At 37.2% G+C, this 141,052-nt stretch overlaps 2 protein-coding genes across 3 annotated transcripts; one reads left to right on the top strand and one right to left on the bottom strand.

Moving 5' to 3' along the window:
• The first annotated feature begins 16,523 nt into the window (after positions 1-16,523).
• HSPA13 (heat shock protein family A (Hsp70) member 13) lies at positions 16,524-27,664 on the top strand. The gene is made up of 5 exons (XM_046002295.1): positions 16,524-16,592; positions 18,177-18,517; positions 20,224-20,437; positions 22,243-22,410; positions 24,519-27,664. Exons 1-5 carry the CDS (start codon positions 16,568-16,570, stop codon positions 25,184-25,186), a joined length of 1,416 nt encoding a protein of 471 aa, XP_045858251.1. The 5' UTR covers positions 16,524-16,567; the 3' UTR covers positions 25,187-27,664.
• A 15,207-nt stretch (positions 27,665-42,871) lies between these two features.
• LOC123940327 (multidrug resistance-associated protein 1-like) lies at positions 42,872-134,286 on the bottom strand. Of its 2 annotated transcripts, XM_046003023.1 has the most exons (28): positions 134,085-134,286; positions 128,697-128,758; positions 121,923-122,067; positions 121,052-121,194; positions 112,813-112,990; positions 102,464-102,718; positions 99,951-100,016; positions 97,838-97,975; positions 96,079-96,225; positions 94,204-94,288; positions 94,045-94,111; positions 93,519-93,645; positions 89,330-89,506; positions 85,941-86,108; positions 83,995-84,157; positions 78,559-78,634; positions 70,857-70,917; positions 70,160-70,379; positions 60,769-60,923; positions 58,807-58,962; positions 55,506-55,705; positions 54,190-54,316; positions 52,533-52,634; positions 49,784-49,927; positions 47,171-47,329; positions 45,477-45,643; positions 44,347-44,541; positions 42,872-43,996 (listed from the first exon to the last, which is right to left on the bottom strand). In XM_046003023.1, the coding sequence occupies exons 1-28, from the start codon at positions 134,154-134,156 to the stop codon at positions 43,870-43,872; spliced, it is 3,882 nt and encodes a 1,293-aa protein (XP_045858979.1). In that variant the 5' UTR covers positions 134,157-134,286; the 3' UTR covers positions 42,872-43,869. The 2 variants fall into 2 exon arrangements, with proteins under 2 accessions (XP_045858979.1, XP_045858980.1); XM_046003024.1 differs by lacking the exon at positions 99,951-100,016.
• Between the last annotated feature and the right edge of the window lie 6,766 nt (positions 134,287-141,052).

Below are 141,052 nucleotides of genomic sequence, written 5' to 3'. Positions count from 1 at the left end.
TTTAAGCGGCTGCCTTGGCTCAGGTCATGATCCTAGAATCCTGGGATCGAGTCCCATATTGGGCTCCTTGCTCAGCAGGGAGCCTGCTCTCCCTCTGCCTCTGCCTACCTCTCTGCCTACTTGTGATCTTTCTCTCTCTGTCTCTCTCTCTGACAAATAAATAAATAAAATCTTTAAAAAAAAATAAAAAAAAATAGCAGGAGAAGAATGTAGTGGTTAGTGCATAAGTTGTAGCAGTTTTCTGAAGCACCCTAGAAAAAACCATCCTCAGAGAGAGCAGAAGCTAGAAATATGAGCAGGCCTGGGTGTAAGCCTCAGGGTAATTTGAATAATTTAGGAGTAGTAATTTTAGTCCTCTGGGTGTACACCAGAATGGCTTGTCTGTCCAGTGGACTAAGGCTCAGTTGAAGGCAGATGCTTAACCATCTAGGGGTCCCAACTAAGTTGATAATCTTAAGTCCACATAGAAAAAAAGGTCAATGAAGAGAGATAAGAAATTATCAAAATGAAGAACAATAAGCATACATTTGTCCAACCGGATATAAATATGTATGATAATGCTTCAGTTATTAAAAACACTATGTTAGTCACCCTGATAATCAGATTAATGAAACACAATAATCAAGCAAAAGACCCATATGCATTAGGACATTTTATATATGGTAAATGAAGCATTTCAAACCGGTGGGGAAGGAACGGCTTATTCGGTAAATATTATTTTAGCCATTGCCTTATGTCTAGGAATAAAGTTGGAAATCAATCTTGAAACATACATTATAATAAATTTATGTTAACTTTGATATTTGAATATTAAAAAACATAAATATGTAATAATAAAATGTGGGAACATTATTTAAATCTTAATTTGCGAAGTTCTTTCAAAGTATGATACCAACCTTAAAAGCCATAAAAGAAACTTAACTCTATAAAAATACACAATTTAACATAAAAAAGGTGACATAAACAAAATTTAAAAAAATAAATGACATACTGGGAAAAACTACTACAAAATATAATTGTAGGTTCTGCTGTGAATATTAACAGTAAGAATCTACAAAATAATAGATAAAATAAGAAGCTCAGACATAAGCAGAGTAAGTATGAATGAATTATAAACATTAACAAAGACTTTCAACAGCATCAGTAAACATATAATTGCAAAAATAAAGCAACTGTAATGTAGTCCTCCCTATGAGATGAGCAAATACTGATAAAATGCAGCACTGGACAGAAGGCAGAGAGGAGTAGGGGCCCATACACATATAGATACAAGAGTATAGCTTGTACGCAGTCTGTTAGAGGGTGAAATAGCAATATCTATCAAAGTTCTGAATCTGTATAAATTTTAAATTCTAAGTAGTGATATACAAAAATAATTATAGAAAAAGGAAAAACCGACACAGAAGGATTTCATTGCGGAATTATAATAGTAAAAAGCTAGAAATAACACAAGTATCCAACACTACTGAAGTATCCAACTATTTCAATAAATTACAGTGCATTAGTGTGGTGGAAAATTGCTTAAGTATCAGAGGGAAACAACTATGTATAACAACATGGAAAAATAGCCACTGAGTATGTGCATGTGTGTATATGCCTGTGTGTGTAGTTATGGAAGATATACAAATTAAAAACTCTATCACATAAGCACATTTCTGTTAATAAAACTGTATAGCTATGTTATGTATATCTATGCAGAAAAAAAATTCAAGAAAAGACACCATATGGGAAAGCTGGACTGTTTCTTTCTAATTTTATATACTACTGCATTGTTGAAATTTTTTACAAAAAGCTATATAAAGAGAATGTTTTCAGCTGGCCTAAAATTTAGGGAAAAAAAATTTTCACATTAAAAAGGGAGAAATCTAGGGCACAGTATATTTCACCTAATCCTCTGAGCTCACCATCTTCATGAATAAAACAACTCATTGGCAACGTGTGTAATTCTTAAAGTAGAAGGCACTGAAATAGGCTTAAACCTATCTCCTAGAATAGTGCAAAAGAAAAATTTTTAGGAAATGGACAGTGAATTTTGCTAAAATGTATTTAAAAGAGTCCTACAGTTAGCCTCAAAGAATCCCAAGTAGATTGCATTGCAAGTATTATTTTTCTTATAGAAATTTTAGCCCATTATCAATTAAACTTCTCTTTCATTGCAGAAAAAAAAAAAAGACAATGTTTCCCTTTAACACATGGAAGTTGAAGTATACATAAAGACATAAAATAACAATAATAAAAAAAGCCTCCTCTCCACTAAGGTTAATCTATCTTTGAAGCAGTTATCGCACTTAAGATTATACGACTATTTTAGTCACTAGTTGCTAAATATCTGGGCTCCCCCAGCTAGGCTATAAGCTCCCTGAGCTCAGGAATTCTTTCATTCTGGGTCCTTACTGTGTGTGCAGTGCTTAGGAAGTGTAGGTATAAAACAAACATTTATGGAAGGGAAAAAGGGAAGGAGGGAGGGAGAAAGGATGGAAGGAAAGAGGGAAGGAGAGAAGGAAATGGATTACATTTTGGAAGAAAAAGGTACTCCAAGGCCATCTCTACAAAAGAGATACAATCAATAGGTCATCAGTGTTACAGGGCTGGCTCTGGAACTGTCTTCTGTTAGCTGGCCCAGAATTCTTTCTGTTCTACCAGACAACAGATGCTGTTTCAAATAAGTGTTTTTCATCCCAATTTGAATACCTTGATGTGCTTAGTGCAACAGATTTGGTAAAAAATTAGGAAAACCTTTCAACACTTATTACTAAAATCTCAGGTTGTTACATCCCTTCCCTTCTCTCTTTTGTCGCCAGTTTGCCTGTAGTTAAGGCTAGAAGCTATTGAATTTTGCAGCTGTATTGAGTTTCTTCTTTATGTTAGGTAAAAATTTAAGGCCAAAAGTATGTGCAATAGAAAATCAATTAAATACTTTGAAAAGACTACTTTTCTTAAGGCATTCTTTGTTGAAGGAAAAAACAAAAACAAACAAACAAACAAAAAACAAAGTCTGCCATATGCTCTACTCCATATTAACTCCCTACTGGTCCAGCTAAGTAAAATAATTTTTAAGTGTCAGGACAGTTTTCTTCATGTGTTTGGAAGCATACCTGAAATCTAATGATTTCCTATGACTGCATAATATTTTGATGGGCTGAGGAGCAATGAAGATGGTAAAAAAGGATTAGACACTTGAAGTGCCAAATTTAAGGCATAACCAAATTTAGGAGCCTAAAGCTGAGTTTAGGCTTTGAATTCTGGAGCTGCTAGCAAGAACAATTAAAGGCTGTGTCATTTGCATTGAAAATAATGTATAATCTACTCATACTTTGGAGACAAAAAAATTGAAAATCATGTCAGAACACAAGTCTGTGTGACCATAAAATTGTTCTTAGCTGGTGGAATCCACTCATTATTTCATCAACTACTACTATGTGTTTAAGGGTTATTCATGGAGTTAATTGTAGGTCACAAAGTAAATCACATCCAGAAGACAAAGTAACTGAAAAGTAACTCAAACTATTAAATTGTTTCATCCTTGTTTAAAAATTATAACAGTTCTAATTATAAAGCTGCACATTATAGTGTTTTAAAACTGCTACAGATTGAACTGCATTTCCCCAAAATTCTTACTTTGAAGCTCCATGTGATTGTATGTAGGGATACAGGTCACATGGGTGGAGCCCTAATCTGAAAGGACTATGAATTTATAGGAGAAATCTCTCTCTTTTAAAACCATGTGAGAACACACAGAGAAGGCAAACATCTGCAAGCCAGGAAGAGAACTTTCACCAGAAACTGAATCGGCTGGCACCTGATACTCTGATCTTGAACTTCACAGTCTCCAGAAATATTAGAAAGTACATTTCTGTTGCTTAAGTCACCCAATTTATGGTATTTTGTTATTATGACAGCCCAAATTGACTAAGACAAGAAGATAGGTTGTTTGTTGGTGTTTTTAATAAAAAGGGCTAGTTTCAAATTCCGCCTTAACTAACTTTCAAAATTTTGAACTAAAGTTCAAAAAAACTTTCCTGTTTGTAAAGAGTTATTAAGCTATCCCCAAGTCCATTTTTAGAAATAAAGCTTATAAAACATATAAAGGAATTATTATAGAAGTAAATAAATATTATTTTATGTTTTAGTCATCATTTAAATAAAGTGTTTAGCAAATCATAGACTGTTATAACTTAAAGATAGCTTAAATAATACATATTTAAATACAAATTCACCATTAGTATTGGTTGTCCAGAGTTTTGGGTGGTCACTGCCAATAGAATATAAAGAAGCCCCCAATATGAGTGCTGGGGTAGTGCAAAAATTCTTGCTTTTTTGTAAAGCTGAGGAGACAAAGCCCCTCTAGAAGGAGGAGGTCTGCAAAAACACAGGAAGTGTCTCTACTTGAAATATATGAAACCTGAGGAGTACTAATTTTATCTTAGGCTACAATTAAGCACCTATCAAGCTAAGTTCCCATGTGAACTGAGATCTTTTGTCCTCAATGTGCATGAGTAACAGAGAAAAGGGCAAATACTATCTGAGAGAAAATAACATCAACCTCTCTCTTTATGGTTCTTTGGCATGCAAAAGTAAACTTGAGACATGGGAAGAAGCAGGAAAATGTAACTGAAAATAAAGAGGAAAAGAAAGAGGGTAAAAGGAGACCACGCCCCTTCCATGAATGTCATTGGAATGCACAGAACAAGAGGTTTAAAATAAATAACGAGAATAATTTTTAAAAAAATAATGTAAAGAATGAAAGATGGATATTTTCCACATATAATTAGAATCAATATAAAAATCAAATGAGACATCCTAGAACTGCAAAAATACATATATGAATTTAAGAATTCATGGAATGTGTTTAATACCAGACAAGACACAGTGAAGAAACCATTAGTGAACAAAAAACCAGAAAAATATTCAAACTGAAGCACAGACAGAAAAAAAAAAATAGAACAGAACTGAGTATTAATGAGTATAAGACAAAAATTGCATATAGGACATGAGCTAATGTATGTGTAACTGGAATCTCAGAAGAAGAGAAAAGGGACAGAGACAATATTTAAAGAGATAGAGATAAGAATTTTTCCTAACCTGATGGCAGGCATCAGCCAGATTCTTCAGAGACCAAAGAATCCCAGCCAACTCCAGAAAGGATAAATATAAAGAAACAATTTATGACAAAACATAGGTAAAATGCTCAAAAACAAATAGAGAAATTTTTTGATCAGGTAGAGAAAAAAGACACATTATCTTCAAAAAGCAAGAATAAGACATATGACTGACTTTCCAAAACTAACAATAGAAGACAATGGCAATGGAACGACATCTTTAAAGCAATGAAATGAAAAAAACTGAAATTGCCAACCAAAATCCTATATCTAATAGAAACATTTTTCAAAAATGAAGGTGAATTAAAGATGTTTTCAGTTCCTCCTCAAGAAAATCTGAAAGAATGTGTTGTCAACAAACCAGCACTACAGGAAACATTAAAGCAACTTTTTCAAGTTGAAGGGAAAGGGTTGCAGATGAAAATATGAAAGAAATAAAGAACAGTAGGAAAGTTAAATACTTGGGCACCAGGGTGGCTCAGTTGGTTGGGTGACTGCCTTCAGCTCAGGTTATGACCCCGGAGTCCCAGGATTGAGTCCTGCATCAGGCTCCCTGCTCAGCAGTGGTTTGCTTCTCCCTCTGATACTTCCCATCTTGTGCTCTCTCACTCTCTCTTAAATAAATAAATAAAACATATATTTTTTAAAGTTAAATATATGGGTAAATCGAAAGAAAACTTATGGTTTAAAAATAGTAATAAGTATTCTTTATGAGGTCTATAACACACTATATGTATAAAATATGACATATCGAATGATAAATGGAATAAAAAGTACTCTAAGATTTCTGCATTCTTCAAAACTGATAAGAGAACCAACTGTATATAAATTAAGGATATTTGTTCAAATCACTACAGTAATCACAAAAGAATAAAATAAAAAGGGTTTTAGCTAATATATATAGCATATAAATAAAGGATTCAAAAATATTGGTTTATATCAAGGAAAGAGGAAAAGTAAAAAAAAAAAAACAGGGGTGTCTGGGTGGCTCAGTGGGTTAAGTATCTGACTTTCGATCTAAGCTCAGGTCTTGATCTCAGGGTCATGAGTTCAAGCCCAGCACTGGACTCCACACTGGGTGTGAAGCCTACTTAAAAATAAAAAATATATATAAAATAAGAGCAAAAAAATGAGACAAATCTTTTTAAAAAATTGGCAGACACTTCACAGCACTCACGATAGCACTTACCCTCCCCAATGTCCATAGCCCCCTCCCCCTCTCCCAATCCCACCTCCCCCCAGCAACCCTCAGTTTGTTTTGTGAGATTAAGAGTCATTTATGGTTTGTCTCCCTCCCAATCCCATCTTGTTTCATTTATTCTTCTCCTATCCCCCTACCCCCCCATGTTGCTTCTCCATGTCCTCATATCAGGGAGATCATATGATAGTTGTCTTTCTCCGATTGACTTATTTCACTAAGCATGATACACTCTAGTTCCATCCACGTCGTCGCAAAAGTGTGTAAACCTGGCGATTCACAGACCTGTACCCCTGGGGATAAAAATACATTATATGTTTATTAAAAAAAAGGGGGCGTCTGGGTGGCTCAGTGGGTTAATGCCTCTGTCTTCGGCTCGGTTCATGATCTCAGGGTCCTGGGATTGAGCCCCATATCGGGCTTTCTGCTCGGCGGGGAGCCTGCTTCCCTTCCTTTCTCTCTGCCTGCCTATCTGCCTACTTGTGATCTCTGTCTGTCAGGTAAATAAATAAAATCTTTAAAAAAAAAAATTTGGAAGGGGAGGCGAACCATAAGAGACTATGGACTCTGAAAAACAACCTGAGGGTTTTGAAGGGTCAGGGCTGGGAGGTTGGGGGAACAGGTGGTGGGTAATGGGGAGGGCACGTTTTGCATGGAGCACTGGGTGTTGTGCAAAAAGAATGAATACTGTTACGCTGAAAAAATAAATAAAATGGAAAAAAAAATTGGCAGACAACCTTACATATAGATCTATATCCATAATTACATCCGATGAGAAGGGACTAAACATTTCAGTTAAAAGACCCACTATTGGGGCACCTGGGTGGCTCAGTGGGTTAAGCATCTGCCTTCAGCTCAGGTCATGATCTCAGGGTCCTGGGATCGAGCCCCACATCGGGCTCTCTGCTCAGCGGGGAGCTTGCTTCTTCCTCTCTCTCTGCCTGCCTCTCTGCCTACTTGCGATCTCTCTCTGTCAGATAAATAAATAAAATCTTTAAAAATAAATAAATAAAAGACCCAATATTGTCAAACTTTATTAAAATATAGTATGTTCAACTGCATATTATTTGAGACACTTTAAATATAAGGACACAAAAGGGTGAAGAGATAAGCAATGGGAAAAAATGAACTAAGCAAACACCAACCTGAAGAATGCTGGAGTTGTTAGATCAGTATTAGACAAAAGAGGACTGGAACCAGAGTAAGACAAGCAAGTACAGGTTATTAGGTTCATTGCATGGGAGAGTGAGTGCCTTTTGAAGAATGAAGCATCTAGGGCCCAAAATTTAAGGAGGCCCTTATCCTCAGGACTGGAAAATTGCAGAGTCAGCAGCAGAGGATTTCCTTACATTTTGCATTCCAGTTCTATCCCTATGGCAAAACAGACTTGCAAGTGAGAGGGATTATTAGACATAAAAAAGGTTACTTCATGCTAATAAAGGATGATAATAATCTCAAATTTGTATGTGCCTAAAAAAGAGCTTTAAAAAATATAAACCAATAACGGATACAGCTTCAACATACACACACACACACACACACACACACACATGCACACACACACGCACATACACACACACGAAAGAGTAAAACATAATCATACATGGATATTTTAACATACCACTCTCAGTAACAGATAGCACATGCCTTTGTCATTCTATGGCATTCTTTCTGTGTCTCTGTACCTTTAGATGACTGTTTTCTTTCATAGTATTATATTAACAGACTATTCTACTCCAGTGTGACCTCACCTTACCTAATTACATGAGCTACGATCCTATTTCCAAATAAGATAAGGTACTGCAGGTTATGGGATTCATATCGTTTTTGAGGAGGGCATATAATTCAACTTAAACAGACAACTGAAAACAAAATGCTATTATTTGTATTTACATTTATTTAAATGTGATTAAAATTTCTTTTCATGTTTACTGAGCATTTTCATTTTCTGTTAATTGTCTATTCATAGCATTTTTGATTTTTCAATTGGGTTGTAAATATTTATACTTTCAGGGGCTCTCTATAAAGTACAGAAGTTAATCTCTCTTGTACATCATGTGTGTTTAGTATTTCTTCAGTTTGTCATCTGTCTTGACTTCATATATATTTACATATAAATAAAATTCTATGGATCAAATTTCTCTCTTTTTTGCTTAGTTTAGTTTTGCTTTAGGATTTCTAGGTTTCAAGTTTTAATGTGAAATGCCTTTCCCACCTCCAGGTTAATGAATAAAGCCATCTAAACTTTTCAAATTAAGTCTTCCAACCATTTGGAATTTATTTTTATGTTAATGTGTATACCCCTTTTGTGGATAATCATATAAATAGCCAGTTGTCTCAATAACACTTACTGAATAATTTCTCTCTCCTTTTCCCCTCAATTTTAAAGAAATGCCACTTTCTGCTTTGGTCTATTTCTTATTTCCTCTGTAGTAGAAAGTTGTTTGGATTTTTGTAGTTTTGTCTTTTGTTTTAGCATGTGGAAGGGCCACTCTCCCATTAAATTCTTTTTTCTTTAAGATTATTTATTTATTGATTTTGACAGATAGAGACACAGCAAGAGAAGGAACAGGAGCAGGGGGAGTGGGAGTGAGAGAACAGGCTTCCCATGCAGGGAGCCCAGACACGGGGCTTGATCCCAGGACCCTGGGGATCCTGAGCTGAAGGCAGACGCTTAATGACTGAGCCACCCAGATGCCCTAAATTCTTATTCTTAAAACCTTCCAAAAGAATTTTTTTGTCACTTTGTCAAATTATAAAATATACTGCTGGCATTTTATATGATATTTCATTTAATTAAAAAATATGTCCACTAGCATCTTTAAAAATAACAGTTCCCTAGCACACAAATTACGGTCTCTAAATACTGCGTCCTAGTGAAAGAAAGTAGGGGTCCTCGGGGGCATGGCTAATTATAAGATCAAAACAAAAACAAAAACAAAACAAAAAACAAAAACCCCAGAAAAAAAATACGGGGATCCTGGGGCATATTTTCAGAGTAAGTAGCACAGAAAAAAGTAAAGCCTACTAGGGTTGTGTCAAAAGCACTCAAGAGTGAATTTTGAAATGTTTACCACTGGCCAAAGTTAGGATATTCTAAGTATTAAAATGATAATAATTATAATAGATTGGCACATATAACACCACACAACAACTGTAACAACAACAAATTAATTGGTCATCATTGAATGATGCTAAAAACTGAATATTTTTAAAAGTAGAAAATAAAGAGAACAAATCAAGAATTAATCTTGTCTTTCTACATAAACTCTCTTATGGGTGATCAAATAGTAAATGGAAGAAGTTTCTCTTTATAAATATATTCCAGCTAACAAAGAAGGAAAAAGAGAATATCATTGTTTTTCAATACTTAATAAATTAATGCACTTGGACATTACTCATCAACGAAAAGAGAGGCAACCACACGTTATTTGCCTTTTTTTTTTTAAAGATTCTATTTATTTACCTGACAGAAAGATATCACAAGTAGGCAGAGAGGCAGGCAGAGAGAGAGAGGGAAGCAGGCCCCCCGCTGAGCAGAAAGCCCGACGCAGGACTCGATCCCAGGACCCTGAGATCATGACCTGAGCCGAAGGCAGCGGCTTAACCCACTGAGCCACCCAGGCGCCCCCGTTATTTGCCTTTTAATGGAAAAATACATGATCAAAGACAAAGTCATCTTGCTATATTAAAAAAATTGCCTAAATTAGAGCAAACCTCCACATCCAACTAGCAATTTATACTAAATACACAAAAGAGACAAAAATATACAATCCACAAAATTCAGACTGTAGGAAGCCTTGAAGGACAAATGGTTTATTTTTTAAAAACTGCAAATGGCAGACTTTTGGATTCTAATTCAAAGGAGCAAACTGAAAAACAATATAATATTTATGAAGCAATTGCAAATTTGAGCACTGACTAGATTCTTAATAGTAGAGAATTACTTTTAATATTTACATTTGACAATATTATTTTGTGTTTAAATTTTTTTTACAGGTACTTATTGAAATATTTAAGGATAAAAGGATTTATCTCCTATTTGCTTCAAAGTAATATGAGGTTGAGGAATAGGGCAGATAGACATAAACCATGATCAGTCACTCACTGATAATTATTGAATCTGGATGAAGGGCATGGTAATTAACCATCTCTGCCTTATGCATGTTTAAAATTTTCTATAAGAGGGAACCTGGGTGGCTCAGTGGGTTAAGCCTCTGCCTTCAGCTCAGGTCATGATCTCAGGGTCCTGGGATCGAGCCCTGCATGGGGCTCTCTGCTCAGCGGGGAGTCTGCTTCCCTCCCTCTCTCTGCCTGCCTCTCTGCCTACTTGTGATCTCTCTCTCTGTGTCAAATAAATAAATAAAATCTTTTTTAAAAATCCTATGATAAATTTCTTGAGTTTTCCTATCCAAAAAGGTATTGTCTTTTTATTTACTTCAGTATTTTGTTCTAGTCTAAGGAGAGATGGATTAATTGATTGACTGATTTTTAGGAGATATTTAAAGGTTTCTTCTTTTATTCTTAAAAGTACTTCTAAGGATTTTGTTTGCTACTGTAAATGGATGTTTCCTGCCATATTTTTTTTCAAGCTAGCTATTCTTTGCATACAGAAAAGTTATTCTCATACAGTATTATTAAAGGGGCCCTCTATTCAATTCTTACTGTTTCTCAGACATTTTCTGTGTGTGTTTTTAATTTATATAATTTATATAATATATATAATTGTTACAGACTGTGTCTTCACTCTTCCCCACCCCCCAAATCTATGTTGAACCCCAATCCTCAATATAATAGTATTAGAACATGAGACCTTTGAGAGGTGTTTAAATCATGAGGGTAGAATCCTCGTGGGTGGGATTAGTACCCTTATGAAAAGACCCCAGAGATTTCCCTTGTCACTTCCACCCTGTGAAGACACAGAGAGAGGACAGCAGTCTATGAACCAGGAAGCAGGCTTTCACCAGACACTTAACCTGCCAGTGTCCTGGTCTTGGATTTCACAGGCTCCAGAACTGTGAGAAAGACATTTCTGTTGTTTAAGGGCTACCTGGCCTGAATGAAGACAATAATCATATAATTAGAAAATGTTGATAAATTTGTCTTTTTATTTTCCCTAAATTTATACTTTCTGTTGTGTTTTCTTACACAGGCTATTAAGGCCAAAGCAATGTTATATTCTAGTTATAAAGGAGTATTCTTATCTCATTCTCTATTTTACTGGTAATAACTCTAAGTTTGGTACTGATTCGTTATTTGGGACATTTTTTTTTAAGTTTTTTTAAAGATTTTATTTATTTATCTGTCAGAGAGAGAGAGGGAGAGAGAGTGAGCAAGCACAGGCAGACAGAGTGGCAGGCAGAGGCAGAGGGAGAAGCAGGCTCGATGTGGGACTTGATCCCAGGACGCTGGGATCATGACCTGAGCCGAAAGCAGCTGCTTAACCAACTGAGCCACCCAGGCGTCCCTGGGGCATATTTTTGATCATGTAAGAAGCATGTTCATTTGCCTTTAAGTTTTTGTTATGTTTTGCTTTGATTGGAAATAGATTTTTTAAAAACAATGTTTCTTATTATAAACACATGTAATATACATTTCCACTTAAATTCATTTGAAACTTATAGAAAATAACCAGAATATAAGCTATTTTTAAAATAAAGGGCAAACATACTCACCCTTCAAAAGTTCGGAGGTATGATAATAAGGTTCTGTGAAAAAGCAACAACCCTGGTACCAGCATTTTGGTTACAAATCAGGTTTCTTTCCCAATACCTTTACATGAAAAATCTTCATGCAATAAATGTTCAATTCCCAGAAAACAGAAATAGATAGAACCATAACAGTCTAGCACAAGGGGGAAAAAACCTGGTTCAATAAGTGAGATTTGTCCTGTTATGGCATAATTTTATATAGTAGTAATTTTTTATGTTTAAATATTATAGTGTTCCATAGAATCTAACAATGTAACTCAAACTAATTTGTAATTTTAATACACTTATTCTTTTAATGAATGTGCAGAGAACTGGATCAATTCTCCATTCAATGAACTTTTCTTATATAGATGAAGGAAGAGAAAAAACGGTGAGTTAAACAACAAGGACAATATGTCCCCTGAATTAGACTGATATTTAGTAAGATTTTTGTTATTTGGCAATGATTTTCCTAACAGAGCACATTTCTGAAATAATAATGAGAAATATCGGGATATATAATTAGACAATTTTTCACTCCAGCTTCTATTGTTAAAGACTACCTCTAATCACTAAATTGAAGGTGAAGTATAATTTTTTAAGAGAATGAAGACTAATTGAGATCGTAATTTTCTTGACTTCTCTTGGCCTCTATTTTTCTCTCTATAAATAAGGGGGTGGGCCCAGTTGCCCTCTAAGATATTTTCCAGCTACCAACTTCATTTAGTTACCTATTTTAAAAGTCTCTAATAAATAGTTACAACTGTATATTAAAAAAAAGATAATCTGGAAGTTTTAAAAACAGACAATCTGTTTGTATTTATGCATATAATAAAACTTGACCTTAAATCTGTCGTCTGATATATATTTTTTGCCATGTTGCTTCCTTTGTTCATATATTTTTGCCATATGGATTTTTAAACTTTAAATTGTATTTTTTGACACTTTTCTATGGAAAACTGAAAAAAAGTACACATTTAAATTTTGTCCCACTTATTCTTCTCTATAGCCTACTCTTTTATCTATATGTTTTATCATTTTTTAGTCCTTCAGAAAGTTGCCTTCATAGTCTTGAATTACCTATTTAGGTTTCTATGTCTCAAATTCTCCATTCTAAGTATCTATGAACTCCCTGCTAGGAAAAATGAAGAAAACAGTGTATCTACATTTCTTTTCATATCCCGGCCCACACCTTATTTCCCAACTCTCTTGCTGTTCTTTATAACATTAGTATAACCCACATTCTCATCTAAGTATTTCATTGTTCCTTTTATTGTTAAGCAGACAAGAAGAAAGAAGTGATAACAGCTACGACCCAATTTAGATGATTTAGGACAGTTCGGACTTTTGAGCTGATGAGATTTAGAAGAGCTTTTTGGACTTTGAATTGATGCTGTAATAGGATGAGACTTTGCATTGGGATGGACTAAATCTTTGGGAACCAGAGAGCAAATTGTGGTAGGCTTAAGTTCACATTCTAATTCCTGGAACCTGTGAATATGTTATTTTACAAGACAAAATAAACTACAGTTGGGTTTGTTGTTTTTTTTTTAAGTTACAGAGCTTGAGATGGGGAGATTATCTTGGATTGTCTAAGATAGGTGGGTCCAATTTAATCACATGATGTCAGTCTGAGCCTACTGTTGCCGCGTAAGTAGAAAGTTTCTCAACTAAGTAATGTGGGTGGCCTCTAGAAGCTGGGAATGACCTTCAGTTTACAGCTAGTAAAAAAAAAAAAAAAAAAAGAACTTTAATCCTACAATCACAAGGAAAAAAATTCTGCCAGCAACTCCTATATAGCAGGAAACAATTCTCCCCTAGAAACTCCAGAAAAGAATGCAGCCACCTGCTTACTTGATCTAGTCCACTGAGACCCACAACAAATTTCTGATCTTACAGAAATGTAAAATAATAAATTTGTGTTGACTTAAGACACCAAATTTATGGTAATTTGTTAAGGCAGTAAGGGAAAGGTGGAAACTGTTTTAGTTCATTTTATCCTTCCTTATATTAAGAGCATTCCACTCATGTAATCTCTACTTACCTATTGACCATATCAGGATCCAACTGATGGATCCTGATATGGAGGAAACAGTGGGTGGTAGGGATAATAGACAGTGATTAAGAAGACGGAATGGGTGGTAGGGATAATAGACAGCGATGACCAGTGCCTGCCACAGATAACTAGTTCCCCTGATTTGGTTTATGTCTCTAGTCCTACCTCTCAGACTTTCCCCTCATGCTTTATGATCCAGCACTTCTAATCTATGAGATTATCTTCAGTTTCTATGCTCTTGGTAATTCAGTTCCCCCTTTCTGGAATACCTTTAGCCAGTTGCTTCATATTATCCTATTAACCCATCTCCTGGCTCCCTTTCACTCCCCTACTTCTTAATGCATATTCTTCCACTAAGTCTTCTTGACTTTAAGATTACATTACAGTGTTCATTCAGTTCTGCGTCTGCCCTTTATCCATACACAATTATGCTTTTGTTAAACCTAAAACTAGCCAGTTATTTCACTAGCAGAACGAGTTTATTTGGGAATAGCAGAGGAATTACAATTTAGGACAAGCAAACTATAGTGAATCATAGGCAAGTCCAGAGAAGCAGATGAGAGAGGTTTATTTCTACGGAGGACAGGACAAAACTGTGAAGGACTTTCCTGAACAAAAGCGCATTGGAGTGGAGTGAGAGTTTGAACTTTAAAAAAAAATTTTTTTAAACAATTTTATTTGAGAGAGTGAGAGAGTGCGTGAGTGCTGAAACGTGAGTGTGGAGTGGGCTGCAGACTGGGGGAGAGGCAGAGAGAGAAGCAGAGGTAGAGGCAGAAGCAGACTCCCCACTACAGACCAGGGAGCCCAAGGTGGGGTGAGGGGGTTCCATCCTATGACTCCAGGATCATGACGGGAGCCTGAACCAAAGGCAGATCTCAACTGACTGAACCACTCAGGTGTCCCTAAAGTTTGAACTTCTCATTGGCTATTCCTATTGCTGGGCAAGGAGAAAAGTTTACTGGGGCAGTAAATTAAGCCTCTTCCTACTGAGGATGCAAGGTATGGCCTCCCCATCCCCCGCCACATGCAATTGACAACTCATGGTAGTCCCAGAGAGCTCCCCCTTCAAGGCTTCTCCTGCTCCATTTGAGATGCTATTTCCTTTATTTTCACAGTATACACCATAATAAATTATGTCTGTGTTTACCTTCTGTCTCTCCCTCTGACTGTTACCAGTGGCTACCGCTATGGTCAAATGTTTGTTAATATGATCATTATACCTAATAATATTCATGACTTGAGTGTTTGAATTATGTGTTCTTCATAAAGAAATTATACAGAACAGTACTCACTATAGACCTACACACACTTTTCATAGTTTCCATTATGAAAGTTGTTTTAAATGTACAAAGTGGAGAGATTATAATTAATCCTCATTAACTATACTTCAACTTCAATAACCATCAATATTTTCATATACATTTTAAAATCAGAAAGCCAGTAGTATATATCCCAGCAGTAGGACCTATTGTCAACAGGGATTGTTTGACTTACATCTAAAATGAAGAAACATATTTCAATTTTCCAGGATTATAGTGCTGGGGAACTTTAACAGCAATGACAGAAAAAACACTCTCAAAAAGAACCATGAAGTACTACCAGTGACCAAGAAGAAAAACAAAAAGGGTCTCGTACAGACTAGAATCTGAAAAACAAGTGTCCTGGATGGCCATCACATGCTACAGGACTTGTCCATGAAAGCCATTCTTGCCAATTATGACTTAATTCAAAAGAAAGCTCAAGTATTTTGTTTTCGGCTGTTTACAAGAGCCGACTTCAATTGAGAAAACGCATCCCTGCTCTCTTGGATAAATGACATTTGCTGAAGATTGCTTGAATTCATTTATCCCAAAACAAAAGCAGAGGGCTGATGATATCATTAGAAGTTAACAGGGCTGTCCCTCCAGCCTTCCTCCGCACCCGCACTGCGGTAGGGGCTCTTGTAGGAAGGCTGGAAGGGTGTGCGGTATTTAGAGGAACCTCATCCAGAACCCATCCAGATCCCAAGCAAAGGAGCTTTCTTTAAAAGGTAGAAAGAACGAAAAGACAAAGGCTTCAACCTAGGCCTGGGATAGGAACACGGCTTAACAAAGCAAGCACCTAAGGCGCCTCACTCTCCCTACCTCGAATGGGCGCGCGGGGGGGGCGGGGGGGGGGGGAGGGAGGCCTGAACTACACTTCCCAGAATGCAAAGCAGTGGGGCGGTGCTAAAGAAATGGTGTGTTTTTACCTTAACGTGGCTCCAGGAGCTTCGGGTTTGATTATAAACTGCAGTCTCTCCTCTTGGCTCTCCTCAACCTCAGCCTAATTGGCTCCGTAGTAGTGGCGTGGGAGGGCGCTCAGACGTCACTGGCAGCGGTTGGGACGGTAAATGAAGTCCCATCTCTGGTCAGAGTCATACCTTCTCTAACTATGTTGGAGCGAGAGAACTACATTACCCAGTAAGCCTCGGGGCTGGGAGACGGCGTGGGGGTGGCACCTCACGTCTGGTACAGTCATCCCAAGCCTCTTCGGCGGGACTGTGATGGCTGGAGAGATGACGATCTTAGGTCAGTGACCAGGGATTCCTTGTGGTTGTTGTGGGCACCGGAACAGTTTGGGGAGGCCGGGATGGGCGTGGGTGGTTGTCACCTCCTGGATCCAATTGGCGCAGTGGGAAGGACTCCGGAAAGGTGACTTAAAGGCGGTTTTTGGTTCTTCGGGGCGCCGGCTTGTGGGTCGCGTCCACAAACGGTCTGGGCCAGAGTAGGCCATGTAGGGCCGGCAGCGACCCTCTGCGTACATACCAGGGACATCGGGCCTCGGGAAGGGTTCTTTTCGAAAGAACGTTGATTTTTGAATCGTTGGTTGAATTTGGGCCTTTTGGAGGCTGCAAGAACGTGCGTCTCCAGGACCCCTTTGTAGAGGAAGGGGGAGGAGCAGTACCGGCGGCCTGAGCTGTAGATGCAGGGGATGCTGCATTTTGAGAGAACCAGGCCTCTTGGAGGTGTAGTCTGATGCACTCTCCGCCAATCTGGGTTAGTAATCAACCCTCCCCGAGCGAGAAGATAATGGAATGTTTCTGACGTTTTCCATGTAGGAGCTAGAGGAAAGTGGGGTTGGCACTTGATTTTTCTTTATTTCTTTTCTTTTCTTTTTTTTTTTTAAGTAATATGTTGATGAAGATGAGCTCACAATTAGTAAAACAGACTCCTGCCAATTGACGTTTTGGGTCGTATGTAACACGCATGGACATAGTCTCCTGAAACCAAATAACAGATTAGTTGTAAATTCGAAGTGTCATCTTCCTTCATCCCTGATGTTTACAATCTGCGTGGCGTTTTTTCATATTTGTGTTTCTTTAAATCATTATTTGTTGAGCATCTGCTATGTCCTAGGAGCCATTCCTAGTGCAAGGGATACAACAGAGAATAAAACCTGCCTTCAGGGAGCTTTATGTTGCATTTAGGGTTAGACATTTATGGTTCTCCTTCCTTAAATGTTAACTTCTGCAAGAAGTATTTACTTAATTGGTATTTAAATACAGAAAAAGTTAATTGTGTTCTGTTGTAAAGTAGCAGTTTCATATTTAAACAACTTTCAAAATAATTTTCCCAATTTATGCAGTTCATCCTTTTGAAAGGAAAAAGAACATGAGGGGATGAGAAGTTTTAGCCCTTCAATAACAGAGTTTTTGCTGTCGAAATTCTAATAATGGAGTTTCTTTTTAATAATGATAAAGCTGTCTATAAACCTATGAGATCTAAATATTAATTGATCAAGAAATTGAATTATATCTATATTACATTTATCTAGTTTTTGGTAGAGATACATGGCTTTTCCTGTCAGCATCAGCACAATTATTTATGTTTTTACTTTATCTTCACCCATAGGTGAAGTACACAGACATACAACTACAGAGTTTTCTGTTTCTGTTTTTTTGGTTGTTCCTTCATTTTAACTGTATTATAGTCATTTTGCATTATGAAAAACTTGATGTCTGAGAGAAATGTTATCTATAGTATTATAAAAGAAAGTATTTTGAGAGTGCATTAGTCTTGTTTCAAAGAGTGATATTAAAGAGACTTTGCTGTGTAATTTAGCATATTGTACTAGTTTAATAAAACATATATTTTAATTTGCCTATATTTCAGGATCAGCTGTTTTGACTCTCCTGTTGGCTGGCTATTTGGCACAACAGTATTTACCATTGCCTACTCCTAAAGTGATTGGCATTGACCTTGGTACCACCTACTGTTCTGTTGGGGTGTTTTTTCCTGGTACGGGAAAAGTAAAGGTCATTCCAGATGAAAATGGGCATATCAGTATACCCAGCATGGTGTCCTTTACTGACAGCGATGTATATGTGGGTTATGAAAGCTTAGAGCTGGCAGATTCAAATCCTCAGAACACAATATATGATGCCAAGAGATTCATAGGCAAGATTTTTACCCCAGAAGAGCTGGAGGCTGAAGTTGGCAGATACCCATTTAAGGTAAGTGATTAAGCTAAAATCTATTGTAATTTTAGTTCAGCATACTGTTTCAGTTGATGCCTTGGCCTCAAGTTACAAAACATTCGGTTTCAATTTACTTAATCTGCATGGAAGCTACATTATAACAAGCAGTCCTACAGCAATTCCAGGATAAGTTAATTCATAGGCTGCACAGTGCTACTATGTTCTTGCTCTGCCATTTTCAGAATATCTTCTCTCAAAATATCTGCTTAGCTCTTTTTTCACTGTAGCAAGAAAGCTGATGAAACCCCATGAAATATGGTTGGATGGAGGGATGATGGATGTCGGCTTGCCTGCCTGCTTAGCTATTCCGTTGTAGCAAGAAGGCTAATGAAGCCCCATGTACTATGGATGGATGGTGGATGGATGGATGGATGGACAGATAGATGGATGGCTAGATAGGTGGATAGATGCTCTCTGTGTTAGGATAATCATATTTATATACTTGAAAAGAGATCATAGAGTCTTGCGATTTTATGACTTGTTTGAAACTCAACAATACAACATGGTTCCTTAGAATGATATTTGGAGTTTTCTAAGTTTCTAAGTGTTGTGATTTTTGTTGTTTATGTTTCATGTGGGATCTGATAGGATAGTGTCTTTCGGGCCTCATTTTCATAGTATCTGTAGCTTGTTTCTATTTTTCCCTGATAGGTTGGTAGATGGTCAAGTTTTCATCATTGAAACCTAATTATGTAGTCTAAAATGATGGGGGTAAAATTCTTATAATTTCTTAGAAGACTAATTCCCTTTACTCTTGATATGAATAGTCTTGGTGAAAGTAGGATAGTATGCTTTAGAATTAACCTAGTTTTTAAATGCACAACCATATTAGCAGGGATAATGACCTAATACATGTTTTCATGGAAATATGAATGTAAGTGATATTTCTTTTTTTTTTTAATTCTTAATTTTTTTTATTTTTTTATTAACATATAATGTATTATTAGCCCCAGGGGTACAGGTCTGTGAATCACCAGGTTTACATACTTCACACAGCACTCACCATAGCACATACTTTCCCCAGTGTCCATAACCCCACCACCCTCTCCCTCCCCTCCCCCACCCCCAGTAACCCTCAGTTTGTTTCATGAGATTAAGAGTCTCTCATGGTTTGTCTCCCTCCCGATCCCATCTTGTTTCATTTCTTCTTTTCCTACCCCCCGAGTCCCCCACGTAGCATCTCAACTTCCTCAAGTGATACTTGATTCTTGAATAAGAACATAATGAAGTACTAAAATTATTCTTGTTAATATGCTCCACAGCATTTTTTCAGGTATCTATTATTTTCGGGAACAAGTTAACTAAAAACAAAAAAGATCCTAAGTCAAATACATGATCCAGCAACTCTTATTCCTTATATATTTCATCTTTTTTTCTTTTATTCATTTAACAGATATATATAAAGAATCTTCTGTGTTGCATTCATATGCTTGGTAATGGATTATGACCATTCTGCTGTTACTGTAGATTTCACTTTATAGATTTTTAAAGTATAGCTTTTAATAACTTTTTAATAACTTCTAATCTTAGTAAATGATAGATTACAAATAAATGACCTTATAAAGTTAAGTTTTTCTTGAGTAAGTCCAGTGTGTATGTATGTATTTAAGTATATGTGTGTATGTGTATATGTATGATTTTACTTTTCTTTTCTTTTCTTTTTTGGCAAATCCTATTCACAGGTTTTAAACAAAAACGGAATGGTTGAGTTTTCTGTGACAAGTAATGAGACCATCACCGTTTCCCCAGAATACGTTGGCTCTAGATTACTGTTGAAGTTAAAGGAAATGGCAGAGGAATATCTTGGCATGCCAGTTGCCAATGCTGTTATTTCTGTACCAGCAGAATTCGATCTAAAACAGCGAAATTCAACAATTGAAGCTGCTAACCTTGCAGGTAATATCACCCTTGCTTGAGCTGTATTTTTCTCAAAATGTTCTTAGGTTGAAAATCTTCGTAGGTGTATCACTTTGAAAACCACCTAACTAGGCACATAAATAAACCCAAAGCGGGTAAATTAGGTGGATTTTGATATGTTTGCGAACAAAAATTAAGAAAATTCTATAGCACAATGAAAGTTGCAACATACTATGACAATAGCCAGTCAGGTAGGCCTCTAACAAAGGCTGAGAACATGGGTGCATGTTAGCAATGAGGAATTTTTTTTTTCTACAAACTTTCTTTAATGTTAAGATGACTAAAATATTTTTTTGAAAATCTGAGGTAGAAGAGAACTCATTTGAAACCATTCATTAAATATTGAGTGCCTCAGTAAATGAAACAAATAAATCTCTGTTCTCACGGAACTTATATTCCACTGGAGGGAAACAGAAAGTCTGTATTAAAGATAAGTATATTCTGGGGTTTCCCGCTCTTAGCATTATTGACATTTTGGGCTAGATAATTCTGTGTTGTGGGCAACTGTCCTGTACATTTTAGGTCAGTTAGCTCACTCCTAACCTCTGCTCATTAGGTGCTAGCAGCCCTCTCCTCTCCAAGTAGTGACAACCTTTTGTCTTCAAATGCTATCAGATATTCACTGAGGGGCAAAATTCCTGAGGGGCAAAATTGCCCTGGTTGAAAACCCTGATAGAACGTCTATCAGAAAGTAACATGCTATGGAAGAAAAAAAAGAACAGAACAGGAAGAGGATTGCTGGTGGTGATCAGGAAGTGGGGAAACTTGCAGGTTTTAGAGTGGTCGGGTAGGCCTCATTGAGAAAGGAACATTTAAGCATATTTGAAGGAGACGAGGTTGTTAGCCAAGCTGATGTATAGGGGAAGGATGTTGCAGGGGAGAGAACAGTCAGCGTAGCAGCCATAAAATGGGAATTTGCTAGTGCTTATGAAGATGGGATGTCAGTCAGTGTGACCAGAACGGAGTGAGGGATGAAGTCAGAGAGCTAAGGGAAAAGGTACGAAAGATTTTTAAATAAATTCTTCAGAATTGGAATAGTTTTTATGGCTCCTGATACAGAAATGCCATATTACTTTCCAAACCACTCATGACATGTGGCAGTTGGTTAAAGTGGGAAGTTTGTGCAAGGAAATCTGATCTTTTTTTGCCTAAACTTTCACTGTTTCGCATTACCTTCAAGATCAGATTTGCTATAGATTTCAGATTTACATTTGAGGGTCTTAAATTTTAAGTCCTTTTTTAAGAGTCATTGTACTGATTGGAACACTATATGGTCTATGGTATGAGTGGGAGGGGTAGAAAGGAATAAATCTACATCTATTTTTTTTTATAATCTCTTCTGTTTACTTACCTGCTTTTTTTTCAAAGTCACTTTAAAAAGAAGAGCATAGTAAGCTTATTTCATTTCCACAGCAATTTATTATAGTGCATAATGATTAAAGTTTTATTACTCTTATATTCCTAAGTAAGATAATGAAAATTAAAAGGGGCTAGGATTTTTTAAATTAAATATTAAATAGTACAGAACATAATGACATATTCCACTAAATCTGGGCTTTTCTTACATTAATAATTTTTAAGATGATTTTAATGATTCCATGTAGAACAACCAATATTTATCATTCTCATTTCGCTATTTTTGATGGGTTTGTGACTGCTCACATTGTTACTCAGTGAAGTCCTTATCACATAAAACACACTAACGTAGTATGAAGTTGAGTGGGAAGGAATTTTGATCATGCTGTCCTCTGATGACTTGTTCTTCTTTCCAACCAATCTTACAGGACTGAAGATCTTGAGGGTAATAAATGAACCCACAGCAGCAGCTATGGCCTATGGCCTCCACAAGGCTGATGTCTTTCATGTCTTGGTAATAGATTTGGGCGGAGGAACTCTAGATGTGTCATTGCTGAATAAACAAGGAGGAATGTTTCTAACCCGAGCAATGTCTGGTAAGAAAAATACATGGAGACTGAAAGAGGTTCAGACAGTGCTTTCCTTATTAGCATACCTAACGTATTGATTTAAAACTTTTTTCAGGGGGCACCTGGGTGGCTCAGTTGGTCAAGCGTCCAACTCTTGGTTTAGACTCAAGACACGATCTCAGGATTATGAGATCGAGCCGAGCTCCGCCTGAGGCGCTGCATTTGGTGTGGATTTGCTTGAGATTCTTTACCCCTCTGTTCTTCCCCTTGCTTGCACGTGCGCACGCTTGCTCTCTCCAAAATAAATCAATAGGAATTAAAAAAACAAGATTTTTTTTCACTATACTTGGACTTCATTTTGGTAGTCTGTAATGTGATTTTATAACCACCATTTATAGATATATAATAACAACAAAAAGTGAAGTCTAAAAAAAAATGAGCACCCTATCAAGCAAATAAACACATTGCCAGTTGTAGCTCACTGAGCCAGTAGGACGTCATAGCTGTGGTGAAGGGAACAGAAAGCAAGAAAAATCCTTCAAGTATTTACCCTAAAGATACAAATGTAGTGATCTGAAGGGGCACGCGCACCCAAATGTTTATAGTAGCAATGTCCACAATAGCCAAACTATGGAAAGAACCTAGATGTCCATCAACAAATGAATGAATAAAGATGTGGTTTATATATAAACACAATGGAATACTATGCAGCCATCAAAAGAAATGAAATCTTGAATTTGCAGCAATGTGGATGGAACTAGAGGGTATTATGCTGAGTGAAATAAGTCAGTCAGAGAAAGACAATTATCATATAATCTCTCTGATATGAGGAATTTGAGAGGCAGGGCAGGGGGTCATGGGGGGTAGGGAAGGAAAAAATGAAACAAGATGGAATTGGGAGGGAGACAAACCATAAGAGACTCTTAATCTCACAAAACAAACTGAGGTTGGCTGGGTTATGGACATTGGGGAAGGTATGTGCTATGGTGAGTGCTGTGAAATGTGTAAGCCTGATGATTTCACAGACCTGTACTCCTGGGGCAAATAATACATTATATGTTAATTAAAAAAATGCTGTTTTTCTGTAAAGAAAAATCCTTTAAAATGAAGAATGATCAGTTTATTTCATTTGATAACATGTTTTACAAAATAGGATTAGGAAATCTAATAATGTATTCTCTAGGAAATTACTAGGATTTTGTATTCTAAATCTTTTAAGTTTTTTTGTTTTTGGTTTTGTTTTTTTAATTTCAAGAAGGAGGCTGTTTGAAAAGTGAAGCTGTAAGTTATAGGTTGTCTAACTTTAACATTTTTCTTTTTTCTACCTGGACTCTTTAGAAGCAGGTTGTTCAATGCCAGGGATTTGTATTAACATTAATCTTTTGCTTTTAAATCTCTCTCTCTCTCTTTTTTTTTAAATTTTAGCTTTTTTTTTTTTTAAGATTTTATTTATTTATTTGACAGACAGAGATCACAAGTAGGCAGAGAGGCAGGCAGAGAGAGAGGGGGAAGCAGGCTTCCTGCTGAGCAGAGAGCCTGATGCGGGGCTCGATCCCAGGACCCTGAGATCATGACCTGAGCTGAAGGCAGAGGCTTAACCCACTGAGCCACCCAGGTGCCCCTTAAATTTTAGCTCTTAAGCAAGCGAAAGGATTGAAAGAAAAAGATAAAATGGCTACTGTTACTTTTTAATTATGAAGACTTTTTTTTCTCTTGAGAGTAATAACATTCAGTGTTTTTAAATTGCTATTAAAAGCTAATCTTTTGTCAACTTTTATCTTCAGAAAAATTATTTGATATCATTAAGTGATATTTCCTTTTTTATTAAAAATTTTTAACCAAAAGAAAAAAAATTTTTAACCAGATAGCCACTGTTTTTAAATAATATACATTAGAGTTAAAATTATTTTAATCCAATTATTTTACATCAGTCTTTGTGTGAATAAAATCTAAATAGTTAAGTACGTTAAGCAAGAGATTTGTTATTCCCGGTATATTGTTTTCATACATACTACATACATACTACATGTACTTCATACATACTTTTATACATACTACACAGACACTATATATATACACTCATGTACACATACAAATATGTAAGTATAACATATGCCTTTTTATTTCTAACTTAGGAAACAATAAACTTGGAGGACAGGACTTCAATCAAAGACTTCTTCAGTATTTATACAAACAGATCTATCAAACATACGGCTTTCTACCCTCTAGGAAAGAGGAAATTCACAGATTAAGACAAGCTGTGGAAATGGTCAAATTAAATCTGACTCTTCATCAGTCTGCTCAGTTGTCAGTATTACTAACAGTGGAGGAAAAGGACAAGAAGGAGCCTCAGAGTAGTGACACTGACCTGCCAAAGGACAGATTTTCTCCCGCTGATGGCCACCATGTGAACAGTGTGGTTGGAGCTGGGCTTTCTGAAAAGAAAAGTGGAGAAAGTCAGGTGTTATTTGAAACAGAAATATCACGGAACCTCTTTGACACCCTTAATGAAGATCTCTTCCAGAAAATACTTGTACCCATTCAGCAAGTATTAAAAGAAGGCCACCTGGAGAAGACTGAGATTGATGAGGTGGTATTGGTTGGGGGTTCTACTCGTATTCCTCGAATCCGCCAGGTCATTCAGGAGTTCTTTGGAAAGGATCCCAACACTTCTGTAGACCCTGACCTGGCAGTGGTGACAGGAGTGGCTATCCAAGCAGGGATTGATGGGGGCTCCTGGCCTCTCCAAGTCAGTGCTTTAGAAATTCCCAATAAGCATTTACAAAAGACCAACTTCAACTGAATTATGGAGGGATGATTATTTGTGGTTGTCTGATGAGCGCTTCCTCTTTATCAGACCATCTCCTCCAATAAAGAAAAGTCTCTCAAATATCTCACAAATTTACCTGAAAGGTAGCATTTAGATACACAGAATTTTACATAACATTGGATTTTAGGATTAAATGTGACCAGATTGAGCCTACGTGATTTTGGAGAGATCTCAGTCCAACAAATACTTTCCACGTGATAGAGTTGAAGTAAAAATGTTGCAGGAGCATGGGTGGTTTTGTTTTCTGGATTCTGTAAGTAGATAACCACGTGCACTTAAAATGACATTCTGTAAACATTGGCTAGTGCCAATATTACGATTCCCAGTTCTTACTAAATTGTATTAGCAGGAGCTGGAAATTGATTTACTTGGATATCACATGTAACTTAGTTTGAACTATACTTGAACGACAGTATTGGTGACAGGATTTTACATTGGCTGGGAGAGAGCAGTATTAGGAATATAAGCTGCATATATAATGTTCAGTAACTGCCATATTATGTAATAAATTTACTTTCACAAATTCCATTACGTGTCCTATTTACATAACCTGCATTCTTCAGATTTTTAAATTATTTATTGTATCAACTTTCTTTCTAAAACAGCTACAGATTTATTCAGGTGTTTCAATACCAGGCAGTAAATGTAACCAACGTATATTCCAGTTCTTCCATTGCCATCATCATCATTCTCTGCTTGGATTTCCATGATTTTGCCTGATTAAACACAGTTGGGAATTATTTATTTCATTTTACACATGTCTTAATGTCACAATAAAGCCATCATTACTATCTCTTCTTTGTTACCCAAGACCTTTGCAGACATTGATAAGTACCAGTAATTAGCCACAGTATTTATGTTTTTGTTTCTTTGTTTATTTTCAGTAAGCCCGGGAGCATGTAGCTTGCATTTGAACTATCCAATCATACTTGATTCAGTTTTTACTGAGGTTTTTTTCCGTATATTAGTTTTAAATGAGGAAAACATGCTCACTTGTAAAATCTTTATTGTTTCCCACTGTCGTTTTTACAGTAGTCACAGTTGGACTGTTTTTAGCCTTAAGGTTAGTATGTGATGTGAGTGAGAAAAAAAAATAAACATTGAAAGTAATGTGGCAATATAATGTGGAGGGCAATGTGGAAAAATTTCTACAAATCAGCATTTGTAGCAGTTTTGTTTTGATTTTGTTTCCTTTTAGAAATGCTACAGGGACCAAGAAAGAAAATGTAGCAAGTAGTTATATTTCTGTGATGCCCAAAGTTGAAGGTTTTTTTTTTCCTTAATGCATGCTTCATACTAATATTCAAAGATTATACTCTGGTCAACATGTTTGTTAATGTAAGAAGTATGTCTGCTTTATCTGTTGTTGAATTTAAAGGTTATTCAATTTCCAATCACCAAAAAAGAGAACTAAGTAGACATTTCAGCAACATGGAACATTTCAGCTTCTCACAGTAAAAAGCTTAATGTTAATATTTTTTGCAGATCTAAAAAAAAAATTGTAAGCGATGAGATTGCTGTTAAAACACAATTTCAATCACATAGTTTTGTGTACAGATTGTCTAGTAAGTAGATAGAAAAGTAAAAAATGTTTGTTGACATGTTTTATTTTAGAACTAACGGAGAAATGCCAAAGATGAATCCTTCACTGCATTATGAAAATATTCAAGTGTTCTCTTGGACTTGATATGAATCTTTAATAGATTTTAAAATTGGAAAATATCTTTTTGCTTAGGTCTTAAGAGAAAAGTGTTCAATCTATCAAAATCTCCGCATATATTATCAGCTTTAACCTAAAGCATTTTAACATTTTTTTAAAAAATCTTGACTCTCTCAAATACATGAGATAGTTCAGGAAGATCTGTTACCACTTTTTAGTGGAAACAATTTGCAAAACAGGGCAGCTAATCTCATACTAATGTTAGAATTTAAATAATTTGATCGTGTCCAAAAAAGAGAATGGCAGTGCTGGAATTTGGGGGCAAGAGTTTAGCATATTCTCTAGTATAGTTACGCCTTTAACAGTGTCTATCTTCAATCATATTTTAGGGGCCTCTGTAGAAATGGTCTTGAAATCAATGTAGTTTATTTATTTAAAAGATCAAAATGCATCCCAAAAGGGATCATTTATGCCTAATAACCTTGACATTTTTCGTAAAACAATACGTTTTGGCTGTACATGTAACTAGTGTTTTTTGAAGTGCATTAACTTTTTAAATATTAACTGTTGTATGAGTAGAATATGTGAATGAGTAATTTATTTTGTATCAGGAATGTTTCGGTACTGTGTTTTCACTCCAACCACTGACTTAACAGATGCTACTGTGTATAACATGTACTGAAATTTATATAGTTATTGTGCATAACAGATTGTGCCTCTTAAATTTGTGTGTATACAGGTAATTCACATTTGAATGTAAATAAATACCACTTTGCAGTTTGTTTTTTAAACTGTGTACTTTCTTTTCCATTCACGGCTAGGCCAGAGTACATTTTTGAGGTTTGTAAGTGAAAAGGGAAGCAGGGCCGGCTGATGGGCCACTCATGGCACGTGAGTTCTGTGGCTCTTGCCCTCTCCCCTGCGTCCTGACGCTGGGGTTGCTTATGTCCTTTTCCACTTATTTTCCTAATTTAGAGGTGACAGTTCCTGCATCATAGAAGCAGTAGTTCCAGAATTCTGACTACCAATTCATGACCTTTGACTATAATGGAACAAAGACCTAAATTAATCTATAGTTAGTGAATAGTCCTACATAGTAGACTACTGTAATCCTTTGGTGGATTCAGTAATACTTCATCATTTTCTAATAAAGTTTGTCTTCTTTGGATACAAACTATATATACATATTTTATCTATTTAAAGAAATTCATTTGATTAATGTAGTCTTTTCAGATGAGCCCTTGAAGATAGTAGACTTGACTTTCCAATTGTTCCTGTGATTCCTTCATGGTTTTTCTAACCACCATTGCTGAGGGACTCCAATGAGGAAATACAGTGACACTCCTGTATTTATTTAACCAACAAAAACACAGTACCCCACTGAGGCAGCCTACAGTGTAGCTTCCAATGACCCCTATTTTCTGATATTCATCTCCTTTTGTGATCTTCCCTTGAATGTGTGCAAGATTGGAGGACTCCCTGCTAATGATGGGAGGTAGGTACGTGGAGATGAATAAGCTCCCCAGCGGACAGCACCAACTTCCGGCTGTGAGAGCCTTCTCAAAAGCGAGCCCTCTCTTCCTTAGATAATGCGGCCACAGTTGAAATTCAAGTATAATCTCATGAGAGATTTAAACCAGAAGAGTCCAGCTAAGTGGATTCCTGACCCAAGGAAATTATATTTTTGTGGTTTTAAGCCATTGAGTTTTGGATTAATTTGTTGTTCAGCAATAGATAATAGAGTACTATGTATCAGTACTGCTCTAAATGTTTAATGATAGGGGCATCTGGGTGGCTCAGTGGGTTAAGCAATTGCCTTTGGTTCAGGTCATAATCCTAGAGTCCTGGGATCAAGTCCTGTGTCGGGCTCCCTGCTCAGTGGGGAGTCTGCTTCTCCCCGTCCTGCCCCTCTCCCCGCCATTCACTCTCTCAAATAAGTAAATAAAAATCTTTAAAAAAATGTTTGAGTGATGACCACTTAAGTTTTGTTCCAGCAAACCAATGAGTAGGTACTATTATCCCCATTTCAGATAGGGAAATTAAGGCACAGATGTGTCAAGAAATTTCCCTAGGGTTGATTGTACAGCTAGTAAGTGGCACAGAGTCAGGATTCAAATCCAGTCCATGCTCAAATGCAGTGCTGTGCTGCTTTATCCATCACATAGTAAAACCCCACTGTGCCAATTTTATTCAGTTACTTAACTAATGGATGGTATCCGTGAAAGACTAGCAGATGATAGTAAAATTAAAGATTTTGATAATGCTATTTAATCCTTTATACTTCTGGCTAAATCACTGGTTTTTGAGAGTACCTAGAGCAAAGAAAGTACTTGATATTACAAATGGCTGTGGTAGAAGGATAAAGAAATAAGCAGAAAAGTTCAGTGACTCGCCAATTTATGTGGGATTGTAAGAAAACACCACAATAAAATTGGTTATTATTTTACCTATGACTCTCAAGTCCCTGATTCGATAGTTCTCAAGTTTCTGCAAGTTACTGAAAATTATCCTGAAGTATGAAAGAAAATAAATTTGCCTTGGTAAAGCATTTATTTACTTTGTAATAGGAATTAATAGACATTAAGTAAAAAATAATTTTTTTAATTGACATTATTTGGATGTTAATGCAGGACCAAATGCTGTTTTACACCTTATTGAATTAATTATCATCTGGCTTACCTAAAAAAATCTCCTTGTAACTTTATTAACGTACGTATATCACATAAACACACATACATTTCTCTTGTTAAAGAGTTCATCCATTCACCTTAAATCATCTAATGTGGCCTATATAGTATTGGAAATTGGGAATTGGATCTCAGTTAGTACCTGTAATAACTGCTCTTCCTCTGTCTCCCACTTTGCTAAAGTTATTTTGCTGAGATTAGTTCTGGTTGAAAAAGACTTTGTGGCAGAAAGTAGTTATGGCAGAACCTGCCGAATGCTATATTGCAGTATCTTTCCCATCAAAGATAGAAATATGTTTAAAGCAGCAACATCCACTGCTTTAAAACCTGTTTCCCATCTTCCTTTGCAGCTAGGGGTGGCTAGTGATACAATTCTGACCACTGAGATGTAAGCATAAATCCCTAGGTAGAAACCCCACAGGCTTTTTTTTTTTCTTTTCAGTTTACACATTTGTGCTATTAAATGTTTTGTTCCTCACCATTCCTTTCTTCTAGCAATGCAGACAAAAGCAACGGGTTTTTCCAACTACCAACCAAATGGGCTATGGATGACGTTTGAGCAAAAGATAGAAGCAGCCTGGTGGTATTATCGAACCACACTGGCCAACTTTGTCCTCTCTACCTTGAGACTTCTTTCTATTTAAGAACAATAAACCCCACAAGGGGTGCCTGGCTCAGTTGGTAGAGCATACAACTCTTGATCTCAAGGCTGTGAATTTGAGCCCCACATTAGGCATAGAAATTACTTTTTAAAAAATTAAAAATAAAAAAAAAATAAACCCCTTAGTTGTTTACCCTTCTTTTCTTCCTTCTGCTTTTAAACTTATGACCCTTAACTGCGTGGCTAAACATTTGGTCCAAGTGTCATTTGTTGGACTTTTGGTTTTGGCCAAGATGGAATAAGGAGGAACTCATTTGACTAAATAATCAGGCAAAATATATGAAACAACAGGACTTTGTGCACATCATGGTCAACATTAATTCACATCCATTACCTCTGTAAATCATTGATATGGTAATGCAGGGAAAACAGATGGCTGTTCTGTAATACCTTGAGATTGTTACACAAAGGTTGAGAACCAAGAGCCAAAAGCAAGTGTTCAGAGGGAATTAGTGGTGACTGAAGTATTATCAATACGTGTACCTAGTTCCTATTTGTGCTCCACCGCCGCTCATCCCAAATCACTTATTCCAGCCTTACTCTCCCATTACCACATTACATTTTCTACTACACGTGTTGGCAAGAAACCAATGATCATTCGTAAGTATATTAATGAGTTACATTTTTTAAGTATGAATTCAAAAATCGATCCTATATCACTTCCCTTGGTGCTCACGAAGCATGCATATGTGTTATTTTCATTCTAAACATTGTGGAGCGAATATTTTTCAAATCTTTCAGATTTTTTTATAAATATCACAAATATTTTTCAATTGTGACCTATTTTTATATTTTACCCCTATGTCTGTCCATTTTCATTTTGTTCTTTGTGCCAGGAGATAAAACAAGGTGTCTACCTTGGATCAACTATATGACTAACTCTGTGCTTAGGCTGCTCAGTGTATGTATAACCAGTGGGCAACTCTGGGTACCTCGTCAGCAACCATCAGGAGAAGCCAGTCGGCCTTTCCCCAGTTCATACCCATTACCTTATTAGTTTAGCCACAGAGCAGCCACATGAATTTCCTAGATACTCTTCATCTCCATAAGCACATTGAGAGAAATGTAGCTTACAGTATAGTGGTAAGTCTTGATTTCCGTTTTCTACAGATGGCCCATTCGCTTGCAAAATGAGAGCTAGCAGAATATGAATCAGGAATGCTAGAAGGAACTAGATCTGTCCTGATTGCTCCCTTCTCAAGTGACATAATATAATAACCCGACAAAAACAGGATACCATATTGTGTAGCACCGGGGACTGTATCTTATTTTAATCTCCAGTTATCCCACGTTGCTGTGTATAGAGCAGACTTTCATAAACATTGGCTTGATTTTGCCCTTTTTATTTATTTAACGTGTGTTCCATGATGTGGGTTTGTAAATATGAGACTATAACCCCAAGGAGCTGTGACTGTTGATATTTAAATAATAGCTAACATGTTATTGAGTGTTTTCTATATGCCACTGTCCTAAGTGTTACATGTTATGTGATTTAATTTTCAAAAACTTTAGGAGGTAGGTAAAATTGTTACTCCCAAGGAAGCCCAGAGAAGTAAGTTAACTTGCCCCAGCTGACACAACTGGAAAGTGGTGGGGGTGGGATTCAACTCAGGCACCCTGTCCCGAGATCCTGAAATCTTTTTAACTACTCACTATATTTTCTTATTTTATTTTTCTTGGTTATTTTTCCTAAAAGGAAGTCCCTACAGATCATTTATAACTATTTGTGTGTATTAAAATACAGCATTATGTCTTCTTTTTAAAAAATATTTTATTTTTTAATAAGAGAGAACAAGTAGGGGGAGCAGCAGAAGGAACGGGAGAAGCAGGCTTTCCACTGAGCAGGAAGCCCAATGCAGAGCTTGATCCCAGGACCTTGGGATCATGACCCAAGTCAAAGGCAGATGCTTAACTGACTGAGCCACCCAGATACCCCAGCATATGTCTTAATACTGTCTGATATCAAAGCTATGTTTAAAAGTATATGAAATTACCATTATTAAACCATTTTGACCTACAAAATGGCTATTTCATATGGTTGAAACTAATGATATATTTGAAAAAGCAGCCTGCCCCCAAATTTTAATTTCATTTGCTATACTTACAAAGCTATTGGTTTAAAATCTTTCTCCCCCACTTTCAACGACCAGACTCTTTAACTGGCTCTCCCAAGAATGAGACATTCAATTGGAACTGGAAAAGACATCAATTTTCTCACCATGTAGACCTGGATTCCACATACTATTGGCCAATTTCCCCTTGAAATCTTGTTTTTGACAAAATGGGGTAGATAATAAACAATACCTTTCTTATATTCTTTTTTTTAAGACCTTTCTTTATTCTTTAGTGAAGACTGAAGTAAGAAAAGGTCCCAATGCCTTGCACATTACGTGGCATATGGTATGCTTTCAATAATAAATATCCTCATTATCCTTTAAAGAATTCAACTTAATCCGGCTTAGGATTTTCCTTCTACAGCTAAGGTAAACATTTCTACATATTGAAATTATAAGCCTTACTTTCTTAATATATTTTATAGTTAAAATCTTTAAACAAATCAGACAATCATCGAATAAAGGTGTTTTTTTTTAATAAAATTCAAATTACCTTTCTGTAATCCAGTCATGTTGAGAACCCTGCTCTTTGCTTGCAGTGGTCTTCAGTGATTGAATAAGCTTGGTGAACATACTGAAATGAAAATGTAATATTGATTTCTTAAAATATGGCAAAATTATCATTGAGTACTTTGAGCTTAGTCTTTGTTTTTGTTTTTATTTAAATTCTAGTTAACATATAGTGTAATACTGGTTTCAGGAGTAGAATTTAATGATTCCATCACTTATACATAACATTTTTTATATTTATTTTATTTTTGCTTTCTTTTTCTCTTAAGTATACTATATATTTTACATATATCTGTACACATGTTATACATATTTTGTTAAACATATATCTGTATATGTATATATAAAACTGCAAATATCCTAAATATACAGCTTGGTGAATTTTTACGAATTTTTTTTTAAGGTTTTATTTATTTGACAGAGAGAGAGAGATCACAAGTAGGCAGAGAGGCAAGCAGAGGGTGGGGGGGGAGGTGGGAAGCAAACAGCCCAATGCAGGCCTCGATCCCAGGACCCTGAGACAATGACCTAAGCTGAAGGCAGAGGCTTAACCCACTGAGCCACCTAGTGGCCCACAAATTTTCATGAATTTTCACGGACTAAACCAATACTTAGGCCCAGATCAAGAAACAGAACTTAACCGTTATCCCAGAAGCCCATCTTGTGTACCCCTTCAATCTTTACCCCTCTCTCCTTACCAAGAATAGCCAGTATCCTGACTTCTAATAGTACTTAGACTAGTTTTCCTTTTTAAAAAACTTTTGTATAAACAGAATTACCAAATCGCATACTAATATTCTTTTGTCCTTGGCCTCTTTAACCCAACATACTTGTGAGAGTCATCCCTGCTGCTCTCTGTCGCTGTGCACTCATTCTCATAGCCGTATTAGAGTTCCACTGTGTGACTCCACTGTAATTTATTCAGGCTACTGCTGATTTCCCATTAGATTGTTTCGAATTACAGAGGGTTTAAAAAATAATGAAAAGTAATAAATTATGGAGGGTCTCTGGTTGATTTACTATAGGTGTAAAGAGGCTAAAACAAAATATTTTACAAAGAAATATCTAGATCCTTTTTTTTAATTAAAGTATACTCAACATGCAGTGTTATATTAATTTCAAGTGTACAGTAAAAATCATTCAATAATGTGCTATATGACTCAGGGCTCAACAAAGCAAGCATACTCTTAATTCCCTTCACCTGTTTGAGCCACCCCCCCACCCCCACCCGTCTTTCCTCTGGCAACCACCAGTTTGTTTTCTCTGTTGGAGTCTGTTGTTGTTTTTTTTTCCTTTAAATTTCTCTTCTCATCTTTGTTTTATTTCTACATCTGAGTGAAATCATATGGTTTTCATCCTTTTCTGACTTCTTTCACTTAGCATTATACTCTCTACATCCAACCATGTTGTTGCACATGGCAGAGTCTCATTCTTTTTATGGCTAGGTGATATTCCATTATGTAGATTTTCTTTTTTTTTTCCCTAAAGATTTTATTTATTTATTTGACAGACAAAGATCACAAGTAGGCAGAGAGGCAGGCAGACAGAGGGGGAAGCAGGCTTCCTGCTGAGCAGAGAACCCAGTGAGGGACTTGATCCCAGGACACTCTGATCATGACCTGAGCTGAAGGCAGAGGCTTTAACCCACTGAGACACCGAGGCACCCCTCATTATGTAGATTTTCTTTATCCATTCATCTTTCAATGGACACTGGGTTGCTTCTATATATAGGCTATTGATAATGAAAACACTGGAAGAATATATGCTACAATAAACATTGGGGTGCATATATCTTTTCAAATTAGCATTTTTCAGGTTTTTGGGGGGTAAATACTTAATAGCATAATTATGGGATGATATGGTAATTCTATTTTTTTTAAAGATTTTATTTATTTATTTGACGGACAGAGATCACAAGTAGGGAGAGAAACAGGCAGAGAGAGAGGAGGAAGCTGGCTCCCTGCCAAGCAGAGAGCCCGATGCGGAGCTCGATCCCAGGACCCTGAGATCATGACCTGAGCGAAAGGCAGAGGCTTTAACCCACTGAGCCACCCAGGCACCCGGTAATTCTATTTTTAATTTTTCAAGGAAACTCCATTCTGTTTTCCACAGTGGCTGTACCAATTTGCATTCCCACCAACAGTGCATAAGGTTCCTTTTTCTCCACATGCTTGCCAACACTCATTATGTCCTATCTTTTTGATGTTAACCATTCTGACTAGATGTGAGGTGATATCACACTGCAGTTTTGATCTGCATTTCCCTGATGATGAGTGATGTTGAGCCTCTTTCCATGTGTCTGTTGGTCACACCTATGTCCTTTTTGGGAAAATGTTTATTCAGGTCCTCTGCCCCCCACCTTTTTTTTTTTTTTTTAAGGATTTTATTTATTTACTTGACAGAGAGAGATCACAAGTAGGCAGAGAGGCAGGCAGAGAGGGAGAGAGGAGGAAGCAGGCTCGCCGCTGAGCAGAGAGCCTGATGTGGGGCTCAATCCCAGGACCCTGAGATCATAACCTGAGCCGAAGGCAGAGGCTTAATCCACTGAGCCTCCCAGGCACCCCCCTCTGCCCCTTTTAATTAGATTACTTGATTTGAGTGTTGAGTTGTAAAAGTTCTTTATATATTTTGGATATTAATTCTTTTTTTTATCTTTCATTTATAAATTTATTTATTTTTTTCAGCATAACAGTATTCATTGTTTTTGCACAACACCCAGTGCTCCTTGCAATACATGCCCTCCTTATTACCCACCACCTGGTTCCCCCAACCTCCCACACCCACCCCTTCAAAACCCTCAGGTTGTTCTTCAGAGTCCATAGTCTCTTATGGTTCACCTCCCCTTCCAATTTTTTTTTTTTTTAATAAACATACAATGTATTTTTATCCCCAGGGGTACAGGTCTGTGAATCGCCAGGTTTACACACTTCACAGCACTCACGTCAGCAAATACCCTCCCCAATGTCCATAACCCCGTCCCCCTCTCCCAACCCCACCTCCCCCCAGCAACCCCCAGTTTGTTCTGTGAGATTAAGAGTCACTTATGGTTTGTCTCCCTCCCAATCCCATCTTGTTTCATTTATTCTTCTCCTATCTCCCTAACCCCCCATGTTGCATCTCCACGTCCTCATATCAGGGAGATCATATGATAGTTGTCTTTCTCCAATTGACTTATTTCACTAAGCATGATACCCTCTAGTTCCATCCACGTCGTCGCAAATGGCAAGATTTCATTTCTTTTGATGGCTGCATAGTATTCCATTGTGTATATATACCACATCTTCTTAATCCATTCATCTGTTGATGGACATCTAGGTTCTTTCCATAGTTTGGTTATTGTAGACATTGCTGCTATAAACATTTGGGTACACGTGCCCCTTCGGATCACTATGTTTGTATCTTTAGGGTAAATACCCAGTAGTGCAATTGTTGGGTCATAGGGTAGTTCTATTTTCAACATTTTGAGGAACCTCCATGCTGTTTTCCAGAGTGGTTGCACCAGCTTGCACTCCCACCAACAGTGTAGGAGGGTTCCCCTTTCTCCGCATCCTCGCCAGCATCTGTCATTTCCTGACTTGTTAATTTTAGCCATTCTGACTGGTGTGAGGTGATATCTCATTGTGGTTTTGATTTGTATTTCCCTGATGCCGAGTGATGTGGAGCACTTTTTCATGTGTCTGTTGGCCATCTGGATGTCTTCTTTGCAGAAATGTCTGTTCATGTCCTCTGCCCATTTCTTGATTGGATTGTTTGTTCTTTGGGCGTTGAGTTTGCTAAGTTCCTTATAGATTTTGGATACTAGCCCTTTATCTGATATGTCGTTTGCAAATATCTTCTCCCATTCTGTCAGTTGTCTTTTGGTTTTGTTAACTGTTTCCTTTGCTGTGCAAAAGCTGTTGATCTTGATGAAATCCCAATAGTTCATTTTTGCCCTTGCTTCCCTTGCCTTTGGCGATGTTCCTAGGAAGATGTTGCTGCGGCTGAGGTCGAAGAGGTTGCTGCCTGCGTTCTCCTCAAGGATTTTGATGGATTCCTTTCTCACATTGAGATCCTTCATCCATTTTGAGTCTATTCTCGTGTGTGGTGTAAGGAAGTGGTCTAATTTCATTTTTCTGCATGTGGCTGTCCAATTTTCCCAGCACCATTTATTGTAGAGGCTGTCTTTTTTCCATGGGACATTCTTTCCTGCTTTGTCGAAGATTAGTTGACCATAGAGTTGAGGGTCGATTTCTGGGCTCTCTATTCTGTTCCACTGATCTATGTGTCTGTTTTTGTGCCAGTACCATGCTGTCTTGATGATGACAGCTTTGTAATAGAGCTTGAAGTCCGGAATTGTGATGCCACCAACTTTGGCTTTCTTTTTCAATATTCCTTTGGCTATTCGAGGTCTTTTCTCGTTCCATATAAATTTTAGGATTATTTGTTCCATTTCTTTGAAAAAAATGGATGGTATTTTGATAGGGATTGCATTAAATGTGTAGATTGCTTTAGGTAGCATAGACATTTTCACAATATTTATTCTTCCAATCCAGGAGCATGGAACATTTTTCCATTTCTTTGTGTCTTCCTCAATTTCTTTCATGAGTACTTTATAGTTTTCTGTGTATAGATTCTTAGCCTCTTTGGTTAGGTTTATTCCTAGGTATCTTATAGTTTTGGGTGCAATTGTAAATGGGATTGACTCCTTAATTTCTCTTTCTTCTGTCTTGTTGTTGGTGTACAGAAATGCAACTGATTTCTGTGCATTGATTTTATATCCTGACACTTTACTGAATTCCTGGACAAGTTCTAGCAGTTTTGGAGTGGAGTCTTTTGGGTTTTCCACATATAGTATCATATCATCTGCGAAGAGTGATAGTTTGACTTCTTCTTTGCCGATTTGGATGCCTTTAATTTCTTTTTGTTGTCTGATTGCTGAGGCTAGGACTTCTAGTACTATGTTGAATAGCAGTGGTGACAATGGACATCCCTGCCGTGTTCCTGACCTTCGCGGAAAAGCTTTCAGTTTTTCTCCATTGAGAATGATATTTGCGGTGGGTTTTTCATAGATGGCTTTGATAATATTGAGGTATGTGCCCTCTATCCCTACACTTTGAAGAGTTTTGATCAGGAAGGGATGCTGTACTTTGTCAAATGCTTTTTCAGCATCTATTGAGAGTATCATATGGTTCTTGTTCTTTCTTTTATTCATGTGTTCTATCACATTGATTGATTTGCGGATGCTGAACCAAACTTGCAGCCCTGGAATAAATCCCACTTGGTCGTGGTGAATAATCCTTTTAATGTACTGTTGAATCCTATTGGCTAGTATTTTGGCGAGAATTTTTGCATCTGTGTTCATCAAGGATATTGGTCTGTAGTTCTCTTTTTTGATGGGATCCTTGTCTGGTTTTGGGATCAAGGTGATGCTGGCCTCATAAAATGAGTTTGGAAGTTTTCCTTCCATTTCTATTTTTAGGAACAGTTTCAGGAGAATAGGAATTAGTTCTTCTTTAAATGTTTGGTAGAATTCCCCTGGGAAGCCGCCTGGCCCTGGGCTTTTGTTTGTTTGGAGATTTTTGATGACTGTTTCAATCTCCTTACTGGATATGGGCCTGTTCAGGTTTTCTATTTGTTCCTGGCTCAGTTGTGGTAGTTTATATGTCTCTAGGAATGCATCCATTTCTTCCAGATTGTCAAATTTGTTGGCTTAGAGTTGCTCATAGTATGTTCTTATAATTGTCTGCATTTCTTTGGTGTTAGTTGTGATCTCTCCTCTTTCATTCATGATTTTATTTATTTGGGTCCTTTCTCTTTTCTTTTTGATGAGTCTGGCCAGGGGTTTATCAATCTTATTGATTCTTTCAAAGAACCAGCTCCTAGTTTCATTGATCTGTTCTATTGTTTTTTTGGTTTCTATTTCATTGATTTCTGCTCTGATCTTTATGATTTCTCTTCTCCTGCTGGGTTTAGGGTTTCTTTCTTGTTCTTTCTCCAGCTCCTTTAGGTGTAGGGTTAGGTTGTGTACTTGAGACCTTTCTTGTTTCTTGAGAAAGGCTTGTACTGCTATATATTTTCCTCTCGGACTGCCTTTGCTGTGTCCCACAGATTTTGAATCGTTGTGTTTTCATTATCATTTGTTTCCATGAATTTTTTCAATTCTTCTTTAATTTCCTGGTTGACCCATTCATTCTTTAGAAGGATGCTGTTTAGTTTCCATGTATTTGGGTTCTTTCCAGCTTTCCTCTTGTGATTGAGTTCTAGCTTTAGAGCATTGTGGTCTGAAAATATGCAGGGAATGATCCTAATCTTTTGATACCGGTTGAGACCTGATTTGTGACCCAGGATGTGATCTATTCTGGAGAATGTTCCATGTGCACTAGAGAAGAATGTGTATTCTGTTGCTTTGGGATGAAATGTTCTGAATATATCTGTGATGTCCATCTGGTCCAGTGTGTCATTGAAGGCCTTTATTTCCTTGTTGATCTTTTGCTTGGATGATCTGTCCATTTCAGTGAGGGGAATGTTCAAGTCCCCTACTATTATTGTATTATTATTGATGTGTTTCTTTGATTTTGTTATTAATTGGTTGATATAGTTGGCTGCTCCCACGTTAGGGGCATAGATATTTAAAATTGTTAGATCTTCTTGTTGGACAGACCCTTTGAGTAGGATATAGTGTCCTTCCTCATCTCTTATTATAGTCTGTGGCTTAAAATCTAATTGATCTGATATAAGGATTGCCACCCCAGCTTTCTTCTGATGCCCATTAGCATGGTAAATTGTTTTCCACCCCCTCACTTTAAATCTGGAGGTGTCTTCGCGTCTAAAATGAGTTTCTTGTAGGCAACACACTGATGGGTTTTGTTTTTTTTTTTTTTTTTTTAATCCATTCTGATACCCTGTGTCTTTTGATTGGGGCATTTAGCCCATTAACATTCAGGGTAACTATTGAGAGATATGAATTTAGTGCCATTATTAGCCTGTAAGGTGACTGTTACTGTATATTGTCTCTGTACCTTTCTGATCTACTACTTTTAGGCTCTCTCTTTGCTTAGAGGACCCCTTTCAATATTTCCTGTAGAGTTTGGTGTTTGCAAATTCTTTCAGTTTTTGTTTGTCCTGGAAGCTTTTTATCTCTCCTTCTATTTTCAATGAGAGCCTAGCTGGATAGAGTATTCTTGACTGCATGTTTTTCTCGTTTGGTGCTCTGAATATATCATGCCAGCTCTTTCTGGCCTGCCAGGTCTCTGTGGATAAGTCTGCTGTCAATCTAATATTTTTACCATTGTATGTTACAGACTTCTTTTCCCGGGCTGCTTTCAGGATTTTCTCTTTGTCACTAAGACTTGTAAATTTTACTATTAGGTGATGGGGTGTGGACCTATTCTTGTTGACTTTGAGGGGGGTTCTCTGCATCTCCTGGATTTTGATGCTTGTTCCCTTTGCCATATTAGGAAAATTCTCTCCAATAATTCCCTCCAATAGAACTTCTGCTCCTCTCTCTCTTTGTCTTCTTCTGGAATCCCAATTATTCTAATGTTGTTTCATCTTATGGTGTCACTTATCTCTCGAATTCTCCCCTCGTGGTCCAGTAGCTGTTTGTCCCTCTTTTGCTCAGCTTCTTTATTCTCTGTCACTTGGTCTTCTAGATCACTAATTCTTTGTTCTGCCTCATTTATCCTAGCAGTGAGAGCCTCCATTTTTGATTGCACCTCATTAATAGCTCTTTTGATTTCAACTTGGTTAGATTTTAGTTCTTTAATTTCTCCAGAAAGGGCTTTTATATCTCCAGAGAGGGTTTCTCTAATATCTTCCATGCCTTTTTCGAGCCCGGCTAGAATGTTCAGAATCATCATTCTGAACTCTTGATCTGACATATTACCAATGTCTGTGTTGATTAGGTCCCTAGCCTTTGGTAGTGCCTCTTGTTCTTTTGTTTGTGATGATTTTTTCTGCCTTGTCATTTTGTCCAGATAAGAGGATATGAAGGATCAAATAAAATACTAAAAGGGTGGCAAAGACCCCAGAAAAATACGCTGTAACCAAATCAGAAGAGACCCCAAATTGGGGGGGGGAGGGGGATAAAAAGAGGTTCAGAAAGAAAAAGAAAAAAATTTTAAAAATAAAACAAATAGAGAAAAAATATAAAAAAGAAAGAAATAATATATATATTTAGATATACTAGTCAAAAAATGTTAAAAAAGAAAAGGGTAGGGCGCCTGGGTGGCTCAGTGGGTTAAGCCGCTGCCTTCGGCTCAGGTCATGATCTCAGGGTCCTGAGATCGAGTCCCACGTCAGGCTCTTTGCTCAGCGGGAGCCTGCTTCCTTCTCTCTCTCTCTGCCTGCCTCTCTGTCTATTTGTGATCTCGCTCTGTCAAATAAATAAAATCTTTAAAAAAAAAAAAAGAAAGAAAAGGGTAAAAGTTTTTAAAAATTTAGCAGAAGAAGAAAAAAGAAAGAAAAAAAATTGAAAAAAGAAAAAAAAATTGAATTAATTGCAAGACTAAAGAATCATGGGGACAAAGCCATGAGTTCTGTGCTTTGCTTTCTCCTCCTCTGGAATTCCGCTGCTGTCTTAGGAATTGAACTTGCTTTCCTTGATAGATGAATTTCATCCTGGCTGGATATTTTGTTGATCTTCTGGGGGAGGGGCCTGTTGTTGTGACTCTCAAGTGTCTTTGCCGAGGTGGAATTGCACCGCCCTTACCGGGACCAGACTAAGTAATCGGCTCGGGTTCGCTTTTGGGAGCTTCTGTTCCCTGAACGCTTTCCGTAGAGTTCCGGAGGACAGGAATGAAAATGGCGGCCTCTTAGTCTCCGGCCCGGAGGAGCCGAGAGCCCGGGACCCCACTTCTCACTGCGCTCCCAGAGGACAGCACCCAATCACTCCCGTATCCCCAGCCTCTAGCCGCGCTCTGAGCTCACCCAGCCCGCGACAGTTTCAAGGTAACCCCGAGCTGAGAGTTCAGTCCTCAGCTCTGTCTCTGTAGCCGGCTTCCCTGTTCTAATTCCTGCGAGCTCTGCGACACTCTGACACCCCCGATCCTTCTGTGACCCTGTGGGACCTGGGGCCACGCTGACCCCGCGTGGGCTTCACCCCGGTTTAGCCTCTGGAGCAATGTCCCTCAGTGGAACAGACTTTTAAAAGTCCTGATTTTGTGCTCCGTTGCTCTGCCGCTTGCCGGGAGCCGGCCCCTCCCCCCCGCAGTCTATCTTCCCGTCGTTTTAGATTCACTTCTCCGCCAGTCCTACCTTTCAGAAAGTGGTTGATTTTCTATTTCTAGAATTGCTGTTCTTCTTCTCTTCGATCTCCCGTTGGATTTGTAGGTGTTTGCAATGTTTAGATAAGCTATTGAGCTTATCTCCTGCTACCTGATGTAGTCTCAGCCTGCTACTTCTCCGCCATCTTGACTCCGCCCTCTTGGATATTAATTCTTATGAGATATATCATTTGCAAATATCTTCTCCCATTCGGTAGGTTGCTTTATCTACTTATTGATGGTTTCCTTCACTGTGCAGAGGCTTTTTATTTTTGGTACAGTCCCAATAGTTCATTTTTGCTTTTGTTTCCCTGTCTGAGGAGACATATCCAAAAAAAATACTGGTAGGCCAGTGTTCAAGAAATGACTGTTTTCTTCCCGAGTTTTATGGTTTCAGGTCTCTCCTTTAGATATTTTCAAAAATCCATTTAGAGTTTATTTTTGTGCATAGTGTAAGATAGTGGTCCAGTTTCATTCTTTTGTAGGTAGCTGCCTGATTTTCCCAGCACCATTTGCTGGGACTTTAGATCTCTTTCTTAATGGGATTCAACAGATATTTATTCATTGTTTACTGAGTACAAAACATATTGATGGGCACTTCAGGGATTGTAAAGACAGGATAACACTTCTAGTGGCTTACATTCTAATGGGAGGGGGTTTTAGATAATACAGTGTTTTATAACTTAAAGCAACTTTTCATAAATACCTGTAGGGAATGAAGCTAGGTTGTACATGGCTTTGCATAGAAGGAGAAAAGGTAAATAAAAGAAATAGTTGATAGGTCTTCAAGAACATGTTAAAATATTTTATTAAAATCACCTTAGAAGGAAAATGCCATTAAAATTTGAATACTTCAAATCTGAAGGGCAATTCAAGGAATAATATTGCTTCTATTACAATAAAACTACTAAGTTAAAACGTCCTTCAAAACATGATTAGTATTACAAGAAACCAAGTCTTCTTGTGAATGTATACTATCTGATTCCGAAGTCACTGAGGTTAATCCAGCCAAAAAATTAATGTTGCATAGAAAGTACTGTTTTTACTCAAAATCAATAGTAAGAAATATTATAAAATATTATTTTAAAATAAAGTACACCTTAAAATACATTTAATATATCATTACTATTCCCAAAAAGTGACTGAATAACTCCTAATATTTTTTCTGTGATTCCCCCATCATTTTATACACTGTAGAGCAGCTCAGCACACATCACATCTGTCTATAAACACCTGCATTATATTACTCGAAAATGCCAAGTCATTAATTCTTCAAACATTGCTCGGGTGTCAACTACATGAAAATGACTACGCTAGAAACCCAACATATAAAGATGACTGACATTGGGTACTTGCCCTCAAGTAGCTTTAGTGGGCAGACAGACTAAAATAATTAAAATAGAGCATGGTCCCTACCATGACACCAGTAGGCACACGGGGTTGGTGAGACTACAGAAAGGGACAGCTAGATCAGATCAGAGAGCAGGGAGGAAATCAAGGGACACTTCACAGAGAAGGTGACTCATGAACGAAGTCAGAGACTTAAAGGATACGTAGCATGTAGCACTTTGGGCAATGTGGAGAAATCAGACATTCCAGAGGGCACGAGTGGCAGAGGGAAGGTTGGGTGTATCCCAGGATAGCTGGAACGCTGATGCTTTTTGGTATTTATGCCAACACGTAGCCGGAGCCTGCCTTTGTGCAGTTCTCCCCCATTGCTGTTTTTAAAAATACGAATCTATTTTGTATTCAGTATAATCAATCTATAGCTAAAAGTATTTATTATTTTGTCACTGAGTCCTGTGTTATTCCAGCTTCTGTTAGCATTTCAAAGAAAAGTCCTTTCTGGCATATCAAATTCTGCGGTGTTTCAAATTCTGTAATCCTTCCAGAGTCTAGAACAAGTACCCTGCAATGCGAAAAGAATCCAGTTAGGAACTTTCAGTCAATTTCCTGGTTTCCCCCTTTTTGTTTTCTTGCTAATATAAAATGTAGTTTACTGTGTGAGTTATGTCACGACTATCAAATACGGGTACCACTGAACTCAAGAAGTATATCCAGTTTTCGAAATACTCTTTTGGCATGAATGTATTCTTTTAATTGTTTGAAAAATATGTTTCCTACTCTTAAGGAAATTTTGTATCTCTCAGCATGGACACAATCCTTTATGAGTGGCAATTAGTATGTTTGGTATATTCAGTGGCTAACTCTGTAGAGATAGATAGATATGTTTTATTTCTGAAAACAAGTAAAGCGTACCTATCTGAATCAAGGATAGAGTGCAGTCTATGAGCAATCGTCAGGATGGTACAGTCAGAGAACTCTTTCCTGATCGTGGTCTGCACCAAGGTATCAGTCTCAAAATCAATGGAGGCTGTTGCCTCATCCAAAATGAGGATTTTTGTTTTTCGAAGCAAAGCACGAGCAAGACAGACAAGCTGCCTTTGTCCAACACTGTTAAAAAAAAAAAAAAAAAAAGGGAAGAAAGAAAGTAAAATAATTTCGAAAGTGGACTTCATGGTTACACACTTTCTGTTCTAAAATTCCAATTACATCACTACTCCCTCTCTTTCTCAGCCACACATTCATTCATTCCTTTATTCAAGAAATACTTGTTTTGTCAAAAGAGACAAAAATCTCTACGCGGAGTTTACATTCTCGTGGGAGGACAGGAAAAAAATAAACATGATACATGAGTAAAATGCACAGTAAGAATTCAAGCACACAGAAGGGGAGGTAGAGTGTGGGCCTGGGGTAGACATGTCAGATGGGCCTGCCAGAGAAACGCTCACTTGGACTGAAGGCATTGCCTTTTAATTCAAGACCCTTAGGAAGGAGAGAGTGAGCCATGCAGATTTCCAGTGGAAACTTGTTCTTGGCAAAGGGAGCAGCAGATGCAAAATCCCTGAGGCAGGAAAGAGCTGGCCTGGTATATTCATGGAACAGCAAGGAGGTCCGTGTGGCAGAAAGAGTGAGGTAGGGAGAGCATCAGAGACCGAGTCATGCAGTGCAGGGCCTGAGCTCACTTTCCGCAGGTCTCTGATCATCTAAAAGGGGCTGTCATTGGGTATCAAGCAGCTATGAAGGAAAAAGGAGCCCCTAACAACATTTTTAAGGAAGAAAGCTATTCAAATAGGAGTCTTTACAAAAGAAGAGTCAATTAAGTAGAAACTTTTCATACCAGATCGCTCCTTTTTTCCCCTTTCTTTCCTTCAGCAGTGGTTTCCCAGCCAGTGGTTACCATTATATTCCTTGAGCAATTGTGTGCTTTGATCAGACCAAAGGCAATCCTTGGTGACTCAGGCATGACTTCCCTTTGACGCTAACTCAAAGTTTCTAGGGAGCCTTGGAAGGTGTAAGTTGGCCAAGCTTTGTTCTTAGCAGCTTACCTGAGGTTTTCACCACCCTCTGAAATCTCATGCAGCAGCTTCTTGGGAAGGGACTGCACAAAGTCTTTTAAGTGACACAGTTCCAGCACCTCCCACAGCTCGCTATCAGAATACTTGTCTAGGGGATCCAGGTTCATTTGAAGGGTACCAGAAAATAAAACAGGATCCTAGAGAATAAAATCGTCACCAGTAATCTTACTTTCACATGAGGCACAAGCACATTAAAAAAAATCAGATTCAGAAAGTGAAGAAAAAATGAAATGATCAAACCTAAATAGTTATAAAATTCATTTTATATTGAAAATATAAGCAGAAGAGAATCAGGACAAGCTGTAAATGAGATTAAATCATTATAACTTTCATCATCTTTCTCCTTCTCATTAACAATGTCAACATCAGCCACAATAATAATGATGATGATGATAGCTGCCATTTAGTCAAAGATACAGAATAAATGCAAACTATACTATGGATATAATATTATCAATCAGCATACCAACTCAAAAAGATGGAAGTCATTATCCCCATTTCACAGAGACTGATCTGGAGGGTGCAAAGAGCTCTTGTTGAAAGCCACACAGATGGTGAGTGGTTGAGCAGAATTTGAACAGGACAAGTTATGCTCTTTCCAATATACCAACATGCCTGGTGAAACTGTATTTTGCTATCCTGTATTTATTTATAAAAAAAAAAGACTAATATCTCTTTTCTTCATTAAATGTTTTTCTATGCCTGAATTCCCTTCAAATTTGTTTTTGAAGTAAATTCATGAATATGAGCATATGTCTAAACAATATGAAAAAGAGATTATATTTTAAGATTTTTATTAGAAGGTAATACAAAGACATTCCATAAATAGCTTAAATCTCTCAAACTCAACTGATTAACTCATCTTTGACTGTAGATGTATGTTCTTGAGCCAATTTGCATATTTGTTAATGATCAAGTTCCTTTGATGCCACAGACAGACAAATCAAAAGACTTAAAAAATGATCTAACTGCAATATTGTTCTTTTCATCTTTTTAAATGTTTTTAAACTTCAGATCAAAGAGGCAAAATTTTACACTCACTCTACCAATTAGGCAAAAGTCTCAGTAATTTTTTTAAAGATTTTTAAAAAAAATTTTTTTTTTTTTTCAAAAAAATTTTATTTATTTGACAGACAGAGATCACAAGTACGCAGAGAGGCAGGCAGAGAGAGAGGGGGAAGCAGGTTCCCCGCTGAGTAGAGAACCCAATGCGGGACTTGATCCCAGGACCCTCAGATCATGACCTGAGCCAAAGGTAGAGGCTTAAACCCACTGAGCCACCCAGGCACCCCAGTAATTTTTTTCCTCCAAAAAATAGCAATGCATTTCAGTCTGATCTCTTCATTTAAATTTTATTATTTGCATTTACTATTATGAAGGAAACTTGTAAAGCAACATACCAGTTTTTCAAATGGATAAATGCTTTCAGGAAAAATGTAAGAGTGTTTAATAGGATTCAGTTATGTAGTGATTTTTCATAACACATTTAAACGCACTGGCTTCTAAAAATGAATTTAGACACTTGGAAGGAACACACTTTAAAAAAAGAAAAAGAAGAAGAAGAAGCAGTAGAAGAAGAAGAAGAAAAAGAAAAAAAAAAAAAAAGGAGAAGAAGATCACCTAAAGGGAGTTAAAAGAAAATCTACTGACAAAATAGGCTTTACCTGTGGAATAATATTAAGTCTGCCCCGAAGGTCATGAAGTCCAATAGTTGATATGTCAATACCATCGATAATAATTTTGCCTCCTGATCTTTCCACAATTCTAAACAGACAATTTGAAAGTGTTGATTTGCCTGCTCCAGTCCGTCCCACAATTCCAATCTGTAATGAAATGATCATAAACAGTTTGCACTGTGCTTTTGATAAGGGACTGGGGCCTTTTTGCACTGACAAGAAGTACATTAGGTGTTGGCTCAGCAGGATTTAATTTTGCCTAAAAGAGTAACACTGCCTGACATGGAAGATGTAATGTGACTTCTAAGATGCAGTCTTTATCCAAATACTCATTACTCACTGGAAAAGCCCAGGGTAATATGCAGGTTTTCTTTGCTTTTGAGTAATTTAATAACCACCGAACTAGAGCACGCCAGCAGTCCCAGGAAGAGCAGACAACCCCTGAACCATCCTGGGACTAGCTATTCAGAGTGTGGCCAAAGATGACTCTGATAATGGGGTAGTTTTCTTGCCCCTTCCACAGATAAAACAAACTAACAAACAACAAAGGGGACAGGAACCCTTTGCCAGAAGGATAGAAAATCCAAAGGAATGCCTGCAGATTTCCTTGGTGTATCAAAACAACTCTGGCATTAGAACTATTGAGGATGGCTATGGGTAACATCTGAGGATCTTGGTTCCTGGACAAGATAATCAACTTGACATAAGCGTCAAGTAATTACACACGGTCCTTTCACCACGAGGACTAAAGTAATCCCTAGAGGGGCACCTGGGTGTCTCAGTTAGTTAAATGTCTGCCTTTGGCTCAGATCATGATCCCAGGGTCCTGGGATCGAGCCCCATATTGGGCTCCCTGCTCAGCCGGGAGCCTGCCTCTCCCTCTACTTCTGCCTGCTGCTCTGCCTGCTTGTGCTCTCCTCTGTGTCAAGTAAATAAATAAAATCTTAGAAAATAAATAAATAAAACAATCCCTCTTGGTATTGATTTGTATCTTGGTTTTAATGGGAACATTAAGCCAAGAAAACATTAAGGAGGTTGGTTTGCCTGGATAAAAGATCTTAAATCTTAAACCTGACACACTATACTAGAAATATCAGATTCTGTTGAATTAATTGGGATCATCAAAATTCTACAATGACTTCCTTTGTTCCAAAGACATTTTTTGTTCTTGATGCTCCTGCAGTGGACATGGTTTAGACAGTTAGAAAAAAGAGATGCTTGGGGTTATAAAACTCAGGTCTCTGGAAAAGAAAAAGTGGGACATTATTGTCAAATTTTTTCATTTTTTACTTCTTTTCACTTGTAAAATCTTTCTAAGGAAATAATATTTTTTCATAAAACATTTTGAAAAATGCAGAGAAAACTACAGTAGTAGTAATTATTTATAATCCTATCACCTGAAGAGAATCACGATTTATGTTTTACAACTGTTTTCTAGGATTTTTGCTAATATAGTCTACCCATTTGCTTTTTTAAAACAGAAAATTGGTATACTATCAACAGTTTTGAATATAGTTTTTATTAACCAAATTACATCTCAAGTATTTTCCCTTTTCACTACTAATCCCAGAAAACATGGTGTCAAGGATAAACAAACATAAATATTCTCTCCTATAGATTTGCTGTATTTTGGGTAACTTAATTTTACTGTCTTCTTATTGCTCTTTATGTAATAGAAGGAAGTAAAAATAAAGTATACTACTGGGTATATATCCAAAGGAAACAAAATTAGAAATCTGCACTCTCGTGTTCATATTCACAATAGCCAGGACACCAAAGTGTCTGTCCATAGAATGGATAATGAAAACGTGTATATATATACATATATACATATACACTGGAATAATTCAGCCATAAAAGGGATGGAAATCCTGCCATTTGTGCCAACACAAATGAACCTGGTGGATATATATTATGCTAAGTGGAATAAGCCAGAGGGAGAAAGACAAATACTGTATGATCTTCCTTATATTTGGAATCTAAAAAAGCCAAACCCATAGTACCGCAGAGTAAACAATGGTTACCAGGGACTGAAGGTGGGGAAAATGGGAAGATATAGGTCAAAGGGCATGAATTCTCAGATGAATAAGAAGAATGAGTTCTGGGGATCTAAAGTGAGATGACTACAGTTAATAGTTCTGTATTGTATACTTGAAATCTGCTGAGATAGTAGATCTTAGGTGTTCCTACCACATCCAAAAAAAATCAAAACAAAACAAAAAAAACCTTATAACTATGTGAGGTGATGGATGTGTTAATTGACTGTGATAATCATTACTCTCTCTATATATGTATGTATATCCCACCCTCACGCTGTATACTTTAAATATATACAATATTTACTTGTTAATTATAACTCAATAAAGCTGAAAAAAGTATGCTAAAATTATGTTTCATAATATAGTATGCACAATTTAAAAACACCTTTTGTTTTTAAAGAGGAAAAACTTGTTCTGTATATACCAACGACATGAGTTTATTACTTTTATATGAAATTTGAACAAAGACCACATTATATTCAATACCATATCATAATTAGACCTTAACAATGAACGAATTCAGACAAAAGGGAAAGTGAAACTTATGAAATATATATGGTACCTTCTCTTCACCATGAGTCTGGAAAGTGATATCTCGTAATGCTAAACCAAGATCGTCTCCGTATCGAGCCTGGTAATTAATAAACTCCACTATCCCTTTCTCGGGCCATTGTGATGGAGGCCTTTTAGACATTATCCAGGGTGCCTTAAAACAAAGAAATATTATAATAATCACAAAAAAATACGTTTCCCTCCAAAAAATAATTATCCTGCATATAAATAAGTGATAGAAAACATCCGTGGATATTATGATCTCCTGAAAATAGTTTTATTTAAATATTACCAACGCAAAACTCCTCATGTAGTTACAAGAAAAGCTTAGAAATGAGTTTTGGGGGACACCTGGGTGGCTCAATTTGTTGGGCGTCTGCCTTCGGCTCAGGTCATGATCCTGGAGTCCCAGGATGGAGTCCCATGTCAGGCTCCCTCTTCAGTGGGAAATCTGTTTCTTCCACTGACCCTTCCCCCTCTTGCACTCTCTCTGATTCTCTCTCAAATAAATAAATAAAATCTTTAAAATAAAAAAAATTTTAAAAAGTTTTTGGAGGTAACAAGGCTCCCCATCTCCTATACAGTTATTAAGAAGAATCTTATGGGGCGCCTGGGTGGCTCAGTCGGTTAAGCAGCTGCCTTTGGCTGAGGTCATGATCCCAGGGTCCTGGGATGGAGCCCTGCATTGGGCTCTCTGCTCAGCAGGGTGTCTGCTTCTCCCTCCCCCACACCCCCTGCTTATGTTCCCTTTCTCTCTCTGTCAAATAAATAAATAAAATCTCTTAAAAAAAAAAAAAAAGGAAGAATTTTCTAACTACGAAGTTGCTGAAGGTAACCTGTTTGAAATTTTAGCTGGGAAGAGGACCGTTTGTCATTCATTCATTGCCCAAATACTATTTCCTATGCTAGTCAGTACTTTAGCTGATGGGATTCATCCGTGAGCAAAAGAGATACGAATTCTTGTCCTTACAGAGCATACAGGATGCCAGAGAGAGACAAAAAGAACCATACAGCATATGTAGAATGTTAGACAGTGATAAAGCTTCAGAAGATGGCGGTGTAATTTTAAGTAGGGTGGAGAGAGAAGTCTTGGTTGGACAGGATATGGGAACAAGCCCTGTCGATATGGGCTGAAGCGCTTTCCAGGCAGACAACTAACTACACATGCTGAGGTCCTGAGACAGGGGCCTGCCTGAGACGCTGGAGGAACAGCTGGAGGCAAAGAGTGTGGTGTTTGGGCAGCAAGAGGAAGCATGAGGAGGGGTGATCACTGGTGTCAGAAGATGGATCAGGTCAAGTGATGAGTGACAGGAGACCACTGGTGATCTTGACAAAGGCAGGTGCAGTGGAGTGGTGGGATTTAAAGCCTGTTTGGCCAGAGTCCAAAATAGAATGAGAGACGTATAGGCAATTCCAGAGAATTCTTCTGTAAAACGGTGCAGAGAAATGGGGTTCCAGAAAGATAAACAGAATTATCTGAACAACTGACTTCTTCCACATTAAAGCTTTTGTAACAATATTTGTCACACCTGCATCCAATTACATAAAGATGACTTTTTTGAATGTGTGGGTGTATGTGTTTTTTTAATATGAAAAGATATTATAAATTTATACATACATAAACAGTAAGTTGATATACAAAAGTATACATACAAAAAATTAGAAGGTATATAAAATAATAAAGTTATACAGCGGTCATCACATGGCAATAGATTGAGCAAACTGCATGTTGATAATTGGAGGTGGTGAAGGCAGGTTAATCTTCCATGAAATTTGTGTGAAAAAGGAAGGTAAGACCTGGGGAAGAATCTAGGGGGAGATTCAAAATTTTGGGAAGAGTTGGAAGATGCAGATAATATTTTAGCATGTTTATAGGTTGAGAGAGGCAAGGGGGTCAGGGTGCTGAGATGTAGAAATGAAAGGAAGTGGTTAATGGAGCAACGTCTGACAGAAGACATGAACAGATATTACCAAAAATATAAGAGGAAACTCTGGTTTTCTCTTTGAAGGAGGGACACCTCTTCCTGAGAGTCATGAGCAAAAGAGGAACATTTCAGGATTTAGATACCTTTATAGGTGGTTTGAAGAAGATACAGAAATTCAAGTCAACTTTAACATCTGCCTTGTTAATTCATGGAACTGGGAGGCAGAAGTAACCCAGATGAGTAACATATGCAGGTAACTCAAATATTATACTCTGTCAATAGTCTAATCATTCTCCTTTCTAATTATAATTAATTAAAAGGAACAAAACAGACTGATTTATTCTCCTCCTCCTTTCCATCCACAGAGATGTTAATGATGAATAAATGGAAGAGAAAGTATAAACAATAAAAATATAGTTAATTTAAAATTTTCAGACTTCCATTATGAGATGACTATACTAAGACACTTTCACAATGTAAAATCCTCACAAAGTTATAATCATAGGTTGCGTATTTTACTCTACTTTGGTAGAGGACAAGTCATTGTGCCTTCTAAGAATGGACACTCATATTTAATCTTTACAATATAACATATCTTACAATTTGTATACTACTGCAATTTAGTTAATTCTGATATTTTTCTATTTTAGTGATATATAAAATAACGGTGCATTTAACAGTAGAATGGGTTTTAATTTCATCGAAATGCTGAGTATTACAACATGAATTTGGAAAAGCAGGGTTTGTTTAAAATTTATTTTTTAAATGTCAGTATAAGGTGCATTAAAATATCTTAATCCTGCATCTACTTATTGATTATTTGGGACTGCTTACCTCTTTATCCATATTTTCATATTCACAAACTCTTTCAATGGAAACTGCATTGGTTTCAATTTCACAAGCTTTCCTCACCCAAAAATTCAGAGATTGCATAATCTGGAGGACAAAAACCCAAGCTTCATGAATGGTTCTTCAGTTTTTTACATAATATGAATAATACTTTATAAAGTTTCACTTTTCATCATTTTCATATATTTTATCTCTTCTGATTATTTAACAACTTTAGAAGTAAGCATATTTACACATAAACACACAAGTGTTTAAGTATATTAAAATCATTCATATCATAAATAATGGTTTTTTGGCAGAAGAAACAGTTCAACATAGTTGAAGGAGTCCCTACTTGGGTATAAGGAATGATGAATATTGATGGATCTGTTTCAAGAAATGTACACCCCGGAGTGCTTCGGTGGCTCAGTTGGTTAAGCATCTGCTTTAGGCTCAGGTCACGATCCTGGAGTCCCAGAATCGAGTCCCGCATCGGGCTCCCCGCTCAGCATGGAGTCTGCTTCTCTCTCTGATTTTCCCCCTTGTTGTGCTTTCTCTCTCTCAAATAAATAAATACAAAAAAGAAAGAAAGAAAGAAAGAAAGAAAGAAAGAAAGAAAGAAAGAAAGAAAGAAAGAAAGAAAGAAAGAAAGGTAGGTAGGTACACCCCATGAGAAAAAAGTTGTGCATGGTATTACCTTTGGCATTTCTCACTATCTTTCATTGGAAGGAGGATTCTCCTAAGTTTTGACCACTCTTGTCTACCCTTTTTCTTTCTTTATTTCTTTTTTTAACTCTAGTTTCTTCTCACCATACCCACAAATATAGGTTGTAATCCAAGCCTAACTCTAAAAGTCAAAAACCTCTGCCAATTCAGTGTTTTCTCAAATTTGGTGCCAAATAATTTGATGGCCAACCTGACTTGAAAATTAATATGGGGCTCTTTAAAGTCTTTATTTAACCCGCTTAAGGTAAAATACCCACATATTTCACTGCAGAACAAGTAGTCTGATTGTGGGGCTCTGCCCCAGACCTTGTCTATGGTATATATATCGTATTTCCTTTCTACAAGCCCAAGTTCTGAATCTGAAATGCAACTTGCCTTAAGCATTTTGGATAAGTGATGAAGGGTAAGTACTCAAATCATCCAGACTTATTGTTTAAATAATGTATATTTAGTAGTTTAGGGAATATTCTATTTACAAAGAGGGCATGAACACATTGATACAACTAGTGCTTTTCAGTATAATACAAAATAGGGGTTATCAGGGAAAAACTTATAAGCATAGAAGAAGCAGAGCATATGTTCTCCCCAGAGTCTGTATTATCTCCTTGGTTAGGCTGGGCAAACCGGAAGCACGGGCCACGGCAGAGAGAGGCCTACCACGGTCACATTCTATAAATCTATAAGGCTAGGAGAACAGGAAACTTCTAGGTAACTATGCCACCCCAGGCGTTTCTGAGACTTCTAGCACTCAGCCTGTTCTTTTTGTGAGCTAACTTGGAATTGCTGAGCCAGCTTCCTGCTACAGAGGAAGAAATGAGCCTCCAGGGCCTCTCATTACTTAGCTAATACGATCTATAATTCAGACAGGCAAAGGAGAAGAGAGTTTAATTAACTGGATTATAAACATATCATACACCACAAAGTCATTATTACTTACATTTAGGGCATAGGATATGGACAAACCAACTATTGCTGAATCTATAGACTTGCCAGCCAGCACAGTGAGCAGGGCTGCAAAGAATACCATTAAGTTGCCAAGGAATTCCAGTCGGACAGACAGCCACCTGTGATAATGGAAAATATTCCTCAGCTGAGATGCAAAGCTTTTGGTGCACTTGGTATGAAATCTCTCCTGGGACATGAAAATGTAAACATCAATAGCTGCTTCCTTTTTCCCTCACTTACTTACAACTCAATCACAATAGGATCCTTGCAGTGACGAAAGACTAAAGGATTCCTCTGCATAAAAACACACTTTACTTTTGCAGAACTTTGCTTTAAAACTTAAACAGAATTAAAAGTCAAAAAACAAAACAAAACACCAGTTGCACTGCATCATATTTTAAAATCCTCTCAGAAAATCAATCACCTTTTGGATTACATGCCCTTTTTTACATGATAAAATTAGTCTCCAAAAGTTAAAAATGTGCCTAGGTACCATTTAATATTTCATTTTTCTCCTTTATGTGAAATGATAAATTTAAAATATAAATTATTGTATGCAAATAAAATATATTCTACAAATACAAAATATAACAGAGTCATATTATTAGTAATTCTAATAGCATCCTATATAGCCTTCAAAAAGGGACCTGGTGTGCCTGGGTAGCTCAGTCGGTTAAGCCTCCAACTCTTGGTTTCGGCTCAGGTCATGATCTCATGGGTCATGGGATCAAGCCCCTGCATTGGGCTCCATGCTCAGTGGGGAGTCTGCTTGAAGATTTTCTCCTTCTACCTTTACCCCTCTCCTTGCTTGCTGTCTTTCTCTCTCTCTCTCTCTCTTTCTCAAATAAATAAATCTTAAACAACAACAACAACAACAAAAACAAACAAAAAGGCACCTGGGTGGCTAGGTGTGTTGGGCCTCTGCCTTCAGCTCAGGTCATGATCTCAGTGTCTTGGGATCGAGGCCCGCATTGGGCTCTCTGTTCAGCAGGGAGTCTGCTTCCCTCTCTGCCTGCCTCTCTGCCTACTTGTTATTTCTGTCAAATAAATAAATAAAGTCTTAAAAAAAAAACCAAAAAACAAAAACTTGGGACCTTATTTTCATGTAAAGTAGTATGTACTTTTCATTTGAGTATAAATAGATGCACTTTCACTTAAATATATATTAAATATTAGAAATATGTAAGGCTTTCTTATTTTTAAAAATAATCTGATGAAGTGCCATAACAAAATCCTCTTTCTGTTTAAAAGTTAGTGCACAAGACATCTAAAAAGACATCTTGAACTAGGTATACTGATACAACTCACCTGTTTGAAATTACATTATTGTAGAAGCAGACCAAGTTCTCATTCACTACCTCTTTGTTTTGCTGGATGAACCTCTGTTCATGTCCAAATGCCCGGATAGTGGACACCCCTGATAAGGTCTCACTAAAGTGTGAAATGATGGGAGAGCGAGAAGCTCCTGCCAACCGTCGAATCTGCCGAGAACTCGCCACGTAGTATCTCTAACCCGAAGACAGAAACAGGCAGTTGGAAAGATGTAGCAGAATTTGCTTCAATGGTTTGCCAATCGCAAGACACTTGAGTGACCCCAAAAAGTGAAGTTCAAGTTTTAACTCCAGCACCTGTGAATGTGGCCTTATGTGGAAATGGAATCTTTGCAGCTGTCATTAAGGATCTCAAGATAAGATCATCCTAGACTTAGGGTGGGTCCTAAATCCAGTGCTGGCTGTCCTTGTAGGAGACAGAAAAAGAGAAGACAAAAGCACAGGGAGAAAGCCATGTGAAGATGAGACTGGAGGGATGTACACATTAGCCAAGGAAAATGCCACGGATTGCTGACAGCTGCAGTTAGGAGAGAAGCATGAAACCAACGTTCCCTCAAAGGATCCAGAAAAGAACCAACCCTGCCTATAACCTTGATTTTGGACTGTTAGCTCCCAGAACTGTGAAAGAATAAAATTCATGTTGTTTGAAGCTATCAAATTTGTTACCGGAGCTTTAAGAAACAACTACACCCTAACAGTAGAAAGCCCCAATTCTGGACAGCACGGCTAGAACGGCATTGGGCAAATCTCCACTTTGATAATCCTTTCAAACAACCATTACTGAGGACCTACTACAGAAGAAGCTCTGTGTCACAGGTAGGCAATGTGACTAGGGCGTTAACCCATTAAATGAAGGAAGTCAACCAAGTGTACCAACAATAGTATTTTTGTACCTAGATATCATCATGAGAAAATTTTGTTGTTGCTGTTGATGAAAAACTCCTACCGGTGCAGCCACGCAAGTATTACTGGCTACTTCTCCTCTAACTTGGCTGAGACTGGTCGAGATGAGTGGAGAGTGGAGAGCTGGAGGGAGAATGCCCTAGGTTAACCAGACCATCATTCACCAGCCCCAGATAATTGCTACAAACTAGCAATGCAAATCAAGAGTTGCCACATTCTGCAATTTTTTTCAAGGAAATCGTTGGATCTGGAGTTTTACATAAAATCCCTGATTAAAATGTCCTCATTTTGGTAAAAACCTTGAGCAAGCTGAGCAAAAACCTATCTGAAACTACCTGTCAAGCTGCAGCCTACAAGCTCTACTCTATGCAAGTGCCCTGGAGAACACAGAAGACTGTGGCATTCTGGGACTGCAAGGGGACTTAAGAGATTGTCATAAGGAAATTTTGACTCTGGGCCTCACCCTGATAGATTCTTTATTTCCTCCCAGTTTTATAAAAATATGATTAACAACAACAACAATACACACACACATATACACACACACAGACATTGTAAAATGTGACTTTTCTTAAAAAAAGAGGTACAGGGGTGCCTGGGTGGCTCAGTGGATTAAACCTCCTCCTTCAGCCCAGGTCATGATCTCAGGGTCCTGGGATCGGGTCCCGCATTGGGCTCTCTGCTCAGTAGGGAGCCTGCTTCCCCTCTCTCTCTGCCTGCCTCTCTGCCTACTTGTGATCTCCCTCTCTGTCAAATAAATAAAATCTATTAAAAAAATAAAGAGGTACAACTAGAGATTCTGATTCAATAGGTCTGGGGTATGGTCCACAGATCCAGGGACCATCCTGAGTAGCACTGATATAAAGCAAACCTCCTATTTTATAGGGGAAGCAAGGAAGCCTGGAAACACAAGTGATGTGCCAAGCATAGGAGTCAGGAAAGAAACTAGAATTTGAGTCGCCTGAATTCATATTCAGGGCTCACTCTATACTGTGTCCCTAATGAGATATGGTTTCTAGACTCATTTCCACTCCTGGTCATCCTATTCTAATTTACCGACCACAAGACCATCACATACATTTTCATTTGTGATACGAGGGTTTGTTGTTTTTTGTGTTTTTTTTAAGTAGATATAATTGATTCTCAATACCATCTCTCATATTCTAGATTTTTTTCTTTTAGCTCTAAAACATAGTGTCTTCCCTGGAGGACTTACAATCTCATTGGCGAGACAATTTGTGGTCTAAAAAATATATAGCCTGTAATACTAGCGGTATAATAAATCCATAATACCTGGATGAGTCTGAGCTCTTTGCACTATTTTGGTAGAGAATAGTTCACACAGAAATGAAATATGACCTAGGCCATGAAGGGTAAGAAAGATCCAGTCAGGCAGAGAGAATAGGGAAAACATAGGAAGTAGGAGGAATAATAACAGCATAGGTGTAGAAATAAGAACATGATTAACATTCTGGTTTGGGAAGATTAAACTCCAATATGAATTTTAAAAACTTGAGTTTTGGGAAAGCATCGAACTACAAGAACCACATCCTTTTCTGTAAAGAGCCTCAAAATACTTTCATTTTTAAATTAAATATGTGTTAAGACATTTCCTTTTACACTGTAGCCTCCCGGTGATATAACCTTGGAATGTGGTTAACCACATTTTAATTGGAATATAAAGATATGCATCACGAGAGATCTATTTAGTTCTTCTAGGAGTCCTTTGCTGATATTGGGGATAATGGGACAAAAAGGGAGTTACTGGTTTCTCTTTTGGATTTACAGGAAAACTTACTTTCTGCTAAAGTGTAAATACAAGGCAGATTCTGTGGTGACCATAAAAATGCACAATTCCATTCTGCTGTAGCAGGGGCCACAGCTGACTGACAGCCCAGCCACTGCCCCTCTGCATCCACTACTCTATGAGCACGGAGGCCATGTTTCCCACAGGTGGCTTCTAGGCAATGACTGAATATGGCAGGGGTGCCAGAAAGCACCCTTATGGGTGCATAAAGCAGGCCCATTTCAGGGAAACGTGGGACACGCCAAGCATGGCACTGATTGTAGACTTCCCATTCGTGCAGTGAATCTTTCATGGAACCGTCCTGTAATCCAAGATGTTTCCCACCCAATCCTCTTCTCTCCGTCACAAGAATCAGACCTGCATCCCTGTCGGAGGGCTCCCACAGCCTTCTGCGGCTCCCTCTCCTTTATCTTCTACAGGCATGCCCCAGGAACTCTCTGCTATATGGAATTCTTTCTTGGAATCTGCTTTTCGGAGAACATGAACTAATGGGCCGTCGAAATGGGTCTGAACCTGTATCTGACTGTGAACTTATGCTATTAATACACATAAAAATCCATGTACTCACCTGTATAGTGAGATAGAGGAACATCAAGGGAATAACCCCAAGAACGAAGAGTGGTAAAGCTCCCCCAATGACCAAAACTGTTCCAATAACATCCAGTGTGCAGTTCACCCAGGTCCGCAAGTAGTAATGGAAACGTATATCAATTATAAACATGTCCTGAAAAAATTGGTATCAGGTCACTTTATTTTTAACTTTTCATGATTTAAAATGAGGAAAAGAAGAAATATATCATTCGATGTAAAAATTTAAAAAAAAATTACTCAGATGTGCCAATCTGATGATTGAATAAGTCATGGTCTTTTTCCCAATCTACCCTTGTATATTTTTCCCTTGCGGTCAGTTGTAGTAGTTACCAAGATGTTAACTATTCTAGCAACAAGATGCCTATGGTCAAGTAATTTGCATTTCCCAGTGAAAACTACGCAGCACTTAGTATATATGACTAATGTCAGACACTGCTTTAAAAACATTTAAAAAATGGAGTCCAAACCCCAGTAAACAAAATAATCTCATCTGCAAAATCAGAAACTGAAAGATGGAAGTGGGCAATGAATGAAAGAAGAACACAGGAAGGTCATGCATCAATTCACAAATAACTTAAACAAATGTATGTTGTCAAATCTATGGCATAAGGTATGACCTAAGAAATTCCAGGGAGTAGGAAGATACCCAACATAGAGGCATGGACAACTACTCAGTTCATGACAAAGTGGACACAAAGAGTGGAGATGGAATTTTATTAATCTCAGTCTTGCTTTGGGATTCTCTGTTTTATCTCATATTCCGAATAGTGTAAGAGCATCATAGCCCTATGAAGTTTCCTGCCTGTCTTTAGAACACATCTTCCCATATTCTAACCTGTTTAAGACCCAAGCATTTGACATGTTACTGCATAAAAGTGACATATTTTCATTAGGGTCCCAGACAAATGTCCACTGAGAGATAAAAATGCTAGAGATCAAGTTTTTCCATACATTTTCAAAAACAGTATGTACATTGGTATGACGAAACAAGACTTACTATTCCACCACACATTTATGATGTTAGGTACTTTCATTTAGATTTTCATGTTTTATTCTCACTTCCTCCCATATACACACCAAAAATCTTTTACATGTACATACAACATACTGGCATATTTTATGGTTGTGGGCTGTACTATCTTATTCAGGAACCACTAGCAGTATGTGTCTACTGAGTGAGCCCTTGAAATGTGGCTACTGCAAATTGAGATGTGCCATAAATAATACAAATCAGTTTTTGAAGACTGTGTAGAAATAAAGAATGTGAAATATTTAGTTAATAATTTTAAACAACTTTAAGCAAGTTTGAAATGTTTTGGACATTCTCTGTTAAAATATATTATTATAATTAATTATTTCCAGCTGTCTCTTTTTACTTATTTATTGCAACCATCAGAAAATTTAAAAAATTACTTACGTGGCTTACATTCTATTTCTTTTGGACAGTGTAATCTTAAGTGTTTGATAGAAAACGAGGAGGAAAACCCTGTAGGTAAGCAGAGACACTCTGGGAAGCAGAGATACTCTGGGAATCCCCCATTCCCCATAAGTGAGTTGACAGTTTTCTTAAAAGCAGAATGCTTAAAATCCAGTTATCGTCATATAGACTTCTATTTTCTTTACTTTCTCACCCCAAACCAGTGATTCTCAAGCTAAATGTATGTAAGAACTGGAGTTGTAGGCACCAGAGCGCGTATGCTTTTTGGGTCCTTTCAGCCATTTTCAGGGGTTATTTTGATTATGTGTATGAGATGTGGCACTGCTGTACATCAGTTATAAATGTCCCAAGAATTAGAAATAAAATAACAAGGAAATCTATACTACATATAACCCATCTTTTCAGGATGATATATATATTTTTTATAAATACGATTACAAGGTCCTAAATACGGGTCATCGTTTTTAGGTATGCTGTTCAATAAGGAGTGGCTTTACTGACCTTGGTGAAGCGGTTGATGATCTGGCCTATGGGATTGGTTTCAAAAAACCTGAGTGGGAGGTGCAGCACATTGTCTAGTAGTTGAGTATGCAAAGTTCGAGAGGCAGCCAGGGATCCTCTGGTGAGTATATAGGCTCCAGAGCAGACAAAGAGACCTAAACACAAAATGTTGCCAGGGGTATGTTAACCTCTTAAAGGAATTTTGTACCTTAACTCTCAAAAAGTTGCTCATCATAGTATCTTTTAAATGGAAAACTCAAAGAGCAAACTTAATAATGTATAATTGTGGACCAAACCAAGTACAGATATACATAGTGCATTGATAATAAATATACACTCCGATGGGTTGCCATCTCACCAAAGAAAGGCTCCCCTTATTCACGAGCACAGATTCTAGAGAAATGCACAAAACATAACAGGACAACCAGGTTCACAGAATACTAGCAACCTATTAATTTTGTGATGGCCTATGGAACAATATGGTATTCACTGGTGCTGCTAGCCAAATAATTATAGCTCTGCTAGCTTCTAGGTCCATGACAGAATTGTTCTTTCTAGCCTCCTTGTGATTCATGGGACCTTATAAAGAGTTCTGAGCAAGTTGAAGGAGAAATAACAGGTAATAACCGGTTACAGCAATTAATCGCTGATATCAGAACTGCTAAAGTTTACTAACTTTGTAGGGTGCCTGCCAATATTTATTATGGTGGATGGATTGCTTCTTCAACTTGGGTCCCAAGAATAAGGATAAACCTTTTATTATTAATTAATTAATTAATTTTGGTCTGTTAAGCTACTGAGATTTGGTTGGTGGAAGGGCTGTTCTTGCAACAACTTGAAAAGGCAGACATATAAATAATAAACATACAGCTATATTGGAAGAGGTTGTAAATAGTCATCAGCATCTATCAATTCTATAACAATAAAACTATTGTTACATGCATTCGACAAGCTATGACAGGAAAAAGACAAGTTCATAAAAGAGCTATCCATGTGTGAGAAGAAATGAAAGGACAAAAAGTTCTCAAACTGGCGAACTTGTAGGGCTGGAAGAAGACACGCTTTGTTACAGTGATTGGTCAAAGATGGATATGTGATTCAAATTGTTTCAAGAAGAGTAACTTCTGGATTTCTACGGAAGGAAGTTCTTTGAGAGAGAACATTTCCAACACCATGTGAAGCCTGGTAATTAAGGTGATGCAGAGCTGATAAAGAGTAGTGAACAGTTCATCTGAGCACAGGGATGGAGTGCATATGGAGTCCAGATCCATGCCTGGACTTTTTAATTTGGGGAGTCAATAAGTTTCCATGTTACTTAAGCTAGTTTGCTCTGAATCATAGGGGATACACAATTGCTCCACTGCTCTCTAATACCGAAAATTGCTAATAAAAGTGTATTGCCAATATGGTTCTCATTCCTTTGTTAAGTATGTGTAAAACAAAACAATGACAGTTGACCCCGACCATCTTAAATTATTTCAGTTCATTGTTTTATATTTTAAATATCACATACTGCTGTTAAATGATTTCTTAGCTTTAAATATTTTCTGTTTTTTTCCTATCTCACTCTCCCCAAACTTCCTTTTTCCCTTTTCAATAACAGGTTGTCACCCTCTTTCCTCAAATAAACATTCAATATTTATATTGCCACTAAACATACATTATGCATGAAGTTCACCACTCTTTTCCATATTCTTATTTCCTATGCAACAAGCACTAATTTATTCCCAAACACTTCAATAGTCAGCGAATCTCTTCTGAATATATTCAAACTCATCAGATATTCTATTATTTCCTTCATCCTATGTAGCCCCCTTCTCTTTTGCAACATACACTATTCTCATGGATCCCTCTTTCTTTCTCTAAACTGGAATGGTTGCAAGATCAGACACTTGCATTCTTTTGTTATGTGAAATGTTAAATATTATGAATTTGATCATTTTCACTTGCATTTTCTGACTTAGGTGAGTGTTGAACTTCCTGGATTATTCCTCTAATTTTCTTATTTATCACTTTTCATCTCTTTTCAATGTTATTATACATCTGGGATAATTTCTTCTAGTTTATCTTCTCACACTTGTATAATCCTTTTATATCCTTTAAATGTTTCAAGAATTTTTGGTCTAAGGTTGAACTTATTTCATCACATTTTTGCACTTGCTTTGTGAATATAATATTTTCAATCTCTGAAGACACCACTTTGACATTTTAAGCTTCTCTTTCAAATAAGATTATTTTATTTCTGGGTTCCATTGCTTTATTTGTTACCTCTTATTTATACTGTTGGTTTGATTAAAATGCAAGACCACCCATCATTGTCAGTGTTAACATATGAGATAAACATATGGTTAATTAACAGAGGTACCTGGTATGGCTTCCTTCTGCTATTGAACATTTTAATTTTCCCCAACATTGTTTCCCTCTGAATGGAAGGGATTGCTTCAAATTCCACAGGACTGGGCAGATGTGACTCAGAGAGTCAGACTATTGGGATCCAGACATGGAGGCTGGAGCTTTTCCAAAAACCATTTAAGGAGGATTTCTTCTATGTATGCCACACACACTAGGAACCCTAATTTCCTCTTTAGATATCAGCTTTCAAGTTTTCATTGTATTGCTGCAATGCCAACTGGTGTGCACATGATGGTGGGGATGATTGCAGAAAGGACTGATGGGCCAGAAGAACAATGGTCTAGTGAATTATTTTGGTTATTTCCATGCAACTTAATCCTACTCTTAACCCGTGACCATGAATTTAGTGTTTCTCTCCTGCCCAAATGAACATCTCCCTCTTGTGTTACAGCTTCTCCCCTATACATTTCTGGCTGAGGGTTCTTCTACCCTTGATTGACTATCAGTTTGACTGATAGAAATGATGTAGAAATTTATCACCCAGGAATCTTCTCAAGTCTTTCCTTTTATATTTATTCACTGTCATCTCATTGGAATTTTGTGAGGTAAGTAAAGTAGATGATCCAGTCACTCACCTTAAACTAGAAGCAGCTGTGTACTCATTAAACATGGTACTTTGAAAATAAGGTGTCTATATTGTTTACATTGAATTGGAGAAGGGAGGCTCCTAACAATGAGGCATAAAACATAATAGACTGGGGATGTTTAGAGTGTCCTAAAGATTCCAAGGAGAATAGCTGGGACTTCGGAAAAAATGTGCAGAACTATTTCTTGTTTAGAAAATAAGGTCAGATTTTTACTACTGCTACAAAGTATAGCTCTAACATTGGGCTTTGAATTCTAGTCTCTTTTAGAATGTTGCTTTCTCTATTGTTCACAGTAGGTCTGTGGTATGAACATGCAACAAACAATGTTGCTTATGCTTTAAAGCACTCCTGCCCTTTTTATTTTGTGAGTTATGATGATGTAAGTGAAAACAGTCTGCTCTTCATTGGACAAGATTCTGTAAGATGCAGCTGTGGTCTACTGAAAAAAAAAAACAAACAAATTACATATTTTCATTTCTTAGGCTTATCCACTTATAGAAAACTTATAATGGGATCTAGTAAGTAAGTCCTCAGAAAATGTTAAACTTTAATGCAAAAAAAAATTTAAATGAAAGAAAAATTAGGGAGGATTCTTTTAATTAATTAATTAATTAATTAGTTTATTTTTATTAACACAGGGCTTGAACTCATGACTCTGAGATCAAAACCTGAGCTGAGATCAAGAGTTGGATGCTTAACCGACTGCCACCCAGGCACCCTGAGAAGATTCATATTTTAATTATTGAAGACCACTCTACACAAAAAGCCAATCAGGAAAAAATCCTTTTGATTAGACTGCATAATCTGTTGCCTCATTACAAAATATTTCCTATATCTACTGATAGCTAATTTTTTTCGCTTCTGATAGTTAATCAAAATAAGAGAGTCTCTTCAACAAATGGTGTTGGGAAAACCGGACAGCAACATGAAGAAGAATGAAACCAGACCCCTTTCTTATACCGTACACAAAGATAAATTCTAAATAGATTAAAGACCTAAAGTTAAGACCTGAAGCCATAAAAATCCGAGAGGAGAACACAGGCAGTAACCTTTTTGACATCAACTATAGCAACTTCTTACTATATGTCTCCTGGGGCAAGGGAAACAAAAGCAAAAACAAACTATTGGGATTTCTTCAAATTAAAAGTCTCTTCACAATAAAGGAAACAATCAACAAAATGAAAAGGCAACCTATGGAATGGGAAAAGATATTTGCAAGTGACATATCTGATAAAGGATTAATATCCAAAACATATGAAGAACTTATAAAACTCAACACCCAAAAAACAACCCAATTTAAAAATGGGCAGAAGACGCAAATAGATATTTTTCCAAAGAAGACAGATGGCCAAGAGACATATGAAAAGATACTCAACATCACTCATCATCAGGGAAATACAAAGCTACAATTAAGATATCACCTCATGGGGCACCTGGGTGGCCCAGTGGGTTAAGCATCTGCCTTCGGTTCAGGTCATGATCCCAGGGTTCTGGGATCGAGCCCCGCATTGGGCTCTCTGCTTGGCGGGGAGCCTGCTTCCCACCACTCCTGCCTGTCTCTCTGCCTACTTGTGATCTCTGTCAAATAAATAGATTTTTTAAAAAAAATCTTAAAAAAAAATCACCTCACACCTGTCAGAATGATTAAAATAAACAACACTAGAAACAACAGGTGTTGGGAAGGATGTGGAGAAAGGGAATCCTCTTTCACTGTTGGTGAGAATCCAGTGTGATACAGCCACTCTGGGAAACAACATGGACGTTCCTCAAAAAGTTAAAAACAGAACGACCCTATGCTGGAGGAATTGCATTAGTAAGTATTTACCCAAAGAATACCAAAATACTAATTTGAAGGGATATAGCACCCTGCTGTTTATAGCACTATCACCTACAATAGCCAAATGTCCATCCACTGATGAATGGATAAAGAAGCTGTGGTACACACACACACACACACACACAGAAGTAACAGCCATAAAAAAGAATGAAATCTTGCCATTTGCAATAACATGGATAGAGCTAGAGAGTATTTTTTTTTTTTTTAGATTTTATTTATTTATTTGACAGAGAGAGAGATCACAAGTAGGCAGAGAGGCAGGCAGAGAGAGAGAAGGAAGCAGGCTCCCCACGGAGCAGAGAGCCCGATGCGGGGCTCGATCCCAGGACCCTGAGATCATGACCTGAGCCGAAGGCAGCGGCTTAATCCACTGAGCCACCCAGGCGCCCCGAGAGTATTTTTTTTTTAAAGATTTTATTTATTTATTTGATAGACAGAGATCACAAGTAGTCAGAGAGGCAGGCAGGGAGAGAGGAGGAAGCAGGCTTCCTGCTGAGCAGAGAGCCCGATGCGGGGCTCGATCCCAGGACCCTGAGACCATGACCTGAGCCGAAGGCAGAGGCTTTAACCCACTGAGCCACCCAGGCGCCCCTAGAGCTAGAGAGTATTATGCTAAGCAAAATAAGTTAGAGAAAGACAAATACCATATGATTTCTCTCATATGTGGAATTTAAGAACAAAACAGATGAATATAGAGGGAAAAACAAAGAGAAACAGAAAACAGACTCATAACTGTAGAGAACAAAGTGGGAATTACTGGAGGGGAGCGAGGCAGGGGGAAGGGGTTAAATGGGTGATGGGGATTAAGGAGGGTACTTGTTGTGATGTGCACTGGGTGTTGTATATAAGTGATGAATCACTAAATTTTACACCTGTACATTAACAAACTGGAATTTAAATAAAAACTTGAAAAAGAAAAAAGATATATGGCAAATAAAAAAATGTGTACCTTAAACCAATGTTGCACTGTATGTTAACTAACTGGAATTTAAATAAAAAATCTAAAAATTCTGATAAAAATATAAGACTTTTTATAGGTAAAATTGTAAACAGTAAACCTACATATCTTGACTGGTATAGGAAATTATATTTGCTCACTTAAAATAGTCTTCAAAGTATATTGAATTTCCCCTAAAGTTCTTACATGAGCTCTTGAATTGGTATGAGTTTTACACAGTTTCTTTTGCTGCTCAGAATTCCAAATGGCTGTATCTATTCTTTTCTCAACGAGCTACAAATTGTAAGCCAATAATCTTGACTCTCACTGATTTAAAACCAAACACATTGTATCTTTCATGGTATAGATATTCCTTACATCTCATTTTAGTCATTAAAAACACCTCTTTCCCCAATGAGTAGTGTTAACAGAATGGCAAAATAAACATAACTCTGTCTCATGATATTTGCATACTTTTGATGGAGACACTTCTAAGCAATACAATGGCTACACAATAAAGATGAGAAAAGAGAAGAGAAGCAAAGCCCTAAGTTTCATACTTCTTATTTTAAATTCATTTTTTTTTACCAAATTCATGTATCTCTTTGTGTTTTCCCTTATGAATATCCTTAGATAGCATGACTTCCACTTATTTTTTTTTCTTGTTTGAATTCTCCCTGAATATCATTCCCTCTCAAGGTACCTTTCTTTCCTCTTATAAACACACACAAAATGTCTGTACTATAAAAATCTTCTCTTTATTTGTATTGTACTTTTGAATATCCTTTTTTTTTCTTTCAAATCACCTAACATCTTTGAAGGATAATACGTATCTACTCCTTAATTATCAATTGTTCAACTACCTACAATCTGTATTCTCTTCCTATCTCTTTCTTCGTGATGTATCCTTGACTACAATCCTGGGTCTTTTCTCAATTTTCTTTCTTCTTAACATTTCTGCAGCATTTCAGAACCACTGAGAACTTCTTCGAAGTACTCCTTTTCCTCCTTTCCTTTTTTTTTTTTTTTTTTTTTTTGGCTTTTGTTACATCACATTTTTCACTTGGAAGGCACTGTGTCATCATTTAGAGTTTTCCAAAATATATTCTATGGAAAACAAGTTGCTCGAGATATTAATGGACAACACAAGAAAAAACATGTTTTCTGTGGTCAAATGATTTGAGAAATGTTGGTTTAGATAGAACTAAACAGGTCAGTTTGCTGAAGAATATCTCAAAACTTTTAGTGACTGGAAAGAAAGATTTCAGATGCACAGAAAAATACAGTTCTCAGCTTTCCAGACCTACTGGAGTATAGAACCCTATACTTATGGAGCCTCTCTACTGCTTCATGTAAAACTCTTTGGGAAATGTTAATTTAGTGGTTAAGAATAATTTGAGGAAACTGGTACACATGGATTCAAATCCTCATTCTGAAACTTTATATCTGCAGGACTTCGTGTATAGTATTCATTTCCTCTAGCGTTAAATAATACCTAACATTCACCACACTCTTGCTATGTGCTCAGCACTTTTCTGTAAGCTCTATGCATATTAGCTGATTAATCACTAAAACAATATTTAGGTAGAAATTACCCACATTCTAGAAATGGTATAACTAAAAGTTTTAAGTAACATGCCCAAGCTTTAGGAGTCCCTCGTTAGAATGTATGTTAAAGGAATTGATAAATTAGTCTAAACCACATGAAATTACCATTTTTGTGCATCATAAAATTTCATGTATCTAATCTCTATAACTAAAATGCTTTGGGTTGCCAGGAACAGAGCAAGCCTTCACATTATTGTGCTTTTGTGTCTTTTTGCGGTTTTGGTGTTTGTTTATCTGTTGATCAGGAACTTACCTCTGCTCAAATTCTCTGAAGCCGGTTCCCTAACTGCTGGACATGCACATTCCCCAAGTATCTATCATTCACCCTTGGAGCTCTTAATCCTCATTCACTGAATCCAGATTCAGTGATCATATCTGCTCCAGGGTTCATTTGTCATCTCTATTAGAATAACTCAACATCTTGGAAGAACCACAGAGCTATAGAGTGTTAGAGGTTGGAGGAAATGTAGAAATTATTGAATCTAAGCCTTCCATTTACAAATAAATGAAATTTGCTTCCCAAACTTACAGATATGCATTTAAATTTGCCTACTGGGAGAAAAAAAAAGTAGAAAAGTGTATCTACACTTTCTATTTAATGTATCCAAAATTGGATTCACTGTTGAATTGAGCTGAAGTCAATTGAATTCCCTGCCCCACCTATTAAGACTTCCCCCTGGTTTCCTTATTTTTGTCTTCATCATTCCCCAGTTACCCAAAATGAACTTTAAAACCATGAATGAGGCCCCCTTCTTTGCTTCAGATCACCCATTCTTACATGTTTTCACTACAAGGTGTTTCCTATCCATCCCTTTTCTCCAACTGCATTGCCATTCTCTGACCATTGATTTGTTTGTTCATTTATTTTCCTTCCTTCTTTATTCATTTAATCCTATTCCATTCCCTACTCATTGCTTAGCACTGGGCTAGATGCCTTGGGTGACATGGAGATAGATCAGAGATCTTTCTATATTAGATTACCTCCTATCCAAACTTACACCTAGAAGATACCCGATTACTCTTTCCCTAGCAAACCCAAATTCTCCCTCATCTCTGATTTAATGCCTCCAATAAAAGTCCATCATTCTTCTTCATCACTGCTAATTCATTCTTAGTTTGAAAAATTACTCTAGTTCACCTCTTTTCCCTCAAATCTCAAAGTTTTCTACTTGCCCTTCCAATACCATGTCCAACAGGCCAGTAACCTGAAGACCACTCAAATTGGCACCCTCACTCATGCTTACAGTCCCTTTCTCTCCCCGCCCTGTCTTTATTCATATCTTTCTCTCTGCATCTGTCATCTCTCCTTTTCTGTGATTTTAGTCTCACAAAATTCAAATCATTCTTTTAGTGACACCTCAAATGATAATGATTCCTTGGAAATTATCTTAACCCCAATATGGCTTTTTCCTGCTCTGGGTCCTTGCACATTTTCTTTTATTACTTTTATAGCACTTATTGCTTGCCATGTAGTTTTAGATTTTATTTACAATGTAAGTTTGTGACTGAGCCATTTACTGATCTTCGTATCAATCACAAGTCTCACACATTCAGTGACTAGCCATGTGGTCAGGAAAAACCTTTCCAAATACTTTATGTCAAGAATAGAGTGGGCCGTGGTGCCTGGGTGGCTCAGTTGTTAAGCAGCTGCCTTCAGCTCAGGTCATGATCCTGGGGTCCTGGGATCGAGCCCCACATCGAGCTCCCTGCTCAACTCTCCCACTCCCTCTACTTGTGTTCCTGCTCTCACTGTCTTTCTCTCTGTCAAATAAATAAAATCTTTAAAAAAAAGAAAAAAAGAATAAAGAGAGGACCATGTAGCAGACACACATAAGTTTTGGGTTGCTTTCTCAAATACGATCAATTAAAAACATATGCATTTGAATTATGTCACAATATTTGAAAATACGGTATAGGTTTTATTTGAAATAAAATTATGCCATATGCTTGCATTTAAATAAATTAGGTCAGAAAGAGAAAAAAAGAAGCCCCTGGACTTATTTTTTTTACCTTGCATTAGTCCCAATAATCCATAGATGTTAAGTTTATTGCTTCTTATTTGCTTCCATTCTGTGAACTCATTCATGTGTTTTGCTTCTTTTACCCAGGCGCTAAGCCATAGGTTCTGTGCAACGCCCACCAAATTCTGACCAAGGTAAGCAGCCACACTCAGCCACACCCAGAGCCAGCCAAAGGCTTGGAGGTACTTCAGAATGATTGAGAACTTCACCTACAGACAAAATTAATATAAAATTAGGTTATTGTACTTAAAAGTCACACAAGGTAGATTTAAATCCTACATGACATTTCTTAAGCTTTGTGATCTTGGTCAAGTTATGAACTCCTCTAACTCCCAGATTACTCATGTATAAATTGGAATTTTAACAGCAGTTACCTTATAAGTACATGTAAAGTATCCAGCATAGACCTGAGCACTTAAAAATGAAGTATGTTAAAAAAAATGAAGTATGTTCAAATAATATTGGTAACTATCATTAGTAAACAAGAATATACACAGATAAGTAACATGTAATCCTAATTAAATACCACTATAATAAACCAACAGTTCCATTTAATGTAATTTCTTCAAACTATTTTATAGCAACCCTCCTCAAATGAAAAATATATGATATTTATTGATAATGCAATGTAATATTTTATATTTGTGTGGTTAATAACAAATAATACTAGGAATTCCAGTGCTTACCCCACCAACAGGGATCTTTTCTTTTTTCATTGAGAAGTGTTTTCCTTGATTCAATGAAGGCCTAATAAAGCAAGACAATGCATATTTGGTAGTCTTCAGAGCAATCACTTTTTTAAAAGTTATACATTATCAACCATTTTACTACATATTCTTCTGTCCTGATAATATTGTTCCTTTAATCTTTTCAAATGGAGATTGATTATTCTCCAATATCCCCTATATTTTAAAGTCAGAACATATAGTCTGATTTTTTTACTGCTTCTTCTAGATAATTATCCTTGAGTCAATTCCCTAGGTTATTTAAGCTAAGCTACCCGACTGAACCATACTCTACGTCTTCTCATCTACTTGCCTCCTAGTCTATCAAGATTAGCATCAAGGGGCACCTGGTTAGCCCAGCCTAGTTAGAGCAGGCAACTCTTGATCTCAGAATTGTGAGTTTGAGCTCCAAAGTGGGCGTGGAGCCTACTGAAAAAAAAAGAATAAAAATTAATTTTTTTTTTTTTTTTTAAAAAGGGGGGCTCCTAGGTAGCTCAGTTGGTTGAGCATCGGACTCTTGATTTTGGCTCAGACCATGATCTCAGGGCCACGGGATCAAGCCCCACGGCGGGCTCTGTGCTCAGTGCAGAGTCAGTCTGCTTGTCCCTCGCCCTCTGTTCCTCCCACAGCTCATGCACTCTTTCTTTCTCTCTCTAAAATAAATAAATCAACAAGCAAATAAATAATAAGACTGACATCGGGCTCATCGTCCCACTTTGTTCTGCCACCCTCCTGGGTGATGTCACAGTTTACACAGACAGCTTATTAAACTCAGTATCTTTTCAATCTCATGACCTTCATACTTCCGGGTCCTTCATCTGCATTCTGTTTTGACCATCAACTGTCAGGACATCAAGCCATGAATCTTAATACCAGGAGCTAACTCACCTCGGAAAACCCAACTTTAAACGTTTCAATTTCTGGCTATAACCCCTTCTATTTCTCTTTTCTTTTTTTTTTTTAAGATTTTATTTATTTATTTGACAGAGAGAGAGATCACAAGTAGGCAGAGAGGCAGGCAGAGGGAGGAGGAAGCAGGCTTCCCGCTGAGCAGAGAGTCCGATGCAGGACTCAATCCCAGGACCCTGGGATCATGACCCAAGCCAAAGGCAGAGGCTTAACCCCCTGAGCCACCCAGGTGCCCCACCCCTTCTATTTCTAAGTTGTACATTCAATAATTCTCACTACATTTGGGTTTAGTTCCATCTAGACTTCCAGCTCCTAAATCCTTGTTCTTCTCAGATGATTGATGATTCTGGTTTCCAGATATTCCTGATTTTAGCACTGACTATCCAAAATTCCAGGAAAATCTCAGTCCCAGGCAAACCTGTTACCTCTTTCTTTTGCCTTCATTATCCGGCCTGTACTCCATGATTATAGTATTATTCAAACTGTGGTAATATTCTGAACTCTCAGGCTCTGCTTTCTTTCCATTAAACCTCCATGTTAGAACATGTAAGTCTTCATCATACTTCCTTCAAAAAAATCATGCAGCTCTGTAAATTGGTTCCACCATGAATTAACATCTTCCCTCCACCTGGGCTCTCAACAGTGCCTAGAAATTCTTGCATGAGTCTCAGAAGAGGCCCCACATCCTACTTGATGGAGAAAGTAAGGGCAGACAGGAAAGTCAGCCACCAAATCTCTACATTTATATGCATCTCTACGTAGCCTTTTCTAATTCTCTTCTATAGGAAACAAAGGAAATTCTTTCCTCATATCTAAGAATAACCATATGATCTGAATCCCATTCTGTCCCATTTCCTCAAAACACATTTATTAACTATAGTGTTTCCACACTGTCTTGTCAAGGAGTCACTTGATGGTACTTGCTAGAAATACAGATTATAGGATTTCTCCCACTAGAAACCTGACTTTCAAACAAATGATACAAGGGATTCTCATCTTAAGACAAATCTAAGAAACCCTGAGTTGTTCCCAAATTTTTCTAAGCTTCATCTTCTCCTCCCTACACCTGACTCCTTCCCATCACCCCATAAAGAACAACACACTCTTCTCATCTTAAAACTAGTATCATCACCACAAAAATGATAACTACTCTCAACTCTGTGTCCTTAGTTGGTTACTATCCTACTTCTTGCCTTCCTTTTATAGCCAAACGTTTTTCTGCTAAACAACTTTGTCTCCTTCAACTTTCCGGCTGGAAGTGTTTCCTTCAATGGTGTCCTGATGAAATGAGTAAAACACTTATTGTTATATCCATGGAATACCTTAAAAAATATTTCACTTTAATTCTTCATGACATTTAAAATCATTGACCATTCCCTTGTTAAAGGAATGTTCCCTTTAATTTCCCTACCACCGTACATCTGTATTTTCTCACACCTCTCTGGCCCTCCGAGAGTTTCTCCTTAGGCTCCTTTCTCTGTCTTCTCCTTAATGTTTACATTTCCTCAGGCTCAGTTCTAGTCATGACAGTCGATCCTTGAACAACACAGGATTGAACTGCGCAGGTCCACTTACATGCAGATTTTTTTCAATAAATATACATACGGTACTGTAAATGTATTTTCTTTCCTTTTTGATTTTCTTAATAAGATTCTCTCTTCTCTAGCTTACTTTACTGTAAGAATACGGTATATAATAAATGTAACATATAAAATACACGTTAATTGACTGCTTGCTCTCAATAAGGCTTCCGGTCAACTACGGCTATTAGTAGCTAAGCTTTTGCAAAATCAGAAGTTATACTCAGATTTCCAGCTACGTGGGGAATTGATGCCCTAAACCCTCACACTGTTCGAGCGCCAACTCTATTTCCTTTATATGCTCCACACTCTTCTGAGTAATCTCATTCACTCAGTTTCAGTGACCTCCTTCTTTGTGGGTGACTCTCAAATTGATTGTTCTAGTCCATACCTCTCCCTTGAGTTCCAGATCTATACAGTAAAATGCCTACCTCATTTCTTTGCTGTTTATCTCTATACCACCCTAAATTGAACCAGATATTTCCCTACCTCCTTTAAAACTTTCTCTGGCTTTGTAAAGGGCCACAAACACTTCCTCTGTCTCAATCTTGGCACCTTTCTAACCAATCACCAGGTATGTGTCAATTCCTCTAAAACTGTATTATTGGAAAAACATTTGGAAAATATCTAACAGGATGAAGAAAAATAATGCCAAAGGAGGAGGGAAAAAAAGATGCTTGGGAGTACTGCCCCAGTCTTTTCTCTACATGTGTGTAGTATCGTAACACACATGTTCTAAAACCATTCTTTAACTTTTAAACAATTTTGTATATGGTCTTTGTAACCCAGCATGCAATGAACTTAAAATATTATTCTATAACTGCATTATATTATGCATTTTACTATATTAAGATTCACTTAACAAACTCAGTAGTTATACTGGCTGTAGATTTTCCCCACTTTTTTGCTATAATTGCCATTCTTTTTGCACATCTCTCATCATCCCTTGAAGGGACACAGAAGCATGTGGTATGCTAAGTTTTAAGTCATTTGATATACCTAGATCAAAGTGACCTCTGGAAATACTGAACTGAGTTTAATTTCCTCCATTTCTCCATGTTTTTCATTTTATTTACCAGAATAAGAAAGGCTTTATTTGATCAGTCCAGTGGCTTTTTCCTTTCTATCTCTGGCACTAGTGTGGGGGGTTGCAATACAGGGCCTTTGTAGAATCAGCTTCACCATCAGGAAAAGATACACTATTTAACCGACACTTTCATTGGAACAGCTCCTGGTATATGATTTGGGTTAATTACTGTCATCATCCTTCAAGCCCTTGGCATGGCTTCTGTTTGGATAAGCAAATTCAGCATTGGTGCCAAGCCAAAAAATTAATTCTTAATGTAGTTGGATATAAAATGCTATGAAACCCAACTGTTAAAAGGGAATTAAAGCATCCTAATTAGACACAACTAAAAAAGACAAAGAATTTATTGGACACTATACAGGAGGGCATTGCTTCTGCAAACTATAATGTTATTTATTCTTTTTCCACAAAAACACTGCATTTGGTTCTGGAAACTTTGTAGTGAATAACAGGTTCCATCTGAATTTTAAAAGAGCAAATTATTTTATGCTAGTAGAGAAGTTTTAAAAATGAGTCTTGTGTTGTCCTTCAGAAACCCTCGGGAAAGTTGGCACAATGCCCGTCTGCATATTTTTGTATAAAAGATATAAAATTAACATACTGAAACCATTATCCCTGAACTGAGCATGCAGTTGCAAAGAATGGAATATGTATGGGAGGATTAAAGTGATTAAAAGAGTCTGACATGAAAGACAGAAGGGGGCAGTCTAGATACTGAAATCACAATCCTGATTCACTTTATTCAAGGAAGATATTAATAAAAATTTTAAAAAACAAAATAATTAATGTGTGTACCATGTACACTTAAACCAGGAAGTGAGAAGTAAAATGTAGAAACAGTTCATGTTATTTTAGTCCCTATTATAGAACTGAACAAACGTGTCATAAAGTAATTCTAAGCCTTAAACTTCAGACATTTATTTAATCCAACTGCCTTGTCACCCTCTCCTGATAGGCAGTTAGCCACTTTCCCATGAACTACTTAACTCTTCCATGAAGAAGACTCAGTGCATTCTATCTCTCAGTACATCCCATTGCAGAGCGTCTCTAACATCCCATTGTAGAGAGTCTCTAACTGCCGTAAAGTTCCCGCCTGTGTGTATCATCCAGTCCCTTGTCTATCTTAATGCTGCACGAGGTGGAAACTGGACAATTCCAAAAAATAGAAAGTTAGTTTAAAAAGCCAGGGAAGCTTTCTAGATGTAATATTATCTTACCAAACAGTGAAGCAGATAAAGAAATGAAAGCTACAATGAGAAGTAGCACAGAAAATAATAAACCAGGAAATACACAGGAAGTAGCCAAACATGCACATATTTTGGAAAAAAATAGGTCTCTGGTCTCTCAAACACAAGATAAAAAATGACCTAAATAGTCTGATGACAAATAAGAAAAGATGAGCATGGGGTAATTCATGGACCTCCAATCAACATTTTTATCGCAGTTATTAAAGAGTAAGCTTGAAGCTTGTTGTGTGGACAAGAATGTAACATACTGGAATGGAGGTGATCTCCCCAGCGTACTCATTGCAGAAGTTAAGTTTCAGAATGCTGGCTTCAGTCTGAGCCTCCACAACTTGAGAAATGTTTAGAAATCAATTCTGTAAATAAATTTTTATAGGGATTGGGATTCCTGTTTCAAGAAGAAACTTCCCAAAAGTGATTCACAAAATCACTTCAAGGGATTCTAATTTAGGTATTATGACTGAAAACGATTTTATAAGTAAGGACAACTGATTTATTATAGAGAGAAGGATATGATTAAGTTAACAACAATACTTGCTGATTTTTAAGTTTTAAGATTTTTAACAACTTACATATTGACGGCATGGTGAAACCATACACAAGTGAAAATTCTCCTAATATAGCACAGGAATTTCAAAGTCTGTTTCAACGCTTCTAGATTCACTTCTCTGGGGAATCCTTAAAAACTGACACTCAGGGACGCCTGGGTGGCTCAGCTGGTCAAGCCGCTGCCTTCAGCTCAGGTCATGATCCTGGGGTCCTGGGATCGAGTCCCGCATTGGGCTCCTTGCTCGGCAGGGAGCCTGCTTCCTCCTCTCTCTCTGCCTGCCTCTCTGCCTGCTTATGTGTACTCTCTCTCTCTGACAAATAAATAAAATCTTTAAAAAAATAAAATAAAATAAAAGAATTAAAAAAAACCTGACACTCATTTAAAGGATTTTTTTTTTTATTTAAATTCTTTTTTTTTTTTTTTTTATTTGACATAGAGAGAGATCACAAGTAGACAGAGGCATTATCATAATGGTCAAAAAAATAAAGTAGAATAAACAATGGATCAAAAGACCCTTGAGTGTTCTTTCAGAATTCAGTTACTTATTCATCCATTCAACAATTATTTATTGAACATCAGCTTATATGTTATAATAACATATAACACAGCATTTTATTCAGTGTTTCGCTGAAACTTGTTATTTAGGTAGCAATTAAAGCAATGAACAAATAAACAAAAATTTAGGCTGTTATAAAGCTTAAAACGGGAAGTAAAAGATAAAAGAAAAGGAAATAATTTTTGCAGTATACCAAAAATTAGTAAGAATTATAGGGGAAAAAAATAAGCCTGGAAGGAGTTGGGAAGTAGTGTGATAAAATGGAGCGGCTAAAACAAGGAATTTTGGAACACTGAAAAGAAGTAAAATAAAATAAAATAAAATAAAATAAAATAGGGATGCCTGGGTGGCTCGGTGGGTTAGGCTGCTGCCTTCAGCTCAGGTCATGAAACCAGGGTCCTGGGATCGAGTCCCGCATCGGGCTCCTTGCTTGGCGGGGAGCCTACTTCTCTCTCCGCCTCTGCCTGCCTCTCTGCCTGCTTGTGTGCTTTCTCTCTCTCTTTAAAAAAAAAAAAATAAATAAATAAAATAAAATAAAATGAAATGAAAAAGAAAAGAATAAAATAAATACTAATAAAAACTAAAAAACAAAACAAAAAAACAGAGTGGCTAAACCCAAAGTCTTCATCGATAAGGTTATATTTGAGCAAAGACCTGCAGGTGGGTGAGCAAGTCATCCATCTTTCTCTGGGAGAAAGATTGAGCTGATCTGTTGACTCAACTGAAGCTGATATAGAGGCAAAACTCAAACCAGCAGCATCCACATCATCCACACATCCTTAGGAATATCCACTCTTTTCAAAATAAGTAAATAAATTCAAGGTCAATTTTTTAATTCAAGGTCCAATCTACAAAATTCTGAGCCAATGGATCTCTAAGTGTTTGCTTCATTATAATCCACCCAATTCTCCATTTTAGCAATTCTGATGAGTGGCTGCTCCTTGTAATTCTGGCACCAACTTCTTAATCAGTTTATTTCTACTATTTCTTTTTTTTTTCTCTCAGTCTCCTATTTGCAACGACTGGGGGGAATATTGAGGCAAGTAACGATTAGGGTAATTGGTTTTAATTACTGTTCATTTCAATCACTTTTGAGAAAAAGAAGTATAATATAGCAAAATACAATCAAGGTCCATGTTTTATTATTTTTATTTCTCTCACTTTCTTCCTTCCTCCTTTCACTTCCTCCCTCCCTCCTTCCCTTCATACCTTCCCCCCAACTTCCTCCTTCACTTCCTCCCTTCCTCACTTCTTTCCTTCCTTTCTCTTGCTTCATTGAACAGATTCTTCGATTCCTACACCTAGTGCCTATTTCTAGGTCACATATCCTGGCCTGATAACTATACCAGTCCATTGTAGAATTCTTGTGTCTAACGCTTATTTTCACATTCACATCAGCAGTGGGTACAAATGTTATGGGTTGGGGATCATGCGCACACGCACACACACACACACACACACACACACACACACACACACACAATTCTGCTGCTAGAATTTGTCTAGAAGTTAATGAGAGTCTAATGAGCATGTATTTCCCAAACTAAATCACATCCATCTCTCTTAAAACCTTAGGGGCATCCATCTAACTGAGAGTTTAAAATTTAGAGACCACTAAGTACATTTTGTAGCCATTGTAAGGTGTAGATGCTTTATAAAGGGAGCATTTAAAACGCTAAAAGGATTGTAATTAATTATTTGTAATCCCATTGAGCCTCGTATTATCCTAATACTCACCTATCATTTTGCTCCAAGATTTGGTCTTTCAGTATAGTTCTGGAGTTGATTACACTGACTCGCTTTAAAGCATGAGCTGGAGAGGAAGATGGTGAGTGCTTTTATATACATATAGGCAAACAATGCATAAAATAGATGATGAATGACTAAATCAGATGGGGAAATTTTGGGGTTCTGGATCCACAGGTATACTGGGAGCCCTCTCATTTTTCCCATTATTTCCCCTTCACCTGAAGTATCTTCTAACATCTTCTAAAACTAAGATTTCATAATGAAAAAGCCTACAGAATTCTTTTTTTGGACACTAGAGAGGAGTGCTAACTTGTTTTGGACTTCCACAGAAGGACTAGGTATTTGCCCAAGAGGAACATGACTCTAGTCTTTAAAAGAAAAATGCAATTTAATGAAGCCTTATAGACAATTGTGATTATTATGAAGATTACTACTGAAACACAATGGTAAATTCCCTAAATCTCTGTCATGTTCTTTCTAATGTCACTAATACTAGTAACAGATTCCTATGTGAAAGATACTATAATTATCCCTTTATTCTAGGGACAAAAAGACTGAGGCACAGAGAAGTTAAGCAGGTCACCCAAACCAAGGTCTCACATCTAGAACCACAAGACTGAGGTTCAAGTTACTGCTTGTGAATTTGATGGGAAACATCGCAGCGCCTGGCTGAGTTTTGTCCTTTTTTTACAGTAGAATATTTAAACTCCTTGAATTTCAGACTTCTCATCTTTAAAACAAAGGAACTGTTCTTGGGAATTTCTACAATCTCATATATGAATTCTGTTTTTTCTTATTTCTAGAAAACATGGTATTCCATGTCTCACATAATGAAAATTTGATCTGGAACTCTTTCAGCCCCTCCTGCCTAAGTCATGTTTTCATTTCTATAGTTTACAATAATAATTTTAAAATTTATATATTTATAATTTATAGAGTGCTTTCACATACATTACATAATTTGAGTACCAAATGAGCTCATAAAATAAAGAAAACAGTTAAGCTTCTACATATTTTGAAAGGGAAAAATAAAACTCAGGATAAGTGACTTGCCTGAAACCAATAGTCATTAAAGAGAGTGGAAGGGAGAGAGACAAAGACAGAGCAAGCAAGAGTGAGCTAAGACACGTCAATGTACTTGTTCTACATGTTTTAATACAAAGTTTAAGAGTTTGGCTGGCCTCTGGCATGAAACAGAGGTAGTACTGGATTCAAAGTCTGCCACTTACAATCTGTCTTAACTTGTGCAAGATATCTGATCTCTGTAAAATCATGACCACGTGGTCTCAGGAGGTCTCCGGGAGGATTAAGTAAAGGCAAAAGTTGTGAATATATTGACTTACTATCCATGACCTCCTACCGATCACTGGGATTATCAGTGTGGGTAAGAAGTAGCCTAACTAAACCTATTAATATGTAAATTTATCATCAGGCCTCATATCTTTTTCATTGACCTTTCTTCTCATCTCTGATTGATTCTCTAATATAATATTCCCTTAAGTTGAGATTTGTAGACTTTTCCAAGCTGGATGGAGTCTTTAAGACCTGATGCATCCAAACCCAAATTATACTGAAAAAACTACTTTTTTCTAAGTTATCTGTTATTAACCGTAATAGTGAAGGTGAGGATGATAGGAAAAGAAGTAAAAGTGGCTAAGTCATAAGCAGTTTTGAGGGCAAGGGAATGATAAAAATGTGCATTGTACAATTCCACATCAGCCACCAGGAGAAAAAAAAAGACTTAGTTCAAGTCCCATTTTCCATAAATGGGAAGAACCAGAGGTGTTAAGTCGTTCTATGAAGACTTACATAATTATTCAGAATCAGAACTAGAGCCTGGGACAATGTAAAATTGGCCCAGAGTTTTTTTTTTCCACAAGATCGTGCTTCCTGTTGCTCCACCCTGGTGTTACCTAAGTTAACACGAATTTTAAAATGGAAGGATTGTGTAACTTTTATTAAGTATTCTTGAACAGACTCAAGATCAAAGAAGATAAAATATATAAATGATAGATCACAGAGTGTTTTAGAAGTGGGAATCATACCTCTCAAATTCCACTCCCTGTCCAGGGAATCCTTTTCTTCTAAATCCCAACAAAAATGCTCTCAGATATAATTTGAGTTTTCCCTACTACATACACAAATAAGAAAAAGAAATGCTGCGTAGAAACAGGCCTGTGCTTCACATAGGTGGGTAAAAGGGCAAGAATATAAATGAAGGCCCCACATACCATATTCCTAATTATTTACAGTAACAGATGGAACCAGTCAACTTATCATTAATAAGTTCTATTGCTTGTCCTGACCAATACAGCTTCCTAACCATCTGAATGCTAAGGTCTATGTAAGAGTGTTTGGAACCCTAAGAGCTCCTTGGAAACATGAAAGTCCTAGGTGAGGTGGTCCCAGTTAAGGCCCTTGTCCCCTTCTCTCCCACCCTGACCCCATCCTGCACTATGTCTATGGACACCTCAGCCCATGTGTCCCGGCTTTGTTCACCCTAACCCACCCCTCCAAGAAAGAAAAAATTCCTCAGGTCAAAGAGCGGCAAATGCCAGTAGATTAGCCAGCCTTCGGGAAGATAGGACTGAGGAGCAAGTTTATGTCATTTGGGCAGAGAATTCTGGAATCCCAAAATACCTGGAATGCTCCAAAAGTAGAAGTTTGGAAGGGGACCCTGATAGGCACAAATCCTTGGGCTCTTGACTACAGAACCAGCTAAGAAAGGCCAGAACAGGGACTCTCTAAGGCACACACTATAGTACTGAGTCAAGCTGGTCCAGGTCTAAGGACAGCATTGTAAGAACCTGACCCTGGGGGCGTGTGGGTAGCTCAGTCAGTAAAGCGTCTGACTCTTGATCTCAGCTCACGTCAGGATCTCAGGGTTGTGAGATGGAGAGCCCTGTGTAGGTCTCTGGGCTCCAGGCTCTGGGCTCAGTGCAGACTCAACTTGTCCCTCTCTCTCTGCCCCTCCTCCTCCCCTTGCCCGGCTTGTGTTCATGAACACTCTCTCATTCATAAATAAATAAATAAATAAATAAATAAATGGTTTAAAATAAGAACTTGACACTGAATGTAACCTGGTTTGAAGCTATTGTTTAGTGAGGTGTTTTATATCACGAAAATCTCCTTTTGCCTTGCTCTGTGTGGCCCCTAAGGGATTACACTATACATGGCTGACCTTTTACAAACACCTATCTAACATCTAGTATCGACATGTGTGATTTTATGGTGGCTTTTAAAAGACCTTTACATTTTTTTTATTCAGCATCCAAAAAAATCAAAATCCCAGAAATCTTATTTTTCAAAAATATATAATATTTTTAGTATAAAAATTATCTCTACTCATCACCTTCCTGAATTTTAACAGAGAAGACACAATAGTGAAGTCATTAGGAAAAAGGCAGTTCAATTTGCATTTTTCTAACTCAGGCAAATTTCTGATAGAGGGGTAACATCTGTTAATGTCAGCCCAGCTTCAAGAATAATACTGCTTTCCATTTGTTACCATAGTGGACTCATGTACGTAAGCAGGTATATAGAAATAAAAGAGAATGCATGATACTTGTTTTCAAAACTGGGGTTTTAAACAAGAGCAAATTCCACAACTTTCAAAAGACACACTGTTTATATTTTATGGTAAATTAAATATTGAATATAAAACTTATGCATTGCCTGTTTTTCAAGCTACATTCTCCAAAGTAATGCAACTTGTATTTCATGTGACCTTTAAAATAAATGGCTACATGAAAAAGACACTGGCTCATAGCATTCCAAATCATCCCATTAACTCCTGAGCAGACATACTTCCGGCAGATTCACTTGTTCAACAGCTACCAAGGACCGGTAACGTGCCTAGCATGAGATCACCTAAGTGCTGAGAATATGGAAAAATGACAGAACACATTTTCATCCTAGAGACGCTCACAGTCATCTCTTTCCTATACATATTGTAAGCACAAATTCTTACTTAGTCTAGCCAAGAACGCAAGAGATCATTTCCAAAATTGCTAGCCATTAAGAGAAGAGAAGGTGTTTCTTTTATTAAGAATGACCATAGCCGCCATCTAATGATGCATCAGAAATTTCTGAATGCGTCTACAAACAGAATATTTGAATTTGAGAAAGGAATAAAGACAAGATAAAGGCAAGAAATATAAAAAATAGTAGTATATAACTAAAGTGGATTAGTTTATGTCCAAAAAAGAAATATATCAACAAAAGCGCTTTGTTTTGGGATTTCACAATACTCAAATAATGAACTGTACCCATTATAAACGGGTTTCATATTTTTAATGACTGATGTTGTTATAAACTGGTTTCATATTTTCATGATTTTTATAACTTGGTACAGTGTAAAGTGATCAGTGGATATGAGTTCATATAGGAAATACTAAGATACAGCTCTATATTTCTTTTGTTACCCTGAAATTATGAAGTAGTTAATTGATTTTACAGTCATTTCTCAATGGTATTCTGGGAAGTTATAGGACAAGGATTATAGAGGTCTATCTGAGAATGCATCTGTATTTGGAAAAAATGATGATGCACATAACACTTCCTTTTATTTCATTTCATTTCGTTTCGTTTCATTTCATTTCACTTCATTTTTGACAGAGAGAGACAGCGAGAGAGCACAAACAGGGGCAGCAGCAGAGGGAGAGGGAGAAGCAGACTCCCTGTTGAGCAGGGAGCCCGATGCAATGCAGGGCTTGATCCCAGGACTCTGGAATCATGACCTGAGCCAAAGGCAGACGCTTAACTGACTGAGCCACCCAGGTGCCACTACGCTTTCAAAGATGGGAAATAACTGACTTTTAGAATATTAAGCTAATACTTGACTTTAAAAACCCTGTGTCTTAATTAGGTAAGGATCAAACTATTTACATAAACGTTTATAATCTCAATTTAGAATGGTAGGAGTAGAAGTATAGTAGCAAAAATTAGTAAGTAAACTCAACTGTTATCTCATAAAAGTTAGACAAGTATCATTCCCCTTTGTCTTTCCTCAGATTCCTTTTCTGTTTGCTCATTTTTCCTCCTTGGCATGCAACAATGTTTAAAATATTTATTACTTACTTGACATGGATTTATGCTCCCTGTTCTTAATTTTAAAGAAAGTAGAATGTTTAGACCCATTATATTCCAGACCCGCTGTAGAGCTTATAAATCATCTAATCTCTCATTTCATAGATGAACAAACAGATCTTGGGGCATAACATTTTGCTTAAAAAATCGTAAAGGAGGTTATTTTTTAGCTGATGTGTCCCCACGTATGTTTCTTTTCTAGAGAAAGGAAGGTGCCAGATCCTGATTTACGTGGGATGAATGAAGAAAAATGCATTGTAAGAAATCCCACAATTAACGGACTTTCGGGATGGCTAGGCATACTGTGTCGCAGGCTTATTTTTCATTGCGGCTTACCTTTTTCTTGTTCACTAAAGGCCTGAAGCAAATTTGTGAGGTTTCTGGTTTTAGACAGCAGCTCGTGGTACGTTCCCATGTGTGCAACTCTGCCACTCTCCATTACAACAATCAGATCCATCTGTGGCAGAAGTGTGAGGTTGTGTGTCACTAAAATACGAGTCTGAAAAACAGAGTGTTTTATTCCTTGGGTTACCAAAAAAAAAAAAAAAAAAGGCAAAAATAATTTATTTTAGGGGCGCCTGGGTGGCTCAGTGGGTTAAAGCCTCTGCCTTCGGCTCAGGTCATGATCCCAGGGTCCTGGGATCGAGCCCCACATCGGGCTCTCTGCTCCGCGGGGAACCTGCTTCCTCCTCTCTCTCTGCCTGCCTCTCTGCCTAGTTGTGATCTCTGTCAAATAAATAAAATATCTAAAAGAAAAAAAAGAACAATATTACAAAAAAAATAATAATTTATTTTAAAGAAAGATGTAGGGTTTTTTGTTTGTTCGTTTTTTACTAGTTCAGAGTGTTATTGTGAGTAGGTACCAGTTTAAGGCAGCATATGGCTATTTCACAATGAATGATTATATGCTGTTAGACAAAAAACAGACAAACAAACAAAAGATTGCAAGTGTTTTTACCGTCTGGTTCAAGTATTCGTCATTCATTAAAAATGAATCAATTTCATAACAAATTTAAAAATTTCTCATCTGTTATTCGTGCTCACATTTTAAAGGTCCTATAGCATCACAATCAAGTGTTTGCTTCCAGTCATAATTCATAGCATTTCTTTTTAAGCCTTTCCATATGATTGTACACATTCAAATAAGATTGATCCAGAAGTTTTTATCTTGGGCTCATTTTAATAAGTAAAGACATTTATCTATTATTTACTTAGATATATACTTTAACATTTTATACATTTATTTAATGTTTGCCAGAGTGACTTATATTAACAAATCTATAAATGCATACTATGAAGGAATGAGTATGGCTTTATAGTCAGACAGACTTTTTAAAATCTCTGCTTTTTTTTTTTTTTAATTAAAGTATAGTTGCATACAATGTTACATTAGTTTCTGGGGTATAACATAGTGAGTCAACAATTCTACATGCTGTTAAAACCTCTGTTGTTCTTGGGGTGCCTGGGTGGCTCAGTGGGTTAAGCCACTGCCTTCGATTCAGGTCATGGTCTCAGCGTCCTGGGATCGAGCCCGAGTCGGGCTCTCTGCTCAGCGGGGAGCCTGCTCCCCCTTCCCCCCCCACCCGCCTGCTTCCCCCCCCACCCCCACCCGCCTGCCTCTCTGCCTGCTTGTGATCTCTGTCTGTCAAATAAATGAATGAAATCTTTAAAAAAAAAAACAAAAAACAACGCTCTGTTGTTCTTAAGCTAAGCAACCTGTATCAAATCATTTTGAGCCTCAAGTTCCCTCATAGATAAAACAGGAATAATGATAATACCTACTCAGAGACTTGCTATAAGAACTAAATGAACTAATTTAGTGTCAGACATGATATGCCCTTGGTAAATATTAGTTCCCTTCATGGCCCTTTCACAAGAGAACTGAATCATTACTGCTATATTAATAATACCATAATTTTAAGTAAAAAATAATCAGTAAAATAATACTTTTTTATGCCAAGAACTATATATGAAAATACCATTTAAAAAAATCAAGTAAACAAAAACCAATTCATTTTGACATACAAATCCCCTTAGAGTATGATATCAGTCTATAAGGTAACAATCACATAAGTTATTGTTGGAGTAAACTTGGAAAAAGAAACTTCAAAAAATATTCATTAAAATTTATCTATAAAAAGATCAACATGACATCCCCTTCTTCATATGAAATATCACTACTTTACTGCAACAAATGAACAAAATGTTGGAATTTTAGGCACCATGGTATGCAGATTATGTTCCCCTTTCCCCCCCAAAGCGTTAAGTGACACTATGGCTACCTTGTTTTTCAAAATACCCGAGGACCCAATCACTTTCTCAAAAAGCTGCTTTCCAACATGAACATCAACTGCAGCAAAGGGATCATCCAGGAGGTAGATGTCGGCCCCACTATACACAGCTCTGGCCAGACTTACTCGGTGCTTCTGGCCCCCACTTATATTCACGCCCTGAAAATGGAGAAGGAGGAAGAAACCAAGAACACAAATGTGTAAATCTCAAAGCACACAGTGACATCCAATTTCTCTTCTGCAGCATGGACAGAAAACAACTCAAGATTAACCCTCAAACCTTTCTTTATTAGAAAATCCAAAGGCCTAGCCCCCAACCCCAATTTCCAAGTGCTACTAACTTGTGCAAATTAACGGCTATATACTTTCTCTTAACTGCTTGCTCTCAAAAGTAGATGCTACAATTAAGGAGAAAAGAATTTCCAATCCCCTAACTCTGAAAAGTCATGCCTTTGAAATACTAAATAAGACTTTTGGCTGCCAACCATATACTGACACCAGTGATCATTTTTAAATTGACACATGGAAAATGGAGAATAATAGCTAAATTGAGAATAATAGCTAAATTACCAAAGCAGTAATCACCATGTCCTATTTTAAAATTCTGTAGAAAGATTAGTACAAGTCTTGTTGGCAAAACTACAACTCTAAGAAGCAGGAATAAGGAATATACATCATTCCATGTGAGAATTAAAGTTGACATGTACAGCTACATACAGAGAATTATGGGGCCAGGCCCAATTTACTTGATTTATTTTATATTTAGTGTTTACAGATCTAGCTTAAAAGCCCTCCTTGCAGCATAGAACTTAGCCAATTACCTCTAATTGTAAAATGCCATTGTTTTTTTGTTTTTCTCATCCTCCACCTACTCAACAAATACCTCCTTTGAAGAACCATATTCTGGGTGCTACACCAACACCTGGCATTCAAACATAAATGAAACTGAGCCTCTATCATGAGGAGGTCACAGTTTAGCAGGGGAGACAGGCATGAAAACATATATAAAGTAATATGATACCTGTGCATGTATGAATGTGTGTATGGGGGGGGCGCGCACGTGTGTGTGTGTTTGTGATTATAACAACCCCCAACTCGTGGGTCTGTCATGAGCATCTAATAAGATGAATGTAAAATATTTACAAAAATCCAACATCAAGTACAGATCCAATCAACCTCGCTATTATCACCCAATCACTCCTCTCTCCAGTGCACCCCCTGCCTTGTCATTGTATATCCTGGGATTATGTAATCACCTTGTTTAAAAACCTACACTGCCCACATCTCATCTGCCATCGTCCATGAGCAACAGCAAGTTCCTTAGTATAATACTCCTGTTCTTTTTTTTTTTTTTTTTTTTTTTTAAGATTTATTTGACAGATAGAGATTACAAGTAGGCAGAGAGGCAGGCAGAGAGAGAGGAGGAAGCAGGTTCCCAGCTAAGCAAAGAGCCCGATGCGGGGCTCGATCCCAGCACCCCGGGATCATGACCTGAGCTGAAGGCAGAGGCTTTAACCCGCTGAGCCACCCAGGCGCCCCAATACTCCTGTTCTTGTATTAACTCCTATTTCCATACTGTCCCCACATGACTGCAGCCTGCCAACCAGTCTCGCAGACGCTAGTCTCCTCTGCTAGGGAGCCCAAACCCTCCCTTTTCAATTCCAAAGCTATTCACTCTAGGAAGTCCTCTTTGAAAGCAATTTTCCACCCAGTGTTCCAAGTAAACTGATTCGTTCCCTCCACTCCTGTCCTGGCGGTGCTCCATTTACTCATCCCATTGCCAGAAATGGCTATACCCACAACAGTCTTCCTCACAAGACTATGAGCTAAATTCACCCTTGCACTCCCTGCACACAGACTGTGTCTGATGATTAATAAATATTAATAAAGACAACTGATAATTTCATTGGCAGAGATCCACTACAGTGAACAGCTCTCTTGCTCACCGTTGTTTACCCCACAGCACAATAAAGGCATATAATACAGTAATAAATAATTGTGGTCAATTGAAGAATTCCAAAGGGAAAGATAAATGAAAGTAAAGAAAATTCTAAACAGCTGTAAGCAGACTGCACTTTGAAATATTCAATTACATGTTTATTTTAAAGCATATCATCAGATTGGGAGATATTTAATAATAAAAAGCAAAAGTTATAAATGGCAATAGTATTTATGCCTATATTAAATATATACTTTATATTTTAGAAATTTTTCTTCTTTAGATTCTTTTTAGTTACATACTATCAACTATTTCATATTATTAGAGATAGGCTTTATCAGCATAATATTCAATATATATTAACAAGTTTGAAGAAGTCACATTTCTATGTGATTTTAGCTATGGTGCCATTTTTGCCTGCAGACAGTGAAGACACCAGAATAAAAACAGAGATGTGGGGAAAAAAATTAAATCTGTTTAATAACTTGAGAAAACATATCCGCAAAGTAGCAGACTATGAGCAAAGCCAACGTAAATCTACTTAAAAGGTAAATTTCACCTCATTCTAGATTTTTTAAATGTGCACTTGCTATAATTTTGTTCTCTATTTATCCATTTATATCAGAGGACTAGGAAACAACAGGGGGCCAGGGGTAAAAATGCCTAGCAATGCTACGCTGAGGCTCTTTTCAGAAATGCAAAGCACTTGGCAAGGATTATTTCCTCATCTTCACAGCACACATGAATCGCAGGCAGAGGTTGCTTTTGCATTCATGTTTAATTAATGGAGATTTTAGTCATGGGTCGGAGATAATCTCTTGGGGTTCATGCTTTGGCTCACACTATCTTGTTTTGTTTTAACTCCAAAACACTGGGCAGCGTAATGACTATTCATTAATGCAATGAAAATAAAATAGAACAAAGACTATGGGAAACGAGATCCTCTTAAGCAAGAATGAGCCAACATGGAGAAGGCACAGTGATGACAGCATTGTCCCTGAGCCTTTTTAGAACCTGGCCTGGGTGCCACCACTGGAGACTGGAACTCTGTTACCGCTGTCCTAGGCTTGACTTTGTGCACAAGAGACACAGAGAAAAAAACAAACAAACAAACAAAAACAAAACTATCATTCACTCATTAGACAGTGAGCCAGTAACGAAAACAAAGTGCTGATGATCCAGTTGGTGGGCTCTCATTCCCCCGCATGGATCCTAACGACAGAATTTCCTGCTGATTTTAAATCTGTTTTCCAAATAGTCAATTATAGATAATTATTTGTCCTTAATATTGCCATCTCTTTCATAGGAATTCTGTAATGATTTTTAAAAAATTATACTTGTGTGTGGCTCTCCAGGACCTCAGGAAAAAGACTATAAATATTTTATTAGCACGGCTGAATGGAGCTTTATTCCTGCATATGATAAATTATATTTTCCTTACTCTTTCTCCAATCTCAGTTTGATCTCCATGTGGTAACTGCTCCAAATCAGGAAGGAGAGCACAGGCTTCCAATACTCGCTCATAAAACTGCTTCTGCATGATGGAGCCAAAGAGAATGTTTTCTTGTAAAATGCAATTCTGAATCCAGGCCTGCTGGGCAACATAAGCCACAGAACCCTAAAAAAGGAAGAAATAAAAGAGATACTCTTAACAAGGGAAAAGAAAAAGTTGCATGTGCCACATTAAAGGAACATATTCAGTCCATGGGTTTGCTTTCTTTAACTTTAACATGAATTTCTTTAAAAAAAAACTAAGTGATTTCTTAAATGTAACTATATCCTCTTGACATTTTGATTTTATATATGTTTATTAGAGGCCTCTTCAGATGAGTTACTTTGTGCTTATTTGTTTTCACTGTAGTTTCTATCAAAGTTATCTGCCTCTGGTGGAGTTTTCTGGAAGCAGAGGCTGAGTGTATTCGTCAGCTCCAGTTGCTGTAACAAGATACCACAGACTAGATTGCTTCAACAACAGAAATTTCTTTTCTCACAGTTCTGGAGATTGGAAGTCTGACAAGTTGTCGGCAAGGCTGGTTTCTTCTGAGGCCTATTACCTTAGCTTGCAGATGACTATCTTTTCTTGAGTCTTCACATGGCCCTCCCTCTGTGTGGGTATATGTGTTTTAATTTCTTCTTCTCTTAAGAACACCGGTCATATTGGGTTAAGGCCCACCTTATTATATTTTAACTTAAATACCTCTTTAAAGACTCTAACTCCAAATACAGTCACATTCTTGGGATTAGGACTTTAACACGTGAATTTGGGGGGAAACACAGTTCAGTACATAACAATGAGCCCAGAGTACGAGTTTTTTTATTTGGGATCAGTTCTGGGGGAAGGAAAACGGTAGGAGGACTGGGTGGATGGAGAAGTCACACCGTGATCCAGATCCAATAAAGCTTTGACCAACCCTCTAGAGAGATACAGAGTATCACTCATCAGAGCTGTTCCATGTTACTGTAAATTGGCCTGGCTTTCTGCTGTGCGGCCTCAGCTAGGCTGTTCTCATCAGGCCAACACTGAAGGAGCTGACTTGCTGCATGAACTCCCACAGCTGGGAGGCAAGCCCTTTCTAGATGGGGTATTTGGGTGGCACATCTCTATTTCTACATACTCACTCTTCCTAAGCTCATTTTCTGATGATTTTATAACTCAAATGACTCCTGAATACATGACACTCTATGGTATAATATATCTTTTTAACTGACCCTTCTTTTCTTAGAATGGACCTACAGTATTTGAACTAGAGTCTTACCTTTCAGTCTGCCCCATGGGATAGACTAAAATCTATCTATACATTGATTTTAGAGAATTTATTTTGACTCCTGTGCATTGTACAACAATACGAGACACTTAAAGTACTTTTTGACCTATGACCCTATGGATATGTATGTAACTATTAGTCTTTTGATTTCTCCAGGTACTTTAAGATCAAAGATTAACTTTTAATTCTTCTTTGTTGTGCACGTAAGACATGGAGTAGCTTTTGATCCCAAACAATATAATTCTGACCTGACTTGATTTTGAACACAAAAGTAATTGCTCTTGAATTGCCTTGCCTAGTGAATAACCTTTTATTAAAATAGTATTAAATCAATTTTCAAGTGATAGAGATTTTGAACACTTAAGTATTTAGCAAGATAAGGGGAACAGAGGAAGAACACAGAAAAAAGACTGGAGAACAGGAAAAATGGTGCAAAATATAAAACAGAAACTAAATACTACATTGAGAAGTACAGACTTGATGTGTTGGTATGAATGGAGCTGAAGAAGAGTTGATCCATTTTCACAGAGGTATAAATTTTTCCTTTAATTTTTAGAATAATTACTACTTCAATTTCATATATAAATGAAAATGTGTTAAATGTGTTTTTGTTTCATTTTATTCTTAATAATGAAACCACAATAGAAGTTTTGCTAATTCAAAAACTGTCTTCTAATCTCTAATGTTCCATCAAAGACTGAATACTGAAAACTGGATGAATGGTGCCTGGTGTGAACCTTTGATACTGAGAACGAGGAGACTGAAGGCTGAATGTTGTGATATGATATGCCTCAAAAAAATGCTCACATGAAACCCTGAAGAACAGAAAGATAAAACACAAAAGCACTTAGTATTTACTAAGTGTTAATTTTGTTGTTGTTGTTGTTGTTGTTATTAAATTAGGGAGGATAAGAATGACAGTTATAAATTAAGGATTAAAAATGTTTTGAGGGGTGGCTGGGTGGCTCAATTGGTTAAGCATCTGACTCATGGTTTCAGCTCAGGTCATGATCTCCTGGTTGTGAGACTGAGCCCTGAGATGGTCTCTACCCTGGGCAAGGAACCTGCTTAAGATTCTTAAGATTCTCTCTCTTCCTCTCCCTCTGCCTCTCCCCTTTCCTTCTCTCCCTCTCTTTAAAAAAAAAAAAAAAAAAAAAAAAAAAATTGGGGGAAATAATTCAGAGTGTGACGCCTAATATCCTGCCATTGCTCCAGACCAAAGAACTTCCTGAAGGATGAAACTGTCCATTATACTGACAGATAATATCCTCTCTCTTCCACAACTCTTGCTTAATGTACACAAAGGGTGTCCTCTCTGTCTAGTGACTAGTAACTGCATTGTTATGATTTTTGGCATCACTATGAACAGTTTCTTAATTTCAAACCCTCAAAGGTATCAGAAATAATCTTTAAATCTTACCATGAGAGCTCTAACAATCATAATAAAGATAACAATAACCATAAAAATTCACAGGGAGCTAGCTGACTCTGTGCCAAGAACCAGGCTAGGTTTTTGGACATTAATGCATTAGATGAAATCCAGAATTGATACTGTTTTTATCTTGATCAATTCCTAATTATTTTTCAAGATCAAGTGAAAGGCTACCATCTCTCTAATAACATTTCTAACTCTTCAGTTTGTTATTTTTTTAATACTTTGATTCATTTTTTTATATCTGATTTAAACATTTATCATAATTGATTTTAGTATTCCCCTCACTAGACTATAAACTGTAAAAAGAGGGGGTATATCATATTCATGCCTATTTCCCCGATACTAAGGCCAGCCACCTAGTATGTGTGCAGTAATTGCTCGGTAAAAATAGCTGAAGGCACTCAATAAGCGAAAATAAAGTCAATATGACAATCATATTTTTAAAGGATACTCACTGGTCTAAGAGAAGTTACAATCATCTTCAACTATAGACAAATGACTGACTGCAATCATTATGAAGAACAGAAGGGCACAAAGTACACTTAAGGTTAAAAAGTCATGTTATTCATTAAGTATAATCTTATCAGAAAAAGTCCCAGATACCATAGTTGATTCTAAAATAAGTAACAGTAATGCTAAAAGAGAAAAGGACTAATCATTAGAGGACTGGAATCAGGAAAGATATAAGGATAAGAGGAAATACATATTACAAGGAAAAAATGATAGAGCTGGAGTTGATTCTTCCTAGAGAGAAAAACTGTGAAGAAACTGGTCTAACATCCATAGAACTCCGCTATCTTGTCAGAAATGAGGAGGGATTAGGTTAGTAGTTTACCTAAGAGCTAGTTAAATCTAAGGAAAAACTCATTAGATAGTCTAGTGTTTCAAAAAAACAACAGCTGATTAAGAACTTGTAGAATTCTTATTTCTATTCACTTTTAAGAACAGAACAAAAGGCTTGGAGTAGTCCAAGGGCTGAAATTTAAAAGTATTTAAAAATAAGATTATTAGTTTTCTGATATTTTTTCTGGGTCAAAGATCCTACCCCTGAGCAATTATAAGTCTTAGAAATGTGGCTGTAATTACTTAGACAACTTTGCAATGAATAATAATTAGAAACCAAATCAAATTAAAATATAAATCATATTAGTTTCTCTATAATTGGCTGCAATTCAGTTAATATCATCAAACAATTACCATAAGCATTCAAACATGATTCACTAAAGTATCTGGAGGACAGAATGCTATTACTAATCCATCCACAGCTAATCAATTTTTTGTGGAAATTGAAATGTTTGCTACAAACTAGAAATGGCCATTAAATACTTGCATCTTCAATTTTATTTGATAAATTCTTATTGACGCTAACCATGTGCTGGCCATAGCCTATTACACTAGGTGATGTGGAATGAAAGCATTATTGGCTTTACCTTTCTTTGAACAACTCCTGTAAGTTTCTCCATTTCCCCCAGAATGGCAGAAAGCACAGATGATTTTCCAGATCCCACTTGCCCTACAACAGCCACTAAAGCTCCTTCTGGAATCTTTATGTTCAAGCTGCATGACAAGAAAAGAACAGCGATGATACAGGAAGTTCTTGTTACATTTTTAATGGTTTTTTCCAGATAAGTCAGAGCACTGAGGATCGTCCTTGAGATTGCTGCTATTCATGTGATACTACATTATTCTATGAATACCCAACCTTCCAAAATACAAACAACAAATGCTGCAGTGGAAAGAGAGGAAATGAATAGAAAAAAAGAGAGTTAAAAAAAAAAATCCATAAAAGTAGAAGGTATCTTGAGAGGTTTAAAAACAAACAAACAAACAAAAACCTTGTAAATTTCAATTCAATATCATCATCTTCTCCTTTAAAAATGTTAAGAAATAAAAATATGGAACACTATAGAATTCAATGCTAAAAAAATTTCTAATTTTTCCCAAACCATGACTTACTTTTTTAGTACTGGAATCCCTGTTTTATCCCAGGAGAAGGAAGCATTTGTAAAACCAATGGCATGATCTGAGAAGAAAAATAAATACAATGGTGCATTGTAGAGTCAATTATTTTCAACTGGAAGTCAAATAAATATTGAATACAGAGGAAATGCTGACCTCCTATATAGTTTGTTTCAATATTTTGAGGATGAAGCTCTTCAGTGTTGAGAAAGTCTTCCAAACGATCCATTGATACTCTTGTCTATCAAAATAAACACAGATGGAATTTATTTGGGGGTCAAGTAGAACTTCCAATTAGAAAGACTTTCAGCATGATTAAAAATCTGCAATGCAAATTGAAGACAGTGATATAAATATTCAGCAAGCATAGCTTGAATTGTTCCAATGTTTATAAATAATTTCATTCTTGAAAAGAAAGAATGGCTTCAAGAATCAAAGATCAAAACAGATGTCATTTATGCAGGAAGGTATAAGAAAAAGAAACAAAAATTCCTCCTTAACACTCTAGTAAAAACATAATAACTAATTAATAATTATAGAAAGATTAGTTTTTAAAAACAACATCAGAATTGTTGAATGAATTCAGCTTCTGAATATTAAATGATAGCTTTGACAATAATAACACCGAGTTTCAGTAAAATAGCTACAAAGTGCTTAGCTACAATAAGGATAAATAAGATCAATTTTGTTTTCCTGAAACTGACTTACATGAAATCTCTAGTGCATTTTTATTCACTCAAAGCTAGAAGACATCTATTGTTAGTGGATAAGATGTAACTGGGCCATGGTTTGTTTACCAAGTGCATCATATTAGTATGCAGGGCTCATTCTCTTTCTTTCCTTTCCTTCTCTTTCTTTCGTTTGATAATTGCTCTCTGTATTTATTTAGTGAAGGCAGAAGTGTACCATTAGGAGTTGGAGAACACTTTGAGATACCAGACCTTTAGCTAGATTCTAATTTCAAAAGCAAAACAAAACTTATTCTAAGAATGGCATCTTTCTTAAGAGAAGAATGCTACAAAACAAGTGTTATAAGCATTACATCAACAGTACTTCTATGCCCTCTGTTGGTCATTATTAGTAAAATGACAACAACAAAAAAGGTATCCTGCAACAAAGGTGTATTATTTGGTATTCCCTATCTAATTAATTCTTTATTCAAATAATATACTATTATTACTATTATAATTTTGATATAATTAATATAACCTAATATCATTATTACTATTATAGTTACCATGAAGTAACTGTAAGTTCCTATTTATTCAAATAATACAAAAGTTTTAAAGGCAAAGCCCTTAATCAAAGAGCTGGTTCTAATAAGCCAAGCTTCACTTTGTTTATGAACTCAGACTTGAGAAAAAGGATCAGTGGGGGACACCCAGGCAATCCAAACCAGACCTTCAAAAAATTTAACAGAAAATAGCGGGACACAGGATTCAAGGAACTCGCCTCTTCACATTCCCTGTGGTTTTAGCAGCTTTCTACTCATTATAGTACTCAAAGCATCTCCAGAGACTGGAGATTACAATGAAGGTAGGCTGAACCAAATACCTCATACAGGGTTGGTTGGCAGACTGGTATTAGCCATACACGGGTCTCCCTGCTTCATTCATTCAGTGCAGATGAAATGCTGCTGAACCCTGGGAAAACATTCATATCCAGTTCCATGCAAAGCACCTCACTAAAAATTTTTCCACTGAAAACAGAAAATGAGCCTTTTGATGGCACAGCATCTGACACGAGTCTTAAAAAGCTAAATAACAGAAATGAACACTTAGCAAAGAAAACCATATCCTATATTGAAATACTTAAAAGTCATTTTGATAGAAGAAAAGCATAGGCAAAGAAGACATGTCTCCTTCCATTCTTTAATGTTTTCTATTACTCAGTAATTCAGGGAGATTAATTTTGAAAGCAGTGTGAAACTACCACAAAAAGCAAAATGAATAATGAAAAAAAGAGAGAGAAAATGTGCAAAACCACAGGCTCCAGTAGATGAATGATTCTTAGTTTAAACATATTTTGTACCTGGACTACAGCTGAGATCACCATTGGTAAATCAAACAAAGGAAGCCTCAAAATGTTAAACAAAGACATAGATGTAAACACTTTGGTGGCTGTTAAAATGTTTCCTTCATTCAATAAGAAATAGATGCCAAATGTTGCCAGGGACACCTGAAAAATAGAGACATGTTCCTTCCTTCAATTACTCAATGCTAAGAACAGGATGAGTTAAGGTTCCAAAAATTGGGGAAAAAATTTAAAACTTGTTTTATTGTTGTTAACCAAAATTCAATGCCATTCAGTATGATTGCTGAAGAATATAAAATAAATGTTCAGTACACTGAGATACACAGATCATATAATTGTATATCTTAGACCATGGCATCCTTGAGACTATGCAGTCCAGCTCCCTTCTGTAAGACAGTTCTTACTAGAGTCACCACTCCCATTTAAATTGTATACTACTGGAAGTCTGGGTGGCTCAGTTGGTTAGGCATCTGCCTTCAGCTCCAGTCATGATTCTGGGGTGCTGGGATCAAGTCCTGCCTCAGGCTCCTTGCTCAATGGAGGGTCTGCTTCTTCCTCTGCCTTTCACTTCCCTTACTTGAGCTCTCTCTCTCTCTGACAAATAAATTTAAAAATAAAATAAAATGTATACTAATTGACCTTTTTTTCAAGATGGAGTATTACATAAATTTATTTTCCAGTGGTGTGTGTATACATTCTGATTCATATGTAGTGATTATACTTTCTCTGAGCCATAAAATTAACTGAAGAAAGTATGAATAAGTTATGGCCCATACCACTTATATTTACTCTTGTAAGTTTTATTTAGAAAAGGCAGAAAAGTTCATATATGCATGAGAATATACTGACTACCGCATACCTAAGACTTATTTTAAGCAAATGCTTCTTGGACATTTTTACCAAAGAATTCCAAATGTAAATATTGCTTTTATTTTCATAATACCAACATATATTTTTGAATAAAAAATAACAGTATTTCAACTTACCAACAAAAGAGACATATGGAATTTCTCCTGACTCTCTGACCATCGGGAATGGTAACTTTAATTAAATCTGATGCTTCAGTTCTATGTGGTTTCATTATCCTTTGGCTTTCACTCATTGCTTTATACCTCAAAGCAATTTATACTCTTAGTTTACATAGCATGGGACTCCTAATGTGTACATGGTATGATAGAGAATGGCCTCCAATCATATCAATTTGCCTCCAAATACTAATTCTATAACTTTGAGGATGTATTCCAAACTAGAATGGACTTCCATGTCCTATTGTGAAATGAGAAAAGTGAGGCCTTAGTATTGCAAGAATGAAATAAGGCAATCTCTATAACTTATCTGACATGCAGGAGTAACATTCAATAAATGTTAATTCTCTTCCCAACTCCATATAGTGTGTGTTCGGTCTTGCTTAAAAGGGATTAATTACACAAATCAAGACATTCTAGAGCTGAAACGAAACTCTGGAACGCAGGTTATATTGTTTAAGAATAGAATAGCATATGTTTGAGCTGTGAGACATTTACAAAGAAGTAAAATTTTATTATTTGTAAAAAATACAGACCAATGAGAAAGCACATATTTTCCCTTTCTTTAAAACTCCCATTCCCTAATCTACCTAAATCAATGACTGCATTTCTTGAAAATTTTATTTCAAATATAGAAGATTTCACTTTGGACACCTTAATTCCAGGTAACTTGGAGGTGAATCTACAAATCAAATTTGAAAATCAAAATGGGAACTATTATATACACTCACCAAGAATGGAATGCAAGTTAATGTCAGCATAGAAAATACAGCAAGATACCCAGCTGATTTTTGTACTTCTAATTCCTGATCTCGAATTTCAATAATCTTCTTTTGATAGGAAGGTTCCCATGCATAAAGCTTGAGAATCTGTAAGGGAGTCAGACAATGACTATTTGATAATCAATATCATAGAAGAAATAAAAACATGCATACATGCAAATATACACAGCCTACCCCCTCCCATACACAATTGTAAAAGTTTAAAAAAAAAAAAAAGCTGGTAAACTCATAAAGTAAAATGCCTCTATTTTTAGCTAAGTCAAAATATTTTCTTGAATTGTGATTTTTTGGGGAGGTAGTGGCTGGAAGAAAAAAATCACCATCTCTCTCTAGCCTTAGGTCCTTCTTACCCACCAATAGCTTATTCTTGAGTCAGACTTTGGCAACATCCTAGCTCTTGGCATAAGCTCCATAGCACATTCTGTTTAGCTTAATCTTGGTACTTTTCCTGCTGGTCCAACTCTCACTTCAATCCACTCTCCATTTCTTAATAGCTACGCTCTTCTCTCTGGACTCCCAGATTCTTGGAAACTGATGGCATGGGGCCTGAAGCCATTTTTCAAAAGGTGACTGGTGTTTTGCGATTATAAATTGGAATATAAATATTTTATTTTCTGTTTCTCTGGGGAACCCTAAAAATCTCTTATTGGCACTGTGAACTTAGACATGATACTTAATTGCACAGAGACTTAGGTTTCCTTGTTTGAAAAATGAGAATGAGAAATTATTTTGGGGGGGTTTATAAGAATTATTTGAGGAAACATATATAAGTAGAGTATATGATCCATGGAAAATGTTCACTAGATGGTAGCTACCATCATTATCAGAGAGAGTCCATGGCATCTGTTATCCTTATCCCAGGGATGCTGACCGCCCACCCCTTTAAACTATGCTATACTTTCAACTTGCCTGTACTTGGTCCTCTACCAGTATTCTCGTGTAGTCACTGCTGGGATTGCGATTTCAAATTTTAGACTTCGCTCAGATCTTCAGGAGATGTTCTTTATTTTATCTACACTGTCCTAGTCTTACTAATAATATAAACTTCCTTTTAAGAATAACAATATTTAAAACCTATACACATACAGTGCTTTATGAATAGAGGGGTTATCAGTTAACCCACTGAGAGGTCCAAGATGCATTTGGATCACATTACTTTGGGAGTGTCTGACCTTTATCACATAATCTCAGTTATTCAATAATTTAATCTGAATTAAATTTCAGAGCTACTTAAGGCTATTCTTAATTTCAGATAAGTAAATGAATATCAGTCTCTTTTCAGGGTATCTTTTATCTAACAATGTCTTTCACTTTAGTAATTTTCAATGTTGTGAAAGTTCTACATGGCACAATACAGCACAATTCTTATTGATGCCTAAGGTGAATCAGTGTGTACATATCATGGGCATATCCTATGTTTACAATGATAGATGCACCAGACAGAGGAAATTTCCTATGAAATTATCAATTCCAGAAGGAAATTCTATGTGGGCTTTGTAAATTTTGCCCTTTAGAAAAATCTGTTAAGGCATAATCCAGGTGCAACAGGATTTGAAATTCTGTCTCCATCTGAAAGTTCATGAGGTTGGCTTCACTGTTTTATCATAGAGAAAATATTAATGGCATAGGGTGTAGCTTTCTTATGGAACAAATAATTTGTAACAAACCTTTTGCAGAATAACATTTGTATGATCATTTCTATCACTTCCCCCATATAAATCTGCCTTCACACTGAGGATGACATTATTGCCACTCTTGCCTGCTTCATTCCATCTCTTCTACCCGATCCCTTCGAACAAGTTATTTTTTGTGTCTTTTGGGGTATTTGTGCTCAGTTTTTGGGTGAGAAACAAAAAGAAAACACCTGCATTTTATTTGGTTTTATTTAAATACTCTTTTATCAATAAGAATTCCTATACATCTGAAATCTGAATTACTCTGCCAATAATTTTATATACAATTATATAATTACTTGGATATTAAGAATGATAAAAATTCATTTATTGGCTAACATTGCTATATTCTAAACAGTGAAATTAAAGTCATATTCCTTGTATATTACCTTAATTCCATGTAAAATTTCATTGAGTAGTTTTATCTGTTTATCTTTGTTCTTCGTTTGGCTTTTCTATTTAAGGGAATAAAATGATAGCATATTTGAGAGGGTTGCTAATGATTTAACTTACATGGCCACACCTATTTAAAAATACAGTCTATTTTTTCCATTTTATATAATATTTAGTTGAAAATCATCTTAAAATATTCATATATTATTCTACCGATAATGTTAAAAATTAGTTATAAATAGATATTTTAAAACCTAAAAGTAGTCAGCAGTAGATATAAGCAAAGTGTACATTTCACAAAATAGCACAAAATATAGAATTAATTTAGATGTAATTTGTTTAAAATTGAATAAAATAATATCCATCTTCTATTAAAATGGGATAAAATTCCCCAAACTCTATCAATTATTTACATATATAATACATATATATCATAACAGAAGGATCACAGGAATAAAAATAAAGGTCTGTATATTGTACATACACTATCTTGAGTATTAATACTTGTGATTAAAATGTGTATTTTCAGACTCCTGGGTGGCTCAGTCAGTTAAACATCTGCCTTTGGCTCAGGTCATGATCCCAGGGTCCTGGAATCAAGTCCCGCACTGGTCTCCTTGCTCAGCAGGGAGCCTGCTTTTCCCTCTGCCTGCGCCCTCTCTCTCTCTCTCTCTCACAAGTAAATAAAAAAATGTCTTTTAAAAAAAATGTGTATTTTCAAATACTGGCTCTTTTTGGCAAAGCCTATGTAATTACTATATATTCAAATATTTAACATTTATATTATTTTATCCTTATTATTGCTTGGATATTGCTTCTTAAGAGTTTCTTCTAATCATACTGTCACAATTATGATATTAATAATCATAAGTACAGTATTTGTATATCTAACAAAGTACACATTTACACGTTAATATCTGTAACATTGTTTGCACGATTAAAGGCCTATTTTCTGCTTAGCATATTTGTACATAATATTGCAGTCTCTTTGAAAGTTTTAGGGCTCTACATTAAGGTCCCCCAAATCTATTTCTAGTCCTAAATATCTGAATTTAAATTATTTAAAATTTAAAATTTTTTTAAAAGCTAGCTTAAAAGTATTTATTAAAATTATAAACAAGCTTGTTATTCTAAGCACTAGTGTGTCAGTGATTCATAATTACTTCACAGTTACATGGTATTTTCTGGTTCTCATCTGTAAAGACTAGTCATCTTTTTGGTAATTATTTCGTAATTAATCTCAATTTTAAAAATTCAGAAAAATATAAAAGAAGGTGTAAATCCTCATCACCTCAATGTATTAAGGTAATAAGTGAAAAACCTCCCCTCCTTCCATCTAATTCTACTTTATAGGTAACCTTTATTTATTTATTTATTTATTTATTCATTCATTCATTCATTTATTTATTTAAATGCAGGCTCCATGCTGAATTCATGACCCTGAGATCAAGAGCTGGCGACCTAACCAACTGAGCCAGCCAGGCGCCCCTGTAGGTAACTATTCTTCAAAGACTGCTTTCTCTCTAGATTCTTTCTATGCATATACAAATTCATTTATATCTCTATAACTTCAGGTATGCATCTCTATCATACCCACATGCATTGGCATAGTCACATTTTAACAACTGGATTAAGGATAGTTAAATACATATGTGCATAGTACACATATATACATACATACATGTGTTTCTTTCTTTTCCCCCTAATATCTGATTGACATGTTTCCATGTCCCTGTATAGATATTATTCATCTTTGATCCACTTAAAATAGTAAGTGCCATGAGCACTTAGACAGCTGCACCTGTGTCATTACTTTAACACATGAAACCATTCATCTCTCTCCTGACGGCGTGTGTGGCTTTCCAGGGCAGTGATCTGCGTCCTGTTTCTCCATTCCTACAGTACAGCACTGTGCACACTTCCCACACACGGCAGGTGTCAAAAATGTAAGATGAACGACTGAATGAAAAGGAAGAATATTCAAATGAATTCAGTTAAGTACTTACTATCTCCTTGCTGTACGAGGTCACTCCTGGATCACTGTAGCCCATTCTTTAGACATAATGAGCATACGCTCACCCCCAGGCTGTGTGTACACCGTTTCTTCTGCTTGTAAATCTTTTTCTCAGATACCCACATGGATTCCTCCCTTACCCTGCTGATACATCATTTCCTTCCTGAGGACTTTACTGCCCCTGTATGTGAAATGGCGCTCTTTGTTACTCTATCGCCCTAGTCTAAGTTGTATACAAATTAACACCAGGCATTATCTTCTTTATTTATTTCTTAATGCCTGTCTCCTCTAATAAAAGCAGGAACTGATCAGCTCTCTTCACTGCTGTACTTTGCACAGGTCAGATATCCAATCAATACTGGCTGAATGAATGAATGAATGATAAATCTGGAATATTTCCACATGTACAGAGTTAACTAGATGGTTATTGTCAACTCTAGTCAGAAAATTCAGCTTATGTTTGACATATGTCAAAGGAGGCTGTCTTTTTCTTACCTTTAGCTTTTTGACTCTATTTGCAACTAAAGCATTTACTGGTATAACAAACAGAAGGACTGCCACCCCTGCTAACACAGCTGGACCCAGCTCTTGCCAAAGAAGTGATATGGCCATCAGGATCTGAAAAGGGGCTGACCAGAGGAGACTGAGGTTTGCTGTCAAGTCCATGAGCTGCTGGGCATCCGCTGACATCAAGTTAGTAATTTCCCCAGTTGAAAACCTCTTTCGAGAAACATTAGATAGAAGTAGGGCCTGAGAAAAGAGAGGTAAAATATTTAAAGGGTTCTGTAGATGATGGGGCATCTTTATCGCCAAATGATGGTAACTTTTAATATAAATTTTCAATACATTTAGGAAAATCTACAAGATTATTTATGTGTTAGGATTATGAAACACTGAAACTTTTTTTTTCTCTCTTGCAATGAATTTATTTATTTTTTCAGCGTAACAGTATTCATTGTTTTTGCACAACACCCAGTGCTCCATGCAAAATGTGCCCTCCCTATTACCCACCACCTGTTCCCCCAACCTCCCACGCCTGACCCTTCAAAACTCTCAGGTTGTTTTTCAGAGTCCATAGTCTCTTATGGTTCCAATTTTTTTTTTTTATAAACATATAATGTATTTTTATCCCCAGGGGTACAGGTCTGTGAATCGCCAGGTATACACACTTCACAGCACTCACGATAGCACATACCCTCCCCAATGTCCATAACCCCTCCCCCTCTCCCAACCCCATCTCCCCCCAGCAACCCCCAGTTTGTTTTGTGAGATTAAGAGTCATTTATGGTTTGTCTCCCTCCCAATCCCATCTTGTTTCATTCACTCTTCTCCTATCCCCCTAACCCCCCATGTTGCTTCTCCATGTCCTCATATCAGGGAGATCATATGATAGTTGTCTTTCTCCGATTGACTTATTTCACTAAGCATGATACGCTCTAGTTCCATCCACGTCGTCGCAAATGGCAAGATTTCATTTCTTTTGATGAAACACTGAAACTTTTAAAAATGTTTTTAGATGAAGAAATAAAATTACTGATCAAAACACATAGTTCTAAACTTCACTGCGTATTTGTAGAGAGTAACATTTGGATTCCCAAGCAAATATATTCACCAAAACCCCTCCACAACTTGTCAATTACAAAATTGCAATCTAGCCTAGGGGTGCCTAGCTGGCTCAGTCCGAAGAGCATGCGACTCTTGATCTCCAGCTCATGAATTCAAGTCCCATGTTAGGCATAGAACTCACAAAAAAAAAAAAAAAAAAAAGAAAGAAAGAAAAGAAAAAGAAAAAAAGAAATCTATCCTAGATTTCTAGCATTGAGGATCCTCTCCATTTGCTGTCACCCCTGTAATGCTAAACCATCTAAATTTTATCAGGTCAAAGTACATAAATGATTCAATAATTACCAAATGAATGCTGATGAATAGTACATGCTTGAAACTAGGAAGTTTAAAGATGACACTGTCCCAGTTCTCAAGAAGATTATAATTTGGTTGTGGAGTTCACTCCCCACCACCCACATATAGCTCCTACACAGGATGGTCGTAAGCATAAAAATAGTTAAGAAGGGCCATGGGAATTTGGAGAGAGAAAAATACTGGGAAGGCTTCTTGGAGCAGATGGAAATATATCTTTTCTTCCAGAGCCCATTTCTCACTTTCTGTGCACATTATTTTAATATTTGTATATTGAATTCAATATTCCCAAGCTTAATTATTGGTAACTCTTACTAAGGTTGATCTTAGAAATTCATTGATTAAATTCTCCACCCATTTAAAATTCCCCGTGAAATGCATAAGTAAATTGTCAAATTTGTCGAAAATTGGTATGTGTACTGGAAGCCAGGCAAAAAAGTCCATTCATATGCCAAGAATTTTAAGAAATTTCCACTACACTGATTTAAAGAGACAGAACAGAGAGGTGGAACTAACAAGAGTAAATGAGATCCAGGAGGCACTCAAAGTCTGTTTTTTCAATAAATGAATAAGACAAAGCCTCCCCAGAAAAGGCCCATGTGGAAAATAAGTCAGGGCCTTCAGGGGTCCTCTTCTGACATTCCTGAACTCAAAGGGTTTCATGCAAAGGGGGAGGCCACAGGACCCACTGGAGGGACTGCTCAGTCCTGAGACATTCACAAGGTGCCAGGATCCCCCAAGCTCTACGGGCTACTTCAGTGTCCAATTCTCATTTACATTTCTACACAGTAAACTGGAAACATTTCTGTTACTGATTAGTCAGAGGGGACAGTTGTGCTGATGATACAAGAGAATGAGCACTACAGACACAAGTGAGGAAAAAGGAAAAATACTAGTCCCTATGACAATCAAGCTTTAGCCATGTCTCCTCCAAAGGTAGCTCTTTACTCCTGATTCGTTACTGACCAACCTAATGCAGCCAAGTGAAAGGAAATCCAAGCACTGGAACTCTCATTTCATTAAGTCTCCAACATTTTTCAAAGATGTCCACTATTCTCTAATAAAATCCACCAGCAACTTAAAATTATAAATAAATATATTTTCTCTCATCCTTCTAGAAGGAAAAGATAAATAGTATTTAGTATTTATAAAAAGACTAGCAGATTGAAGAGTTCAAAGTAGCTAAATTAGCCAAGGAATCAAATGAATGACCTCCTATTGGCAAAAACATATCATAAGAAACATAAATATATGGCTATCTCTTTGTAATCTTTATAATGGAAGAACATGATATCCATTAAAAATGAGTAAGAACAGAAAAATTACTTCAAATTGAAAGCATAAATGTCAAATTTAAAAAAATGTAATGGAGGCACCAAAAATCCAAACGGATATTACAACAAATGGAAATCCAAATGGATATACAACAAATGTAGATATGTCAAAAAACTTTCCCCAGAAATTAGAGAAAACATACATTTTTTTAAAATATTTTATTTATTTAACAGACAGAAATCACAACTAGGCAGAGAGACAGGCAGAGAGAGAGGAGGAAGCAGGCTTCCTGCAGGGCAGAGAGCCCGATGCGGGGCTCGATCCCAGGACCCTGGGATCATGACCCGAGCCGAAGGCAGAGGCCTTAACCCACTGAGCCACCCAGGCGCCCCGAGAAAACATATTTTTAAAAATGAAATGATTTTTTAAAACACTTAAGGCATAGAGAAATTTCAAAATCACACACACACAAGATATAAATATATACACATTTATGTATACGGTACATAAACATATTATATGAATACAAATATTAATATATTTACATTTATATTTCTTTATAAATTCAGAGTAATGAATAACACAACTTCTAGAGTAGAATGCCTAGGTTCCAGGGCCAGCTACTCTGTTTCACATCTCTTTGACTATGGGTGAGTCACTCATTGTTCTGAGTTTAAGTTTCCTTATATTATATGTATACACACACACACACACACACACACAATCATTATATCTACAGCGACTTCTGTATCTACAAGTGATTGTATCTATTTCTACGCACATAACAGTGCTTAAAACAGAGTGCAACAGATGCATATGTTAATATGTGTTTGTTATATATGTATTATTAATGTTTATTACATAGGTATATTACATATGCAGATAACACATAAAATACGCACATATATTACACACATAAAACACAACACATAACACAATTTACAAGCAAAGAATAAGAGGAAATAATTTTTAAAAAATAGAAATCTTGGGCGCCTGGGTGGCTCAGTGGGTTAAGCCGCTGCCTTGGGCTCAGGTCATGATCTCAGGGTCCTGGGATCCGGCCCCACGTAGGGCTCTCTGCTCAGCAGGGAGCCTGCTTCCTCCTCTCTCTCTGGCTATTTGTGATCTCTCTCTCTCTCAAATAAATAAATAAAATCTTTTTTAAAAAGTAGACATCTCTCTAAATGAAGGAAAGATTTTAAACCAAAAGCAGTCAGAAAATAATAGTCTAATTAAAAAACAGTATACCTCCTCTTACCCTGATGAAATCTGTAAATTTTATAATGTTAAAATTATCCTGAAAAAGAAATACTTACAAGCACCCAAACACAGAAAAATCAAAACAAGACACGTTATCCTAAAATGGTGGGGTAAGAGGTAAGGGTTGGCAGGCCCTTTGCTATGTACTGAGTGAACCATATGTATTATGAGTGAAGATGGGGATAGCAAGGTGGAAAGAAAAATAGCAGAAAAATTGAAAATAGTAGGAAAAAAGTTTAAAATGTATACCAAAGTTCCTGCTATGCATTTATTTAAATTTATGCTTATATATAAGAATAAATGTACTTAAAAACAAAATCAAACATTATTTTTTTAAGATTTCATTTATTTATTTGAGAGAGAGAGAGAGCATGTCACCATGCACACGCTAAGAACCTAAGCAGGGGATAGGGCAGAGGGAGAAGCAGACCCCCCGCTGAGCAGGGAGCAGGATCAGGACCTAAGCAAAGGCAAGTCCTAACAGGACGGAGCCAGCCAGGCGCCCCCTCAAACAGATTAAATACAAAAAAAGAATTATAAAGAAATCATATAACAGTGTATTTTCTCAATATGTTTTGTCATGATATATTATGAAGCACTGGGTATTATACGTAAACAATGAATCTATGGACACTATATCAAAAACTAATGATGTACTGTATGGTGACTAACATAATAAAACATTAAAAAATGAAGTAAATAATAGATTATAAAACAGTATATTGCAAATATATATGTATGCAGGTAAAATAAATGTTAGGAGAAAAATACACCGATGCTTATCTTTGCAATCTAGAATTATGAATGGTTGCCATTTTCTCTTTCCTATTTTATGTATTACACCTATTTTCTGCAATATACAAGGGAAAATTTGCCTTAAAAATTGTTTTCAAAATATTAAGGAAAAGACTAAAAAGCACTATATAACTGGATTTTGTTCTGCACGGCATTTTTAACATCAAGAGCACTGATTTCTCTTTTTTTGACTGCCAAATAAACTTTTATGTTTCTGTAAGGGACAAAATTCACAAGCCATGAAGGGGAATTTAGTTACTGCTTATTGCTAAATTACACAATCTAAACTGCCTCTTTTTTATATGAAACAATTTGGAAGAATATTGTAATATGACAGCACAATTATACTGAATGATGCAACATATTCTAGAATTGTCTGGTAAAAAGTATTTAAAGAGATAAAAGACAGAAAGCCAGAGTGAGGTAAAGAGAAAACCAACGGTAAAATCTAAAACCATATAAAAAGTTGGGAGTTTATAAATACTCTTCAATCAAAATGATAATTAACCAATTTTCATTTATAATTACATTTTAATCATAATCACTTTCACAAAACTCTTATTATTTTTAAATTCCATCCAATTTTGAGATTTCTTTTCTATAATATTTTCTTTACCTAGTCTACAGACACACACACACACACAGTACAACGATGGGATTTATCACTTCCTGAAATTTCATTGATTTCATTTGTTGAATTATACTCTAAAAAGACCCGGATGAACCAGATAAGCTCCAGCCTCAAAAACCTCTCTTGACTGGAAATATTGTGATTATCCCTGCCCTCAATTCACTAACATCTCACTTTATCATCTGATGATAAAGTTTGTTTCCAATTTCACATTCTCCCTCTTGTATATTTGCTCCTTCTAGACTCACTGCCATGGTCCTGGTTCATATCTTTTTTTCCAGAACTACTGAAATAGTTCTAAGGTACTCCTTATTTCCTATCCTCTCTATTTTCATTAGTTTCTGCTGTTCATCTGTCTGCCCTATGACTCAAATGAGTCCCAATTTCCTCTAGAATTAAAGTCCGTTCTTACAACGTATCAAGTTTCTGAAAAAAGTGCTGCAGTCCCTTCTGTTTTACTGTCCTACCCCTCCCCACTATCCTACTCATAAAAATATGATCTCTAGCTAAATTAATCTACTCATTGTTTTCTGAGCAATCCATGTATTCATCTGTGTACTCCCTCCCACAACATAATCCCAACAGTAGAGTCTCTGCCTCATGAAACTCACCCTTCTGACTTACACCATGCAATATTATGCAATATTAACCATGACACTTTCCTGACTATCCTAGCTATAAGTCATCGAAATCACATAATTTAGAGCTGGAAGGGTCCTAAAAATTCCTCACCCAGTGATTCTAAACCAACAGTTACTACACTTCTAAAGAGGTATGGTATACCTAAAGGTGGACCCTCATAACATTAACAGGAACTCATTCTTTGTCAGTTTTTTTTTTTTTTTAATTTATTTATTTGACAGAGACAGAGAACACAAGCCGGGCAAGCGGCAGGCGGAGAGGAAGAAGCAGGTTTTTCACTGAGCAGGGAGCCCGATGCGAGGCTCGATCCCAGGACCCTGGGATCATGATCTGAGCCGAAGGCAGATGCTTAACCAACTGAGCCACCCAGGCACCCCTCTTCTTCAGTTCATCTGTATGCAAAAAAGTATGCCAGGATTCTCTTTTTGACTCTAAGTACAGGATTTGGATTCTGCTTCTCCTCTTTCTGACTACATTTAAGTGTTTTCATTTTTTCTTTTTTTTTTAATTTTAATTTTAATTCTTATTTATTTTTTATTTTTTTAATTGTACTAAATTTTATTAATTTTCTTGTATTTTATAATTATCACAATTAAGGTTAAGAACAAATCTTTAAACTACACATATAGACAGTGTAGACAGTGCACTATTGTCCAATAATGGTGGCCACCAGCTATGTGTTGTTATTAAATATAATTAAAATTAAAAATTCAATTCCTCGGGGCGCCTGGCTGGCTCAGTGGGTTAAAGCCTCTGCCTTCGGCTCAGGTCATGATCCCAGGGTCCTGGGATCGAGCCCCGCATTGGGCTCTTTGCTCAGCAGGGAGCCTGCTTCCTCCTCTCTCTCTGCCTACGTGTGATCTTTGTCTGTCAAATAAATAAATAACAAAAAAAAAAAAAAAATCACTTCCTCATGAGCCACATTTCAAGGGCTCAACAATATGTGACTAGTGGCTGCCAAACTGGGTAGTGTGGATGTTATTACTTTGGTTTAGTTAAAAAAATGTTTTAGAAGTCAGGAAGTTTTTATTGTATTTTGGTTATTTTACTTTATTTCATTTTTTTTCAGATACCTCCTTCAACATAGAACAATACTTTGATCTCTAACTCAAAGCTATTCTGTCAGCACCCCCATGTTCCAAATCTCTCCTGTTTTTTCTCCCCCACCTTTTTTAAAAATTGTGATATATTTGACATATATTAGTTTCATGTGTATAACAAAATTATTTGGTATTTGATACACTGCAAAATGATCACAAGTCTAGTTACATTCATCACCACAATTAATTACAAAAATTTTATTTTTTGTGATTAGAACTTTTAAGATCTACTCTCTTAGCAGTTTTCAAATACACAATACGGTTGTTGTTTTTTTAAAGAATTTTATTGATTTATTTGAGACCGAGAGAGAGAGCAAGCACAAGCATGGGGAGAGGCAGAGGAAGAGAGAAAGGGAGAAGGAGACTCCCTGCTGAGCAGGGAGCCTGATGTGGGGCTAGATCCCAGGACCCCCAATCATGGCTTGAGCTGAAGGCAGTGGCTTAACTGACCGGGCCACCCAAGTGCCCATCACAATATGGTATTATTAACTATAACTGCTATGGGGCATGATATATCCTCATGACATTTATTTTTTAACTACAAGTTTTATATCTTCTGATCACCTTAACCCATTTTTAAAATCACAAAGATTATACTGGACAGTGTTTGGTGGAAGAATGACCCCAGACTGCCCATATTAAACCCAGGACTAACTGATGCTGCTTTTGAAGCATATCCTGTTTCTTAGTCCTCAAGAATTGTCATGGGGCCTGCACCTGTGAGCTAAGGGGTAACAAAATCTGAGCTTTGAGACTCATGAACTCTTAAAGTGATCAAGTGGAATGGGGCCCATGTTTTTCCTACAAACCTTAAAAATGATATTCCTTGAACTGTATTCCAAACCAGCAGCAGTCATGTGGATGGACAGAGAACAAGGAAGTCCTAACATTTCCTTTCCTCACCAAGAAAAGGATCTGAGACCATGTTTACCCCACTCTAATAGCAAGTCCCTAAAGAAGGAGAGCCAATGTCAGATTAATATTTCCTCTGGTGCCGGGCGCCTGGGTGGCTCAGTGGGTTAAGCCGCTGCCTTCAGCTCAGGTCATGATCTCAGGGTCCTGGGATCGAGTCCCGCGTCGGGCTCTCTGCTCAGCAGGGAGCCTGCTTCCCTCTCTCTCTCTCTCTCTCTGCCTGCCTCTCTCTCTCTGCCTGCCTCTCTATCTACTTGTGATCTCTCTCTGTCAAATAAATAAAATCTTAAAAAAAAAATAGAAAAAAAAAAGAAAAAAGAAAAAAATATTTCCTCTGGTGCCACTATGAGAGCCATTTTGGATATTGAAGGTATCTAAATATGATAAAAGTCAAGAATTCTAAAACCTGTAAAGAGAATGGAAATCTGGGACGCCTGGGTGGCTCAGTCGGTTAAGCGGCTGCCTTCAGCTCAGGTCCCAGTGTCCTGGGATCGAGTCCCACATCGAGCTCCCTGTTTGGCAGGAGCCTCCTTCTCACTCAGCCTCTGCCTGCCATTCTGCCTTCTTGTGCTCTCTCTCTCTCTAAGACAAATAAATAAATAAAATCTTAATAAAAAAGGGGGGGGGATGGAAATCTAACTACCCTAATCAGTTCCACAGAAACAGACTCTCTGGAAAGCGGGTGTAGGATACAACACTTAGAAAAAAGGCGAGTCTTACATCACTGCCATGGGCACGTGCCATCTCAGTGCCTCAGTACAGGTTATAATGACACAGATTATGACTTCTGCTGCTTGTTGGATGGACTTGGCATTAAATCGTAATGCATACACCAAGCCCTACTGAGCTGGCTTGATTGCTGCACTCCTTGAGTGCTCTTTGTTCTTAAACCATCTCTAAGGAATTGGTGGTTTCCTCCCTGTAGTCAGGATTACCTCTTCCGTTATTATCGCCAGGGTCTCTCTACCCTGAAATAGACTCACCTACAATGCTTGATTTTCTTTTTTTATTTGACAACTTGTTCTAATTTCTACTGCAGTCCACTCTTTTATATTTGTATATCCATCCAAATCCTGTTTCCAAACTCCAATGCTGTCATCACTGAATGAAATCCTGTTCCATACGGACTTTATATCAAAAACAAGTGTTAAGATTTAAACTGATCCCTAGACTCTTTGATATCCTTCCTCCATATTACGATTTCTCAGAATTTACAGCTTCTAGAATTATGACCCTAACAGTATGTACCTGCATTTGGGCTAAGACCATTCCTTACCCCCATTTTGGCCCAATATGGCCAAATGGCCTGTAAGCTTCATGCTCAGCTCAGCCCAAGTTATAATACTTCCGTCCGCTAATACAAATTCTACACCTTTCCCAAAGACCATATGAAGGCTTCCTTTCTACGTGAAACCTTCTTTAACTGCACACAATCTTTGTATATTTCCTGCTTATCTGACCTCTTATAAACCTGCATTTAGTTCCACATATTAATATGTATGCTAATGATTCCCCCCAATTTCTTGAAGGCAGTGGCTCAGTTATTCATTTATTGAGGCATCCAACTTTTGTAAAAATACATTAAAGTCGCTCTCCCAGATAATAAAAGTACAACGGGTAAACAGGTTTCTATTCCAAATCTTAAGGACCCCACCATTTGCAGAAGAGTACAGAGTAAGAAGGCAAAATACACTTGATTGACTAATTCAGGTGATAACTATGGGAAGGAAGGAACTCTTTAATTATTTATAACTCTGAAGCCTAGTAAAAGGCTCTGAATGGTAAAGAGGTGGTACTTAAAATTGCATTTTCAAGAAAGAACAAATTAAACTTCAGCATGATCAGAGGCATAAGGATCAGCCAGGTTGTTCTAGAGGTGGGTGGGTACAGAGGCAGAGCCTAGAATGAAAGAGAAGCAGATAATGATCGTATAGAGAAAGATGGCTTTGCTGCATGAGAAAGCAAGTAGAGCCAGCAGAGGAAGAAGAAAAAAGTAGTATGCAGAATCAAAATGATTATGAAAAGAAGAAACTTTACTGATATATAAACACAGACAACCATGAAAACATTCATCGCCCTTCACTTTGGGAGGAGGAGTTTGGTGATGCAACAGTGGACAGGGCTCACCAGAAGTTGCGGGGGCGGTGAGGACTATAGAGAAATTAATACAACCAACAGGGATGACTCAACATTCTTTTAAAGCAAAACAAACATACACACAAAGGCAACCTAAGAAGCTTTTAATACTCTTCTATTTTAAAGTATGCAAGGAAAGAATCCATTTAGAAATGGAGAATTCCTTAATTTTTTACCTTTTTGTAGATGAGTCCAATTACGGCTGTCTTAATTTTTGCTGAAGTGAGCATGTTAAAACGTTGGTATTGCTGAAGGACCAAGGTTTGCAAAAAGACTACAACAAAAAGTGCCAAAGCATAACCATAGCCACTCCATCCAAAATCTGGGTGATTTTCACAGAAAATGATCATTTGCCTGGATGTCATACAGAAATTGAGAAAGGGGAAGAAAAGTTAAACATCTGAGGTAGTTAAATGCTTATGGGAGTTAAGTGTTGTCCAAATGTTACACACACTCACATGTTTACCTGCTCTTTTTCTCTTCTTGCCAAGTTGGCCTCTTCTCTCCCCTCTTTATTTTTAATCCAAGTATTATATAATAAAGTAAACAGAATCAACAGTTACTTTCAGAGGCTTTTGAGTATGAGGTTAATCTCTAGTTTTCTTATGGTAATCTCACCAATGAACTGTTCTGGCCTAATTTCATCATACAAATTGAGACACAAAGACCGTTAAAGCTTTTTTTTATCATTATCATGAATTATTATTAAAGATAGGGAAACATGACAATTAGAATGTTAAGTAGTGAATCTCTCAGAATGGCACACAGTTTTTTCAAAGGCCTGAATTTTATCTCACGTCTTATTACTTTTGTCCATATCCAGTTTCCCTCTACTCTATCATCCCACATTTCCTAAATTTGGTGACAGCATGGTCACGATGATCACGGTCAGTGCTGGGGTACAGTGGAGTACAGTGGGGATGGTTCTAATCATAGCTCTCTTGGTTGCTTATTGTTCTTCAACTGTGAACACTGGTTACAACTCCAAACGCCTCATATCATAGTTAATGACTTTATATAGATGCTCTCAACTTTTAAAAACTGTATCTGTGTGACTAATAATACAAATTTTAAAAGCCTGCATGTACTCTACGTCATGGTGCAAACAAATTGGATATATTCTCTCAGATACTACAGATTAATATGTCTTTTTTTTTTTAATTTATTTGACAGAGAGAGAGAGATCACAGGTAGGCAGAGAGAGAGGAGGAAGCAGGCTCCCCGCCGAGCAGAGAGCCCGATGTGGAGCTTGATCCCAGAACCCTGGGATCATGAACTGAGCCGAAGGCAGAGGCTTAACCCACTGAGCCCCCCAGGTGCCCCAATATGTCATTTTTTTTGCAGCCTCAATTCTTGGTTGACTTAAGTAGTTTCTGTTATTTTATAAGTAAAATGTATAATAATGTTTTAGAAATATATATATACACATATATATATTTTACTCTGAGTTCTGGAAATGCAGAAATGTACTTATTATTGTAAATAGCCATTTTGAATTAATTTAAGGTTATAACCAGAAGAAAGCCACATGTGATTAGGTAGAGTACACCTAAATTTTTTTAAGAACATTGACTTAAAAACTCATTCTTTGTGTGAGTTTACATTTTTAAAGTTTATATTTTTAAAAAATAAAAAGTTAATGTCTACGCCTTAATCAGTTTTTTTTGCAGTTTGGACAACTTATGGGTAAAAAAATTAAAAGCAATTTGTGCTTCCTGAATTGCTTTATAAACCAAGAACTTCAAAAGATTAACTTTATTGGAATTGTACTCTGTAATCAAATATATACTAGTGTTTCTAAAGTTACTATTAAAACCTCTAGTCACTGAAAATTATTTAGAGCACTGTGTATTAAATTATACCACAGCCCACCTAGATGAAATAACAGGAAGTTCTGTATTTCTGAGTGGATTTCTATCAGATGCCATCCACTGGAACACCAAATTATTTTTACAAGAGTAACTTACTGGGGCGCCTGGGTGGCTCAGTGGGTTAAAGCTTCTGTCTTTGGCTCAGGTCATGATCCCAGAATCCTGGGATCAAGCCCCGCATCTGGCTCTCTGCTCACCGGGGAGCCTGCTTCCTCCAATCTCTCTCTGCCTGCCTCTCTGCCTACTTGTGATCTCTGTCTGTCAAATAAATAAATAAAAATCTTAAAAAAAAAAAAGTAACTTACTAAATGTCTTTTTGGTCTATGAATTAAATTTCCTGAAAGAGGTGCATTATTCTTCTTATTGTGGGTGTATTTACCAATTAGACTTTTTTCCTTTCTCATAAAATCAAACTAAATGACTATCAACAGGACCATAGTGGTTCTACACATATAAATCAGGAAGTATTAAAAATAATCAATGATCAAGACACAGTGAATACCATAAAACCAAATTCATCAGATATGAATACTCACTGGTTTGACTAATATTACAATAAAATTCACAGAAAGGGGGAAAAAGAGTAAGCATAACCATCAACAAGAAACATTTCTTCTAAGAGTAAGTTAATGAAGTATTATTTTTACATACTTTTTAAAGATTTATGGGGCTCCTGAGTGGCTCAGTGGGTTAAAGCCTCTGCCTTCGGCTCAGGTCATGATCCCAGGGTCCTGGGATTAAGCCCCACACGGGGCTCTCTGCTCAGTGGGGAGCCTGCTTCCCCTCCTCTCTCTGCCTGCCTCTGTGTCTACTTGTGATCTCTGTCTGTCAAATAAATAAATAAATAAAATCTTTAAAGATTTATTTTTATTTATTTATTTGACAGAAATCACAAATAGGCAGAGAGGTGGGTGGGGGAGGGGTGGGTGAAGCAGGCTCCCTGCTGAGCAGAGAGCCTGATGTGGGGCTTGATCCCAGGACCTGAGATCATGACCTGAGACGAAGGCAGAGGCTCAACCCACTGAGCTACCCAGGCGCCCCTATTTTTATATGTGATTTACACATGTGAGTCATGATAACATGACAATCTATCCTCATACTTAAAGATAGTAGTCTCTAATAATTTCCCTTGCCAAAAGAAAAAAATCTATGTCTCAAAATTAGCTTATAAAATTAGCTCCCCCAGGCTTAGATTATGATCATATAAACTCATAAAATTATTTTTTCTGTTTCAAGTTTTTATTTAAATCCTAGTTAGTTAACATATAGTTAAACCTATAAAAATCTTGCTGATCATTTATTCCTCAATGTGAAAATATTAAAGCTATTCAGCTACTCTAGAATGAGAATCTCTTGAAAACGTGTGACTTTAGATAAGCCCATTTATTCAGTATACAATTCAGGAAAAGTATATGAGTTCTACGTGCCAAGCTCTGTGCTAGGCAGTAAGGACACAGAAATTAAGTACCACAGAATCCTTTGCCAGGAGGAGGCAGGGAGAAAGATAACATCAACCAACTCATTTCAATGCAATACTGACGTAACTGTTTTGCAAGTATGGTCAAGCTAGTGTGTTATAAAAGTGTGTCACAAAATAACATTCTTTTACCCATAGACAAGGATCTAGTGATTATTTAGTATCCCGTAGACTGCAAATATTTGGAGAAAATAGAGACACTGAATTGCCATGAACTATGCTATTTTAGATAACAGTCGCCACAGGGAGATTCTAGAATGAATTTTTTGAGCAGCAGTCACTGAAAACCAGGAATCAGCGCATGACTAAAAATGGCCAGGAATCTCTTGCTACTCCTCCCACTGAGAAGTCAAACCTAACTATTCTAAGTCTCCTCTCCTTCCATCTGGGCTGATGCAGGGGCCTGCTTGACCAAAATAATGTGGCACAAGTGACATCCTGGGGTTTCCAAGGCTAGGTCATAAAAAGACTAGTCGGAGCCTCTTGGCATGTTCAGTCAGAAAAAAAATCTAGCTGCTATGTAAGGATTTCAACTGCTCTGAGACTTCTGTGCTCAAGCTAACCATTTGAAGAGGCTTGGAGAGAGAGAGACAGACAAGACAGAGTTGGAGATCTGGCCACTTTTAGCCCTCTTAGCCCAGGCATCAGTATACATGCTAAGAAGCCATCTTGGGCATTCCAGCACCAGCACACATAATAAAGAACCAAGACAACCCCGCTGAGAGCAAAACCAAGGCCCCCAACATATATCTCTATTTGAGCTTCTACAGCTATCGGTAGCTGAGTTAATCAGCTAAGGCCCCTGTCATGGTGGATCAAAGAAAAGCCATCCCTCTCTGAAGTTCAGATCCATAAGATCATGTCTTATTTCTGTAGCTTAATGGTTATCACGTTTGCCTCACAGACATTGGTGAACGTAATAAAATGATCATTGTTTTATGCCACTAAATTTTGACAATCTTAATACTACAGCAATAGATCACCAGAAGAGAGCAGGGGAGGAAGATGCTGGTCAATACATTTCTGAGAGACAGATTTCCGGCCACAGATGACAGAATTCTACGGCAAGTCCTTAAAAATAGCTGTAATATACAAAAGTGAGTGGCAGAGACAGGGGAAGAAGAGGTATGTTACTTTTTCTGGTGGGGGCTTTAATCCAGGAGACATTTGGTTTATATCTCCATAGACAAGGGGGCCAAACAGACCTTGGGGTGAAAACTGAAAGGAGCAATTTTCTGACAACAAAGAAACACCTTCTTGCCTTAGATTCCCTGACACCACATTCCTTTGGTTCTCCTCTCTTTGCACTAAACACTCCTTCTCACTGTCCTTTGATGGATATCCCCATCTTCACTAACTCCACACATTGGAATAGCTGATGTCTTTACTTCTCCTTATCTGTGCTAAGGGGGTCTCATCGACAAAAGCGGTTCGACCTACCCAGTATAATTTGGAACAATTCCCCAATTTGTTACTCCAGCCAATATTTTTCCTAACTCCAAGCTTATGTAGATAATTCCTCAATCTTTCTGGATCGGCTAGATGGCTGTCAGGGATCCCCAAGGCCACTCCCTAGTTAAATGACTCATTAGAAGGACTTACAACAGTCAGCATCTAGTCATACTAATGACTATGATTATTACATTAAAGGATATTAAAAAAAAATCAAAAGCGAAGAGAAAAGGTACATGGGTCCTAGAGAAAACAGACACAAGATTCCCAAAGTCCTTTCTCAGTAGAGTCACACAAAACACACTTAATTATCCCAGCAACTAGTTGTGGTAGCATAGATGAAGTATTGTCTACCGGATAAGCTCATTAGAGATTCAGCATCCAAGACACCCTCTCCCTAATATATGCCAAAATTCCAAACTTCTAGAAGGAAAGTGGGTATTCAGAATGAACTATATTGATTGTTGAGTAGTTTGGACAAATTGAGCCACTCTAAACAGTTCTGGCAGTAGGACCTCTCCTATATGCAAGTTCTAGTTACCAGCCAAAAGTCACCCCTAGAAGCCGCCCAAAGGACAGCAGTCAGGCCTTCCAAAGGACAGCAGTCTGTCAGTTCATTCCTTCTTGCAAAATGGCTAATATGTTTTCAGATTTAGCACGTCTAGGACAGCCCACTTCCTACTCTACTCTTTCCTGAGCTTCTACATCTCAGTAAATGGTGCCTCATTTACCTTGTGACTTCAAAAAAACCTCTGAAGGCATCCTTGATTCCTCTCCTCTCTCAACCTACAGTCAATCCATTAGTGTGCTATGTTGACTCTACGTTTAAAAGAGCCAGAATCTGTATTTTCTAGAGTTGGATACAAACACAAATAAATATACATCAAGCTGTGACTGGCTCTTTCTTTTAGTTAGCATATTACTGCTTTTGAGAATTGTACTTCAAAAACTGTACAGACATTTTATTCCCATTCTGCATCAAATTTTATATCAGTTTTTTATAAAGAACAAATATTACATTTAAAAAATCATTCTGATAATATTGAAATTAGACAAGTTGAATTTTCAGGAAGAATATACTGAAACGATGGCAGAAAATAAATATATCCGATTTCTATCTCTAAGAACTGTAGGAAAGCAGAGCAGCTGTACTATATCTCTCTTCACTGCCAGATGCCTGTGTGATTTTCCACTAACAATTCTAACATAAATACGGCTAAAAGAATTATCTTCTAATATAAATAAATGTAGACCATAACATCAGACTGCATGCCATATGTTATTTTTTAAATAAAAGGAATATATGGATTCTGTAAACTTGGTGCTTGACATTTCTATGAATTTCTTTCTTACTCTTGAGGAGCCTTGAAATTAATGACCAACTCCTACACATAAAGGTTAAATGCTTATGAAAGGGTTTGCTGGGCATCTCATGATGGCACTTATGATATTTTAAATCTAATTCTAATAAAACTTGGTGAAATTACAAAAAAAAAAAAAAAAAAGAGCCAGAATCTGGCCACTTGTTATCACCTTCATTGCCACAACCTAGTTGAGGCCCCATTGACCTTCACCTGGACTATCTCAGTCTTCCAACTGGTGACACTTCTACTTTTGCTCCTCTTTACATTATTTTCCACACAGCAGCAGAGTGGTCCTTATCAAAGTTAAGTGTAATCATCCCAAACCCCATTCAGAATCTTCCAAAGTTTTCTCTTCTACAACAGGATAAAAGTCAATATCCCCACCATATTCCATAAGGCCCTTTAAAACCTTTTTCATGCCCAGACCTTCCTAACCTCAATCTATCACATTTCTTCCCAGCGACTTTCACTCACCTCCTGTGGGTCTTCAAAGACACCAAGCGTGCACCTGCCTAGTGGTTTTTGCCCTTCCTGTTCTTCCTATTTGCAGTGGAGATGGTCTTGGCTTCTTCCCTAACTTCTTTTAGGACTTTTCTCAAATGTCACCCTATCAACAATGTCTTCCCTAATCTCCTTAAATTAAACAGCACTTCCATCTCTCCCCAGAGTGGCATTTCCTACCCGCTCCCTTTTTGTACTTTTTTTTTCCTTAGCACTGACTATTTCTTAATATCATGTATATTTATTCATCTGTTTACTATTTATCTCATCCCTAAAGGTCATCAGAGCAGGGACTCTTTGATTTTTGTCCACCTCAGGGTCTATCAAGAAGAGGGGTATGTAGTAGGTGCTCAATAAATACTGGATAAATACATTTCTGGATATTATCTAGATTTTAAGGAACTAAGGATTAATTCTGTTTTCATGAATTAAACAGTTCTTAAAATAGTTCCACAGGTTTCTTACAGTGTAAGTACCTAATTAAATAGTTCTCCCACAACTTGGGAATGTATTCAACATTAAAATATTATCATATAACTCGAAGGGGGTGAGGATAAGAAAAAACTAAAAGTTATCCATAAACTATCACCCAGATACACCTACCATAAATTTTTTGGTATATGTCCTTCCAGTATTTTTTCTCTGAATATATAAATATGTATATATGCTTATAATATTTTACATGCTGACTTACAGCTTTCTATTTTGGCTTGTTAGGATATTCTGAACACTTTTCCATTTCTTGAAATATTATTTTAATGGCATTATGTCTAATGACTAAAGAGGATATACCATAAAAAATTATCACAGATTAATTAAAAAAAACTTATGTTTCTGTCATATAAAAGATAGGGCAGGGGCGCCTGGGTAGCTCAGTGGGTTAAACTGCTGCCTTCGGCTCAGGTCATTATCTCAGGGTCCTGGAATCGAGTCCCACATCGGGCTCTCTGCTCAGCAGGGAGACTGCTTCCCCCTCTCTCTCTGTCTTCCTCTCTGCCTACTTGTGATCTCTGTCTGTCAAATAAATAAATAAAATCTTTAAAAAAAAAAAAAAAAAGATAGGGCAATGTCTTCTTGAGGAAGGTCCCACAGAGTCAAGGTCCCAATCTCATTGTCTGGCTGTAAATCCTTGCATATAGATACTAAAGAAATATCAAGGAAATTCTTCTAATAGTGTGTCTCTCTCTATGTATATGTGTGTGTATATAAATCCATACGCATTTACATTTATTTATATATTATTACCCTGGCTGATAAAGTTCAACTCCCGAAAGGTCACAGCTAAGGAAAATAGTGAGAGTATGTACATTTCATTTTCTAAATATATATTCAAGACAGGCTTCCCAGGTTTTAGTAATAATTCCTGCATTTTCTATCTATGTGAACTTAAGCAAATTACTTAAACCTCTGTTTCTACATCATGATAATGAGTGTAACAATATTTCCTGTCTCATAGGATTGTTGTAAAGACTGAATAGGTTAACTAATACAAAGATTTTAGAACAGTACTTAGTATATGGTTGACTTCAGTAAATATTGACTGTATTACCATCATTCACATTTGCATTATAGCAAAACTAACAGAATGTCCATATCCTAAATAAAATTTGCAATAAGGGCCTTCCCTACTCTTTTTTAGCATAACTTTTAGAGTGGAACACTTGCTTATAATTTACCTGTGGGGAGATTAAAAAAAAAAAAAAAGAAATACACAAACAAACAAAAAACAAAACCCAAGACTACAACTTACTTCATTATGAGCGGGCTTGTGAAGGACAAAATATCAGCAAACACTTTGAATACAGCAACTTGAATCAGGACAAACTTAAAGGTGTTCCACAATGCATAGACCAGAGATGGTTTCCTGGCATGTGTTTCTTTAGGAAAGGATGCCTACATAATGAAAGAGAGTAAGAAGCAATGAGAAAACTGGACAGAGCTAATAGAAGTAAAAAATGAAATATATATACAAACGAACCATAAAACTAGTAATATGCTCTAAGGATAATAAGGTAAGAAGAATGGGATAAATTCAGTTAAATGTGAAAATATGATCTATATCATTGGTATGGTATGTCTTCAGATCACTGATATTATTTACACCACGTGGTATAAATGGGCAAGAAAAACAGTCCTTTTTTTTACTTTTTTCAATGTTGAAACTTTTATTAATGTAATTAATATAAATATAGTGTTATCTTCAAATTATATTTTCTTTTTGAGAATTCTGAAAAGGACATGTATGTGTGTACGTCTGACACTAGGTAAATAGGGAGTAGCTAACCCGTCCTTGCCCCATTAACTTTGATCTTGGTCACCATACCTGGACCAACAGATTTGAAGCCACAGGGAGATACAGAAACCATCTTTTCCACAACAGTTGAGCAAAAGATACTGGTGAAGAGCCAAAGATAACACATCAACACACTGTTCCTGGTATTAAAGGGAGGGGTTGCTGAATAATTTGTTGAGAGAAATTAGTTGCAATAACCAACTCTGCTTATGAAAATGGGTTGTCACTTCACATGTTTTAGGGACTTTCTAAATTAATAATAATAATAGCTCATGTTTGGAAAAAGGTTTTTCTAGTTTTAGGTACTTAGGATTTAATAATTAATTACCTTTACTTCTTGCTTCTGAGTCCTTAAAACTTCCTTCCTCCATTGTTTTTCAAAGATGGGACACACAATATAGGAAGAATCACTTTCATGTAGCTCACAAAGGTCCTCTCTTTCCAAAGGTTTCTTATAGCCTAAAACAATTACTCTACAAATGAAAAGAGTAAGGTAAACAATTCAGCAAAACTAATAATCGAGTTAAAAATAAGTTTTGCATGCATTTATCTTATTCTTGGATGTATAAATTATTTTTTTAAAACCAGGATGCAATGACTAGATTGTATTGTGGAAAGTCATACACATACCCTGCAGTTCACTAATGTGCAGTAATCATTTGTAGCTTTCAGAATAATTACCTGGACTTCCAATTATTCAGTGAAACACTAACTTCATTTACTCATCTCATATTGGAGGCACCTATTTTACCTTCCTTACTGAAATTTAAATAACTAACTTTCACAGTAAGGTGTTCACTTCAAAACCCCAGCTCCTCTGTCTTGTATCAGAGGAGAAATGGACCCAACTTCTGCATCTGCAACTCCTCCTAGTCCACTGGGACATTATATTCCCTTGTGCACTTGACTTTCCAAATTGTCCAACCAGGTGTGGAATACCTGGCTCTGTCCCATAAACTTCAGCCTTGGCCATATTACCTTTGACCAATAGAGTATGAGCCAGGGTGAACAGTGCTGTTTCTTAAGGTGCCTTAAGAAGCATGGCAAGTTACTGCTGGCCTCAGTACCTCCACTCCCCCCCATTCAGTGAGCTTACCCCAGGGGACACTGAATAATTATGCAAGAACAATGGATCTAAATCAAGACTGTCCCAGGCAAACTATGAGGCATGGTCTAATTACACCACAAATATGGTTGTGGCAGACAGTAAGTTATACTTACCTTACAGCCTTCCTTCCGTCCCATCATCATCTGACACCTATTCAGTTGGAAATCATTTGAACTCAGGGTAGGTCCTTATCCCTGCCATAGAGTCATAACGTATGACTGGTCTAATGTAGTCCTGGTAATCTCAGTACTTTTGGCTTGGCATTAATAATTTAACTCACTTATGGTTAAGGATACTGAAACAAAAGTCTACTGAGGAGAACTTTCTTTTTCAAAAAGAGGCACAAAACTTCAAGAGGAGAAAATGTTTGCCTTCTTTTTCCTTTCCCTTCCTCTTTCCTGCCTGCCCTGGAGGCACAATGCTCTGACAGAAATCATCTCTGCCATCCTGGGTGAAAAGCCAAATAAAAAGGTAGGGAGGTGGAAAGAGAGAAAAACTCTGGGCCCTTTACAACATAGTTCATTAGCTGGTTCCTAGCGTTCTGCCCAATAACAAGAAAATATAAATACCTATTTGTTTCAGCTTTATTTTCGGTTTATTATTTGGCTACTCTGTTGCCTGACATGTTCCTTGTTTTTTTTTTTTTTTTCCTTTTCAAATTTTTATTTAAATTCTAGTTAGTTAACATGTAGTGTAAAATCGGTTTCAGGAGAAGCATTTAATGATTCATCACTTACACATAACACTCGGTGTTCATCATAACAAGCGACCTCCTCAACACTCACCTCCCTCCATCAACCCTTGGTTTGTTCTCTGTCAAGATTTTCTTATGGTTTGGTCTCTCTCTCATTTTTTTTTTCCTTCCCATATGTTAATCTGTTTTGTTTCTTAAATTCTACACATAAGTGAAATCATATGGTCTTGTATTTGTTTTTTTCTGACTGACTTATTTCATTTAGAGAGGATGCAGAGAAAGGGGAACCCTCTTACACTGTTGGTGGGAATGCCAACTGGTGCAGCCACTCTGGAAAACAGTATGGAGGTTCTTCAAAAAGTTGAAAATAGAGCTATCCCAGAAACTGCACTACTAGGTATTTACCCAAAGGATACTAAAGCCAGACAAGTTCCTAAGTGATAGAGTTCAGATATGCTCAGTTTATGAGCCTGGTGACACGACTTGCTCAGGAAGAAATTAAACCCATGTTTAAACCCAGGCCTTCTGACTCAATAGTTTCTGTTCTTTCCATTATGAAGTACATTATTAGTCCAAGAGACCATAACAAAGTATTATACTACTCCAAATTGGGACGGCTTTCACTGTCATTATTACTGAACCATCTCTATCGATTGACCCTGAAATGGATTTAAAACCTACAGTAACCAGAGTCTGCACTGGATTCAATTTCACTTTTATTATACTACATAATCCCATATTACAATTCATATTTAACAAAAAGGTTTAAATGTAGTAAGAAAGGAGCTTCAGTAATCATGTTTCTGTTGGCTCAAATACCCTGGACATTTTCCTGCAATGCACTTTCAAAAACATATTAAGCAATAAACTACTTTTATGTCATATTAAGTCTTTCTATCCCATTCCACAAAATAAATATTCATTTTCAAAATAAGATTGCATTGATTTTCACAAAAGCATTTTTAATAATGTTTACTGCCTCAGCATTTTGAGTTAGAACAGTGCAAAACTCAGCGGTTTTGGTTCACGGGGCTAAGTGACCCCTGGCTTTCACGCTGAGTCTCCAAATAATGCAGCATCGGAAAGTGACACTTGGACTGAATTGATTGTGATGCACGTGGTTCAGTTGTTTAACTACCTTGACTTCCCTTTTCCCAGGTGTGTGCTCCTTTCTCCTCTCTCGGCTCTCTTTTGGTACATTTAAATAATCTCATCACCCTGGTTCGTCTTTCTATCACACAGAAGCATCCAGGAAAAGAGGAAGGAGTGTGTCTTTACAAATGGTGAGGCAGCTTTTTGGGAAGAAATGAGGACCAACAGCTGACCCTCCCAATAAGGGGACTGTAGCATGCGTAAACTATACATAAACTGTGGACCTGATTCATAAGCATGTATCTTGTATTTTTTTATACTGATACTTCTTTTCAAAGGTCATTCAGTTAAATTAATTTGATCCTCGCAGCTCTCTAAAGCAGGCGGAGCTGTATTAATTTCCCATTATTACAGGCCGTTAAACACCAGGAACTCCAGGGACTGGTTAGGTTTTTAAATGTGAAATAAACCAGTGCTTTCAATTCTGTGATCTTAGAGAGAATTTTGAGCATGTTCAACATAAACGAGTGTGAGTAAGCATCTCACATCCATCACAGTTAACATCCAACTGATGTTAAGAGCAGTAAACCAGTAGCAGTTTGCTAGGAAGATGAGATGAAATGTAAATTTTGTAGATGGGTAATACTGGAAAACTTGGAAAATAAAGATATATATGTAGTTGTATTATCAATTTCATTACCATTAATCATTTTTTTAAAACAAAGGAGTGACTGTGTTATGGGAAAAGGCAAAGGTCAGTCTGTCCAAAACTTGTAAGATAGGACAAAGTCAGGTAATAGGTAATATATAAATTTTATTAATATGTGAGGAAAGGGAGGACAAACTGAATAGTGTATCCTTGGTTAAAATAGTGATTCAACTGTGACCTATAAAAACTTTAACTAGATTTTTCCATGTATGTCAAGGGGATTGCTCTATGACAATGATTATTATACACTGATGACAGATTATATTTGCTAATAAAGGCTTCATAATTATTTGATCATCAAAACTATCCAGACAGCTCCTGCCTCAGGAATTAAGGTCCTTAAGCATATAATTTCCTAATTATTTGTATCATCTGAGCACATTTTAGTTGAATTATTCATATAATTACAAGAGCTTGAATTTGGCCTAGGAAATAATTTCTGACTTCATTCTGTAACTCAAAGAACAGATCTGAAAACACAATCAACCACTGTCTTCAAAGAGGCATTCTCTTAAACAATAGCTATATTTTAGCTTCAATTGTTTAATTACCAGATAAGAAACTAAATTAGATTCATGCCAAGGACAGTTCCAGATAGCACCATGCTATAAAAATATTTCCTATCTTGTTCTGAGATGTTAAATTAAACAGAAAATAAATGTGATATTCAACAATTACAGCTTATTGGTTTATCTGATTGATCTAAGATATGGACTTCAAGACACTGAGGTGTTATATCTTAAAATCTGCTAAGCCTTATCTTGCTTATTAATTTAATTTCAGCTTGTATTTTAGTCCTCCTAAAATGGTGTTTGTAGTAATTAAGATAAATGCATATAGTCTTTATAGTTTGATAAAGTTTTAAAAGTACATTCCCTTAAAGTTAATTTTATTTGCATTATTTAAATTCCATGATATCCTGTGACTTAAAAATTATAGTCTAAAATTTTTAAAGCCAGAACAGACATCACTCTTCCTTTCAACATGAATGAAATATAATGCAGGTTTGGAAAATGTATTTATACATGTACAAATTTGAAAAATCAAAACCATTGACTGTAAATAGCTCACATTTACATAATTCCCACATAACCATGCTTTTTTCTAGTGTGTAACTTAATGTAGTGTATTGATATAAAACTCTTGCCATCCTCTTTAAGTGACTCCTAGATTTGTTTTAACTTGGAATTCTTATATTTCAACCCAATTATTTGCTTCTGCCCAATTATTTGCTCACCAAATATATCAGTTTTCTACTTAAACTGCTTTCATAACAATCACCAACAAACTTTATTTACATTACCAAATTCAATGAAGAATACTCAGTTCTTTTTAAAATCTACCCCTTTTCAGTATTCGGTGCTACGGACCACCTTATTTTCCTGTTTTGACAGTTTCCTTAGCTTTCAAACATACTCTTTCCTCGGTGTGTCTCTTACACTCTGAATGCCTTTCCTTAGCTTCCTCTGTAATTACCCTCCTTCCGCCATTTGAATACTGAGGATTCTCAATGTTCTTTTTGCTCATCCCATTCAGCAGTCCCTCTCTTTCTGGATGACCTCATTCACACTCACGGCTTCAACTACTGACATACAGTCAATGACCCCCAAACCCATATCTGTAGATCAAAAGTCGATATATCCAAACACCTATTAGGTATTTTTCATGAGGATGAGTCAGACATCTCCAGCTGAAGCTTCTCCAAACTGAACATACTGTTCTTCCACCACACCTGAATCAGGCAGTTATCTGGGCCAGAAACCAATGTTTTTCCCAGTTCTTCAATATCCTGATCTAATCAGCTCAATCTGTTCATGCGCTTTTGAATCTGGTCTTTTGAACCTGGTCGTTCCTCTGACCCTAAGCCTAAATTTACAGCATAATTGAAGAACCTCCTAACCACCCTCTGTTTCCGTTCTCACCTGGTACACACCATCCCCACACACCTGCAAAGGGGATTTTCTGAGGTGTGAACATGAATTACAGGACACTCTGCTTGATCTCTTGCCCCATCGACACACCGTAGTGCAGGAGGGTGGGTCCATGCTTGTCTCTCTGGTTTGCATATGGTCTTTGCTCAACTTGGAATACCACTTGGCTCACTCTCACACATTGTTACATGCTGGGTTCAGGCATTAATTTCTTGTAAAACATTCCCTAACTGTGCAAATGTGGTTAGACGGCATTCCTGAAAACTGTGTTTCTCTATTTATATTGCCTTTCGCTTTTTTGGGTAACTGACAACATACTTTTTAATCTTTCTAAATCTACTATGAATTCCTAGAATATAAGAACTAGGGCACCTAGCTCTGCATTTTTAAAGGTTTGCATAATGCACGGCATCCAGCCCACAATCAACATTTTCTTTTTTTTTTTTTTTTAAGCATTCATCTACTCTTGAGAACATATTTGTAGATCATATTGGGTAATTTTGTTTCTACCAACTGTAAAGCAAGGGGCATAAAGTTAAGATAATAAATCTGGTTTCACGTATCATTACCTTTCTGTTATGGGGGAAAGAAATACATCTCTAAAGAAAGCTTCTGAGTTTATAAAATTGGAAACTCAATTCTTCTCTTTTACTATGATTTAATTCTGTGTTAAGCCCTCATCACACATTATAGATGAATTGTTCCGTGAGGCAAACCACAATATATGTCTTATAAAAATGACTGTGTATGTGTTTTAATAGCAGTGTGTGTGTGTGTGTGTATGTATATGTGTATATATATACATATATATGTATATATATATGGCAGCATTCCTAGTAAAGAGTAGACTATCAAAGTGAAAAGAAAAGCATGAAACATGGACTCAAAAACTGACTTCCAGCACCAAGTTGGTGTATTTCTTCTTGGGTATCAATGGACAAGTTAATTCCTCTTCCTAAGCTTCAATTTTCAATTTTCTCATATATAAATGCCTATCTCATAAGACTTGGAGGAGAATTAAGTGAAATTATACATACATATATACTGGATTTAAAAAAAAAAAATCAAATTTCTGGGGCGCCTGAGTGGCCCAGTCAGTTAAGCACCTGCCTCTTGGTGTTGGCTCAGGTCATGATCTCAGGGTCGTGAGACATAACCTCCCCATGAGCTCCCCACTCAGCATGAAGTTTGCTTGAGATTCTCTGCCTATCCCTCTCCTTCTGCCCCTCTCCCTGCTTGCTCATGTGCTCTCTCTCTTTCTTTTTCTCTCTCAAATAAATAAATAGAATCTTTAAAAAAAATTAGATTTCTCTCTTTCCATAGTGCTAACAGGGTTATAGGTATTATACAGGGACAGACATATTGCAGGAGTATTAGCAATCTTATCTGTGGAACTACTTAGTATATTATTATCTATTATTTATCTGTAATAAAATAAGAAAAAAAGTCTTGACAAAGTCATTTTTCAAAAATATTCACGCTTAGATTAGGGGAATAACATTGAGATGTCATTTTCCTTGGAATCTTCCTCAGGATGGTATGCTACAAATAAATAGTAAAATTCCTACCTGCTAAACCAGGAATATGTCATCCTGCTGAAGAATGAAGCACTTTTCTCTGGGTTGCATTTCTAAAAAGAAAAATATAACAAGTAGTGCAGGAAATATATGCCTTTATTTTAAATTTGAAGTATCTTTGTCAACAGGTGGAAAGTAAACATGAAATGATTTCAACTACCAACAGTTGCAGGTATGTTGATATTATAATCCTTAAGGAATAAAATTATTAGAATGGTGGTTGGACTAGAAGCATTTTAAGTTTCTCCCAACATTATCATTATGACTCTGTTTATATAACAAGAAACCATGTAGAAAAAAAAAACCATTTCTGAAATTTCTACTTCTCATTCTCTCTCTCTCTTTATATATATATACATATATAATTTGAATTTCTATGACTGGTATATATGTATGTTTATGTATATGTATATATACATAATTTAGCATCTACATATAAGCTAAATTTAAAACATTTTAATCACTAAATTAAAGATAAGTTTTGTCTCATTTTCTAAAAATATAAAAATAAGATATAGGCATTTGGTTTACTTCTGTGTGCTTAATTACATATTTTAGTATAAAGGTATAAATAAATAAATGTTTATCTATCACAATTACATATTATTTTGGGAGTTTGTAACATTACCATAAAATTCTTTCTGTTCACCTGGTGAGTTCAAAGAAAAGAAGGGATTAAAAAGAAGGCCTCAAAAGTAATCATTTTATATTTTTAGAGTCAGAACCAATGCCTGTATTTTAAAAAGTGAGACTGATCACTACAGTAAAGTTTATTATTAGAAACTGTCCCATATTTGACAATTTTAGCACCAATCCTCTCTAATCCAGTTCTAATTTCATAAAGTATTAACTATGTTTTGAAAAATTCTTGTCCTAGAAGGAATGTGTACAACAAAATTCCATGCCATACAGCAAAATGTCCTGAGAAGAGAGGAGAAAGCATTATTCACTCCATACCTGTTTCCTGAGTTACAGCAAATGATATACTATAAATCATTTACTCAATTGCTATCTGTCTTTGCATTACTGTTGCAAAGAGTAAATGCAATGACAGATGTAAAATCATCATCACTCCGGGGCCCCAAACAACCGCTCACACATGAGAACTATAATGTCATCATCACTACTGTTACCAAACATATTATTTGGAATATATATTATTATTTGGAATAAGTGCACACAATATGTGCACTTATTGTGGAAAATGTTTTGAAAGTTCTTGAATTAACCCACAAGTCACATTTTCTTTCACAGGGAGTTGCCAATTTGATAATTTACCACCAATGCAAAGATCTGATTCACCCCCAAAACGTGTGTATTTCTCTGGCAGATTGCAAATGGCTACAAATCCTTAGCAGGTTTTACCATCAAGAGGTAAACTCTATTCTCTACCCTCCGGAACAATTTTGATCATGAAAATGCCACAAGAGTGACAGCTCCAATTCCAAGCCTCGAGAAGCTGGCTGTGCTCAGAACCCTGAGTGTCACCATGTGTCTGAGCCCAAGTTGGCCTGCTAGAGGATGAGAGACCCCACAAAAGAGACCTGAGGTGCTCACCTGACAATCTGTCATCCTGGCTTGTAAAGAGCCAGACACATGAGTCAATTAGTCCTAGACGATCCTGTCACCAGCCAGCTTTCCAGCGGACTATGGTGCCTAAATGAGTTCAGCAGAGATCAGCCAAGCTGACCCAAACCAGGTCGTGACCCAACTGATCCAAAGACTCAGGAGCTAAGTTAAAAAAGTGGTTGTTTTCAGCACCATGTCTAGCAGAGCTACTAGAGAGGGTTATTTTAACAGACCCAAACCTCAGTATTTGACTTAACATTCCCTCTAGGCCCCTTTTCCCATGTGAAAGCATCTCATAGGCCCTTTGAGTCCTTTGGTAAAGAGCCTCCTTAGATGTGGGTCAGGCATCTTATACTGAATTTACCACAATAAGTTTCAAATTTATCTCCCAGAAAAAAAGTACAGTGGACAGATAAAATATCTGGTGAAGGGAATAAGCCTTATCAAGCACCAAGAATATACAAATGACTTTTCAATAAATACTGAATTCTTAGCATGGGTCTCACTGAGTTCATTACTGTTATATTGCTACAGAGTAACTTCTATGTAGAAAAGCAAGACAGGACAATTCTAAGGGTATCTTTCAGTGTACTAATGTACTCCCATCTTCTCCATTAAATATTTCTCAATCCTTCTAACTCACTATTTTCACTGTGACAGCACTTCTGGTCTGCAGACCTAACTGACCTCAAATGTTTCCCATTTCCCTTGTTGCCCTGAACCCACTACAGGCCTCTGTTTTCTAAGCCCTTTTCTTTTCTGTTGTACTTATTTACCACTGAGTGTATAGCAGGAATGCCATTAACACACCTTAACATTGCTGACTTAAGGGCGATTTTCATTTGAATGGATGTCCTGTTATTTCTGGGTTTTGACAGAGAACGAGGAGCAGGAATTTTTAGCCATGAGATCACAGCATAGCCAGGGTCCAGGATTAGTGAAGTGTTTTGCTTTCAGTCTTCCTTGGGTTCAACCTTGAGATGTAGTCCCATGACGAAATGATTTGTGTGACTACTGCATTTAATAATAGCTCATAACCCCTAACTTCAGGAGCTTCCTTTGTAGGCACTGGAACAGTGTTCTGGGATTGGTGGAGGAAGTTAGGGGAAGTGGAGGGACTGCCTCATGGAGAAGGGAAAACATCCAGAAATCAAAAATTTATGTTTCTTAATCACTTATTATGTGCCAGATTCTGTATGAAGTATATTACCTCATTAAATACAACATGTCTTTGTGGGGTAACCGGGTGGCTTAGTGGGTGAAGCACTGCCTTTGGCTCAGGTCCTGGGATCAAGCCTCATCAGGCTCCCAGCTCAGTGGGGAGCCTGCTTCTCCCTCTGCCTCTACCCCCCCCAGCTCATGCCTGTTCCCTCTCTCTCTCTTTCAAATAAATAAAGTCTTTTAAAAAATACATATAACATTTATTTGTGGTGAAACTATTTTTGTCAACCCCATTTTACAGGAGAGGAAACCAAAGGCCCATAGTTTAAGAAACTTAAGGAAGTTTAAGAGACTGGATCTAATGCAGGTAGCCCATTCCATCTCCAGTCATAATTCCACACTCTCAACTCTGTTACAGGCTGCTGCTACTTAGAGATACCTTTCCTCCTGTCCACATCCTTCTACTTCACTTCTGGCTAATTCTCACTTGTACTTTAATCCTATTTAAGATCCATTGCCTTTGGAAAGGGAAAACAAAGATTTATTGCTTTTGGTAATTCATTTCCTCCAATCCCAGTCTTCAAGGCTTATATTCTTGTTCTGGGTTACCATAACAATCTCAACATATTCCTCAAGGAGGATTTAAAGGGGCTCTTCAGAGCTGTCTTTACTGAATTTACCCTCAGTCTCTCCTGACTATGGAATCTTTTGCTGACAGGCGCTTCTCTCTTGCTAGACTTAGCTCTTCTGGAAAAGAGAAAACTATTATTTGATTTATCTTTATATTTTGTTTTAGCCTAGAGCCTAGCTCATAATAAACATATTTTGCAGGGGAATGAATGAATGGCCGCCCACCAAGTGTTTATTAGTATTCTAATCATAGGTCACTGTGCCAGGGCTAGAAACTATCAGAAAGTCATGTTCTTAGCTTATAAGTAGGTGGGATTTCTGTCTGAGATCTATTATGTCAAAACACAAGGTCTCAGCAATGAAAGGTAATCATATAAGGTCTTCCATAGGCTTTGAAGCCATCAACTCTTTTTTTTTTTTTTTTTTAATTTGGCAACACAGAGATACCAAAAAGAAAATGCAATTAAAACTAGTCTTTTCGGGGCGCCTGGGTGGCTCAGTGGGCTAAAGCCTCTGCCTTCAGCTCGGGTCATGATCTCAAGGTCTTGGGACCGAGCCCTGCATCGGCCTCTCTGCTCGGCGGGGAGCCTTTTTCTCCCTCTCTGTCTCTGCCTGCCTCTCTGCCTACTTGTGATCTCTGTCTGTCAAATAAATAAATAAATAAAATCTTTAAAAAATAAAATAAAACTAGTATTTTCAATCCTGTCTAAATGGATTCCTGGTCCACAAAGCTAGCCCGGCTGAATTAACAGTCAAGGATATAAATGATGTTGAAATCCTACAGGAAGAACTGACTGCAATTTTGGGTGAGAGATTTGTTTGAGTTTTATAATTTTCCACCCTACAAGTTTGTGATTCACTGCCTTTGGCCACCTCTGTAGTTGTACCAATAACGTTAAACCCGTTTCTCCGCTTAAGCCTGCCATCTCTCCTGTAAAGTTAAAAAAAAAAAAAAAAAAAAAAAGAAAGAAAGAAAAGAAAAGAAAGAGAGGAAGAAAGAGAGTGTGAGAGAGAGAAAGAAAGAAAGAGGGAAGGAAATAAAGAAAAAAAGGAATACTGTCCTGGTGGAGCTCTTTCACATTTTCAAAGGATTTATTCGGCATCTATATTTTATAGACTTTACATATAATTTGCTTTACTTTTAAAGACATTTAAAAGACTTTTAAAGACATTTATAGTTTCATTTTATATGTACTTAGAATTATGCTGTCATATTTATTTGACACTTGGAGTCACTAACAAGAACCAGGATTAAAGCAAGCTCCCCTGAACCTGATATATATATATATATATATATATATATATATATATATATATAATTTTTTTTTTTTTTTCTTTCTAGAATTACAGAGCTATTTGTGAGAGGGGCTATTTCTAAGGCTTTGTCTTGTGGTGAAAAGCAAAGCAAGTGGAATTTTGGGTAGGGAAAGTGCTCTAACACACCGCTGCAGGGTTCCTAGCCCAGTACGACTGTCCTAGCATGTGACTTCCACTGCGGAAGAAGCACGTGTCGTCACGAGGGCAGAGCAAGGCACAGTTAAGTGCCCGCAGTTTGTGGACTGCCTCGTCTAGTCTCCCAACACCCCTCAGTGAACACCTGTCAGTTATCGGTGTTACTGATCTCGCATCTCCCCTGCGGTCCCGGCGGGTTCTGCCACTGCTCGTGCAGCGCCATCCCAATGTCTCCGCCTTCGGTGACGCCAGGTCCATTCATGCTCTTCTCACGTGGTCGTTTCTGGTGACGGGACAGTTATTCCCCCCTTCAAAGATGCCCCTTTCTCCTCCCGCCGCCACCTTGATGGAGATCTGGACGGCTCCGATTTCACATGGTCCTGGGGACCGGCGTCAGCTCTCACGACTGCGCGCGCGCGTCCGTCTGTCTCTGTGGGCGACGACTGCTGCAAAAACGCGGCTCGAAACCACGCGCGCCCCGGCCCGCGTCCGAGCAGGCCGCCTCCCTCTCCCCACCCGCAGCGGCGAAGAGCGCCCGCCTCTCCCTCCAGGACCAATGAGCATTACCTGCGCCTCGGGCCCCGCGGGGACCCGCTCGTAGCCGCTGCTGGCGCCCCACCTCCGCGGGCTGGAAAACATGGTGCGCCGGCGCCCGGCGAGGGGAGGCGAAGGGAGGTACCGAGGCGGGGGTCCGTCGCCGCGGCGCCTCGAAGTGGGGAGGACGCTTGCACTCGGCCAGACCTAGTTGGCAGTCGCCCCGCCCCGAGCCGGCCCTTCCGGCGGGCGCGCCCAGGGCTAGGCGGGGGGCGGGGGCGGAGCTGGGGGAGGGTTAGGGGGTTAGGGTTCGGGCAGAGAGGGGATGCGGGGAAGCGGAGGAATGTGCAGAGGTGGGACCTTCCGTAGAGTACGAAGATCTTTGCCTCTGGGGCAGTTTGCACTTGACTCCGTAGTTATCCACGCCTCGATTTGCAGAACTGCGCTGTTAGGAAAATGTTTCTTTACGATCGAAGCACAAAGCGCATGTCTCCCTGATGTTTGTAAACCGCGTATTACAGCTGTCCCGAACCAAAAACTGTTAAGGACAACAGGTGGCAGTAGAACTTTATGGAGCAAATTTTATTGCAATGACTTTACAGTTAGAAACAAATGAAATACTTTCCTTAATATTAGCAAGCCATAACAGCATATGAAATCTAAATTTTACTCTTCAAATTAATTATAAAGCAACATAATAAATGAAAAACTAAGCAATAACTAGAATCAGCAAAAGGCTAAATGAGAAACATGACACAAAGAAGGGAATATGAATATTAAGGATGGCATTTTGAGTTTTAATAACTCTTGACGAACTGTGAGCCTTGTACAAAGAAGCACTCATGTATACAATACTTTGAGGAAGATCTGTTGATCCCTGAGTTGTCATTGGTCTGAAAATATTTTGTTTCAGTTAACTTAGAACCTGAAGCAACAGGAGTAATTTATTTTTATTTTTATTTTTAATTTTTTTAAGTAGGCTCTCCCCACCCCCTCATGTGGGTGACCCTGACCCTGAGATCAAGAGTGGCATGCTCCAAGACTGAGCCAGCCAGGCATCCCAAGAGGGAGTAATTTTAGAAATTCTGAATAAGGAGATAAAGTTAAGACAATGTGATAATTTAACAAGGATGGGTAATTACGTTTCAGGACTAAGGAAGATTCCGTCTGCTTCTTGAAATTCATGTTAGAGGTACATGGAAAGAACGGAGATTTAGGATTGAAGAAAGCCCGTTTCCTGGAGAAAAAGGCCCAAGAGGGTACCTGGATGAAGCTGGGCTTGCCCATAGAATGTATCAAACTGTGAGGAACTGGACAACTTCCATGTAAGGATTAGACTAAATGATTAATCAGAGAATGAAAGTTCCGGGAGATGCTTAGAATATAGTTTATTTGGCTCTCTTCCTCTCTAGACCATATTTGTCTGGCCCTATGCAAAAAGGAAGTTGTAGATTTTAGTGGGTTTTTTTTTTGTTTTGTTTTTTGTTTGTTTGTTTGTTTCGTAGATTTTAGTTTAAAACAAACGTGTCTGTAAAGAATTGAGGTTGCAGCTTGGGGTTTAGAAACTTTTTCTCACTTCTTCCAGAACTTTACACAACTCCAGTGCAATCTGGGGACATTTCATATTCAGCAGCCTCAGCCTGAGAGGTCCCTTCTCCATCTGTACTTTTCAAATGCTCACTGTGTGGATTCCATGTGGAAAATTCAAGATCTTGTGGAGTTAGTCCTTGCTTTTCAGATACAAGGAAAGAAGGAACTTGGAAACTGTGCCTTGAAAGAGGAAGCCAGGAAGAAGAGGCCTAAAAATAGCTCAGGCTTTAAATTCAACATGTGTTTCCCTTCCTCTTCTTGGAATCAGTCCCCTCAGAAAAGGCTGGTGTTCTGGCAACCAAAAGCAGACAGATTTCCACACAGACTCTGTATAGACACACAATTCACTAATCAGTGGGAGGAGATAGAGATCCCCAAGGTAATATAGTAAAGGTGAGAGAGAGCTATAGGTGTATTGGGGAACTGGAAAGATGAAGTCTCCACTCAAAGGAACTGGGGGGAAAATCTCTGGGAACCCCCACAGAATTCCATTTTAAATTTGTCCATTTTGAAGAAGGCTCAAGGTAAGACTGTGCTAATGAGATGGAAGGCGTGAGGATTTTCAAGAAAGGAATGACCATTTTCATTGCCTCAATGAAAAAACAGTAAAATATTCAGATTTGCCTAGGCAACGGAAAGTATAAAATAAAATGACCTTGACATAGGCAAAACACTGCTGCAAAATTAGCATTCCGTCACTGAATTCTCACACTAGCTGGATTGTGAAATAAATATTTCCTCCTCAGGGAAAAAAAAAAAAATCATGGAGAGATTGAATAAAAGGGCATTGGATTTAGTAATGGGTGGAGCATGTTTTATGTCACAGTTCCATTTTCTAGGTTCATTTTGAGGATTTTTTTTTAAAGATTTTATTTATTTATTTGACAGAGAGAGATCACAAGTAGACAGAGAGGCAGGCAGAGAGAGAGAGGGAAGCAGACTCGCTGCTGAGCAGAGAGCCCGATGCAGGACTCGATCCCAGGACCCTGAGATCATGACCTGAGCCGAAGGCAGCGGCTTAACCCACTGAGCCACCCAGGCGCCCATTTTGAGGATTTTTTTAAAAGACTTTATTTATTTATTTGATAGAGAGGGAGAGCACAAAAGCAGGGAGAGCAGCAGAGGGAGAGAGAGAAGCAGAGCCCAGTGCAAGGCTCCATCCCAGGACCCTGGGATCATAACCTCAGCCAAAGGCAGACGCTTAACGGACTGAGCCACCCAGATGCACAGTCTTTTTTTTTTTTTTTTAAGATTTTATTTATTTATTTGACACAGAGAGACAGAGAGAGATCACAAGTAGCCAGAGAGATAGGCAGAGAGAGAGAGGGGAAGCAGGCTCCCTGCTGAGCAGAGAGCCCGATGCAGGGCTCGATCCCAGGACCCTGAGATCATGACCTGGGCCGAAGGCAGAGGCTTAACCCACTGAGCCACCCAGGTGCCCCCAGATGCACCAATCTTGAGGATTCTTGTCCTCCCGGGGATTCTGTTCAACTTTACAAGCTCTGCAGGCACTCAGCTCATCCTTTCTTAATTGCGGGCTTCACAGATCAGGGTCAGAACCTCTGAGGCTGATTAGAATAAGGCTGAAAGAAATAGCTGCCTGTCTCCCATTGTTAGTGGAGCAAACGGTTGTCACCGTGGCAGAAAGGGGAGAATTCTTTTCCTCAAGGCAACTGTAGGTTTGTGTTTCTATGGGGGATAGAGTCTGGAGTAGACGTTATTTTCATTGTTCTTGTTAACCTTGGTATTAAAAATTGAATTGACAGTACTTTTCAGTTCATGGCATACTACCATCATTTTGTGAAGCACCATTTTTCTTCTCTTATTAAGATTTATTTATTTATTTATTTGACAGAGAGAAACACAGTGAGAGAGGGAACACAAGCAGGGGGAGTGGGAGAGGGAGAAGCCAGGCTTCCTGCCGAGCAGGGAGCCCAGTGAAGACTCGATCCCAAGACACTGGCTCCATGACCCAAGCCGAAGGGAGACACCCAATGACTGAGCCACCCAGGCACCCCATGAAGCACCATTTTTATTTATTTATTTTTTTGTTTTCTTTTTACTTCTCCACTGACTCTATTTCCAATCCCTTTATTAACCACCATAGGTCATTTATCTGGAGTGACACAATGGTATACAAATGCCATTTTCCTAGAAGTCATTACAGTATAATTCCTTCCCTCCCCCGCTTATTTATTAATTTGTTATTTGTAGAGCATCTACTCATGTGAGGTCATGCAGTACTCACTATTGTTCCTGAATTCTCTGTGGTACTTTGTTCGATGCAAATACCACAATTTATAGGAACTTGAATGTGATTAAGCACAAAGACTCTGAGGTTAAGACTTCAGGTTGAAGTTCAGCTCCACACATTTAACAGCAAGTCATTTAACTTCTCGGGGCTCACTTTCCCACCTATAAAATGGAAGTGACAGAGATGCCTTCTTCATAGATTTATTGTGAGGATGACACAATTTAATCATGTAATAAGTAAAGCACTTAGAACAGCATGAGCACATGGTGAATATTGAATGAATTATTATTATGATTATGACTTATCTAGTCACCTAGTGAACGAGATGTCGGCTAAGTCCAACTCCTTGCTCCCATGGTCAGTGCTGTGAGGACTGTCTCTCTGAGGACTGCTGTATGACTTTCTCCTAGCTCAAGAGATCTAACTCAAACTTTCTGGACTCAGGAACCCTTTACATTCTTCAGAATTACTGAGTATGTAACTATTGTGTACATGGAGTATCTTGATGGATATTCACTATATTAGAAATTAAAATGAGATTTTTAACTTATTAATTTATTTAAAGATAATAATAAACCCATTTCATGTTTTCATTAATGATAGGTTATTTATGAAAAATATCTATATTTAAGATTTTATTTGTTTATTTGATAGAGATCACAAGTAGGCAGAGAGGCAGGCAGAGAGGGAGAGAGGAGGAAGCAGGCTCGCCGCTGAGCAGAGAGCCTGATGCGGGGCTCAATCCCAGGACCCTGAGATCATGACCTGAGCTGAAGGCAAAGGCTTTAACCTACTGAGCCCCCCAGGTGCCCCAAAAATAGCTATATTTAAAGAACAAAATTTTTTTTCTGAGAATACTGACATTGTTTTACATTTTAATGTCTGGTTTGGTAAAAGATGGTGGAACTCCCATACCTGCTTCTGCATCCAATCTATTACAATATATACTTTTGATTAAAGTAGGTGAAGAAAATCTGGCTTCCCACACATATGTAGTTAGAAGAGGTGGGTTAATTTGTTGCTTTTCAGGTAGCTCTGGGTATTTTTCTTAGCTATAACAACAAAACTATTTGTTTCTTGAAAGTTAGTTGCAGTGCAGAAGCTGAAACTCTATCAGTAAACCTTCTGTGCTACATTTAAATTCATTGGTCTGTCTTGCATTTTTTTGGTTTGCATTTTGAATGAGTCTTTTATAACTGTATGATTTTGTAACATGATGTATTGGTTATTTGGTTATACTGGTTCCCTGAGTAATGAGTATCTTCCTAATGCTGACACCTATCATTATGTAAAATCAAAAAGAGTTTATTGATATCACCACCAATGTCATCAAAAAATTCCTTAAGTATTGGAAAACTGTCAAGCTCAAAATGCTGAATACTGGTAGTCTAAAAATGTAACTTTCTCTAAAAACCTTGAATTTTTCATTGGCAACAAACACTGCCAGTTATATTCCTTGAAATGGCAGAATGGCTTTATTTTCTCTTGAGCAAACCAGACATCCAAGTCTGAATAACCATAGTTTGTCTTCTGCCATTCTTTCATGTGAGAATTGTGTTCCATGAAATAGTGGCCAATCCTGCTTCAGTTCAAACTACTGTATAAGTGTTCTTCCTCCAAGCTACCCTCGTACTTTAGAATGCGGCAGAAGTGCTTTGTGGGTACTTTGAAGTTCATCTCACAAAATACGAGACATACATACTCAAGGGTCAAGACTGAACATTAGTCCACATACACATTTTAACTTAGTGTGAGTGCACAGCGGTAAAGAATGTGATGACCATTTGTACTTGGCTTTGCCGCATGGACTTGTTCTTAAGGAGCCGCAGTTTCACCCATGATTACTTGTACATCACGAGTCCAAATATTAACAAAGCGAGAAAGACAAGTGAAAAAAGACTAGGTACCAACACTAGTTATATGTCTGTGGTACACAGCAAGACTACCATCCAGGAAAGTTCTGAAGAGGGTTTACATTAAATTTAAAAGTAAATTTAGGCGCGCCTAGGTGGCTCAGTGGGTTAAGCATCTGGTTAAGTGGGTTAAGATTTAGCTCAGGTCATGATTCAAGGGTCCTAGGATAGAGCCCCACATCAGGCTTCTGCTTGGTGGGGAGTCCGTTTCTCCCTCTGCTCCTCTCCCCTGCTCCTGCTTTCTCTCTCTCTCTCAAATACAAATTTTAAATTTATATTTAAAATTTAAGGTTAAATAATAGAATTCACCATTGATTCATATTCTATCCCAAGGGAATAAGCAGCAATGAAGTCAAATACTTCTTATTGATAAATATTTTCACTGAGTCATTATTTATGTATTTGGAACAAAGAAAAAGTAAATTATAACAGTGGGACAACCTTTGAGTTCATTATATACAAAAATATACAACCACATAAGGCAATATTATGCCATGATAAAAAATGACATTTATGGGGCACCTGGGTGGCTCAGTGGATTAAAGCCTCTGCCTTTAGCTCAGGTCATGATCCCAGGGTCCTGGGATTGAGCCCCGCATCGGGCTCTCTGCTCAGCAGGGAGCCTGCTTCCTCCTCTCTCTGTGCCTGCCTCTCTGCTTATTTGTGAACTCTGTCTGTCAACTAAATAAATAAAATCTTTAAGAAAAAAAATGACATTTATGATAAAAGTTAATATCTGAACATGCTAACAATATAATTATAATTTTTAAAGGATATAACCTTCATAGATGATATCAACTATGAAAATTATGTAATTAAATTACTACAGTACAAAAATATTAAATTATTTAAAATGTTAAATTAGGGTGCCTGGGTGGCTCAGTTAGTTAAGTGACTGCCTTTGGCTCAGGTCATGATCCCAGAGTTCCGAGATCGAGTCCCGCTTTGGGCTCCCAGCTCTATGGGAAGTCCACTTCTCCCTCTGACCTTCTCCCCTCTCATGCTCTCTCTCACTCTCCCTCTCTCAAATAAATAAAGAAAATCTTTAAAATGTTACATTATTTATTGTTTACAAATAATCAGATGTTTATAGTGGTCCCCATTGGATGGTGAGATTATGAAAGATTTTTATTCTCTCTATATATAATTTTTTCAGAATCCCCTATAGAAAACATGCATTAATTTTTAAAGTAGACAAAAATAAATGTAAAATGAGGGTGCTTTCGCCAATAGGCGATGTGTTT

The sequence above is a fragment of the Meles meles genome, chromosome 4 (genome assembly GCF_922984935.1).
Source record: "Meles meles chromosome 4, mMelMel3.1 paternal haplotype, whole genome shotgun sequence".
In the NCBI taxonomy this organism is placed as follows: domain Eukaryota; kingdom Metazoa; phylum Chordata; class Mammalia; order Carnivora; family Mustelidae; genus Meles; species Meles meles.
Note: the sequence above shows the minus strand (reverse complement) of the source record. Positions and strands in the feature narration are given on the sequence as shown.

What these genes read in the sequence shown, in the direction of transcription:
- HSPA13 (XM_046002295.1), top strand. Translation starts at nt 16,568, where the DNA reads ATGGCTGGAGAGATGACGATCTTAG. An exon ending in TGAAGCTGCTAACCTTGCAG is followed by an intron (nt 20,438 to 22,242) that starts GTAATATCACCC and finishes CCAATCTTACAG; the next exon opens with GACTGAAGATCTTGAGGGTA. An exon ending in TCTAACCCGAGCAATGTCTG is followed by an intron (nt 22,411 to 24,518) that starts GTAAGAAAAATA and finishes TTTCTAACTTAG; the next exon opens with GAAACAATAAACTTGGAGGA.
- LOC123940327 (XM_046003023.1), bottom strand. Translation starts at nt 134,156, where the DNA reads ATGTTTTCCAGCCCGCGGAGGTGGGGCGCCAGCAGCGGCTACGAGCGG. An exon ending in AAAAGATCCCTGTTGGTGGG is followed by an intron (nt 70,380 to 70,856) that starts GTAAGCACTGGA and finishes TTTTGTCTGTAG; the next exon opens with GTGAAGTTCTCAATCATTCT. An exon ending in TCTATCCTTGATTCAGATAG is followed by an intron (nt 43,997 to 44,346) that starts GTACGCTTTACT and finishes TTCGCATTGCAG; the next exon opens with GGTACTTGTTCTAGACTCTG.